The sequence below is a fragment of the Hippoglossus stenolepis genome, chromosome 15 (assembly GCF_022539355.2).
Source record: "Hippoglossus stenolepis isolate QCI-W04-F060 chromosome 15, HSTE1.2, whole genome shotgun sequence".
Lineage (NCBI taxonomy): Eukaryota > Metazoa > Chordata > Actinopteri > Pleuronectiformes > Pleuronectidae > Hippoglossus > Hippoglossus stenolepis.
The window spans coordinates 8,456,381-8,592,900 of record NC_061497.1 but is presented as its reverse complement, the minus strand read 5'-3'; the positions used below and the strand labels follow the sequence as shown (position 1 = coordinate 8,592,900).

General features: G+C 41.1%; 1 protein-coding gene and 1 long non-coding RNA gene across 9 annotated transcripts; one reads left to right on the top strand and one right to left on the bottom strand.

The window, feature by feature from the left end:
- Nucleotides 1–9,872: 9,872 nt before the first annotated feature.
- LOC118106790 lies at nt 9,873–12,538 on the bottom strand. 5 transcript variants are annotated; one of them, XR_004695234.2, is made up of 7 exons: nt 12,343–12,538; nt 12,074–12,250; nt 11,926–11,976; nt 11,269–11,355; nt 11,052–11,140; nt 10,344–10,548; nt 9,873–10,136 (listed from the first exon to the last, which is right to left on the bottom strand). It is a non-coding gene; the product is annotated as an uncharacterized LOC118106790 (long non-coding RNA). The 5 variants fall into 5 exon arrangements; XR_007034840.1 differs by having other exon boundaries at nt 10,361–10,548; XR_007034841.1 differs by having other exon boundaries at nt 12,074–12,247.
- A 19,364-nt stretch (nt 12,539–31,902) lies between these two features.
- LOC118122696 (seizure protein 6 homolog) lies at nt 31,903–117,360 on the top strand. Of its 4 annotated transcripts, XR_004698496.2 has the most exons (18): nt 31,903–32,337; nt 78,280–78,963; nt 79,427–79,548; nt 91,359–91,551; nt 100,708–100,893; nt 101,949–102,117; nt 102,659–102,825; nt 102,928–103,122; nt 104,294–104,432; nt 110,798–110,994; nt 112,264–112,458; nt 113,426–113,617; nt 114,427–114,621; nt 114,802–114,840; nt 114,923–115,031; nt 115,129–115,225; nt 115,975–116,048; nt 116,882–117,360. XR_004698496.2 is itself a non-coding variant. In XM_035179584.2 (17 exons), exons 1-17 carry the CDS (start codon nt 32,253–32,255, stop codon nt 115,996–115,998), a joined length of 2,988 nt encoding a protein of 995 aa, XP_035035475.1. In that variant the 5' UTR covers nt 31,903–32,252; the 3' UTR covers nt 115,999–117,360. The 4 variants fall into 4 exon arrangements, 2 of the variants coding, with proteins under 2 accessions (XP_035035475.1, XP_035035474.1); XR_004698495.2 differs by having other exon boundaries at nt 115,129–116,048; XM_035179584.2 differs by having other exon boundaries at nt 115,975–117,360.
- The last annotated feature ends 19,160 nt before the right edge of the window (nt 117,361–136,520 follow it).

Below are 136,520 nucleotides of genomic sequence, written 5' to 3'. Positions count from 1 at the left end.
TTAAGATGAATTCATCCTCTAGAATGCCGAGGTCTTAAAGTTGGAAAAAAACGATGCATCATTGTGACTTTACCAGGCACTTAATAAATTCCTCAGGTCTGTCACTCCACAAGTCGTTGCGCCGGGAGATAAAATGTTCTCGTCTTGGTGCCAGCAACCGACAGCTTGGTGGTCTTTACTACAAAACTCACCAACGCCACACCAATAAACTGATAAATAGCCGGAATTAACTATGCATTTGATTGCAGAATTTATAAGCATAACTCAGTGAGCAGATGGAAGTCGTTAGAGCATTTTCGAGTCACTTTATTTAAACCTCAGGATACCGCACTGCATCAGTGTCCAGAGGAGCATGCTCCCCTCCAAAGTGAGATTTATTTTCAACAAACACAAAAGCCCAGTGGCCATTTGGCTCTGAACCGGTGTTGGGCCATTGTGCCTGGCATGTGCGCGGTGGAAATGCTCTGCTGGAATCTACAGCAGAGTCGGATGGCTGTCGAAGACCATCTGCATATCACCGATGTCAGGTGGCGGAGACATCTTTACCCTTATAGTGTCATTCTACAGTATAATTCTCTGTAACTGAATTCTAATGAAGGGTATTTTAACAATTTTGTGCTGTCAAGTTCTGCACAACAACAAATAATGTGACATATTTTCAACCCAGTAAACAGTGAAGTCTTAGAATCATCAGATTTAAGTGTCAAAATCTAGTTCAGACATCAAGTGTAGTGTTTTTATATGTAGCCATCTGAATAGCTATATATCAGGGTGTCTGATATTTGGAGTTATGTTTTTTTGAAGGTTTAATTTTGTCCTTTCTGCAGCGACTGAAAGAAAGTAATTTTCACTCCCATCTGATCCCTGAATCGAAAACATAATTTCTTTTCCATTTCAACTTAACCTCGCCGAAATAGGGGGAAAGCAATTTGAGGCCGCAGCCAATTGGATGAGCTTAAACAGTTATTCAAGAGGGGGGGGGGGAGAACCAATCAACAACCAGCCACGAGGCACTGAATGGAGATGGTCAGGGGCTGAATAATTTAAAAAAAAATGCATAAAGTGATAAAGTGGTCCCTCAAACATGTCTAGTGATTGACAGTCGGACAGTGAGCGAGTCGGACACGATACTAATGTCTCTTCTGTCGTCCCGTCCTCCCTTTTTAGCAGGGTCCATCTCACTGCTCATGTGGAACTGAGTCTGAGTGACAAGCCGCTGACATTTACAATCTCTCGCCCTCAAAGTGTGGGAAAAGCTTGGCCGTTTCCAAATGCGAGTGCAGTGGATGGTCGGACACATCATCTGTGAATTTTCATACATTATGCACATACATCATAATTTTGTGGCTCGTTTATTATTCTCTGTTGATATTTTTCATATTGGGCTCATTGCCTTGTGCTCTCAGTCGGATTAATTGATTGGTCCTCAGAGAAGAATGATTTGAGCAGATATAGATAAAATACAGTAAATAAAAAAGAAGCATATTACTCCATGTAGCTGTCACCCTGACATTCAAGTGTTTGAGCCAGTAAGGATACCTCAAGGACCAGGAATGAAGTCTGTGAAACAAACAGCATTTTAATGGTGGAGATATGAAAATAGTCGAATAATAGTAATCTTATTGTGTTAGGGTCAAAAGTGTTCAATTTTCAAATTCAGAAACATGCACACGTACACACATATTTATACACAGATTTCTGACCAAACATGAGTTCATTACTTGATCAACATTGATTTACATAATAATGTAAAGATATTTTAGAATTCTCTTCACTTTTAATGCCCAAAAGTTATGTCTCTTATCTCTTTTGTTATGGGTCAAACCCGACGCAGCATTAATTATGGGCTATTTATCGTGATGACAAAAATACAGAATCGGATTCAGTAGCAAAGAAAAAGAAAAGAAGAAAGGAAAGGAAAGGAGGATACATTCCAAAGTTTACTTGCAAACAAAAGGACTTAGGGCTAAAATCAGAGGTCATGCACTAGGAAATACTCAAAAAATAAAAAGTGGTCTGGAATGCGTGTCTACTGGTAGAACAAAGACAATCTGGCAAACAGGAAGTGGAACACAGGTGGTATAAATATAAGGGTATCTGATAGGTTGATTGAAAACAGGTGAACAGACAAAAACTGACAGGAAAATGAACAATAACAGGAAGTAGAACTAACTGAACCGCATTAAGGGAGGATTTAACAAAATAAAACCGAAAATGAAGTCTAGCATGCTCTATAGTGCTGATACGAGCTATCACATTTATACAGAGAAATACATGGTTATATTAATTTACATGTATATTTATTTTTTACATGTATTTGTAAATGTGTGTGTTGGCTAAGCATCATGAAGCAAATTTAACAAAATTATATGTCAGTAATTCTACCCTATAATGACGGCATAATAGTTTTATAAATTAAATTATATAACATGCTATGAAATGATATTGACTATCCGATCACAAACCTGTGGACACTCAGGAGTGTCACTACAGACTTTTCTCTGGGACTATACACGAGCATGTCCTCACAAAACCTGTGTTCTTTGTGACTTAACACCTACCTGACCACGGACCGACGTTGCTAGGATACTTTGTGTCCAGGTAAATGGTCGACTAATAGGCGCTGAATTATTCAAAAACAGTACTGGAGGTGACGCTGTTAACAACAGTGAACCCGCATGGAAGGTCTATTTTCTCCCCAAGACCTTTGCAAGGGTAAAAATGAGCCGCGTCATTGGAAGTTCAGCCAAGTCCAGTCATGTATAATTTCCTCACCTTCATCTTTTGCTGCGCTCATCGAAGGGCACGCAGTCAGGAGTTATTCTGTGTTTTTCTCTTTTTTACAGACCGCTGCTTAAGTTTTACTAAGCACAAAACCTTCCCATATTCAAGTTGCACAAATTAATCCACAGTGCCTGTCCACCTGCGACGAGCCTTATACAGTGCAAGGACATGCATTTATTTCACTTCTTCCTGCGGGGGCCAAACGTACAGAGATTTATAGTTTAAAGCTGTCCCCTCTCACTGCCGGCTGTTTCCTTGTCTAAACAATACAGCGTTTCAATGAGGAGTAAGCACTTACCTATCCTCTTTATGCACTGTTCCCCATGTGTGAGAAAGCTGGTTTCATGAAGCGTTACAAGATGTTTCTATAAATCTTCAACATTAGAAATTATTGGATGAGTAGAAGTACCTGTCCTATTGATGTCATGTGGCAGCAACAGTGTATTCTCTGTGTGGTAACTTGCTTGTGGCCTTGCTCAGGAAAATAAGAAAAGGCAGACATGTCGGGGCGGCCGAGGGGGTAGAGCGGTCGTCCTCTAACCAGAAGGTTTGGATTGATCCCAGTCTTCCCCATCTGTATGCTGAAGTGTCCTTGGGCAAGACACTGAACCCTAAATTGCCCCTCATAGAAAAAGTGCTGCCCATAGATGCACTGTATGAATGTGTGTGTGTGTGTGAATGGCAAATAACTGTACTTTAAAACGCTTTGAGTCATCATCAAGACTAGAAAACCCCTATATAAATACAGACCATTTGAAAACTACAGCTTGAAGGACTCTTCAAGGTTCACAAAAGCCTTTAAGTGGTTATTATATTAAGGCAGTATCACTATGTACAGACAAAACAAAGTGGTGAAGGGATTTGTTGAAGAGGCGGAACTATATGGTGGGCTGGAGCGATGGCATGCTCCCAGTACAGCTAAACTAGTTGATTGCTGCTTTCCATTTTCCCATTCCACTGTAGTTTCATCAGTGACAGACATGCATTTGACAAAACAACTTAAATTCACCAGCACCAGCATCATCACCAACCACAACACCAGCACCGTGCAGCCTTTTTTCACCGAGGCAGTTCAAGGGCCGGAGCCAGTGCCAAATCTCCAAACATTTTCAAATAAACAGAGCTTGTGTCGTGCTTAGTTTGCAATAAAGGAGAGACTATAATCGGCTATTGTTGATTGTTGAGCTTGAAGTCGGTGATAATGTTGCTGGTAAAACATTTTTAGATGTATAGACGTATACAGTGATGTAATAATAGTCATCGTGGCTTGAGCTTGCCCAATGAAAAGCAAAATGGGTCTTAAAAGGTTTGCAAGTTGAACCGACCAACAAAGCCAGCTCTTGCACCAACACAGCACCAGTGCCAATTTTTGTCCTTGGTCGAAAATGGCTCCACCAGTGCCATGAAGCACCAGCTCCGTACAGCACCAGCACCATGCAGCACCAGCTCCGTACAGCACCAGCAACATGCAGCACTAGGCAAGACCAGCACCATGCAGCACCAGCACCTTGTAGCACCAGCACCATGCAGCACCAGCATGCAGGACCAGCAACATGCAGCACCAGCACCTTGCAGCACTACCATCAGCACCATGCAGCACCAGCATGCAGGACCAGCAACATGCAGCACCTTGCATCACCATGCATCACCAGTATGCAGCAACAGCAACATGCAGCACCAGCACCTTGCAGCAGCAGTACCTTGCAACACTATGCGGCACCAGCCAATCCAGTCTCATCAGAAAACGTACACCACCTACGTTGGTCCACTTGGAAAAACGTAGTATTCTCACAATTTGGCCTCTCAGATTGTGAGATACCTACGTGTTTGTCTGCCCATTGTTTTGCATTGGCCTGTGCCCACGTCACGTGACTCTCAAGATCCCGTCTGCGAAAACGAAAACATGGCGGACATTCCTTGTATTTTCAGATAAAAATGTCATTTTATAATATAGTTTGGGCATTAAAATACATTCTGACACAATTTCTAGCGAGAAATATGCTCTTTGCTTCCACAATCTTCAGCCAGTTCATGCTTACGATCTATATTTTATTAGTTATCACGAATATTTTTCAGATCTCGCCAGAAAAATCGTAGTAATGTGACGTTTTTATCGTTGCTATGGTGGTTGCTGTGAACGCTGCCATGCCGTAAACCACGTCGTAGCGTGCTGTTTGAATCATCGTCCGTGCGTTGCGTCGTTCAGTGAGCGTGAACGTTATTCACGTTATTTGATATTAATATTTGATGATAGATTACACCTCTAATTCGAAGGATCTAAGAAGTCCCCGCAACTACATTCATACCGAGGCGGGCCCGAGTGCGCATGCGTGAGCGGACCCGTCATCTTGGACGGCTTAGTATAGCGAGTGCACATTTTTACAGTATATATGCCTATTGTGTATTTGATAAATTTAATATGGACTGATGATGAACATTAAGATTATTTTTCGTATATCATTAATACATTTTTTATCTTTACTTTTTTCTTATAACTTTGTATTTGTATTTCTGCTATGTAAAGAGTTGTTTGTACATACTGTTAATCTTCATGTGCTCTGTAATAGCGATGAATAAAAACAAATCTGCTGTCTACTTGAATTTTAATTTTTTTATTTTGTATTACTGTATAGAGATGATAGACATACTGTATAAGGCAAGGGCTAAATCAATTATATAATTTATATATAAAATTCAGCAAACAGTTCCAGCAGCAAATGGTTTCAGCAGTTCACACAAGGCGTTGGGGTTTGAAGGGTTTTTAATGTACCATACATACAAAACAAATTTGACTACATTCCTAAAATATAAATTAACAGTAAGCTAAAGAAACAGCAAGATAGTCTTTTTAATTAAACAAATACAAATAATAGTAATATTACATTATTAATATATACTGTATATACAGTATATATTGTATATACAGTATATATACTGTATATATATTGACATGCTCTGTTGTAATACATCTATATATCTATCTATATATGTGTATATATATATATATATATATATATATATATGTGTATATATATATGTATATATATAAGTAATATTAACAAAAACTTCTTGAAAAATAAACACTTAACATTGAACCTTTTATGTCACATTTGTGTGTGTGTATGCGTTTTGTGTATATTCATGTTGTGTGTATGTATGTCAACTCCCGGTGTTCTCCTTTGGCACACACTGCAAGCGCCACGTCTTCCCACTGTAATTAACCAAGAATTTTTTTTACATTAGCATTGAATGGAATTCAAAACTTGACAAGGAAGAAGGGCAACGAGACACAGCGAGCTATAAATGCCATATGCATTTAACATGCACACAGTAAGCTGATTAGTGTAAATGACCTGATTATTGTAATAGTCAATTGTCAAGACAATAGTTTATACTTGTCTTTTTAAAAATATTTTTCAAATAAATAAATAGCACCACATTAGCAGCAACAATTTACATAAAAGTAAAGAAATGCATAATGTTATATAAAAACTAACGATATATAATACTAATTTCTTAATTGTAATATTGCAGTAAACATTAAGTAATTTTAGGGACAATCAAATCCAATTAAGAGACATTGTACATACCACATGGAACAGGGCTCCCTCTCCAGTTCCATTACGTTCCCCTGAAACACATTAAAACATGTTTACCATTAAAAGCAAACCTATGGTCAGATGACTTTACAGTTTGAAGTTGTGGTGATTGTAAATCCAGTTAGTATCTCTGTAGTACAACATTTTTTTGTATATTACAACTAAATTTTTGACCTCAAATTACAACAAATCAAACCTTCAGCCTTTTGCTTTTCAGTACCTTCTTCACCGAGTAATACTTCTCTCCTCCAGTGATTGAACGGTTGCTTCTGAAAGAGCCAAACAAGAGTACACTTACTCTCAATCTGACCTCATATATTTTAATATTAGCATTGTTGCACAATTTGATAATCAATTGTCAGTGAACATCCTAATACTCCTACCAGAGCTATGCATTTAGCACATGCATCATGGAGATCATGGGAACCTACTGGAAATGCTAAAAAACTGGGTGTGTCAATCTAGGGCTGCAACAACTAATCGATTAACAGTCGACTTCCACTCCAACAAAAAACAATAGTGTTTGGGGTTCCACAGGGTTCCTTCCTGTGCACTTTTAACTTGACATGATTCCCCTTGGCTTTATCATCAGCAAAAATAACATGATTACGTTGATGACCAGCAACATTTCATCTCATTATCCGCTGATGACTTCAAACCCATTAACTATTCAGCTGGTTGGAAAGAAATAACCACTAGATGGCAGCAAACCTTATTTGGCTTTAGAACAGGGAAAAAAACAGATCATGCTTATGGGTTTTAAATCATAGACACTAGGGCTGTACAAGATATCTAAAAATGACGGTCATCACAATATCAACATGGGCGATGTACATATCACAAAAGACTGCTTGGACTGCAATAAATGGTGTTCAATGTGCCATGTATTCACGCTCTGCATGTCAATATATTTGGCCAATTAGATGGAGCCCTGCTGCCCTAGATAATAAATTAAAGATATTCAGTTCATTGTGCGCCGGCTCTGTCAAAGTTTCGTACTGCCTCCTTAAAAATTGTTAGTAATCACGCTTGTCCGGGCCAAATTGATGTCTATAAATGGATGATTATATAAAAGAATTGCACAGCTTCTTTAATATAGTCCCAGAATCTGAGGAAGAGGTAACGGCGCACAAACACCGACTCCGCTGCTCACTTTTCTCACTTTAGTCGCCCTACGACATATGTTTGTGAGTCCAAATCCACTAAAAATATGTGAAAAGATAAAAAATCTAAAGAGTAAACATGAATGATGAGCTCAGTTTTAGGGATCATATCCATTCACACACTCAGATATATATATATGAATATAATACTCCAATTTATTACCACAATATCACAACTCTAGCAAAACAAATTCCCATTTACATAATGTGATGTAGTGTCATGACAATTGTAGAAACAAAGTTCACAAACATCAGTCATCTTTAGGAAGATTTCAAAGGTTAGTTACTCTGACCTACATGTATGTATTATTTACTTGTGTAACACCTTAGTAAAAATACGTTATTGTGTTCGTTTTCTAAAAATGTCACCACAACATACCCTGATTCAACATGGCACTGGGAGGCTGCATGTCAGGACTGGTGGAGGGTTGGTTGAGAGGACAAGTGGCCAGTTGGCTGATGGGTGGCTGGTTGGCAGGGATGATGGAGGGTTGGTGAGTGGAGGGATGCTGGTTACTCCAACCTCAATGGAACAAAAACACATTAATATCAGAGTAATGTTTTGTGGTGCATACTAGCATATTCATTATTTTCAATATATATAAATAAAATACATCCATACAACTTAATTTGATCTATGCTTTAAATGTGGTGTTTATGACTTTTTGCAGTAGACTGAGCTATATGTTGAGATTTCACATTCAAGTTAGTATACACATACACACTACACTATACTATACATTCCTAACGTTTCACACCAAACTGAAACGTTAGGAACCAATATAAACTCTGCTCCATGGTAATTATTAACAAATGCCTAATACTTTTCAATACTGAAATATTAAAATTCATAATTGCTCGTCCCATACCTGTCCAGGAGCATCAGCTGTTGTGGAGCGTGTCAGGATTCCGCGATGATGACAATGCCGCCCCCTACTCTGGTTCTGATTGGCTAACCCTGACCCTAACTCTGACGGTCCTCATTCCTAAACACCAATACATAGCTCTGGCGCCAATCAGGATTACTAGCCAATCAGAGGGAGAGTAGGGCGGGTGATGACTACGTCATCCCACAGGCCCCCCACCACCACCACCATCCCTAACTTGCAGCCACCCCTCCCACACACACTGCTGTGTACATACTCTCTGGACTACTTATGTATTCTCTCACAACAATATTTATACTTGTGTCCATATATTATGTCCATATACTTACACCAATACTCTTCTGCATGATATATTTTGAATACTTCTGAACACTTTTTATGTGTTCATACTGTATGTATCTTAGTGTATTCATTTTCTACTTTCACTACCAGTGACATTGACTCTGTATAAATCTATGGTATCCATCTGACTTGATACATATATCTGCATTCAATTTGGGCAAGTGTAGACCTAATTTTCCTTGTGAAACACTTTTCATATCACAGTCTTCCCTTTGATTTTTAACATTGCTACTCCCTTCCCCTAGACCCCAATGCAGCATGGTCCCTGGTTTTCAGGATTACAGTATAGAGTACCTAGTGGGTGCATGTTTTAAGAGGACCCAAATATGAACTACTAAGACGTCACATTATGTTTCTCTTGAGCTCATGGAAATGACCTTCACCTTCCACCTACTGTCACCTGAACCATACCGTACTGGGTGTGATTTGAGGTTTTGACTGTTCATACCTGGACTATATCTTAACTCCAAGTGGTGGGACAGCCTCACACTTGGATGTAAACCAATTTTAGAACATATTTGCTTATACTGGAGATCTTTTAAAGTAATGTCCCAGAAATGATTTCTGATAGAAACCCCTGCCTCATTCATTGTAGTATTAATGTTTGAATAAGTCAGGCTGCCGCTTACCAGCTACTGATTTAAAGTGAAACATCTATTGCTGTACTCTGTGTTCATTTCTTTGATGTTAAGAATGTTTCTCATTCGACCTTATCCGATTGCATTGTGAAACATCTGGGTCACCTAATTTTAGTGTAAACAAGAGGGTGGACTCTGACTTATGACTGGATGTATTTAGCACTGATACACAAGCTTGATGTTACACATCTTAAACAATATGATATGGGCGCCACTTAGACAACCAGACCTGTGTGCTTTGCTGTGACTATAAATGACTGAAACCTCAGATAAAGAAAGTAATTCTCTGACTTCAGTAGCTGAGGTACTCTCTACAGAAGGTAATGTGCCCATTCTACTTCAAATCCATTTGATCCTTTTGTGTTTATTTTGCTTAAAGCAGAGCATTCACTGCTTTAACTCAATCAGCATCTTATCTGCCAATAACATGGTGTAGAAGTGCAAGGAAATCCCAATATGTTATGATCAATGTCATTTATTATGCACAAAAATTACATTAAGGCAGTTGCTGGAAATGATATGATCAACAATTCTCATGCAAAAAAATACAAAAATAGTGTTTGGGAGAGGGGGTTTCAGAGGGAGGGGGCAGCTATGGAGAAAGTTCTGTCACTCCAGGTTTGCTGCTTGGTGTGATGGAGACAGGAGGTTAGCATCAGGAGCGGAGGCTGCAGGAGGGAGTGTGGAGCTGGAGCACAGTGGTACAGCTTCACTTGAGAAGAACTGAAGGACACAAACAAACCATAGTGTTAAATTCTGAAGATAGTTCCCTCTGATTGTTTTTTTTTTTTAAAGATAAACGTCAGACAGGCCGCTAAAAACTAAATATGCTAAAGCTAACAGCTACCCAACACAAAGCTAAGGCCTTCCTAAGGCTGCCAGGGAGTAGCAACAGTAGCAGTGCAGCAACAGAGTTATTCACACGTTTACCTAATCACAGCACTCACAGTTCTTCATCAGTGGAGAAGTAACTCCATGTTTTCCTCTTCAGAGGAGGAGTCATCCAAAGACATTGTTGCCGTTCCAGAATATGTCGGACCCACTGCAGCCTGCTGAGCTTGAACTTTGTGCAATCTTCTCTTGAGCACACAGAGTAGACCCTCATGTCCCGTCTCCGTAAATGCCTCAGTACTGCCTGAGAGTATATGATAAAAAACAAAACGTTTTAATAGTGCGTTTGTGTGTATGTATATATACACACATACAAGGCTTTCTTTTCTACAGAAATCTTTTTCCTGAGTTGATGTCTCTGCTTATTGCCATCTAGAATGTGAAACCAAACACTAACATTTTAATGCCTCTGCAATAGCCAGTTGCCGGAGGCATAACTGTATGTTTTCGGGTTGTCCATCTGACTATTTGCCTTAAAGTCAAAAGGTCAAGGCCACAATGACCTCATCTTACGGTTTCAGTTGTCGAGGTTACAGTGACATTTATATGAGAAAAAGTATGTAGAGATATGTACACAGAAACTGCACTGGTTAGCGGAGTCATACAACCGCAGTGCGGTAATTCTAGTTTTGTTTTTTTTATAAATGGGTTAGGTATTTTTACAATCTACAAATAGTAATCAATACATTTTGTCACAGTATGTTACACAAAGAAATTGGCATTAAAGTTGGCATCTTGTTGTCTCACCAGCCTGACGATACAGCTGAAATCTTTGCTGCTTAATGCTCAAATAGAGTCCTCAATGGCGTTCTGTAAGTCATTTTGATTGGTTGGTCCTTGTGAAGAGGAGAATAAAATGAATTAGTGCCAATATCAGTTTACAATCAAACCTTTTTGTGTAGACCTTGTGTAAACAGAGTCAAAGGACATTGTGCAACAATGACATACATTTTTTCCACAGTACCTGTCGTCCACTGCTGAACATCTGACACCCATTACTGGACTGTGTCTTCCTGTAGAGTGGTGATGTTCTCAAGGTCCTTTGCACAGTCTGTCAAAACAAAATCAGAGTTACAAAATGTTAATGCTGCACAACCCTTTGCAGATACGGCTAGTATTTGCTCACCACATCGGAGCAAAACAAAACTGCAGTCTGTGAAGCAAGCAGTTTTTGTAGATATAAGGGAAGTGCAAATATTTCTGCACGGAACATATTCAGTCCCTTAAGCAAAAAAACAATGGCCGACAGCAACCTCAACGCCTTCGTCTACTTACAGACTAGTGAGTCTCGTGCTGCCGCCCACTGACCGATACAACATCGCTCTTTTCTAAAACTAATGAAGGCAAATTCACACATGTAGACAGAAATAAACAGTATAAATTAAAAAGGTGTAAATATTGCTAACATGATGTTTGATGGGGTCATCATTATACATAACAGAGGAAAACTTTGCACATCTATTTCGTGAGACAGGCGACAGGTGCGTAGGAGAAGGATAAATTCAGAAGGTGGTGGGGTTTTTGTTTTCTACTTTCCAAACATCATTATTCATAAATAAAATTGGTAGGGTACAAGAAAACGTTGCGTCGTAAAATAAGGGACAATGTAATATAACTTTACGTGTTTTGTCGTCTCATGGATGTAGTCAACCAAGGAAGACACCTCAGAATCCTTGGCCAGAACAACAAAAAAATCAATCAAGTCTCAAACATATAAAAATATATACATATTTACAAATGTACTGTTTATGGCACTCTAAATTTTTCACCCTGGTTGGCTCTTAAAGCCGTATAGTTTACGGATCCCATCCACTGCAAAAGCCAACATGGAGGGTGTGCACGCAGGGCACTGAATGCTGCACCTGAGACAGCCTCTCAACTTCAAATTTGGCATAGGTCTATTCCAGTAATGCATTCTGCATGGTATCCCCACATATCTTAATCTGCTAGAAAAAGACAAAAATCCAACACTATATTATAGTAAATATATGGGAAACATATTGCAAGCAGTGGGTAATTAGTTCCATTTTATACTCACCGACCTAAGACTTTTGTGCGATGTTCAGGCATGCTAACAAAAGCTTGCCGTGACATTCCCAGAGCCGCAATCTTGTGATCCTCATATTTAGTGAACCAATCCACTGCATACAAGGTTTTAAAATTGACTGTTGCTGGCCAGTACCCACTTTCAACTAGATCAGCAATGTCCACTGAAAACGTCTTTGAGTGCATCGCCCTGAAATTCAAAGACAAAAAGCAATTATTTCAATGCACAAGCAATCTTAAATGACATTACTGCATACATTGTTTTTCCCCAAAAAACATTTAGATTCCTTCCAATCAAATTTACTTGCCTTCCTGTGGAAAAAGTTGTTTTCCCAGTTGAACAATCACAGCAGGGAAGCATGCTTGGTCAAAAATCAACCATTCTAGGAAGCAAGGGAAAAATAATTTGATGTACTAAATTCCAGTAACATCAACGTTAGTCAGCGGAGGTATTCTTTCAGTGTGATATTAACTTATATTTCACCCAGCGTACTTTGGGGATTTAATAAAAAAATTATATTTAGTATATTATATAAAATGGTGTTTGTGGTATGTAACTTAAAAGTACCTCTTTAATGGTAGGAGAATTTCTCTCCCTCATCTTCCTCGATGTATGTGGATGGTGGCAGTGGCTTAAACCCGGCTTCTGTTTCTCTCCAGGTCTCCTTCTCTTTGGGAGAGGCTGCCCTTCCTGTTCCTCATCAAGCAAAACAAACTGTTCGGTCCCAGTTTTTGACGTTGCTGAAACTCCTGTAGCTTCACTTGGATCCTCCTTGATTAAAAAACAGAACATACCAATTGTTACTTAAAATGTATCGCAACGCCCGAACATCTTGTTTTGAAAACATTATTGTCATATTGCATACTATAAATTAAACCAAATTGATCTGATATTGTGGAGTAATGGTAGACAAATACATCCCTTGTTAATCTAAAGCATTCATAAATCAAAGTTCAATCATAAACCATCCTTAATTTGAAAGACGAAATCAAACTATCACACTCCAAAAATAGGGAAGCTCTCAAAACTTAGAATGAATGTATAGTGAAGGCCCCACAATGGGCCTTTCACCCTGCACCCTACACTGTATCGTGTACAACTATTTTATGGGCTGATTCGTGGTTTCTGTTAGTTTCCTTATACCATTACATTATCTGTTTATGTTTATATTTATATTGTAGCGTCCCTCAATGATGAGCTAAGCGTCTGGAACTGGTCTCACCAACCATGTATTCACATCCCAGGTAACACAGGCTACAATGGGCCGTAGCCTGAGTACAAACAATAGAATATTAGCAAATGAATAGCATCCATTGTCTGTATCGACAGACTCCACATTCGCTGTGTCAGCACTCGGACTGTAAACCCAGATCGTTACAATATTTAAAAACAAAACAAAATAAACTACTTACCTGACAGAAGGATTATAACATCGTCGTCTTCCAAGCGCTCCATGTTTATGACGTAGCTTTGTGTTAAATGGACCGGAAAGTTAAAAAAAACTTTATTTACGACAGTCACACGACAGGTCCGCTCACGCATGCGCACTCGGGCCCGCCTCGGTATGAATGTAGTTGCGGGGACTTCTTAGATCCTTCGAATTAGAGGTGTAATCTATCATCAAATATTAATATCAAATAACGTGAATAACGTTCACGCTCACTGAACGACGCAACGCACGGACGATGATTCAAACAGCACGCTACGACGTGGTTTACGGCATGGCAGCGTTCACAGCAACCACCATAGCAACGATAAAAACGTTACATTACTACGATTTTTCTGGCGAGATCTGAAAAATATTCGTGATAACTAATAAAATATAGATCGTAAGCATGAACTGGCTGAAGATTGTGGAAGCAAAGAGCATATTTCTCGCTAGAAATGGTGTCAGAATGTATTTTAATGCCCAAACTATATTATAAAATGACATTTTTATCTGAAAATACAAGGAATGTCCGCCATGTTTTCGGTTTCGCAGACGGGATCTTGAGAGTCACGTGACGTGGGCACAGGCCAATGCAAAACAATGGGCAGACAAAAACGTAGGTATCTCACAATCTGAGAGGCCAAATTGTGAGAATACTACGTTTTTCCAAGTGGACCAACGTAGGTGGTGTACGTTTTCTGATGAGACTGGGTTGCACCAGCATGCAGGACCAGCAAGATTCAGCATCGGCACCTTGCAGCACAAGCACCAGCACCATGCAGCACTAGCACCATGCAGCACCAGCATGGAGCACCAGCATGCAGGTCCAGCTCCTTGCAGTACCATGCATCACCAGTATGCAGCACTAGCAACATGTAGCATCATGCAGCACCAGCACCTTGCAGCAGCAGTAGCTTGCAACACCATGCAGCACCAGCAAGATTCAGCACCTGCACCATGCAGGACCAGCAACAGCAGCAGCACCAGTTTGGTTAGCATCCCTTTTCTGCTCATTATCAACCATAGGTTGTAGGTTTTCCCATTAAAATGTATTGTGTTGGTATAACAGGAGTACTAACAGGAGACAAATTTTAGACTTCAATTTAAACTTGTGTATTTTGAGTTTACACATGAAGATTTCCACTGACTTTTAAATTGGATGTATTGCACTTCTATTTCTGTTGCCACATTATAATCAATAGTACTATCAGTGCAGTGAAAACATGATACCTCCGTTTCAGTTCATTTTAACACAGATTTTGTTTGGTGGAGACATTCTTTCATATGACTCATAACATGACGACTAAATTGAGTTTCACATTCTGTTTTGAGCTTTTTACTATAGCACGCTTCGACATTTGGCTGGATTTCACTTTGTAGGGCATCTATTGGATTTTGCAGGATATTTGCAGCGTATTTTATTTCACCAAACCAGACAGAAATAAAAAATGTGGGCTGCTGTTGAACCAGCAGAGGCATAAAACATTTTCTGTTTCTGGCTTCTAGCAAAATCCTCATTTTGCCAGAGAGAGACACAGTAACACTACCGTTATAATTGCCACAAACGAAAGCTAGAAATCGGCGCTGAAATATCATTAGAAAAGATGAATAATTGACTGATGTTTAAAACACACAAGCACCTTCAATGTCGAAGCGCAGGAGGATGTCTGCTGGATTTTATCACAATGCCTTTTGGGAACATTGTTTTCACTCACTGATTCATCTCCATTCATCCCAAAATACTATTTTCGTAACCCCGGCCAGGTTCTTCCTGATTGGTTCACTGCTACAGTCACTATTTATACAATGTTATTTCTCAACCAGACCTACCTATAGTTACCTATGTAATTTTAATGTCAAAGTTTAGGTCATATTTTTCGGTTTTTACTATCTTCCCATGACCACAGAAAAACATGAACAACGACCATCTCAATTAAACGTGTGTGGGGACAGTTTACCCCCAGATATTTTTGACCTGTGTATTAAGAGTACGGCCTGTGAGAGGTATATAGTGTGTAGGCTCTGTCACCACAGCCAGTCCCTCAAGGACCAGAGGCGGCTGCAAATCTCAGAGAGGCTGCCTCAAATCGAGCGACGCCGGCTGATGGATGGCCTCTGGCATGATGTATAGCCGTTGCATTCTCCCCACAGGGCCGCATGGGTTGTGTTTGGTCAAGTGACCTCCGCTTCCTGTGCATCGCCGCTCGTCCCTGGAGCCCAGATTGGCTGTCCGGGTGTAAATATGATCCATGGGTTCTACACAGGAGCTGCTGAGTGATGGGCCTCATTGTCCGGGGGACGGAAATCAGATTCTCCCGGCTTTGTCCCAGCAGCCTTTTGCGCTCCTCAGTGCACCAGGGATTCACTGCCTTTATATTTGGTCGGTGAGTGATACAGTGTTAAGTTGAGAAGAATTAGTGTAGTGCATAGATCAGTGTCATGCAGAATACACGTGTTTACAGGATAAATAAACCTATTAAGTTAAAGAGCAATGCAACAATATATATCTATATTATAGATATATATAGTGAACCTTTATTTCTGCCTGAGCCTGCTAAGAGATTGATGCCAGTGATCAGTGCCCAAAATTATTATTTAAAAGTCTATTTACATGCTCATAATGAAGGTTAATACCTCATTTATTCAGAGAGCATTTACCTTTATTTGGCTCTGTGTACCTACATGTATAAACCTGGGTTTAATATCTTTTGTTGCAGAACAATTATATTAAATTTTTTAAGACCAGGGGGTAATGGGAACGTTCAGTCATAAAAAAACAAATCCATAAACTGCACAATAGTCCACGTAAAATCCTTTTGAAAGCATTACCCTTCATTGTGGCTGAGCGGCCGGCTTGCACCATAGCAAATATGTCATTTCTCAGTCTGCCATCATATGATTCTTACTTTCACTGCCATGCACTGCAGTGCATACCACACCACTAAATAATGGGTCACTGAACTTTCATAACATAGAGAACTGCCAGGCGCTGACACAATACATTTTCCCCCCCGCTATAGCAACTCTGGTAAATACACACTCTGAGAAATTAGATTTGGCAGGTCATTCAACTCTCCCCCTGGGGATCTGCAACTTTGCGACTGCAGTGTTTTTTTTTTCTTCCACTTTTTTCGGCTTAAAATAAACTGTTCACCTGAAATCCTCTGAGCAGTTTGCAGATTTGACCATTTCCTCTAACCTCTTCAAATATTAGAAGGCAATGACGGGAGCTGAATACTAAAACATTACCCACTAATCCAAAAGTAGGTGAGGGAATCTATCCTTGAATTGTGAACATTTTGAAATCCTTCTCCTTTTACTAAGAGTAAAATCAGGAACCGTGCCAAATGCAGAATTAATTGAAGGATTAAATACATCTGAAGGATCATTTTCAAATCAAGAACAAGAATCTTTTTAAACCTTAAATCTTTTTTTTTTTAATCACATCATTCCTGGCTGAGCAGTGAAAAGAAAAAGAAAAAAAGAAAATAGCCAAAGTGAAGGTGTTGGAGCTGAAGTTTGATCCGGGGGAGCTACAGCTTCTTTTGCTCCACTGCCCAAGTACATTTCAGTGGCATTAGCCTCACCTCCAACTTTGCCCAGAGCTGGTGGCACTGCTCGGGGATAAAGTCCAGCTCACGGCTCTTGCAGATTATTCATGTATGTCCACTGCAGCTCCCTTGGCAACGGCGAAGAGAGGGACCCATTCAACACATGCCGCTCTCGATGCAGTTGCTCTCCGTACGACGCCATCACTCCATTTAAATCTAAAGATATTGCCGTGTCTGTTTAGAGATCTAGTTAAGTGCATGAATCATAAATCAATATCACCGCTGAAGCTGCAGACTGCTGTTGTTATGGCATCCAACATTTGCTGTTTGACAATTCCCCCTCCCTCAAGATGCTGCTGACATTGAGTTTGTCAGTTTTGTCTTTACTTGACACAGTATTTTATTGTACACACACACACCTTCATCTTTCTTACTTTAAGTCAGCCCTTCCTATTTCTGTTTGACACGAGCTACATGCAAAAGGTTGACATTTCAGTTGCCCGCAGCAACCGGAGTCTGCCAATCCGATTTGCTCTGACAGAGAACATCTACTGAACCCGCAGATCTAAGTGTGACACATGTATAAACAGTGACAATCATTAAAAATTATTTAGACTATTGTCGTGATGATTTGTTTAAAGAGGGAATTCAATTTTACAAGTAAAGGTCAGCTTACTTGTTATTTGGAGTGACAGTCGATCCACCACCTTGTCCTTTGATATACTTGATATACTTCACTTAACCTGTGATTCTAATGACATTCCCATCCTCCCCAGCTGTAATTCATGTTCAGTGTTTATAAGCAAATACAAGCACAGTGACACACAACCAAGATATTTTTACCTCAAAGCACTGCTGCACCTGGGTTCACCCTCTTCAACATGACTCTTAGGGAGCTTTCACACCACGTTTGTTTGGTCCTTTCATTCAGACTTTTTGGTTTAGTCCACACCAGGTGTGAAAGATGCCTCTGGTCCAACAGACTCAAATTTTGTCTGAGCACAAGAGAGGGTCTGGATCAAACGATACATGGTTCCAGTTTTTTGTACAATACAGTATCTGAACAATGAGGAAGTTCAGTTTGCTGGTTATAAAACCATTATGATATTACACTGGCAACAAAATGTATTCATTTTCTCCATTTAAAACAGAAATACTACTTTTTCTATGTACTTTATTCCAAAAAGTTAGCGAATACATTAGATGAATTGACAACACGTTGATTTTAGACACCAGCCGTCGACAAACCAATCAATGTCAATTAAAGGTAGAGGCAGCCCGCTCAGGTGATGACAGGATCTTTGTACAGAAGTCTTGAGTGCGGTTCTTTAAATACAATGTGAAACCAAAACTAACCAGATCAAATATAAACAATGTAACACAGACACAAGCCTTTGTCCAGACTTTCAGGCGTGGGTGCTTCTTAGTTTGGTTCAGGTTTTACTCGTGAGCCCTCCAACTTTAAAGAGATACTGTCACTGAGGTTTTCTTAGTGAAATTTTTATGTGAAGGACAGCCGTATTTTCAATTCCTTTAAAAGTCAGCCAGCTGTGAAATTATAATTTTTATTTTTCATTTCACATAATATTATCTTTGTAATCCTGTTCATCTGTGGTGAGTCTGTCTGCTTCCACTCCTCCTCACTGTCCAAAGGTCTCCGTTTATACAGATGAACCCGACCTCCTGCTTCTGTTCTGGGTTGTAAGGGAAGGCGGATGCAAAACACACGATTTCCAAAGAACATATAGTTGGAACAGTGATGTTAAATTGTTGTGTTTTAACTTTGCCAAGCGGGACCCCTCTTTATAAGTTCAGAGTCAGGGTTGTGCACATGCCAAGTCGAGAACGGATGGAGATGGTTGGGAGAGCGTCTCATCTTACTGCCTTTTTCTCTAAACTTCGAAATAAGCGTGCACCCACACACACACACACACACACACACACACACACACACACACACACACACACACACACACGTACACACAAACCCAGCATGATTTGTGTATAAAGTGGAAGGCATCCTGCTGCTCAACCAAAATTACATTCTGGCAGGTGTAAAAATTTGCTCTGCGAGGACTCTCCACACGGGTTGATTTTACACCTGCTTGGCCATTTTACAGGTGCTATTCATGGCAGCGAAGACGGCACCTTCCTCTCTCCCCGGTCTCCACCTCACCGGCGGCTCCTGTGCCTGCCAGCGTGGTAGAAAGTGAATCATGTTAATTCAGGAGCTAGCGGATTCAGCCGTAGAATTGTATTTCTACAAGACAGGTGAGATTCATTAACTCTCAGCAGCTCTGGTGCACTGGCAGGCTTCTCACCATCATTTTTATCTGCCTGGAATCCAGTGAATAATTAAATTCACTGAGTGAAATATTGACTTTATAGACTTTCCAGACATAAATGTTTCTGTAACCTCAATATTGGTTTGAGCTGATAGGGACTTACCATCTGTAACAGGGCTGACCACACACATGTGTATTATACATAATAAAAAAAGCAGTTTTAGAGAAAGGATACTTAATTAGAATCCCTTGATTGAGAGAGACCACTCTCTCCATTATCTCCCTTTCATCCCTCAACAAATGCTATTTAGCTGTTGTCAAGCTACATGCATCAGCTTCAGAAGAAGAGTGGAGGATTCTGGTTTCTACATAAACATTTACTCACCAAGGGCATGTCCATAAGTCCGGCAGTTTGTCTGTAAGCAAGATTATGAAAAAACTGCAAGACGGATAAGCAAAAAACTTGTTGGGAGCATTCGGTATGGGCCAGGAAAGAACCCATTCAATTTCTGTGCAGATATATTTAGATATATTAATATGAGATTGTGCAATTTGGTGCAGATAAGAACTTGGTTTCATCAGGGGGCTGTTGGCCCCCACAGAGCTAGGAACTCTACTAATGCGATATGCAATATGCTAATGATGGTGGTACTTATATGCATACATATACATATACATAAAAAGTACATTAACAGATTACCCAATTTGCATGATTTTCCATTAATTATTTTTAATTAATTAATAAAAAAATGTGGACTCTCTATACATTCACTTTAGCATTTTATCGACTTCTATAACATGTCAATAACTAAGTTATTGTTTTTTTCTGTGAAAGTCTATGAATGACTGTCAATAACTGAAAATAATAGTCATTGCTAAGTTTTCAAAATTGCTTAAAAAAAATAATGGTACAGCCTGTTGACCGTCTGACAATAACAGTGTACAAATCTATGATTTTGTGTCTACCATCTAAATTAATAGTTTCTAGCCTGGCTTTAAATTCAGTGTGAGAATAGAACAGGTTTATTTAGTGATTTCCTGTGCGGGGGCTGAAGGACAACACGTCTTAATTACCTGTCCCACCCGCATACAAGCCACACTGTTTATTTTTGGACCTGTTCAAACTCTGCTTTCTGCTGAATATTAATGGCGCTCTCGAGGTTGCACACAGGTTAATATGCGTCCTTTCTGATGAATAACTAAGGGCTAATGTATAATGCATGAGACCCGCTGTTCCCTGCTCGGGGCTTTGTCGTCGTCTCAGGTGCTGGAAAGTATTGGAAGCCACCATCTGGATTTTTTATTTTTATTTTTTTGTGAATGTCTAAAATATTGTAATTGCTGTAAAATAGAGCTTCCAATTGAACACCACATTAACCAGACTGAGGAAATACTCTGCTGACAGTTTTTACAGAAAATCTGCAAGATTCTAATATTTATTTATTGAGTGTGCTGCTTTGAATTACAGTAAAGCAAATACTTGTAAGGAAACAGCCATGACACAGATTTAAGATGAGAAAACCAAAGCCATTTAGGGCTACAAATCATGTATGGCTGATACCATCATTGCCCATGAGTTCTCTCCATGTCCATGTGCTGTACATATTTATGCTGAAGGCATTTGAAGTGAATACTCCCACCACTCTGGATACATTTAAAGCACATTTCTCTGCTGTTTTAAGGGCAGTAGAAACCAACACATGCCTCCCCATCACAGTGCTCCATGACAGTGTTGTCTCCAGACACTGTTTTGTAAAAAAGAGCTGCCGGTTCTAGAGGCGGCGGCTGGTGAAATAATGGAGGGGAATGTACAAGGATGGCCAGAGGCTCTGAGTTGTTCGCTCGCTGAGTGAAGCTGCTTTGCTGGACTGGCTCGCAGACCCCAGTGCGGCCATGTCCATGTAAACAGAATATTTATTTAACTGTCATCATGGCATGTGGGACTGTTTCCAGCTCAAGCAAATTGCTGCACTTGGATTTATTTCGCTTTCTCTACTCGACAGAGAGCCGGGCTTCCGATCGTGTGTAAAACTTTCCCTGTTTATTGATTAGTTGGTGTATCGATTCAGGGGAGCATGTCAGTGGAAGATACTGTTGTTAGCTCCTTGATTAAAACATTCTGCCACTCAGCTATTCACCGTGGATGAGCAATGTGAAATGTGTCTTTTCTGAATGGTGGAAAAAAAATGTTTTGTTTGTGTGTGTGTGCGTGTGTGTGTTTGTGCTCGGTCCTATCTCGTGATGACACATGTCTTGCCCCATGTTGTGAGTGCCCCCACTGAGCTGTAATAACACACCTCACTGCTGTCTGAAATATTCATAGCCAGGTAAGCCCATCACTCCGAGTCAGTCACATGGATTCCTTATTATCACCCCCTTCTGCGCTCCCCCCAGGTCACTTTATTCCACCTGCCTTTTGCTGCATCCCTCTCCCTCCTCAGCTCCTGGCTGCTCCTCGCGTAGCCGCCCAGTGCCGAGCTCTCAAAATGCCACTGTCCCACTCTTTATTGAATTTCTTTTTATTCCCCACTGGTTTTCAGACAGGGGTTGGCACAATTCTTTGACATTTAGGATACATGTTTAATCAGCACCTTTATCATTTATTTATTTATCTTCAGAGTTTGGAGAGTGGAAATCTGTGAGATCCTTGTTGTATGTGATCTGTGTCGCTGGCTGCTGCACACTAAGATTCTATACTAAACATTTGTTTCTTATAGTTTTGTAGTTGACATTCTCTCTGCAATAACCATTCATGTATATATGTGTTCAGTAAATACCTCTTTATACAGCTGTTATTATTGTTGGTGGTGGCATTGACCATTTGCACCCTGGATTCAAACTGCCTATACCTACGCAGTCTGTTTACAGTCAATATGCTATATATTTGTAGATTTGTATTATATTTTGCTCAGTGAGTATTAAGCTGGTACATGAGAAACATATTGAATGGCCTTTTCATAGCAAATGTAGTTTATTACGTTTGTGTCTTCCTGCTTTCTGCCAGATGTCTTCAATTTCAAAAACTATACAGAAAACCTTTCTTTTCCTATTGAAACACGTGGAAGTGCATCCAAATATATGTGAATTCATCATCCTTTGTTCGGAAGTTGTTACATGGCTCAGCTTTTGTGATTTGCAGGGGTGGAATAGATGCAGTGTTGTGGAGCACAAATATATGGCCGAGCAGAAGGGTCCATTAGTAACAGCAGAGAGCTCAGTGACAACATCAAAATACAGCAAAGCATTTCACATTGAATTATATGAAATAATCCAGATAACATGACCCAACATTGCTGATACATTTATACTGTTGAATAAAAGCACATTTCATAAATAATGCTGTTTCAAAATATATTTTAAGCCTAAGCAAGAGAACCTCGAGCCCTTATATATGCTTAATGGATCCAGTCAAATATATTGTAACCTGTTGATCTATAAAGAGCCATTAAGTGATACTGGTTCATTAGAGTAAGAAAGACCACCTCTCTACCACTGTAGTTCAGTGGCAAAGTGGGTTGACCATTAATCACTGGGGTGAGTCATTCGATCCCTTGCTGCCACATGTTGAAGTATCCTTGTGCAAAATCACTAAATCGCTCCTGCTGTGCCTCAACTAGGCAACTGATTATAACAGAAAAACAAGCTTTCTTTCTTTTGTCTTTCAGAACATTCAGAAAGCAGGTAACAGCAAATATCGATATCTGCTCCTCTCTGCTGTAAAAAAGCTTTTCCTGGCCAAACCGCTCTCCTCGCTCTCTGCAGCTGAAGCCGTTCAGAGAGGTCAAAGTCAACCCGCACCAGGTCATGGCCTCAGCCCGGCACCATGAGCATAACTCTGAATAGAATAACATCTTTTCTTTTTCTTTCCATAAGGTTATTTTTACTTCTCCATGCTGTTTTTCTTTTCTTTTCAACAACACCAGTATCAGCTGCTAGCATCGAACCACAATCCTTTACATTATTGTCAACGGAGGTCCTCTCAATTTCAAAAGAGAACAAGTCAGATTTAAATGATTTGATGAATTTACAATCCACAATTTTTCTGAATTTCAATTTTAAAATCTGAATTTATTCTATAATTTGTTCTGAATCTTACCATCATGGCAAAGTCATGATTACAGTACAAGAAAGGAGCCGAATGGCATTATGGGGGCCAACTGTTTTTTAAAAAGGGAGGTCAAGAAAAAGAAAAGAAGATATAGATACATAAAGAAGGATCCGGATCATGGTTCTGTTTACTGTTACAGTCTAATGAAGAATCCGAGTCCTCACACAGTGAAGCAACATTGAAGAGATTGTGAATCCTGCTGCCAATGTCAATCACACACCACCGTACCATATGATGTACTTTCTGCTGAGAAGTCACAGAGGAAACTAACTGTAAGGGTCAGAGTTGTGAAGAATACAGCGTTACCGACGATAAATCTGAAATAGGTACCTTTATTGAAGCTTAAAACTGAAGAGACAACCCGACAGTGGTCACCGACCCTGAGCTATTGCTTTGGATGTGTTTGTGAGAGGTGCTGTAGCCTCTGCTGACACCTCACATGCAGCAGGACTGACAGAGGTGAGAGTTAAGCATCTGGAGAATGAGAGAGATGGGATCTGGGAATAGAGATACAGACACAACCTGGTGAGGAAAGAAAAAAAGCTGTGATAGAGCAACGCAGTGCATGTGTGTGTATTGGAGCAGCGGTGCAAACATGAATTTAGACATTAAATGCACTGAAAATGCCACTGTGTGTTTGCGGAGTGTTCGAAATGTAATTCCAATTTGTAGTGGCTGTTATTTAGCATTTGGCTTTAACCATAGAGCTCTGGTCTAGAGCTGTTAACAATACACTGAACAATCTGCAATACAAGAACCTTTCATTACCTTGAACAGACCTTTGCCAAAATGGATCCGTCAAGAGAAAACCACTTCAAATGTGCCGTTTAAATGGTATATCAGTTTCAGAATGTGGTCATGATCAATAATAATAATAATAATAATAATACAATTATGTGTCAGGCAAACCGCTGCACTTTTTCAAGATGACCCGTCAGCTTCTGGAGAATGAGAAAATGTAATAGAATGACTATCCATCCTCCTTGACATTTGGTTCTTCAGAAACACTTCAGAAACAGGCTGTATTACATCTGTACAACCTTCATCACCACCCTCAGCATCGTGCTCCACTACAAGAAGATACTGGGGAGATGAATCATCTCACTCCAAATAATTTGTCAATGAGTACAATCTACAGCGGTTACCTTTTACATATAGTTAATGTAGATAGTTGCATTATAATCATTTAAAATGGTTTGTTTGAAAAAAAGAACTTCCTGCTGCATCTTGAAATGTTTTCAAGTCTGTGAAATTCACAAATTTTTTTCATAAAAAAATTAATATATGCTTTGTGTCAAAGTTGTAGTGTAGCAGTGTTGCCACTACTGGTTTGCAGTGTCACAGATAGTCAACACATCATTGTTTATTAATATTATGACATATACATGTGTATAATGTGTGTTTGTGTGTGTGTCTGTGCGCGTGCGTGTGTGTGTGTAAGAAAGAACGAGCGAGAGAGAGCAGAGGAGAGAAAAGGGAGTGAAAAGCACAGTTTAGCTGGAAGGAACAAAAGAAATCAAGTCTGTTGCAATAAAGTAAAACTGCCTTTGGAGCCTTTTCAGTAACAATGACTTCCCATGAACAATATATATATATATATATTAAAAAGAAATTCTCATTTTAATTGAATAGTTGTCTTAATATAATAATGACATCCAAATGAAATTTAATGGTTACAAAAAAGGAGAGAAAAAAACCCGGATTGTCAAAATTCACCCACCACCTTCCATTAGAGAAATTGCTAATACCCTTTTGCCGAGAATCACACAACTTTCCCATCATCGAAGCTGTCAAGTTTGTGAGAGCTGAACAATGATTGCTGGCTGGAGACACCAGCCCTCCCTCCCTCCCTCCCCCTCTCATTCTCTCTCTTCTGGCAGACGGGGCTTTTATGGCTGAAAGTGGAAAACAGCCAGTGAATTGAAGAAGGTGAGGCGAGCGGGTGGCGAAGATGAAAGGTGAAGCCCGAGTGGCAGCGACTTTCATTTCTGTGACTCAGGGCCTGCATGGTTTAACAGGATGTCACTAAACCAAAACACACAGCCCAACGGCCATCTGTGTGCCATGAGTGTGTGTGTGTGTGTGTGTGTGTGTGTGTGTGTCGGGAAAGCGTGTAAATGTGTAGGTGGGGGGCAGATCTGTTGTCTTGTGCAGTCACCCGCCTTTATCCTCACTTAACTTCTCATTAGGGGCTCGTGTGACACAAGGCGGCAACCTGTGACCAACCAGGCACGGTGTATGGGCGACGCCGGTGGGAGGGGGCTGGGGTTGGGAGGACGGAGGTGGGGCTGTTTGTGTGACTTGTTGTCACTTGTCAGGTACCGCGGCCACTAGCCTTGAGATACTTGGCTGTTGTCTGCGAGTGCTTTATCATCTTGATAAATGCAGCCTTGGAGCGGTGCACTATCAGCATGCTCAGAGGCATGAGACACACTCTGACTAATGAAAAGAGAAGGTCAAGGAGAGGGAGGGGTGCGTAGTGAGAGGAGGAGGAGGAGGAGGAGAAAGGCCGGACAGAGATGTGCATGTAAAAGTACGGGACAACATGTCACACACCCCTTGAAAGGTTTGTGTTACAGTGCGAGAGAGAATAGTCATTTTTTAAACTGTGAATCAAGGCTCATGTGTGTCGCAGCCATTGTATCTTACGTGATGTGTAGGTGCTGTTTGTCTTTGAGTGTGTGTTACCGTGCAAATGCATGTTTTAGGGTAATGTGTCGAGGCCCATCTAGCTCAGCCCTATTCTGTTCTCATCGGCAGAAAACAAAAGACAAATTCTTTACAAATGTTCAACATGGAATAGTGAAGAAAGACAACTTGAAATACTGCCAAACATTGGAGTTTCCATCTACATAAATGTTTTTCCTGATTGACATAAAGTCACAGTGACCCTTACACCTTTGACCTCTAAAATCGTATCTGTTCACCTTTGAGTCCAAGGTACAACTGATCAAAAGCATGTTCTGTGAGTCACCGTGACCTTGACCTTTCACCACCAAAATATAATCAGTTAATCAGTGAGTGCGAATGAACATGTGGGCCAAATGTGAAATAATTCAGTTGAGGCTTTCCTGAGGCAAAACGTTTGTTTTGAGAGGTCACAGTGACCTTTGACCACCGAAATCAAGTCACCTTTGAGTCCAAGTGAGGGTTTGTACCACATTTTTTAGACGTTCCCTCCAGCTAGTCACATCCGAGAAAAACATAAACGTACTTTGTAAGGCCACCGTTTACTTTGGCAACCAAAATCTAATCAGTGAATCCTTGAGTCCAATTGAATGTTTGTGCCAACTTTGAAAAATTCCCCAAGGTGTTTTTGAAATATTGCTTTCACAAGAATGGAACAGACAGACGGACGGACGGACGGACGGACAACCTGAAAACTTATGATATAATATGAAAACGTCCAAAACCAGGCAAGACAAAATATTGGAATAAAAACATAAACACATAAATAAATACATACACATCCATACAAACAAACTGATGTATACATCAATATTGCCCACGTGTGTATTAAAAAGTGTTGCATCAAATGTTTACAGCTCTACCAGCAGAGACCCTGCAGGAAACTACTCGTCTCTGCCGAGTTTCTCATAATTTCTCACTTCACCCTTTCAAAACATTCATCGCGCCACATCCGTGCCACCATGATTATAATTACATTGGACAAGAGAGGTTACATTAATTCTCTTGTACCTGTATTACCGAAGACATATTACGCCTATCTCGAATGTTATTACAGCAGGTGTTGAGAATTTCCAGTCCAGTGTTAATTTTGGAGTCGTCAAAGTGACAGCGCTGAGCTTGGGAATCCTTTCAGGCTCATTACCATAGTCCACAGAATCTATTGGCAGGGCCCCCCGCATGACTGGGCAGACGATGCTCCTGCCTGGCTGTCAGAGAGAGTCAATGATCTGGGGGGGTAACAGATGATGCTCAGTCTTTGGGGTCACATCCACTCTATTCCCACCGCTGGAACTGCAGTCAGGGCAGGGTGAGCACGAACAGGCGCAGACATGTAGTTTTCTGTGGAAACCAGGAAAACGGGTGCGCAGCTGAGAGAAACGTTTCCTCCCTATGCTATTGTACCCGACTGTTACAAATCCATGGAGCAGTTTGTGAAATTCATATTTTTGAGGCAAAGGTCAGGCGGAGCTTGATGAAACCCCCCCCCATCCCCCATCCTTCCTTTTCTCCTGTAGAAAATGGATTTGTACAGAAAGCTTTGAAAAACTGTCGACTGCACAGTTGACTTGCTCAGAGGGAGCTCTTTTCCAATGTTAATGAGGAGCTCGCAATTAACTGGGCTCTAGCAGGAGGAAGTGCAAAACAAAAAAAAGGGGGGTGGAGGTGGTCGCCGAGGGGGAGTTCAATACAAAACCACAAGCTGCACTGAACTATGAATGCTTAGCATGGGCGATTAAGATGAAAATGTATGTTTATAGGGAAACTGGGTCCTTGAATTTGCAAAGGCCATGAAGTAGATTGGATTTTGAGTATTTTTTCACTTTTGGCCTTGACAATAAAGGATTACATTCTATAGAAAAAGCACCGTCCATGCATTTTTGTAAGGACCTGTATTCTAAAGGAAATAAAAACATAAAATAGAGCGTACCGACAAAAGGTTTCTTTTTTTCCTGACGACACTGACACAGCTTCAAAAAACATTCACCGTTGTGTAATTACATAATATTGATGCTGATAAATCCAATGTCAGCTGACACGCATGTGGAAATACAAGAAAACTGTAATTTAGCATTTTTTGTGAAAAATCTGTATTGTGTTACTAAGACTATTCTTCAAAAAATACAGGTTCTAGCAATCATACAAAAAATAAACTCTTGGAGGGAATCGATGCTTTTAGAGATTCACAATCTTCAGCGGACAAAATGCACAATAGCACTTGCTGCTGTGTTCTCTATGATCAGACTTCTCTCAGTGATTACTACAATTTGATGATTAAAACTGTTTGCCGCACTGCTGTGGTAATGATGCACATTTTCCGGAAAGGAAAAACTCCTTCAAAAAAGTTTAAAACCCAAGAATCCCCTTAAAACCTAAAAATCAACAAAGAGGAACGGTCAGCCAAGGATTGAGTTGCAACACATGAGGAAATAGTCCCCTGATCTCTCACATTTTCCTCCCTTCAAACAGCTGAAGCCGCAGCGGCACACAGTCTGATGCAAGACAAACAGCGGTAAATAACAGAGAGCGGTGAACAGATTTCAGGACAGTCCTCTAATTGGAACTGTTGGCTGAAAGGGGTCACGGCTGTGCACTGCGAATGTAATGCACGTTGATTAGCCCCGCATGCATTTGTGAGTCCTGTAACTGTGATACTGTTGTTGTCTGTGACTGTAATGTGGACTGTAATTTGTAGGTTATAATGCTGCGTGGGCAGGGACTCATTGATAGCATTTGGCACACAGCCTTTGCTCGGATGAAGCACTTAGCTGAGGAAGTCAATCTAAATATCAGATCGCGCTGTGAGTCAGTAGGAGTGTGTTTGTTCGCCTGAACACGCCACGAAATAATCTGGCAGTCCTTAGCCCTCTAATGAACAGTCATCATAAGATGTTTTACATAATACTGCCATATAAGATTACCTTAATGCTTGTACGGCCTCGCCACTGATGTGTGCCTCATTACCTTGGGACATTGGTCATTTCATTTCAAGAGTCTGATTTTCATTAACTGCTCAGCCCCCCTACCCATTAGCAGAATGAAAGCTCGGCTGCAACCATCTGGCTGCCAACTAGACCTCAGGGCTGCTTTATGGCTCCGCTGAGCTTCACTAAAGGGAAAGTTGCACTATTAAAGCCTTTTTTTTTTTTTTCAGCGTCAGGCCGGAGGGAGCACGGGAGTGATGCAAGGAGAGTGTCCCATGCTCGGGGATGTGGGGGGGGGGGCAGGAGGGAAACAGAGAGATAAATTTAGAACGCATTGATAGAGGAGACGGAGACGGGCAAAGTGAGACAAAGTCAAATAGAATCGGTAAAAAAAGTTAACATGAAAAAGAGGAAAGGAGACGGAGAGAATAAAGGAGATCAAAATGTGTGTATGTGTGTGATTTACAATGAAATATACAAAATTCCTGAAGTAAAACTTCTGTTATTCCCAGGCAGGAAGTTTCAGGCCCAGAGGTGCTAAAGGAAAGTGAGAAATTCATCCATGGACTGATGATAACAAATCCCACATGGCTTACGGTTTAGTACTGCATGTGCAGAACTCAGGTGCACATTTCCACTGCTTCCACTACTTTATTTTTAGAATGAGTGGTCCTGATTTGAAATAGCATGTGCTTACATATACTATTCCAGTGTATTCAACATGTCTCACATCCCCCATCTCTATTCTCATCCTCTAATTACTTTTGTTTTGATGCTGTTTTTTTTTTTTTGCTCTGTCTTGCAAAAACAGACGTGTCTGTGCGCGCACGTCAACCTGATGTATCGTCCTCCATGCAGGTGACAAGAGTGCAACACAGCAGCAGAGAAATCTCTCTGTAGACTGTGGACCATTTGGGAATTTTATAGTCTGTGCATCACTTATGTTGAAATTACTAAGTGGATGAAGAGAATGTGGGCACATAGCAATTAGTTTACTGGCTATATTAAGCCACCTTTGATATAACAGACTAATATGACCCAGATAACTAAAGGGGGTGTAATGATTAGCATGGTAGATGCTATCTACTAATACCTTTTTGATTATTCCAATGTCATAAGGGGCGAGAATGTTTATACAAAATTGTCTGACGAGTTATTTCTGAATAATCACTTCTATCAGACTGGACGATGAGATTGTTAATTAATTAAAAGCACGGCACTCTGTGGAGACGACTTTGCTGGCTAAGAGACTCTTTGATAATTTACCTTAGTCTGATTAACTCCTCTTACAAGAGCAATGATGTAATATTGATTTTTCAGGAGAAATCACCTTTTCACTTATTTAGACTCTGCAGGGAGGTCAGAGGTCACAGCAGAGGCACTTGAAGCTTGTACAAGTGCCGGCTTTCTGCCGACACGGGAGACTAAACTCAGGTATTCCTTAGAATTTGTGTCATTGTTTCTTACGTTCTTATCGTGTCGCCAGATACTGTGTTTTACTGGTTTTGCTTTTAACTTTTATCCCACTTTATTCATTGCAATTGTCCTTCGAGCACCGGGCAGCCATTACAGTATGTCGCTGGCAAAGAGATACAGCCCTGCAACATAAAATGAACTTAGACAAAAGACTTGACCTAAGACACCCAGCGACTCATCTCATGATTATTTCCAGCACCTCAAGCCTCAGTCATGCAGACTGGGAATGTGATTTAAAAAAAGAACCCACAAAAATATGAGTGAGCTGCAGCCCTGACACCCTTGGGTGTTGAAATTAGGGTCGGTAAATAAAGGTCATGCAATATAATGGTGGAGTGGACGCAAACACGCACATATGAAAAAATATTTTAATCACGCTCACTCTGAAGATCAAACATTGGATTTCTGCACAGAAGACAAATCGTTCAATCTGCCGTTCTGTCTTTTTATGTTGATATTGAAAACATGTTTGCCTCCCACCTACAATATCTCAAAGCCTCTGATGGATTACTGTGCTTTATTGCATGTGATAGACTCCTCACTCACCATTGTGTCCTCTGAGGCCAGGGAACGACTGTACGAACTATGATGCCAATAAAACCAATGAATACAATCACGGGAGAGTAAGCGCTAAGCGACCCACAAATGGGTTGAGATAATAGTCTCTTTATTTCTTTTCTTTATTTTAAATACCGCACTCAAATTGTTTTGGTTCAACTTTTAACAGTTCTTCCTATTTCTCTGTTATTCATGTAAACATTTGTGTTAGTGGTGAGTTTGTGAATTTCTGTTGCAAACTGTATGTTTCATCTTTTGTCCTTTATGAAAAAATACATTTTTAAAAAAGGGATTGGAGGAGAAAAAACTGTCTGTTGGTGTCTGTTGTAATGAATTAGCAGCACTAGATTCAGGCATTCCTGAATACATCCCCTCTTCTGTACATCTGGCCATTATAATGACTGGTGTGTGAATGAAAACATGTTTGCTGATAATCAGATGACTGTATTTTTAAAAAATAAAGGTTTTTTCCCCTCCATTCACTAACTCGCAGGGGGGCTGTTCCCTGCGCTGACGCTAGGAGCTGTCCGCGGTGCTGAAGTCTCGGCTGCTCTCTCTCCTCTCCATGTGCCGCCAGCTCTCACCGCCAGGAACCCGCTCCACTCAGCGGCCACATTACAAAGAGACCTCCGCATTTCACTTGATTGTCCTCGACTCCTTCCACTCCGCCTATCGTGGAGGAAGTGCGCCAGCAACCAGCGCGGCTCTCTTTCTCTTATACAGCCCGTACTATCCCCGCATTGCTTATTTTTGACCCCCCCACCCCCCGCCGTATTGTTTATTCTTTTTAAGCCCTGGAAGTATTTCTGTGTTTTTTTTTTCTAACACAAAGACGCGGTGTGCGGCTGTACACGCGAGGAGCGACCTCGACTTTCGGGAGACATGTGTGGGAGACAAGACTGCCAATTCAAGACCCTACTCGCGGTTTTGGTTCTTGCTGCTGCCGCGGGCAAAACGCACGGGCAAGGTAGGAACTTGGGGTTTGCACGGAGGTACTTTGTGTGGGGGTTGTTCCTTCTTTCAAACTGTGCAAGGCGAAGCTACACAGCTAAGTGTTGGGGAATGACAGCAGCTTCACGACTCAGTGCTTGTGGCTGTATTAACAAAAAGAAAAAAAGAAATGCTTACAAATCGAAAGTCAACGTGATGGTGAAATCGTACAATATGCAAGGTGTAAAAGAGAAACCGCAATACTGTCTAAAAAAGCAAAAGTTAAATGCCACAAATAATTCCTCCATACACACACACATTATGAAATACCACTTTTTTTTTGTCTCAGATATTAAATCAGAAGTACGCAGGAGCTAAATGAAAATCGTTCGTCCATGTGGCTCCACACTGCACACAGAGTACATGGCTAATCAGAAGTTATAGATCCTCACATTTTGCCACTGGGTAAAATGTGTTTAACAGTCAGTTACATAATGGTCAGAACTTACAGCACCTCTTCAGAGCTGCCCCGAGTGCACGTACACACAGACACACTCACAAACACACGTTTGGACACAGATGCAGCTTGAAGAAAATCCTCGGGTAAAATAATACTAAGATATCCAAGCTACATAGTTTTTTTTTTTAATCCATATTCAACCTAATGTGGTCAGATCCCCTGTGACATTCTTATTTATCTGCTGAAACCCGCAGAGTAAACACTCAGGGAGGATGACTTGTTTGGGCACCGAGGTCTGTGTGACAGACGGTGCTCGGTAATAAGACTCTAATCCTCGGGAATTGCTGAAGATTATTGACCAAGCTGTTTGACACAGTTGAGTGCTTGTGGGAAGCGGCCACGGATCCGTGCACAGTGGCCTTGTCCTAATTATTTCTCTATTGTGCATCTGCCCTCTCTTCATCATCACTATAACTACGCTTTCTTTTATGATTCGACTTGTCTGCAAAGTTTTACAATCAACGTACAGTTAATGAGAATGTACAGTAAATCTCCTTTCGTTAAGATAGAGGACATAGACATGAGTCACGCCCGGAGGTAGTGCATGCAGATACAGTTTGCCCACTGTGCTGGACATAAGTAAGGACTTTTATATTTATATGTAGTAAATACGAATATATATAAATAAGCAGCATTAAGTGTTAAATATATAGAAAAAATTATAATTTGCACGTTTGACAGTTTTTATTCACACACTTGATTTGACCACGAGTAACATACTTTACTATATCACATTTCCTTTTGCATGAGGTGGAATAAATGCCTCTGTACAACCTCTTTTGATGAAACCTTTTGTGAAAGCTCTCCGTTTTTGGATTGAAAATGAACACACTTATGAGAACCGAGTGATTTCTAAACAACACACTAACTATGAAAATGACTTCATACTGCTGGGGCAGTGTCAGTCATTAGGCTACATCTCAGCTGCATCCAAAATCTGCCGGAAAAATTATCTCACACTATCAACATAAAATCTGCTGATTGAATTCCATGGTAAAAGAAAGGTGCTGCGTTGCTTCAGCAGAGTTCTACAACCTTAAAGTGCAAATCCAATTATGTGTTGTATAACCTAACACCCGCAGGAGACATTTTACATTCTTAAAATGCTTAATTAACTTCTTTAAGTTAACACACACTCATGCAGCACTGAACTATGAAGTAGTGCTTATGTAGTAGGAGATGTGTGATCTTTTATTTTTTAATTCTTATTTTTTTTGCAAATATCCCAAGAAAAACACCTGCATGGTTCAGTCACAGCTCAAAACTCTAGGGAGAGGAAAAAGTGCACCGTGCACTTTTTTCTTTTTCAGCAAAATCTAATTAAACAGGCCCCATTAGTGAATTCTCCGCTGATGCTTGGCCAGGAAATGTTCCTCTGTTTGTAATCCTCCAAGGTGGGACATTTAAAATTTTAATTCTGATGGTTTTGATGTGTTGCCATAATCAGTTTTAGATACATGAGTGAGAGTGAGGGACGTTTAGGTTTACAAGAGGTCTCACTTGTGGCACAGCCGGTGAATTTGCTTCAGTGTGCTACTTCTAACGTGGGAACACAAACACCCGTTGACTGCGTCTCACAGTCGTGAGCACAGGAACACAGACGTTTTGCAAAAACTTCGAGGACCGTGCCATTATTTCCCCATGTGCACCGAGCACAGCATTGTGCGAAAAAGAAAAACGTCCTTTTCAGTTAATCGTTTTTCATTATAATTACAGCTTCAGAGGGTCATCAAAGGTACAAGCAACTGATTGTTCCTTCAACCGTCGGGGTTTTTATTTTGCATTCATGTTGCGTTGTTCCTTACACTTGCTATTTGCAGTGCAAGATCAGACTGCTTTTGTTACTGGGGATTTCACAATTGAGATTTAACAGCACATCGATTGTGACTCATAAAACACTCGTTTCTAAAAGCTGATTATGTATTTTCGTATGTGCCGCGCAACTGAAGTGTTCAGCGTCTGTGAAGATTTTTTTTTTTTTTAACAATACCAGTAGGCAGGATTGTTTTATTAAAATCTCACTCGCTGAATGCTCTGTAGATATTAACTGGGAAAACATTACAACATTGCCGTTGTAATTTTCTTCTTTGTTTTGTGAATTATTATTAGATTATATTGGCTTCTGAGTTTTCATGCCATTTCAGAGTCAGGGAAAAAGTGGATGGATTAAATATTTACTAAGGAAAAGAGTGTGCAAGAAATACAGTATTTAAGACTATAGGCACAAAGTACAAGTTTATGATGGATAATGTTGATACGCTAATGCATTGGTCGAGCCTTTGTTGCATTTTCCGTTCACATTGAAAAGAGGAGGTCATTTGGGGAGAGAGAGAGAGAGAGGGGAAGATCATTAAAAGTCGAAGGGCGGGGAGTCAAAACCTCCCCGCCCTTCGACTTTAACTGCAGAAAACAACAAGAGAAATAAAACGGACAACCCCTAAATCTGGCTTTTCATGAGGCACTTTTATTTTGTTTGTCCCTGACCCTGATGTTTTGTAGAAATGTCAAAGGCACCCAGTGGTTCTGAGTCAGCGCTTTCCTTATATCTACATTTCATCATCCTCAGAAATGGGTAAATAAAATACAACATATTAATTATATTTTAATACGAATGAAATCAGCATTCATTTCACTAAAACATTAATGTATTTGTTGTGAGGTATGCGTTGCATGATTAATAGAGATTCCCAGCGACTACGTTTCGAGGACGTGATTTTCCAAATTGTAACAAGTCATTAGCACCGTGTGAGAACGCCACAGGCATTTAATTATCTCACTGCAAATCTCTGAGGGACAGAGTGACACAACTTTTTATGAACATTAACTTGCAGAGACAACCTAAAGGCAACAGCTTCAAGTCGTCACAAGTGCTATCAATCAAATTTATACTCTGCTTTAAGCATGCCATCAGTGGTAGCGGTTACTTTCACAGGACTCTGTCACATCCGATTCTATGTCAGAAATACCGGAGGAACTTATACTGTAGAAATCTTCAGACTCAGTCAGAGTGGGTGTACTGAAACTAGAGTACATTCATTTAAACATATATTCATCTTTGACAGCCATGACTCATTCATTCCCTACAAACCAACATCAATTTTCTAGATGTTTTCAAATTGTCTAATAAAAACATGACAGATACTTAACGGCTAATCGTGCGTCCATTTCTTGGCCGAGTGAGTGAAGCACTTGAAGTTTTACACAACTTAACGACATTCAGCCAAGCCTATTATCTTTATGCCCAAACATTATCTTCTGGCAACAGTGCTGTGTAATGATCTGGGAGTTTGGAAAGTTTATGAATCCAAAATAGCTTCAAGTCTCTGATTTGGATTTAGGACCAAACATGCAGAGTCAGAAGTAACACTTCCAAAAAGCCAGTTGTGTTTATTCACACAATTAATGTCCAAGGGAGTTACGGGAGTGGCAGAAATTTGAGGAATCAAAATGAGCTGAACTGGAGAGATCAGGGTCAGGCAGGTGAGGAGGCCATGTCTCCACAAGCCCAGGGATTGAGACTGAACCAGGGAAGAACCAGAACAACAGAGTAGGTGGATCTGGAGCTCAGGGAAACTGGGATTAATCTTCAACAAAAAATGTTGGGAATCACAGTTTGTCATGGCACAAATACCACTATGGCAGATCCAACAATGATAGTGTGTAGGGTCTGGGGCTGTGTCTGAAACCATCCACTAACCTTTTCACTATATAGTGACTTTTATGTAGAGGACTATATAGTGAGCTCACCAGCAAAAGTAAAAAATTATTCCATTTGCTCTGCGCCGGTAATCACGTCATTGTCGCAAGATTGTGATAACAACAACGTTGGTTGGTGGAAAATCCCACAGTCAATTTCATATGTTTATTTGACACTTAGGATGATATTTGTTAGGTAAAAAACATGTTGAATGACCATCGTTAAATAAGAAATAAACTTGTTTGTCTCAGTTTGTGCTGTGATGTGCTACTCGTATTATATTTCTGTTCCCGCTGCCCTCTCTCCTGTCCGCCGCGACACAATGCATGATGGTATATTGGTTGTACACTATTTCTCAGGATGCATTGTGGGAAACTATGAGTGCACTATATAAAGTATAAAAAATGTCCCTAAACATTAGCACTACAAAATGGCTTAGTCACTATGTAGTGGTTAGTGAGTGATTTCGGACACAGTCGGGGTCTTTATGCTGTGGAGAACAGGATGATGGGATGAATGCAAGCAGGTGAACTGACCAGGATGTGGGAAGGCTCCAGAGCTCCAGGGGCGGGGGAGAGATGTAAAACTGGTCACACACACACACGGAGAGGAGAGAAACAGACGGGAGACAACAGTGGCAAACTGCAGAATCCTGAAAGTTTGTTGTTTAACTTCAGAAGATTAATGATTTATTTGGACAAGACGTCATAATGATATTTGACAAAAGATAACACAACATATTGCATTTTGGATTGTGTCAAACAACCATTTAGCTTCCGGTTCACATGGAAACTTACTGTAGGTTTATGACCCTCAAAAGGTGGAGGGGGCGATTCTAATCCACTTCATGTCAAAACCAGTGAATATGTCGTCATGGTTCTCTAACTGTCTGCCACAAGGGGGCGTTCATCCTTGTGCACGAGGCAAAGAGGTGAGATCAGAGAAAATTTAAATAGTAAAGATAGCAAAGACGATAGTAAAGACTTCTCTGAGAGTTTAAAGACATGAAGACGGATGCAGAAGTTGTCTTTTTGAGAGGCTAGATGCATTAGTTTGTAATCGTAAGAACATCTTATAAACGTGAAACTTTGCGGCCTAGCTGGGTTAACAATGGGATGACTGCTTTGACTGTAGGTATTTGGCTTTTGCTGAAGTGGCAGTTGAGTGATTGAGTGAGTGATGTCATGTGCTGTTGAGCTTGTGGTGCATGTGATGGCCTTACAGTTGAGATAAGAGATGTTGTGTGTGGGAAGACCTATTATATTGGCAGCAGTATGGGTTACATGTGTTATTTATTGCAGCAGTAGTAGTAGTAGTAGAACATGTTGAAGAAACATATAGAACAGTGAAGCAGGATGAGTAGGATGCAACTTTAGAATGGCTTGGATGCAAATACCATACAAAATAGAATTGCACTTAGTAGAGCGCATACCTCCAACAGTCCTCTTGTTCTTAAAACAAGCTGCACCAAATTACACTCATAAATATCAGTTCCCTAAATATGATATAAATATATTTTCATCAAAACAGGGAAAATGTTTTAAATTGTCTTTTCCTGCAATATAAAAAAAAAATTATAATCCTAGACCCCGAAAAAAATGTAATGGCTTCACCCGTGACCCGTGCTGCATCCTTTCACAAAGTTTAGTGAGAATCTGTGTAGTTGTTTTTGTGTTATCTTGCACAGAAAACAACAAAGGGTGAAAACTTTTTTAGCAAAGGTAATAAACAACAAGCGCTCTCTAGTTTTTACACTGTTGTGTTTTGGATGCTGCGTTTGCTGCCTTGGTAATTCACAGCCATGAATTTGGTGCCAAAGGAGTATTTGATTTGGTGTCGAGTTCAAATGTCAACAGAATCAGTCACTGCACCTTCAAACGACAAAGTCAAAACGAACTGGAATACACTTCACCATGAAGCATTGGTCTTGATTTAAGATTAATACGAGAAGAGGATCATATTGGAATCTGCTCCACTGAGAGTGTTGGAGATAATGAACCCACTGAAAGGATGGAGTAACATTTCCTCGCCTTTGTATTGACACCTGTTTTTTACGACAGCGGAATGAAGCTCATTTCATGTTTTCGAACGAGCACTTTGCGTGTGCTCATCTAACTCAATTGTGAATCTCTCTGTTTGTCTCGCTATCATTAGAGGTCACAGCACCGGCTTTCTGTTTCCCAGAGCTGGAAGTGTTGCTCGTGAAATCTCCCGGGATCGTGGCGCGCTGGAAAAAAAAGCGGAACATCCTCTAATTCTAGGGGAGGTAACAGAAATCATTCAACACCTGTTTGTTAGATTGCCAGTGATTAACTCCATCAAGGGCTATTCAGCATCTGTGTGCTGTCATAATTAGTTTAACTTTCCCAAGGCCTGTCAATGGTAAATGAGAGTCATTATGCCAGAGTGGCCCTCTTCAAGGCTTGGCGCCTGCCTGCCTCAGCCCCGCTCTGTGCCTGTCTCGGTCTCTTTCACTGCCTCCTAGGTGGAGCTCACAGCTTGGCTGAATGCGACTCATTTTCAACTCTTCATGTGCAAATGCCTCTCTCGCTCCGTGAGACTGTTCTATGCATCCTAATTTGAGTCGTCGCCTCGTATATTTTTCACCGCTTTTCAAAAGTGCGGAGCTTTATTTGTCAGAGGGGAAAAAGTAGTATTTCTGCGAGGATCTTTTATGGATTTCATCACTGTTTTGCGCGGATGTGCTCACGAACAGCTGGTTTTTACTCTATTTAGGAAATAAATCTTTGTGTTCTCACTTAATCTGACTTGGTTTAGATCTAAATTTAAGTAAACCGTGAAGTGATTAGACTCATATTCCCGATATTCATTCTGTGTGGCAGCTTCATCTTTCAAAATCAGGCCATTCAGAGAGAAAATCTTTCTATTTGAATTCATTTTCATTTTCTGAACAACGTAACAGCTTCGATCCATCAAGCAGATTAATACACACTGCTCAGAGTCACCAGGATGACGGATACAACTATAGCAAACACTAACACACACACTCAACACAACAACTAGCTGTTGCAATAATGTTCACCTTGAGATTCTGCTGCTGCTCTTTGAACAAAACACACGTGTGTATATACAGTACACGCGTATGTGCACGTGAATGTATCTATATATACATAACATGTATTTATATAAATGTATCATATTATTAGTAAGCGAGACCTATGTTCAATATCTGTTTCATGTTTAGTCTTTGTTTCCGTGCTATTGGAGGCCCAGCTAGGTAAGAATTTTATCATTCGGTTCGACGACAGTTTTTATTGTACATATAAAAATAAAGACCGTTGAATGTTGAATTTCAAGCCATTGGCTCAACCCATAAATCTGAAGTGTATAGTTATAATTTGCTTGACTAATAAAGTTACACCAACACTGACATCACACTCACTATCACTACTGTAATTACTGTAATTAATACTCCCGCGTTCATGACAGCGCTGGATACTCTGCCATTTAGCAATAACGCTATTAAATCAGAACCATAATAATATGAGCTCCTGTTCAAGTGTCACTTTTTAATTCCTACACCTAGAGATATGTGTTAACACAGAGATGACAACAAGGGTGCAACTTGATATGCTATTGTACATTTGGTTTATATTCAATCGCAGGTAAATTTTAGTTTTGTTCTTACTATTAAAAATAGTACATGGTGAAGTACTACCTGTTTCAATAAAGCAGTCAAATGCCGAGAGGAGAGTGGTTTTTTTCTTGATTTCCCATTCCCCATCCTGTTTGTTTAATCAGTTTGACAGTCAGGATAGACCTGAAATGGGTTCTTCCGTTTAGATAACTGCGTGAGAGGCTCCTGTGTTTTGTCTCAACACAGCAATCTCTTCGGAGATTTAAAGTCACACGTTTACGATGAAATTGTCAACATACATCGTCGGCGGATGAGGGGAAATTTTCTCTGCTTGTGCCGCTCTCCATTTCAAACCAGACGACTGTGGTCCGGCATCCAGCTGGGAGGGCAATGGACTCGGAAACTGGTCCTGGTTAGTCGGCGGTGGTGGCAATTTATTCCGAGTGAAGACTACCCTCTCCAGCAAAACCCTAAATGAAGCCATGCCTGCCACTTTTTCGAGGCTGCACGTCCCCGGCTTACTTTCCACCTGCTTTGCCTTTGGCCTCGCACCTTATCGATCGACCAGTCGCACACTGAAAAACAAAAAAAAGAAAACAGTTGGCATGGTTAGGCTCCCCAGGCCGAGCATTCCTTCCTGCACCTTTCACGCTCTGCCTGGCTGTGAGCACACCTCCCTAATCAGCACTGGCGTGTTTTGGGGCTGCAGTTGGGATGGCGCTCTGAAACGATTAGGCCCGGCGACAGCTCTAGCTCTCTTCCCCCTCTTCTTCACGCCAGATCCCATCTAGAAAGCATTACATCTGTGCCAGTGGAAAGGCTTATGTTAGGTCAGAGCGTGCTGTGTGGAAAGAAGCAGGTAATAGGCTGTGTAATGTGTTGGGGGGGTGGTGGCAGTTTTTAGTATTCACAGTTAGTTCTGACCTCTGGCAGGCTGAGCCACCCCCACAGTAATTTCCTCTGAAAAGATGTAATTGAATTCATCAGGATGAGTAAACATATTATAAGTAGCAGAGAAAGATAACAATGTTGTGGATAGATCAAGGAAGGGGATAGTAGCTCCGCGAGTAATTGAAAATGGCCAAAGACAAACACGAGAGGAGAAAGTGTGAAAGATGCTGGGGGAAAGTTATTGCATTTGTAGTGTGTCTGCTTTTCACTCCTCTGTGTGCTCTCACGTGATGTCTTCATTTCTATTTCCAATGATGAATGGTTTTAAACAATACTTATTACATTGCAGTGGAAATAGCATCACTGTCTTCAAGGCTACATCCTCACTTCTACTTTAGTGTAGTAGTGTACGCAGCTTTGAGGCTGCGTAGAAGTCTGGACGGGCAGAAAGTAAGATGTTTGGAAACAATGATGTAGACACGTACAACCACTTCCTGATTGGGGTGTTTTTGGTCATGAGGTAGCCATTGCTGATTCGGCAGGATCCTGTCACATGACTCCCTTCCATAGGAACACAACAAGCATGAGCCTTGGCTGCCCGTGCAGAATGGCCTACATGTCATTTGGTGGACGCTTTTATCCAAAACGACGTACAAATAGTGCATTCAGCATCTATGAGGGGCCATGTAGGGGTTCAGTATCTTGCCCAAGGACACTTCGGCATGCAAATGGGGAAGACTGAAGATCGAACAACCGACCTTCTGGTGGGAGGACGACCACTGAACCCCTCTGACACAGCCGCCCCAAGTGTTGCTGACCCTGTTGTCTCTGCTAACGCTCTTGTGCAGTTAAATTCTGCATTTTACAATGATACAACTGTTTACATACAAAGGAGACAAGCTATTATTTGAGAAATTGATAATTCCCGTGTCCAGCGGGTTTGCGCATGCCTTCCTGTTCACACCGGCACACGCATCCCCAGTGTTAGTGAGCAGTCACCTGATATGCATTTTAGGGTGTGTTAATATGGAATAAAACCGATGGAATAGAGTTTCTGCTGCCTTCGAATGAAAACGTAATATGAATGTAGCCACAGTCACTGGCTAAAATGAATCAGAGCATCACATCCATTCCTGAGCATTTTTCACAGCTCATGTCTTCAGTCCAGACAATACAGACGCAGAGAGGAGGGCTGCCATGTGACAGCGGGCCTCTGTAGTGAGACACGTCGAGGCAATGTCCCAGAGGACCTTGTCTATAATTTTCAGGTTCTAACATCGACCGCCATCTTCAAAATATCGAACATTGTCAGTCCAAGCGACTGCCGGGTGGTCGGGCAATTGTCTGTCAGTTACAAGGCAGACCCTCCGCCCCCGCTTCCCTCTTGCATGTGGAGCCAGCTCATTGTGGCCATTCTCATCTGTCAGAGCAGTGTGATACTTGCCCATAAGAATGGACTACTTAGCAGGGCTCTGTGAGACCACGCCATTGATTGCCGGACTGTAGCTCTTAGCGGTGAAAGCTGGGCTGTGCATTCCTGACATTTAGATCGCGTCTGACAAAAGAAGTGATGTGGCTTCCTATCGATGGAGGAAAAGCTTTGTGAAGCCGACAATACCGTTCACTGCAAAAATAACGTGACTATAACGCTTAATACCTGGTTGTGTTTCCTATTCTTTACATATCAGTTTGTACAAAATACAAAGGCTGACAAACTGAAATACCTTAACATGCTTGATGGATGAATTTCCATTTCATGTCTGACTAATGAAACCTTCTGAATTTTGTGACGCCCCTCCCCCAACTCAGTATAGGTTATTTTCTCCCTTTAGTGAAATATCTGTGTCCAGAGGAATACATTTGCCAATCCAAAAGTCTCCTTTTCCAGTGGAAAGTTGTGGTTTCGAGTGACAGCTTTAAGATCGATTACCATTAAACTTGGAACAGACATCATTAACCTTATCCCCAGCCTTTAAAATCACCAGGTCAGCATTTCTCCAACAATTAGTTTTTTCGAGCAAATATCTGCAAAAGAAGGACATTCCCCTCAGCCTCGGCTTGTGATTGAACTAATTAGCTCTGCCAAGGACGTGTTCCTCTACTTCTACTACCCTACCCGTTTGTTAGTGAGCAGGATTCTGCAAAAAATACTAAAAACTCAATTTTGGGGAAGGGCAAAGGAATGACGATTGGGATCAGGGGGCAGATGGAGGATTTTATTTATTTTTTTAATCGACATTGCGAGGACATTTTCATTGATTTCTCAGAGAGTAATTCATGCATCTTGATGGAAAAAAAACTCTGATTAAAAACTATGTTAAGGGATCTGATAATTATGTGTGAAAATGAATGCAAATTGAAATAAAAAAAAAGGATCTAGTAAATTTAAGTGTGGTTTCATTTGGTCACTGTTGGGCCTCAGCGGAGGAATGATCTCCCTAAAGCTACTGGCTGCCATTCTAGTTCCAAAATATTTACACGCTAACCCCCTAAACCAAGGTGCTGCACATCATTGTGTCAGCGTTTCCTTTTGTGAGAATGTTTCCATGCTGATGTTAGCATTTGGATGCAAAACATCACTGTGTTTAAGTAAGAGCCACTAACATCTGCTCTTGTCATAATCTCTGTGTGCTCATCTCTGGAGTAACCCATCAATATGATTGTCCTTGAAGGACATAGCTGAGAGTGAAGAGGCCTGCTACCAAATGTGTTTTTTCTTGAGTCATCCAACCTGCCATAAAGCAGAGACACTGAGCGATTGACCGGGAGGATCTTTCATTTTTCATTTATTTCGCTTCGTTGTCTGAGCAGCGCTGTCGTTTAGTTGAAGATCCTTAATTGTGTTCTAAATAATAGGAATACCTCGGATGTCCTGGCATGAGAGAATGAGTTCATGAGTTCAACACATCCTACTTTTGGTTTAGGTTTTAAATTTGTGAACTGATGCATTCGCACAGGGGGAGAATCACTGGCCGACGGTAAAATGTTCATCTCTTCCATTAAACTGCTTATGGTTTTGCTTTTTATCCATCATTTTATACGTGAGACCGTTACATTTGCCTCGGAAATGTGTGTGCATATTGTTAAACTTTTCCTCTTGGTTGCCTTCTTGTTGTTCTGGGGCTGATGTGCTGAAGCCTGTAGGCCCATGTGGCCACAGAGCATGATGTATTTAAATTAATTGGTTATTACTGAAGCATTGCACTCCGCTGATATCTGTAATTACTCCTCTTTCTTCCTTTAACTGAATAAAGGGTTTTATGACATGACATTAGTGAAAGGTCAACCACAGGAAAATAAACTGAACTCATTTTACATTTCATGCTGTTGTATTAGAGTTACATCTATAGACTATGTCGTTATTTTTCTTATTCTAGTGTGAATATGCCATAACCATTACATAATATTTTTGAAATCCTTATCAAACGCCTCATTTAACCTGGAGATTTGAAACGTGGCTCGGCAGCTTCGTGGGAGGAGCACATATTCACTGTGTGAAGCCTGGCTCTGTGTACTTTGTGGGATTATGTGTGAATTATAAAGGCAAACAGAGAAAAGGAATTCTGACAGCAGAGGATGAGCTCTGCCGAGCTTTCGGACAAGGCCTTTGACACAGTTTGTCTGTGGCAAACTGAGAGGCTCAGGAGGCCAAATGACTTTCTTTGTAATGCCATTTGTAGCACTAACTCCTGTGATTCTCTCATGTATAAAACATTGAAATATGAACACCGCTGGAATGAAAGGGAGTCGACCATCGATGTCAAATTTGCAAATTTACTGTCCTCCAAATACTGTAATTTAAATCCATTAAGGCCAAAATAAGTAATAAAAGAGTTTCATTTCACAAGCAACACATGAAGAGACAATCACCGGTTCGAGAAGACATTCCAAAGAAGTTTCATTATAGTAAGAAGTTGTGTAGTTATTGCAACATGCGTGGTAAAACAGTATCATCAATCCAACAACCGTTGTAGAAACACACGTAGGTGTCTTACCAGGAATAGTGATCTAGTCTGACCATTGTCATAAGCAGATTATTACGTCCATTTACTAATCCTGTCTTGATTTCTCAGCTCAGCAGGGCTTTAATCCTCAGATCATAGTGTTCACCACTCTGTTCTACTGTTGTAGCATGAAGTGGTTTTTTTTTTTTTTTTAATCCACAGTGAATCTGATGTCCGTCAATGAGCAGGTCTGGATACACAACATGGTGAAATGATTTTGTTACATTGGTCATGATTCAGTATGAATGGTGCAAGTCAATGGGGGATATGGTGACTCAGCTGCTTTGGGAAATAACAAATTCATCTGGAACTACCCACATTTATTTTGGCTATGTTGGAGCTGGCACTCTCTTGTTTTCGGGTTAGCCTTGGGTTGGTGTCTTTAGTGAAGCAGGGAAAGCACATTTCTCAATCTAGGCCTGTGACAGACTGGTGATCTGTCCGGGAGGTACACCTGCTCTCACCCAGTGTCAACGAAGACTGGCTCCAGCCTTCAGAGGATAGAGATAATGGATGGACGGATGTTTAAATCTATCCCAGCATGCATTTAGCGTAGAATCTACAAAGGGAAAAACCAACCAGATCCCAGCCGCTGTGACACAACAACATCCATGTGACCGGCCATGCTTTTTAGAAATGCACAACTTCAAAGAATGTATGGTTGTCTCTCCATTTCATCTCTCATCAACAATGGACGATACTTAAATTGCACAACAATCTCTTTCCCTGAGTACCTGCCCTCTTAATAATATATATATATATATATATATTTTTTTTTTCTTTTTTCGCTATCATGAACACATCTCTGTTTTCCTTTAGAGGAGGATGTTCTGCAGGAACAACACAAAATCCAGATGTTTTTCAGAACGCAGTATTGAAAAAGGAGAGAGAGTATTCCGTGAAAGATCATCCGGGAGTGTCCATGCTGCTACCAAACACTCATACGCTCCTTGAGTTCTTTTTCTCCATTTCTGTTGCCGCATTGTGCATGAAATGTTCTGCTACAGCCAGATTTTTCTTTTTTCACCAGGACAAAAGGAATAAATCTGAATTCAAGGACAGCTGTTGAAATAATGACTTGGTTAGACCCTCCAGAATATAGTGCGGGTCTCTTATTATATCTGCACACTGGGAGAATATGATTTCTTTGGCACTGGTGTGTTAATCATTCTGAATTCAGAGACAGCCGGAAGAAGATGTAGCGTAAAAAAGTGGTAGATTTCATTGAGGAGCATAGCACCTTCAGCAGTGTGAGGGTTTATCGTGTGTTTTCACGGGAAAGAATCGTGCCTCGGCTCAACCACGGTTGCAGGTTAGAAACACTTTGAGAAGGAGGGTGCAAAAGTGAGGGCAGTTATAGAGAAGAGGGCAGAAATGAAGACAAAGTCGTGGGGAATCGTGTCCCCTTAAATCCTTTTAGAGGAATAACATTAGATACACTATTTTGTCCATGCTTTTCACCCCAAAGTGACTTAACAAAACCAGGAGAGCATACAGAACCCCACACTGCTCAAAATGTTTATATTCATGAGTGTTTTCATTCCCAGCATCCAGACAAGTGTCATGTTATTTCATGCCTAGGTGTACACAATAAGGAGCGCCGTTGGCAAATGGCCTGTCAATGTCAGTGACCATTTCCGCTTGAAGGTGACACGCTTGTGTTTATCTGAACTTATTATGTGTCCCCGTCACGGCGCTTTTCTTCTGGCCCGGTAAACAAATCCAGACAAGGTTTTAGCAAAGCTGTGAAAAATCTCATCAGAAAAGTGCACCACTTGGCTCCAGTGCAATTACCTTCTGTAAATGAAGCTCAGTCTATCCGCCGTGGCGCTCGCCCTCTGTGCAGGCGCTTTCGCACATACACCGTGTCAACAAAGCGGCGCGGGGCCCTGCCGTTCAGAAGGTGCCAGGCTGTTTACCTTTGTTGCTGTGTGGATTGATGAGGTGGCGAAGGCAGAGGCGGGGGCATGATGAGAATAGTTGGGAGTACTACTGTGGGAAGAGGTGTTTCCCCCTCAGAGGCGGCTAACTGAGTTTGACAAAGCTGTTTCCGCTGAGAGGCTGCAGGGACGCGGCTCTGGCCCGGCTCCAGGAGCCCGGGTCTCTGCATGTGGACGCACATTTGATGTGTAGTGATGAAAGGTAATGCAGAGACAGGAGGGAGGAGACAGCTCCCAGGGAGTTTGAAGAGTTTGAATAGTGTGAGTGAGAAAATACAAAAATGAGATAATGCATGGTCCAAAGTCCAGGGCAGATCCATATCTGAGATATTTGCTAGAGCTAACATTTTGTCTAAGCCAGATTTAATCAAGGTATTGAGGGATTTCATTTATAAAAAAAACATCAGGAAAAAAACATGGTAATTTATTGATCTTCCACAATTTAACCTTTTAAATCTGAGCCAAGAGAAGACTACACAAGTTCAATTAATAATTAAAGAAGTTTGCTTCATTCCTCACAGCCCTTCCTGTTTTTACTTAGTTATTCGGATTCCTACCTCTGTCCTCCGGCTCTAACGCATTCTGTTTGAATGTGTCTTTCTCTCTTTAGATTGAATAATTCTGCATTCGGTACTTCAGAATTTCCTATTCGTGTGGCATATAGCCAACTCTATGGCTTTTATAGGGGACAAAGCACCATGTGATTTTTTGCACGGCTCCAACTGCCAAGGAAATTGGATTAAACGTCAGCTGTGATTTTGGAGTCATTTCATTCTGCAGCCTCTCCTCTTATTGTCTGCATGTGCACTCCCCGTCTCCGCATCCCTTGCCGTTTGCGAGGGTGTTCTCTGTTCGAGTTGAAAAGGTTAAAAACCTCCAAAGTTGATGATGGTCTTATTTACTGCGCTCAACTGTAAATTAAATCAGGGATAAGGGGAAAGGTCTCAAGCCAACTGGATTTGTCCCCCTACAAGCCAATGGGATTTAGAAGCTCACATTTCATTTCACAGCACAATCCAGTCTGTCCAAACTGATTACGAAGGCAAATATGAGGACGCCATCTGAAGGCACGAGTTCAAAGAGATTCTATAAGTTTACAAATCTCTTTCTTTTTTTTGATCCACTCGTTTAACTTTCTGTGCCTCTGCTTGCAAAAGGGATGGATCTGCAGGGATTACGTTGCAAACTGATTGTTTCGGCGTATGTGTGGCTGGAAAAACGAATCTTTGCAACAACTAGAAATGAACTCAGTCGAGCGCATACACCTTCGCCAAGGACCGACAGTCCCTGTAAATTCAATCAAGCCCTTATAGCTAAGCCAACAAAAAACAATGCTGATCACAAAATCATAAACTGCATCGAGGGATGATGGGTAAAAAGACAAACCAAACAAAAATGAGAGCATACCGCTTCCAAGGCAGACACCTTAAACTCAATCAAGCCGCACCAAGTTACTCACAGGCATCGGTCCCCCGTAAGTATGCTTCATTTTTTTCATCAAGGTCCATGGATTTTTTTTCTCGAGAAGAAGTTTCATGGAAATTTGTTCCAAGTTGCGTCTTATTAAAAGTAAAGTTTGAACATAGTTACGTGTTGTTACGAACCAAACATCTGACACAGTTTCTTCACGTGTTTTTCACTTTTCCCGTCATATTCAACACCAAGATATTTTTATTAAACTGAATGAAGGCTCAGTATCTAAAAGAGCTGAGGCTTATTGATTAATTGGTGAGAGCATCCTTTTCGAGCAACATTTTCTTCATTCGGTCTTTTTGTGATATTTTTTGTGGGGGGTATAAGAAAAAAGACGAGACATGTCAGAGAACAACAACAACAACAACAGGATGCACTCGTGGAGATGCCGAGCAGCTAAGACTGCACTTAAAAGTGCAAAACTGAAAAACAAAACTTGAATGTAGCTAAGAAAAACTTTGAAAGGTGAGGTGTACTTTCTCAAGAAAAAACATTATGAACAAAACACTCCACCGCTTCTTGGTTACGGTGGTTTGGGGCCTTTTAAACCAAGAATTATTGACCAGGAGACTCGCTGGCAGAAATCGCAGGGAGGTGTCATATTCACGCTTTTCATCGACTCATGGATAGATCCTCCGAGTAGAAGTGTTTTAATAGATCCCCGGGGAAAGAAATATCTTGTTGTTTCCATGGTAATACAAGGGAGGATAGTTGACTTGCAGAGACGGAGCCCACCAAGAAACTTTACTTGATACAAGGTGAATTTCAGACAACGGTAAAAAGCACTAAAGCCCCAATCCTTCAATTTAGACATGTCATCAAGAGTGAAAATAGAGTGGGACAATAAAAATTAATCATCGAGCACAAAAAGAAGTCTGTAATGATTCTCGAGGGGATGCAAGAGAAAAGGGTCAATACAACTCACACACACACACACACACACACACACACACACTGTACAAACTCACAGTGTTCCGCCATTAAGCAAATGGATGTGGAAAGGCACTTCAGTGTGTTTGCTCTTTGTCTCGGGCCGTCTGAGGATTTGGTGAGTTTGAAGACAAACCACCCCTTGATCTGAAAGCTCAGAATCACGGAGGAGATAGATCAAAGCGTGTGCCTTCGCTCTAAGTCTCTTCCGTTTGTGTCGGGAAGATTGAGCGAAGGAAGGGGAGATAAAGAAGGAGAGGAGAGTGCAAAGTTTGCGCGGGTGTGTGTGTGTGTGCCGGTGCACTTGGTGTGTCTAATTAGGGTTGTTTTTTTTCCCGGTAAATACGTCAAAGGGGTGGAAGATGGCTTTGGCTGAGAAGGGCGCGGAGGAAAATCCGTCTTTCTGGGCGCTTCGCATCCGCTTTGTCACACGAGCACCGGGGCCCCCTCAGACACCTTGAGACAAAATGGGCCTGATAAATGATGTATACAAGTGAGGACTTGAAAATGTTACAGCTCCTTTTTTAAATCATCTGAGATTCCAATGCCGTGGTTCTGTTCCTTGCTCATATTAGCGTGTAGGCAACAAACAGTGATTTTAAAGTTTAAGAGCTTAGATTGGAGGGTTCTCCTAGCTCAGCTAAACCAATTAGAAAATTGCAACAAATTTTCACAAGGCCCCCCCCCAAAAAGAAAATTGTCAGCTCGGATTGTGATTTCATTCAATAAAGCATTCGGGCCCCTCGCAGGTCCTCGGCTATACCCTGTGTTCAGTTAATGATTACGCAGAAAGCTGTCCTTCTGGCCTTTATTTGAAATACTTCCTGTGAGAGAAGCGCCTTAAATTAATTATGTTTGCCTAATGAATAATTAAGCCATGGGAAAGATAATTTGGTGTTACGCAGCGAGCCAGGCCATTGTGCATGTCAAGGAACTGGTGCTCTGCGTGCCTGGCTGATTTCACATTGGGAGTGTGAAATGAGAATTAGCAAACAATTTGCCTCCCGTTCCATCCTTCACCATGACTAAAACATCAGCGCTGATTATGTCTTGACAAGTGTCAATACTGAACGCCTATTTGTTAATGGTGCCAGGGACGGGTTGTTTGTGAGGTGTCCGGTATTGAATCATATAAATGCAGCAGCTTGTCAGGATATACTGCAACAGAGGTTGAAGTGCAGCTCTTATGACGGGAGACGTAAACAAACGTTAATAGCTTCTTCTCTGCGGAGGTGAGACGCGCAGGGCATGAGATTAAGCCACGAGAGAAGGCATTTAATTATCCAGGTCTTGCAAGTTGTCACGGTGGAGAAATACATGGGAGACACCGGTGCAGGACTTTGAAAGGAAATCACGCAATCCAGCGATAAGGTTTGTCGTGAAGTCGTCTCTCCAGACCAAGGGTGCTGCGACATCAAACAATCCCATTTAGGTATTTATATAAATATGTTGCACCTTCATTGGAGAAAATAACATTTTTTTTTCCTCCTTAATCCACTTGAAGGCCTCTTCATTCCTTCACAATCATTTGACTCTGCCTTTCTTTAGCAAAATGCAAACCTCGGATTCGTGCAAGAATACTATCTCGAGCTTTTATAATCCATTTTTTCTTCTCAAACTGCTTTGCTTTTTCAGGTGATGTGTCGGATCAAAATAATACTTAGGGATGCTTGTTGTTGCGCACTAATATGCACAGATACATTCTAATAAGGCAAACAGCACTTACAGTTACTGTTTGGTTTCCCCCAGTGATTTTATAGACACACACATGCACACGCACGCACACACACTTTTCTTTCTATCTCCGTGTCCTCTCCTCCTCTTTGTCCCTCCCCGGTTATAAAGACTGGCCAAGAAATCGTTGGCTCACCAGAGAAAGGGCAAATCCTCTTCAGCCAATTTAAATTCTCCAGAGCACATGGTGCCGACTATTCCAAACTAATTAATAGACATGTTGTGAATAAAAACACTTTGATTATGAAAAGAGGTTGCCCCTCTGCCTCATTTTAGGCTTGTCATTAGTATGAGGACACATGTGGTGAATAGCTGGAGTGTTAGTACCGGCGGCCCGAGACAGCCGCAGATGCCCTCGCTTGATTAAATTTCTCGCTCCATGTTTTATTCAGGACTGACTGCGTGGACCCTGTGCCACAGTGTGTGATTAGCCATACCTGTACCAACAAGAGAGCCAGGGCGAGCAGGAAAAGGAGGGCAAGGCCTGTTCTAAGGGCAGGACACAAAGACATGTGACCCCGGAGCCCTCGCTCACACAAGTGCACTCCATCACACGCCGCCCTCCTGCTCTCTCTGTCAAAGTGACATACAGCGCAGATCTTCCTTTTCTACAGCACCACTAAACCTGCACTTGCCGGCTTTTATTTATGTGGCTGCCCCTGCGTTGTTAAGGTGTAGCGGCCCATTCGGTGCAGCGCTCAGAGGGTTGGATATATTACATCAGTTCTTCTTAGGCAAATTACTCCTTCCTGCGTATACTATAATCAGCATAAAAAAATGTGTTTACATATTTGTTTAGATTTTATTTTGCACATATCTGAGTGTGTTTTTCTTCCTCTGCTGTGGCGATAGCGTCACATGAAGCAGAAGTAACCCTCCAAGCATGTGGCTGAGTTTAGAAAAGACATGTACATGCATTTTTGCTTGTCATGATTTGAGATAATAATAATAGAGTTAGAATACCTAAACATTTATATAATAAAAATGACATGTTAAATATGTGAATTGTCATGTTTATAACATATTTATTTTAAATATAATAAATATGATTAGTTAAATACATTAAATATAAAATCGTGAGAAAATCGTATGTTAAATATATTAAATGTAATGCCTTTAAATTACTGTTGTATCAAATCATTTGTATGTATTATCAATAATGTTCAAATACGTGTAAATGATTTATACAAATACATGCAAATATAAAAAAACAAAAACAAATCCTAAATCTGTAACTACAGACAAATTATGAGGTTTTGTTGGGTAAACACAAAGCAGTTTTTTGTGGGGAAAGAAATCACACATCACACGTGACTGTTCATAGTCAAGAATGGAAAACACGCACGTTGGAGCTGTTAGTGTTACACTCGACTGCTTTATTGATCGTATGGTTGTAGTGTTGTAGATCTCGGGGATGAGCAAGATCTCCAAGCTGGCTGTCAACATGTGGTCCTCAGCCCAGCTGACTCGTCCCAAGGGGGGGGAGCCGGTCCCCCCCTGCAGGAGCCATCTGTATCCTGGACAAGACAATCCATCATCCTTCGCCGCAACGCTCAATTTAGGGTTCTCCTGCAGACAGCTCGAGGCGGTAGTCAACAGCTTTACATGTGCACGTCGGTAATGAGAGCCCTTGAAACCTGCCTAGTGGCTCTCGGAGCAGGACTCGAGGGCTGAAGGGAATCAATGAGTCGACCCGCGAGGCTGAACCCTCGCCCATCCTCCAGGATTGTTCCGATTGTGGATTTCTTTCTCTAAATGTCTCAATGTGGAGGCAGCAGCACTAAAGTTTAGAAAGGGAAAAGGTATTTTTATTAAAGGACACACTACAGTGTCCTTTAAAAGGATCGGATAGAAAATTAATTCCACTGACGTCGTTAATTTAAATGATTGCACAAAAACTGCTCATGCCAAAGATCCCGAAATATTCCTCCTTTTATCTATAAAGCATATTTTTCGACCAAACAATATAACCAGGAAGCTGAGGATCAGGAATTCCTGCTTGAAGCAACTCTGAACCTGTATGTTTGCTTTGCCCTGTGGCCCTGAGTGTACCAAATGCAACAACAGTGGTCTAAACATCCATTAGAGCTCTTGAGTATTTTGATCATGCGTGTAACTCTGCTTGGGGCACCCCAGAATCATATTTATGGCACTAATGGCTGGTGTTGTTGTAGATTTCACAGGAAATTTACATTTTCCTCTGCCAGGTATGTTGACTTATAGCTCACTTTCATCTACATCCTCGGGGCAAAAGTTGCGGGGGAAAGGAGGATTATATGCAATTTATGGAACTGTGTTCGTTCAGTGCTTGAGGGCTGCCTGCTGCAACCACAGGAAAGTGTTTCTCATTAATTTCCCAGACAACATGGATGTTGCAAGCAACCCCCCCCCCCAGTCACATGCCTGCTTCCTTAACCCGAGGCGTCCACCGGCCTATCGCTAGGAAACACATAAATACACCTCAAACATCCAGCCATGTCTCTGATGCGGTGCAGAAACAAGAAACCTTCCTCTGACCCTCGGAGAGCTCCGTGCAAAAGGTCCGGGGTTGTTGTCGTTTACAGTGCTCAGTTGTACCCGCTCGAGAATGTGTTGATCCAAATGGCCGTCTGAGCCACTGTGTCCCAGTGAAGGCCTGTCGCCGGCACATGGGCTCACATTGCCCCGGATTCAAAGTCTGTCAGTGATGCATTCATCTGTCCAGCAGGTAGAGCAAGTAGAATCCATTTTGTGTCAGTTAATTCAATCAGCCTCAGCCGACTGCCGCATGCTGACGCTGCTCCGAGGGGCCGCGGGGTCTTCAGAGAGAGGAGACAGAGGAAGGACCTCGGGAGGGGAGGGGAGGGGAGTGGGCGTCGAAATGTTATAGCCCGCTGCCCTGGCCAGATGAGGCCGTGTTACACACCGACTCGGCGGCTCAGGAGCAGATAGCTGCGGCTTATCGAATGTAAGCTTTGGGAAAGAAGGCCAGTGGGCACTCCCAACATTCCGTGTTGTCATATTGGGTTCACTACTCTACATTACAAATCTCATTCTTCACGCTGGTGCGCTGCGGCTCTCACGCAGTTTCACGATAATCGCGAAGGCTGGACATCTAAATCCCCCTTCCTACAGGTTCCCATTTCCACGTGAGACTTGATGTTTTTCTGAACCATATTCAAAAAAATGCTGGAGGGGTTGGCAGGACACACATAACCAGCCAGTGAGCTTCTGTCAGGGAAACTGGTGTTGTAAGATTTGACATTGAGGGGAATCAATCAATCCAAATATGATAAAAAAAAAACACTTTAATCATGCTGTATTGAAAAGAATCAGCAGACTTTGCACAAATTCTTCACTTAAATCGACTTCATAACTTTGGGAATGGGAGGAGTGGGAGAACCTAATGGGCCATGTGCAGTCTGTGCACAAAAATGAACAAAACTGTATCACTACTAGTAATTAATCGGAATAGAGTGTGAACACATACATTTATAGGGTTAGGAATCATTCCATATTTATTTTTATGTTTTTGAAACCTCTATGCATTGAATACAATTTTTGCTAATTGTGTTTAGACGGATGCAAATTTTTATGGCATCAATAAAACAATTCTAATTTGCAAGAGATTAATGATTACAAAACATTAGTTTTCCTTTCACTAGAAACGATCCGTTTCTGCTGCAGCTACCACAGTGGTAAAGTCGGATGGTCTTTGAAAAGAGCTCTATTGGATTTCCATCACCACAATTTTATATCACAGGAATTGTGAGCTGATGTTTTTGTTTCTATTCTTAGCCAGACAAGCCTCCAGAGGGCCCCTTTCTTTTATTTTGATCACACAAGAATCCAGATTTTTTTTTTTCTTTTCCCCAGTAATGATCCCCATCTTCCCCATCTGCGAGAACGCCAGCATGACTCCCCGTAGACGAACAGCCAGTCTGAGAAATTAAAGGGAACATCTCAGCAATGTGGATATACGGAGACGCTTTATCTCAAGCATTAATCATACTGTGAGACTTCTGCTTTAGCTCTCCTTTAAAGGGAAATACTACACGTTATGTTTTAACCACCCACGTAACTGCTCATAACAAAGCTACAGTGTTCTTCTGCTTTTCAACTAAATGTCGATCCAAAGTCATCTGTATTTTTCCACACTGGTGATTTTAATATCAGCTAGTAATTTTCTGTATCAGCTCAAATGAATGCGTTCAGTTTGCACTGCATTTATACTACATGTTTGTGCTTCAACCTTGTGGGTGTAATGTATGTCTGTGTCTGGGGATATGTGTGTGTGAGTGTGTGTGTGTGTTGTTCATGGCGTGTGCCTCAGAGCACTTGAGCATGTGGCCAAAAGGACTGTCACTAATAACAGAAATTAAATTTCTGTAGATAAACATATGGAGATTGCAGGGTGTGAAATTGACTTCAGGCTGTGAAATTAAAAGGCAGCATCCAGCGAGGTGGTAGCGCTGGTTGTTCAGGGGCGGGGCGTACTCCACTGTACGCGTGTGTATGCCGCAATTCAATTAGCGCCCCTGATCATCTTCTTTAGCAAGTCTGATGTGCTGTGACTTTGCGATCCACGCCGCGAGACGCCGGCTCAATCTCGGAGAGATGTTTGATTTATTTGTTCATTAGGAACTCCCTCTGCAGTCTCAGACCTCTCATCAATCCCCGTTCACACTCACCAGGCACAATCAGCCGACGTTCCGTTCCATAGCCAAAGGGAAATAAAAGGAAAATTGGCATGCATCATAGCCATTGATGAGGCCGTCCCCTGCCAAAATTTCCAACTAACCCGTAGCGTGGTAATCTCATCCAAAGTGGATTAAATATTAAACAGTTTGGCGTGTGTGAGGAAGGCGAGCAGGCCAGTGAAATGCCAGGAGGATTAAGTCGGGAGTGGATGTAGTGGTGTAGCAGAGGCATGCTATCCCAGAGTTGCTGTTTTCTCAATAATAGAAATGTCAGGAAGAGGGAAGAGGGAAGAGGGAAGGCGAAGAGGGGTGAGGGGATGCCCTGGCTCCGAGCCTTTGAAATCACAGTCGAATCATTATTATTAGTTCCCACTCACACCAGCTTTGGAGTGGCATTAACCTTTCCCAGGAAGGCAAATTCAACACATGTGGTTTCAAATTGTCTGTACCCACTTTGTTTGGAACAAAACCCCCCCACCCCATGAATAGTGCGGCGTGAAATGCAGTCTGTCTGAAATTCAATCAAAATCGTTTTCATTAAGCCTTTACAACCGCAGAAACACCCGCTTACTTTTTCACAAAATGTAATAATCCAGAACAATCTGTTAATGAGCAATGGCGTTTAGTGAAACAAACATTAAAACAACCTTGCCTTGAGGAGGAAGTGTTATTCATATCCATTTTCATGCTTTATTTTACAATGTTTTATCTCTCCCTGAGCGATCACTTTGTCAGCATCAGTAATGCCTATAAATCCTACTGTGGAGGAGATTAGTCTGCGAGAATCGCTGCTGCCTGCAGTAATTAAAATTCTGCTGGATGGCCTGGGTTTCTCCCGCCGTCATCTCCCCCCCAAACATCACTCACTGTCTGTCTTGCTCACTCTCTTCGTCCTTTTGTCCCTCTCAGAAGTTCTAATCAATTACAGTACATTTCAAACTTGATAGCACCAGTCTTATTCATGCGGAAGCCGATGAACAAATAGCTTTTTTCTCCCATTTTTTTTGGGAGAAATAAAACCAGAGATTTCCAACGACAGCCACTGGACAGAAATCTTATCTCAGGGATCGTGGTTGTGCTGGTGGACAGTGAGTGAAAGTGAAAAGATTTCTCTTGTTATTGGTGGCTTTTCAAAAAAGGCAGGTGGCAGAGAACGACTGGTGTTGGGTAAGAAATTTAAATTCACAACATGACGGACACACAAAGTCTATTGACTCGTATTGATTTGCTGTTTAAACTCAGTTCTTATTCTGCAGCACAAATCTTCTGCAGCGAGGTTCAAACGTCATTTGTTATTGTAAGAAAAAAGATGTTTACTTTGTCAACAATATATTTTGTATTGTTAGTAGTTTATGATTTTCTCACAACAGACACAATCTTCACAAATGTTTAATTGCAAGGGGGCGGCGTATCGGATTGACATGAAATGGGAAGAAAATAAACAATGCATCTAGAGCCAGGCAAAAGGCTGAACATTTGAAGAAAGGCAAAACACATTCAAAGAAAAAAAAGAACAACGAATAAAACAATAACAATATGCCTGAGCTGGACATTTCAAGCCATAGTCCTCCACCTTATCAAGTAGCATATATGATAAATCATTGTAGGGCAGCCATGTGGCCAAGAGAAATGTGCCACAATGATGATGACTGTGCCAAAGTAGATTTCCAATCTTTGACCAGAAGCTTCTTCCCTGACTTTGGAATTTGTCAATACATTATAATCTTATTCAGATTTGTCGAAAATGTCTCTTTGAGTCATGTGACCTTCTGCTGCTGCTGTCTCTTCACCGCGTTGCTCAATAAACATGTGTTCCGCGACACTATAGCTCAAAGCTTGACAATTGCATTCAATCACAGATGGAAGGAAATTCTATTGTGCGTCCTGTTGCAGCATCAGCTCTGCGTGAAGTCTGTGCAAATTCCGTAGCCTCTGTCTGACAAACTGCATAATCATTTCAAATATTCACAACAAAACTTGTGAATCATTGCACTGGACCAATGCAGCAATTTAAATAATCTGTGGATGGCCTCTGCCGATCTGTCATCATTATAATCATCTCAGAGAAAAACTGTGTTTTCTTCTCATACAGTCAGTAACTTGACATGTAACACAGGACATTTAACAAAGGACTGTAGTGAGACCTTGACTTTTATTTCCTAAATTTCGAGTCGTACACACACACCACAGTGTAACACCGTATTATATCAGACAAAATGAAAATCACTGTGCGTTAGATGAAAAGTATTTTCTCTGCTGTTTCTCGTCTCTCAGTTTGCGACATTAAATCCATTAGTTGCCCTCTGCACCTCTGGATGAGGAACATGAGCTCTCCGCTCACATGTTTCATTTTCCGCCCTTTTACTTCCGCACTCATATCTAAAGTGCAGTTGTTGCAACAGATTTGATCCCGACCAGGTCTTAAGAATGACAGCAGTCAAAGAAAAGAAGAAGAAAAAAAAGAAAACATAAAGAAGCAATCAGCGTCTTATCTAAATCGTACAGACGGCAATGTCACCAACTCAGAGAAGCAGCAGTGCACTATGAAGGATCTTTGATGACAGTAATCTGCCCTGCTGTGCAACCGATCGTGTATCAGACAATATAAATAGTGCCGGGGTTCCTATCTGTTTTATTTATTCCCGCTCTAGTTTTGCCACTTGTCGTCTCAAATGTCAGCTGCTTGTCTGCACTAACACGCCACTGAACCGCCCTTTTGTCACTGAGTTACACTGATGGCCTGATTGTTCGATAAGTCTGTGTCTCATTTCTAAGTTCTCCACGGAGTTATGAGCAAAATCCCAGAGTTTTAATCAACAACCCTGGCCCGCTCTGTCGGCAACCCGGTTTTGTTTATGGCGCCCGTGACCTTTTCTGGGCCATTAAACTCCACCTGTGCCAATCTCTGTGTCGATGTAGGGTCATCGCTTCATCAGTTATCTCTCTGCTATAACGGCAACATGACCTAAACTCTCTCTGTCCTCAGCCATCAGATTGAGAGAGATAGATGGTTTTATCTGTATATGTAGCCACTGCGCTACACGTGCTGACATAAATTCCGCTGATAAGGGGAGCACTTTACAGGCCAGTCTGCAGGTCGGGGCTGCTGCTGGATGTCCCTGTGCAGCATTGAAAAGAGGCGATCGTCTGGCTGAACACAAAATTAACTGATACGAGCCCAGTAAACGACAACTTATTTACATTTTTTTGTATTTAAAGCGTAGTTTAAGTAACAGAATGCATTTGTCTGTATGTACTCCATGTTCAATATCCCACCTCGGGCCTCTGCTCTCAGGATGAACCTCCTCTCCAGTAGATTATCAGCGTGCACTGTGCGACACGTCCCTCATCCTCAGACCTCAATCCAGGGAGTCAGCCATCAGCAGTGAGCTTGATTACAAGATGGCAGAGGCCATCGATTGAAGAAACGGTTTAGTGGAGGGAGCGACTGGCGGTCTGGATTGGAGGAGAACCACAGGATTTATTTATTTTTTGAAATCCTAAAGCAGATACTTCAGGACGAGCTGCACAGGATGCTAATTAATTCCAGTGGGCAAAACATCTCAAAACCTTAATGGAAAAACAGATGTATCAACCTTTACTCTTCAATTTAAGACTTAAGGAATTTATTAAATGCATTATAACCAGAGTCGGCGTATTGAATCTTACTTTTTGTCTGTAAACACATTTTATTTGGCATATTAATATTTCATTTAGATTCATAATCCCTCCAGTCTTTTGCATGTAGCTTTTTAATTCAGTTTTTTTTCTTTTACTCTGACCTCAAAACATTTCGTTAGTGTGTGTGTGTAAGTGACTGGGGTTGCAGCATATTAAAATAACGGCGACAAGGTCTGATGCTCTCAGGCTCCAAGTCAGACTAAATCTCTCAAATACCAAATACTTTTTTATTTGTTCATTTCCCCAGGAGAGGCTTTGAAACCGCGATGATACGTTGCTGTGAAATGAGAAACAGCAACTCGTTCAGGCTCGGTTAAGATCAGCATTAGCATAAACTCCATGTGAAGAGCCGTACACGAGGGGAGCTGTCCCTTTGACCTTGCGACTGGCACCGCCTGCGGCACCGACGCACCGGCGCGTCGGACCACTCGCTTAGTAACTCCCCTACAGGACGGAGCAGACAGGTATAGCTGGAGCTGTGTGTGGGTGCTAGGTTGATTCAGTGGTGATGACAGCGGATGCTATAACAAGCCCTTAACATTGACCCTGTCATGTTTAACTGTTTAAGTCACCGGCTGCTGTGACACCGAGGCCCTTGTTAAGACCTGTCTCCGGGCACTCAAACTCAAAACTAATAAATGTTGTGTAGTCAATTTTGCAATCACTCTGAATTTAATTTTAAGAGAAAATCGTTATTTGACACTGATCTTTATCCCCAGAACAAATAGATGTTTAAGGCAATGTGATGATTTAGATTGTGCCTGCAGTAACTGTTCGTTTCATTTATTTCTGCTGAAACATGGGACAAATGTCAGGGTGAGCTCTTTTTCCACAGGAGGCTGAACTAATCAAACATTTAACAATGAGACAATGTGTATCACATAGTATCTGTTCCCATTAATGATGGCTGGGATGTTTTCCCCGGTGCTGGTAGATCTGCCAAGATTGAAAGGATTAGACCCGGGTTTTATTTTCCATGGTGCTGCAGACCGCTTAACCTTGCACTGCGGTGACAATCGTTCTCCACTCAGATTAACCAGCGAATGTTCACACTCGCCAGATGCATTCTGGGACAGTGCATGTTTGCTGTCCTGTGCAGGACTGATAACAATTATTATATTACACAGAAATAAGGTGTGGATTCGCAGAAGAGAGCTTAAACATTTATTATTGCGCTAAAAGCAGCATTAAAAGTGAACAGCAGGAGCAAACTTCAGACTATTGTCTTCCACAAAAAAAAACACACAAGTGAGAGGTATCACTGCTAAGTGAAGGGTTTTTATTCTAAAAAGTCATTTATCAATCAGGAAAGGAAATGTATCTGTAGAATTTGATCAGAGAGGATTTGATCCTCCAGATAATAGCACTTTCATAATTCTCACTCCTCACTTAATTAGTACCTCAAGTACTGATATGTTTCATTTCATCCCAGAAATCATTTCATAGCTGTAGTTTTTCAGTTAGTCAGAAAGTTTATATTCCAAATTCAATTTGAACTTTTCATTTCTACTCCCTCCTGATATTAATAATATGCGCTCAAACTGTTTCCCACAAGGCTTCAGTGAAGAGCGATTGTGGAGAGCAGAATATCTGATTACACAAATATCCGACTTAATCTTTTCATGCATTAAGAAAAAAAAATCCATCTAAGCCAAATATGGGAAATGATGATTTCTTTTCCCCTTTTAAATCCGAAGGTCAGAGAAGCAACATATGGCTTGAAATGTGCACTCAGTTAATAAAACAGCGTTTCAAATGATCTGTAACCCTGAAGTTAAAATGAAAACATTTCTTACACAAAGAGTGCATGCACTAGTTTCCTTGAGCGGCATCGGAGAATCACATGCATGCATGAAAGCCAGCAAATGTAGCATGGCACCATAGCTACATTTGCTGGCTTTCATGCATTTCCTTGGTCAAGTAAAGATGTTTCAAAATTTACATTTTCACAATAAAGCAGAAATGTAAAGAAAGCTCCATATCAACATAGGATATCTTTCTCTCTTTTTACACCATGCTGTCGCAATCCCAAACAAATCATCACTGAAACAGAATAAATCTCAACTTTGTTGTTCTGAGGTTGCATTTTGGAGTAAGATGTTTTGTACTGCATTGGATGTAGAGAAGCATTGTAGCCATGTGATTATATCCTGGTTATTCTCTCTACATGACATATACCTTGTGTTATAATTGTGCAACAATAGATGCTCATTTAATTTACAGGAATCTGGCACTTCATTGCTGGCAATTTATTACTTTGACTCTTGAACAAAACACCCTTAAAACAATCATTCCATTTGACTGATGCCTTCATCCAGACCTTTACCGTATACACTTTGTATACGTGGGTTTTGTGGAGCGGCTCAGCGGTGATGAGGACTGACATTTGTGATAAATGCAGTGACCATAAACTGTCACATCACAGCAGAACCCGCCTCCCGGCCTCTCCCGGAGTTACACTCGGCACCCTTTTCCCTCCTGTCTTGTTCGTGCATCGCCCCCCCTTCGGCCCTGCGCGCGGCTGATGTGTTGGACACACTTGGTCAGGGTTCACTTTGATAGCAGCTAAAGTGAGTCACATAGTGGCCAAAGGCATCAGCAGCCAGTGTTAGTCACCATCTCTTCACCTCTCCAACCTAGAAGCCTGTTTCGACTAGTAAACCTACGCGTCGGCCGAAAAGCAACTGCAAAATTCTGCAAGAAGATTTTTCGCATGTTTCCTTTAAAGACATAAAACTACAACAAGAAGGTTAAACACATATTAAAGGACACCGCAGGAAAGTGGATGACAATGGGCTACTGACATCAGGTAGCACAGGCTTTTATTTTTTTTTCATCTCCTATTCATTCACCCACTTTATCTCCCGCTGACAAGTTGTCACTCTCTCCGAGTCTTTTGTCCTTTTTAAAAAAGCACGCTGAATTAGTCACCCTGCTTCATGCATGATACTGCCACTGTCGGTCCACTTCACTTTGAAAGCAGATAAGAGAGAAGTTTCTGGGTCATGTTTGTGAAACCTGCCAGAGGATACTGATCAGCGCTGATAAGGCTTTTCATTGTTCATTGTTAGCTCTTAACTTTTCTCTAAAACTTCAAATGTGAACAGATCTGTGAGAAAAGCGAGGTTTGAAATGTATTTTATCACGCTGTCATGTGACTGAGCGAACAGGACAAGCTGTCCTGTTGTCCGGTGAAATCTGTCACAAGAATTACGAGATGAGTCTTGAACAACAAGGTGACACCGCAGTGCAAAATGAAACAACGAATGCAAGAGAACAACAACAAAACATCAGAACATAATCAGAATATCATTGAAAGATATTATTTTTCTTACTGGGCGGCATTGTGGTGCAGTGGTCAGCACCTCACAGCAAGAATGTTACTGTATCAAATACCAGTTCGGTCGGGGTCTTTATGTGTTAGGTTTGCATGTCCTCCCCAGGTTTTTCCTAGGTTTTTCCCAGATACTCCGGCTTCCTCTCACAGTCCAAACACATGCAGGTTGGGGTTAGGTTGATTAGCCTAAGTTGTGAATGTGAGCGTGAAGGATTGATACCCTGGAGTCCTAGGTGCACCACACCTCTCTCCCAATGTCAACTGCGATTGGCTCCACCCTCACCCACGACCCTTTAAGGATGAGCGGTATGGAAAATGGATGCATGGATGGATCCATCCTACTTACTGCCCCTAGTGGACAATTTCACAATCTTAAAAAGAACCACAACAAACCTGCACTTTTCTCACTGGCCGATTTAAAATGGATGGAAGCCTACCAATCTGAGGGAAAGAGATTACATGGCAATGAACAATGTTTTCTTTGGCAAATCAGATCCTATCTGCACTGCAGTGCATTTTTTTGGAAGCTGACAAGTTTGATTTTGCAGCATAATGATATCACATCACGGATGATCACGGCGCTGGAGTTGAAAGGGAGACTTGTGTGTGTTTAAGCTGAAGAAGACTAATGTTTTTCTCGTGCTAAAATCAAGAGCTGTTCATCTTCTATCTCGCCACGTAGCTACAGAATAAACAAACAGCTGCCGATGCGAGCTTCAGCTTTGATGTACGTCTCTCGCATGTGCGATGGCACGTGGGTTAGTGTAGTCCTGGGTGTTGTGACCACCTGCTGTCTTTAGATGATCTTGAGGAGCTGCGCTAGATTCTCAACAGGGTTCAAACAGTGGCACACAAAAGAGACCTGAGAGGGAAGATTTCCCTCATTGGTAGAGCATTGTCGGTAATGTGTTGCCTCTCACTAAATACTCCACGTTTCTGTTATTTTTGTGCAGTTCGGTCCAGATGGTATCAATCATTCATTGTGCTTTACAATGCAAATAAATTACAGTAGATTTACATCAAAAGGCGGACACACAGCTTTCAGTGCAGTCATATGCTTCCCATTTTGTATTAGGAGTCGAGTAACACTGAGACTCTGTCGACACTTGCAAATCCACGATAAGTTCATATGACCCTGTTTAGATAACAATAAGTCAAGACTTTCGGACTAAGGTTCAAAATTCAGTGTACATTCTTATTCTAAAGAGGATGTAGATGTGTTTTTGCATAACAAATAGAAACCAGAATGTAGGGAGAACGTTTGTAATAAAATATATATTTATATAATATATTATAAACAAATTCCCCCTCACTGATTTTTAGCATGCGTGCCTCTTTAGGTATAGTAGGCAATGTGTCCCATAACTATCTCCAGTGAATAATGTCAATAGGAAGTGTTATACTGCATTTAAGGTTTTGAGGGTGGAGCAGGCCACCCCCCCACCCCCATTAAATAACATCACTATAGTCACACAAAGAAAACGCTACAATTTCTCTCTTTTGATAGTAATAGAAAGTTATATTCAACCACAATATCTGTATATTGTAGCACCCTTTGTTATTGTGTTATTAACAGAACAAAATCAAAAACTACTATTATCAATACTTTTTGCGTTAAAAACAAAATACATTTGCTCTTTGAACAGTTCATGACGAGTTTCAAGTTTGAAGAAAATACTATGAAAACTGTACATGTAATAAAACCTGCACAGCTATAAAGGATGGTGTCATCTGCATATAATCAATGTATCAGCCTTTAAATCAGTAAAAGAGCAGCACAGAGTCTTTTGTTATCCAAAACTTAGATGAGCAAAGAAGTAGCAGAAATAGTGCAATGCTAATAAAGGAGATGTAAATAAAAGTGTGACTAATAATGATAATGATAATAAGTTCAGTCATTCATTAACAAGTGACCCAGTATTTGGCAGGACAGGATATTTGACACTAGACTACAATCTTTTAAATCAGATCTGTCACCACATTTATTAAGAGGATGGAGATATGCAGTAGTCAAAGTTCTAGGAATAAAACCAGAGGTAAAGCAAAGATTGAAAATATGAGCTATATGCAGCCGTGCTAGAAAATTTCAAAGACAATTGTTCCACTTTGTTAATTTTCATGCATGAACATTGCTATATCCCAGTCAAAATATAAATGTTTGATCGAGATAAATTAGATAAACTGTTTTTCTCTTAGTACAGGAATGTTTTTGATCGGTTATGCATTATTGTTGCTTGCAGAGATCTATAATTAATAGAACTAAATTAATGATGCACAAATATAATGCCACCCACACAACAGTTTAGCTTCATCAGGGAGGGTGAGAGCAAAACGACAGAGGAGAACATTTCAAGAATTCTGCCGAGCTGAAGCAGACAAACCTTTAAAGATGTATATTATCAGTGGTGTGAGAAAGATGGAAGATTTAGGCTCTAAAATGCCTTTTCCAGCCCTTAAATCCACTCAGGCTAAACCACTTTAATTTCCACTCTTTTATTTTTTCACGCCGTGCTCTTCCACACCGATTTGCTCTTGCACCACATGTGTTTGTAGATCCTCTTAGGGTAGCCAGGCTTGAAATCCAATTTTGGTGAGGCTATAAAGTACGAAATAAATAAATAGATAAGTAATATAAAATAAAGTTTACAAACTGTGATGATTCTTCTCATTTCTCTGGTGCCAGTGGAAAACAACTTTGCAACTTAAGTGCAGCGAGAGGTGTTTTTTGAGATCGTACACGTGAAGTCAACAGTGCTAATGTAAAGTTTGTTTGCAAAAGAACAACAGCTTGCCAAGAGACTAGTTCATCATCTGGGTTTTTGTTTTTGCCATCTGCCAGCGCTTCAACTTTATTGGTTCTACTGATTCTCTCCAATTACGTGGCGTGGTAATTTACAGCACTTCATAAAAACGTGCTCGCCCACCGTGAGGTGGGGCCCTCCCATTCTGGGAGAAGTTTAAAAAGGCTCAGAGCCGAGTATTTGGAATCTCTCAATCATGAGTTCACTGCTCTGCCAGTCACATTTATTACGGCAATAAGCTACAAGCGGCTGAGATTTGTGGATTTAAAGCAGCTATGGCGAAATACCCTCTTACTGGATGATTGCTTTCATAAAACTTGACTAAAAAACTGTGTTACAAGTCAATATGATCAATAAATGTGTATTTTTTAAATTATGAATGACAATTTGCCTTTGCCCCAGCTTATAGCAGAGTCATCATATCTCCTCTTATTATCAATGAAAGTATCAAGTTGTATTTGATCCTCCCAGAGCATATCTCACTCTAACCTTTTCACGTTATGTAAAAAACTGTCTTCATCAAAAAACACATTTCAGTCAGACAACTCACGTTCAAATGTTTATTTCAACAGTAGAACATGTTAGTGTTTGGCGTCTAGGCTCCGACTTCATCACTCCCCCAGATATGATCACATATATATGATGGGGTGATGAGCAACACGTTGGAGCCTACAGGAGCACGCTGGGCTGGTGGAAGGGCTGAAGCAACTGGCAGCAATACTGACGCAGCAGCGGGGTCAAGCAAAGGGAGTGATGGGAAATGTTCTCACCTTAAATAGACCGCCTAATAGGGTGGGTGTGTGTTATTGACACATCGCAGGTGTCGCTCCATTAATGTAAGAGAACAGGTCTGAACTTAAATTGCCACAAATTGCTGATGGATTAGTACAGTTTTCAATCTGTCAGTCTGGTTTACTTCTAGATTTGAATGTGTTATTGAACACTACATATATTTCTAAGATTAATTTCAAGTTTTTTTGAAGTACAATCTACTTTTTAAAAGGAGTACACTAAACTTAAAGTGTATGTTTCGATTTATGTCTCAAATTTTATTCCGTGCAACCACTTGACAAGATAAAATGGAGTAGATTCAAAATAAAAATAAATTCAGCCGAGTAGTTTATATTTCATATATATATTTTGACATAAAATTCCTCTGTATTTATAAAATTAATTACAGAAGTGCGTTTGCTGTTTTAAACTTGTGGGCGGTTTAAAAATGTATCAGCAGGAGGTGGAGGTGTTGGGAAACAACAGCTATTAGAGACCACATGCTGCTCATGTACTCTGACTGATGATAACAGAGCGGTGGTTCATACATTTTTAAGACCACACATCAGTAAGCATTTATTAACATGTGTATGACAATGCAAGCAGTGCTGCACATTATGAGTGTTGATATATCCAACATTAACTGTAGAGTAAAGGTTGAGCTTTAGATTGAACACCTTTTAGTTAAAAAACACTCGATTAACCTGGGTATGTGAAACACGCGTTCTCCTTTCGAACGCGGTTCCTCCTCGACTCTGAAGGCTCCTGTATCTATCAGACCTCTACTGGAAGCAGCATCATCCATCACTGTCAGGGTTAATATTGTTTCCCCTCACCTCCCAATAGGCAGCTTGTGTTTTGGTTTACAGCGTTTATGTTTCCAGACTTGTGTACTCACAGGCCCTCACCTGGCTTTGCTCTCTGCCATCCCCCTGCCAAAAAGCATAAAACTAATTTCAACATTACATGCAGCCAGCATATTAAAATGCCTCTGCTCGAAGACATCTCTCGCTCCCTCTCCCTCTCTCCTTCATCTCTCCCTCCAGGATTTAGCTTATTACTATATATTTTTGTGTATTTTACACTCAGAATCTGGTTTTGAGATTGCTGTGAAAAATGTTCTCTTAAAATTGCAGGGATTCCAGGCAGTTGTAATCGATTAAATTTCTAAACGCTAAATGGATTTTCATTGTTAAGAAAAGGACAGATAAGAGTTTTATTTCAACAACTACTGTTACTAGTCTGAGTCTAAAACCTGCTACAATGGTAAAAAAAAAAGTGGAAAACAAAATGTTTTTGCCACAGCTATCCAACTGACACTGACAGGAAAAAAAAAACTATCAACCAGAGGGCGGAAAAAACTCAAAATCGAAAACTCAGGTGTAAGAATTCAGGCTGTAGTTTAGATCAAAGCCTCCCCAAAAAAACACTTCTCTGTTTAGGTGAATATTGGCTCTGCAATTAGATGCAGTTTTCCAAAGCGTTTCTGTCACGTCTACAGCGGAGAAAATAACACCTCCCTGGGAGAGTGATGACCTAATGACGGGCCTTTCTAACTTAGCCGCGTGGCTGGCTTTCCTTAAAAGAGATTCAAACGTCATCTGTCAAAAACTTACAACGACTTCAAAACACATTGTGTCTCTGCTCTTTGGACTTTCCATCTCTCTCCTTTTCTAGCCCCCTTGACCAATTATGCTTTATTTTGCTCGCTCGCCTCAGAGGAGTGCATAGGGGGAAAAAAAAAACTTGTGCCGCTCACATCGCCCTAGTTGACTCTGGCAGACGTAAGTGCCAAAGAAATGTGAATTTTGTCTGACAGTCTGCTCACACCCCCTCCTTCCAACCAATTGAGAAAGTTAAGGTTCACACTTGAATATAATCTTCTTTAGACTCCTTCAGCGATATTAAGCCCAGTTTTTTTTCTCTCTTTTCCATCGCCAGCTTTCTTTTTTGAGACAACAAAATAGAGAATGCATCAAATCCTCGGCCTGATGGTTAGAGAAAAGTATCATGAAGTGGTGCTCCATCATCCTGTAAAATGACGTAGCACGACTATTTAAATACTTTGTCCAATTTTTTGGGGTTGTCAATAATTTCTATAAACAGATTATACATGTCAATTCGCAGAATCTGTAGGTGTGAGATAAGAATTTGGGTCTAAAAGCCTTTTGCTGTCCATTTCTAGTTTTTCGAGTTCTATCATGTTTGAGCAGGCTTTGGTTGGTTTATATACATGTTATAGTTTTTAAAATTTCAGATTCCCGTTAATAGAGATGAGCCAAAATGTTGTCTGGACCTAAAACAACAGCCACCTGTTTGTGTTCTGTGTTGGAGAAATCCTCGACTCGTCGAGCATTTGAAGGCGGAGCCTCAGCTTATATCTTCCGCTGTCGGAAGACCTACAATATTGGCTGTTGCCCGCAGAGGCTAATTCATTGACAATAGCCAATAGGATCCATCATTGGATCATCGCAGACAGAACAATATGCTGTAGAACAATGAGACACTATCAAATTTAATGCTAAACTGAGCAGGGTTGTGCGTTTGATATACAAGGGAAATGTCCGAAAACAGGATTTGAAGTGTGTGTCTGTTTTTGCAGTTGAGCTGTTTTGTGTTTGTGGTGCGAGCGCACCAGGCGGCACAGATCCCACTATGAAGGAACAGATGGAACAGCTGGTCAGGTTCAAGGTAAACTGTTCTGGGTCTGAAGTGTGGATGTCCAGGACACAGGCAAGAAGCCGTTGTCTGTTTTACCGAGAACGCCGGGAGGCTTATTTCAGAGAGGAAGGTGACTCTGTAGGAGACGACTCCCTCATCGTGTAAGATCACCGGTTTACACGAGCGTTTGGGCGAGTGAATGTGAGCAACGCGGGCACTTATTGTGAGGAGTGAAGTAGACGTAGCCAGAGTAAAGTGAGCTGCTGGATTTGAATGCGTCGTCGAAGTTACCTTGAAGTTTGCCTCTTTTTTCTTTTGCATTAATTGTCTTTGTGTCTTAGCTTTCTCTTCCATTCTGCTGCAATAACAGACAACTGGAATAGCACTGAGCAGGCCACCTCACAGATTTTTTTCCCCAAGGCCTCGCCACACACCGCCGTGCTTTCACAAACAGCTGACAACATGGACACAAGAGGACTGCATTTGTTAACAGAGGCAACACATGGAAGAACAACAAAGACTTGTTATTGTCAGCGTGTTTACCTGGCGCTTTTCAAAAGGCTTCCGCTGGGGGGAAGAAAATGGAGACGTTCTTGAGACAGAAATTCCTCAGTACGTGGCGTGTGACTAATTCGCCGGTGTAACAGTTGTTTCCCCCGCATTGGCAGGTGTAATCGTGTACATGGTGCATGTCACTCTATGACACGTAACAGATAAGGTTGAAAATCACCAAGTGTTGTCCTTTGGTAGGGTTTTTCCTCGAGCTGATGGATTTGTTGGGGCTGGGAAATGGTTTTGAGAAAGGGACAGGGAGCACGCCATCGATCAACGCGCTCTCAATGTCAACGCTAATGTGCGCTACGTCAGGGAGGGAGAGCCAGACACACAACCTGCACCCTTAGAGGATACTCATAAAATAATAACATTAACACTATATATATATCATCTAGGTCATGATGGGGATGCAGGACATAGAGACGATTTGCAGGAAAGACAATAATTCTGGTTATTTAATCTTTCTTTTGTTGATTTCCCTACACCTTCGCAACCGCTAAAACATTTAGCGAATTCCTCACGACGCAGTAATCCGCCACAGATTTCAAAGTTGTAGGTCTTGTTTCACCCAGAGCTCCCTAATTGACTCCACCATGGAGTAAATGAGAAGAAAATGAAAAGATAAATGACTCTAATGGAAGGAAATGAAGTGTGAAAAGAGACATTCCTCCCAATATTTTCTAGAAGGTGGCGCGTCAGTAAATTGAAATACAACAAGGATTCCGGCTCCTATACGAGACAGATTTTGCCATGATTACAGAAATGATGTAATTTTAATAACCGGCATTTGTGCAGGGAAACATGCGCTCATCCTTTAGTTCCCTGGTAGAAAGAAGGAAAACAAACGTATGGATGCGGGAAAAATAGGAATAAATGCGGCATTGGGATTACATATTAATTAAAACACATTATTACCAATTAAACGACCTCAACCCCTCACCACACAGTTCAGATTTGCTTAAGGTCGACCCGTTAACCCTCCGCAGCTTTACTGCTTTGCTGTGGATTTCATGCAAATAGCGGTGCCGGGTAGCTCTGTTTTCGTAATGCTCCAGCTTAAAGGTCAGGCCTTATGAGTTTCCGCCCAGCACCATTAAGAGACAGTTTGTTTAAAGCCTGTCTGAAGGACAATGCTCAATGAACCGGAACATAGACAGGCCATATTAAATGAAAGGGGAAAGTTTTGGTTCCGCTCAATGAAGTCAAAGGGCAGATGGAGGATAAGAGCATGTCTCATCTCAATATGCTGTTATCTTCATGACTCCACACCCAGGCAGCTTTGACGTTGGCACATCTACGCAGCGAGGGATCGTGGTTTTTAGGCTGTAAATTACCGCGTTAGGGAAGAGAACTGTGGCCTAGTAATTTTTTGGTTTGTTCTTTGAAAAGCTTGCTCTTTCAGCCGGTGCACACCTAATTTAATTTTCCTCATTTGCTTCCGTTGATTTCTTTTAAAATGTATTTCCACTTTCATGCACCTGTCACACCCCGAAACCAAATTAAATTATCAATTCATTAAGTTGGATAATGGAATCATTTATCAGTGTCACCCCATTATTTTTTCCATAGTCTCTCCTCATTGCTTTATGCAAACAAGTGTGGAATCGGCACACGCCCGAGGAATCGCAGCAAATGCCGGCGACAGGAAGTTTTCACCTCAGGTGCCGAAATGAATTCATGAGCGCAAAGCTCCAGCGAGGAGCCCAGGAGGAGTCATGTAGAGTGATCTGAAGGCTTCGTATCTGAGCCCAGCGGAAGCAGCTTATTGATTTGCTTGTCTAGTGGCTCTCTGTAATAATAAGGAAATAAATCCCCCTGGATATAAGGAGATTGATGTCAATCAGCCGGCTGCCTCGAGTGTGGCTTGTCCCATCTTATTAGCGCTCCATCTATGCACTGAGGGTTCACTGATGACTCCATTGATATGCAACTCAAGAGAGGAGGCTGTCTGTAGCCGTCTTGAGGAGGATTCCCCTATGATTGCTCACTCTGTCATCTTCGCAGACTGAACAATTCTTGAGGATCCGTGGAATTTATCAGAGTGATGTATGAGAGCTTTTTTTTACTGCACTTTTCAAACCACTCACAATTAGGACGGCCGCACACCTTTTTTATTGTAAACATGTCACTAGAGATGAGCAGACGTGCTTCATGATTCCTTTACTCATGCTAAAGAAAAGCAAATAGGCAGCTCAGTTAAGACATGGCACAACATCCTGTTATTTTACACTGACAAAAGGAAATTGTTTACCAAAAACACATTTATATAGCTTGTTAATAAATTTGAACAACGTTAACTCATGTGTGTGTTACCAATATATATATATATATATATATATATTTTATATTATATTATGTATAATCTCTAATAAGATGATTAGAGCTCAACTGATTTATCAGTTGGCTGATAAAAACAGACGATATGAGCCTTTCACACATAAATGTAGATGTAAAATGTACTTTTACTAAATGTTTCTTTTTAAATCCAAGTTTGATATATTAGTTTTTTTCATCAGTAGTTATTCACACTAACTGATAATTATTAATATTACATGGATGATGATTTAATGTATTCATACTTTATAAATGTTTAAACTATAAAATATCAAGCCACAGTTACATTTCTTTGTTGTCATTGCTAATCTGTTATATCCACCAGCCATTATATTGTTGGAAATACCTTCTTCCCTAATGATTATATTGGTATCGGGCTGACAGGATCTAATATGGATGTGCTGTAAAGATTATGACCTGACAGAATAAAAACTGTGATAATTATGTATTTACTTTCACCAAGTTTCCATGTGCCTCACCCCAGGTCACCCAGACTAGTTTTACCACAACTCTCACCTTTGTCTTAATGAGTTTTCACTGTACATGACATGTTAGATTTGTCTGCATCTATAACTAAGAGGTGGCTTCATATTTAATCTGGTTTTAAAACAGGGTTAAACATTAGCAACAAGGATGGTGGGTGACATTATTGCTGGAGGTGATGGAGCACATGGGCACAATCGGCTCCTTTAGAACATACCTCGTCCCATTTTCTTCCTATGAGACCTGTGCATATCCTAAATGTGTTCTCCTGAATCTGCTCATGGAAGAAACACTTCACTAAGTGAATTTCCCCGAGGACGATAAATGGTATTTTATTGTATTTGTGCCACTGCTCAGACTAGTGTCATGTCATTTTAATTACCACCTTTTAATTTATGAATTAGCGCTAATTATCCGGCTGCACCGTTGTGTAATGAAACACAGTTACACACATATAACCTCTCGAATGTGCAGCATGGTATATAACTTAAGCTCCACCGCTGTAAATCTAATTTTAACGTGCTGCAGAGTAACAAGCTACATTAGATTTCACATTAGCTTCCGTCTACTACACTTGCGACCACTACAAGTTCAGTAGAATACACACAACTTTCACACGCGTATGATCAGTTTGTGGTTTCATCCACCGGGACTTGAGGAGTTAATATGATAGCATGACACCTATTGTGTGAACCTGACAGAGCACATCAAGATCACTTTGTTGTGACAGTGCGCTGGTTATGAAAGCATATTACAGCACATCCATACCTGACTGGAGTCCTTCAAGCACAATAGATTTAAATTGGCTGCCCGTAGGGTGTGATTTTCTAACTATGTCTGGGAACAGGTGAGAGCAGAACCCGTCTGTGTTTACATGACATCGGGGTTTCGGGAAGACAGGTTGGGACTTTCTGAGCTTGACAGTAATTCAAGGACGGACACAAAAATGTATTGTATAGTCAAAGCCTTATTATAGGAACAGTATAAAAACTGATGGAGGTGATGTATAATAGAAGCAATTTATTTATGAATAGCAAAACAATCCCATCTGACATACTGGTGAACATATTTCCATCTAAAATCTTATTCTATATTGACATTTTTTAAATGTTTTTAAATGACATTCTCAAAACCTGAACAGTGATAACCTAATTGTGTGTCTAATTGTCAGCCATGTTTAGAATCTGGTAGGGGGTTGCATCAGCGGTGGTCAATCCGATTCCCCCGCTGCAGCCTCTGGCAAGAAACCATGTTTTATAAATATATAGCAACATCATCTATGAACTCTCACATGCTCTGCAAATGTATCAGTACTTGCTTGGAAGGCTCTGAAATGAAATTATATGGTTATAAAGTGTCTTATAAAATGTTCCCAGCTCAGATGCATTTTCAAGATGTCACTGAGTTTCTGTTTGTATAAATAGAGTCTCACACAATTCACGCAGTTTACACAAATGTCGAGCGATCAATCACAGAAAGGATGTTTCGTCGCATTTGCAACCAATGGCTGTGACTCATAAGAAACTGCACTTGTTTGTTTTTAATATTTCCTTTTGTGTTTATTGGTTTACCTTACGCTTACATTCAATATTTTTCACAAATCTAAATTCGGTTTTCAGCTCCATTCTCTGAAACTACAACTGTTAACCTTCATTTAGGTTCCAGACATGAGAGTGGTGCATGGCAGCAGTAGAACATGCTCATCTGTAATCACCACAGTGAGGTCTCCAACCTGTACACATTGATCCCGTATCGATCGCTGTATGAGAAACTCAGGTTTAACCCAGTTCTCCACTCTCACTCTGCACTTTCACTCGATATTCTGACTGAGGGGCAGCATGGCTGTTCAAAAGCTGACCGGCACACATGAAGTCAAAGAGTAGAACTTATGAATAACTATCATCTTAGCAAAATGATAATTCCCAGTTGTACTGTAGTGTGTGTATATGTTTGAGATCCCTCTTTACTTTCCAGTCATGGGGGGGTAGGGGGCCTTATATTCTTAAATCATTTATACAGACCTCAGTTTACACTCTTTATTCTCTCTCGTAGTGAGATATGTCAAATATGCTTAGCTTGCCTTTATAGCGCAGCTTTGGCTGCTCTTGTTGTGACAGAATAAGGCTACAAGGAAATGTTTCTCCTCCATCTTAGAACATCAAAAGGTCTTTGAATTGCCTCTGTCGCCACGAAAGATAAATGTGGGGTTGTCGCGGCCTCAAGTAAAATGTAAAACCATGTGTCAATTCTGTCAGCCCGGGAGAGGCTTTGTAGCAAAATGGTTTACTCTTCCTCTTGAATAGGCTGATCAAACTTTTATTAGCACGCGGGATGTTGGTACAACTACTCTCAGCAAAAAATGTTACAATGGCTGGAAATTGCTTTCAAAGTTTTATGAGCAAAGCAGCTTCTCCTGTGGCACGGCTAATATTTCTCATTTAAGAGCTAAATATATGCCTCCTGCTGTAGTTTTCCAATGTTTGAACGTTTGCCCTAGCAATAAAAGCAACTGCACTTTTAATCAGTGCAGCTAAAATGAGCTGGTCACTTGTCGATCCCATCGGCTATTGACAAGGAATTAGCCTCTGGGGGGCAACCATCATTATTTTGGGGCTTCAGATCTAGACAGTAGATATTCGGGCCAAGACTCTGACTTCTCTTCGCCGCACACTGTTTACAGTGCGACTAGTTTTTTTTTGTCATGAGTCAAAGGTTTTTCCACAAAAAACACAAACGACGATGGACGAAGGTGTTTCAGGTCCCGACAACATTTTGGCTTATCTCTATTAACAGCTATCTGCAAATGAATGCAGGTAAACGAAAAAGCTGATAGCCGATGCAGTAACGTAAATCTTCAAGGTGTAAAATCTTGTGCAGAATTTGTAGATGAGTCTATTAGAGACTGCACAAGCTTTAAAATATCATAAATAGTTGCACACCATGAACCATCAACCAGAAGTTGAACGATATGTTTCTGACACTAGTTTTTCCTCAAAGACGAGACAGAATTCCAATGCACAAATATGTATAAGGAAAGGTCAAATAAATTTGCCTTGAAGTGTATTTGAGAACTGCATCAGCCGCGACGACTGTATTTTTCTTACCCGACCTTTAACATTGTATTTATCTACCTCTGAAGCCCATTTCAAATTAATCTTACATCTGCTTTGACCTCCATCCGAGGCTCATTCATCTGCATGGAGCGCAGTAGCTAATAGAAAACACTCACCGTGATGATATCTCATGTCATTTGCTGCCTGTGTCAACAACATCCTTTCATCTACAAGCATGAAAAGTGCGCTGGCAGCCGCTCTGCCTCATTAAGACAAACCGTCACCCAGAATGCAAGCTAATTAAGGTGTCAAAGCAGACAGCATTGTTTCATGTAGACACGCTGCGTGTACGTTGACGCATAAGAGGATTATATGAACTCCCTCGGTCTTTTCAGTCTTTATCTCAGACACCTTTTATGTCATACTTCAGAACCTGTGGAATTATTTTTGATTAAAATTTCCATCTTGAAGCCGCAAGTTAGCCATGCAGTATCCAGCTGCTTTTTCGCCTGCCCCTGCTAAAAAGTGAATGCATCACTGCAGGGTTTATACGAATAGCCTTGACATCTATAGAAAGGCAACACTGAAATGAAATGTCTACAAAAGGTGTTAGCGTCAGTATAGATGTTACAGGGTCAGAGTAATTGAAGATGGAACATAACATAAATGAAAGATTTCATGTCCGCCTAAAAACTAAAATATTATGGCCAATAAAAATCATGGAGCTGTTGCCTTAAACCTCTAGGAATCCATAGCACAACATCAGAATATTAGCTGTGCCACATCCTATTCTAATAAAGTGAAGCAGAGCAAAGTTATTGAGGTTTTAGTAGAGATATGTACAGGCATCATCTCCTAATGGCCATCTTGGAGGTTTCTCACTATAAAACAAATTCATTTTCTTCTTTTATGTCCCTATAAGGATGTATTCCATCTAAAATGCAACTGTACTAAAACATTTTATGTAAAAACAGAGGGATGGATATTGCATTAATGCCGTTATGAAAGCAAAGATTTACAGTCGGCCGTTGTATTTTGAGTCGGCCGTCATCGTCATATTAGGACGATTTCCATAGATATTTCATTATTATTTCGTTTGGCTGTACCTTCAAGTATCTGCTGTACTTTCTACCTTAACAAGGTAGAAAGAAATCCTGCCAGCACACAACAGCAAGTCATCAGCACGAGAGAATTTCAAAACCTCCCAAAATCCCCAACGGTTTAATAGATGAGGCGAAAAAATCTAACTGGCAACCAGCTGGACAGGATTTGATCATTTCAGAATCAAAGCCACCGAGGACACATGAAGAAGTTCATCTTCGCCGTCTTTCGCATTGTTTGGAAAATTTGACACAAAAATAAACTCATTGAATTTTCCCCAAACAACTGATGCGAAGGAAAGGCAGCAGATAACGGGCTGAATATGGTAGAAAACTCGGAAACTGTTATCGGGTTGTCCTTTTAGAGCTGTAAAAAAAAAAAATATGCTGATGTTTGCAATGACATAGATTCGAGTTCACAGTGAATTTTATATGAGGCTGTACTGTACCTCGAGTTATATTTATCTAGTCACTTTCTAGTTGGGGAATCCTCTGCTACTTCCTCTTTCCCCCTCCTCATTTAAAAGGGATGACCGGCTCCTTTACCGTACAACGCTAGAGGCTGATAAGACACATGTCAGACAGGTGTAACAAACATGTGCAGCTTTAATCTTTGCAGTCTGTGTTGCTTACCTCCCACTGATGGTATTACTGCATTATTAATTTACTCGTTAAATTATTGCTTAATCAACTATTAAATGCATTTTTCTGAGGGAGACTTTCTCTGACTTATGCACTAATATATCACTTATCTATATGATGTAAACTGTTTGACAACGATGGGTTTTTTAAGAGTGTAAAAAAATAAATCAATAATTTTGCATACATTCCTTTTTACAATTACAATTCAGACACATTGCCTATGTGGTGCATGGAAACTTCTGGTCGAACATGATTTCTTTTCATACACACACATTTCTACATTTCTACTGTTGTTCATTGAAGTTGAGTCATTACACTGGTTCAATTATCTCCCTTATCTGCATATATGGATGTTTTGCAGTTTATGTGGACAGTTTTCTGGTGCGCATGAAAAAGTTGTTAAGTAACAATTCAGTTCGATTATTTTTTAACAATGCCTGCACTGTGTTTGAAAAAGGTGTTTGTCTTAGTGAGTTTGAAAAAAACAAAACAAGAGGGAGTAAGAATAGCAGCCTATAGAGGGAGACCTTGGGAAAAAAAATGGGCCTTTCATCCTTTAAGTAACCAGACTATTTCTCAGTGTTTCTCGGCTCTGAGATTTCACTGCCTGCGGGTTGTGATTGTGGAATTCATCTTTGATAATAACCAGGCTCTTTGCAAGCCGCTTCTGACACTGTCAGTAGAAATCTGCAGGACCTCTACGAGAATGTCCTTTATGGCAGTTCAATGGAATGTGCAGTATAGGGTGTCAAGTACTAAAGGGAAACTCTATATCATGATTTTAATACTTAAGAGACATAGTACTGTATACATATACATGTACCAGTGTGCCAACTCAGTAGACACTAGTTTTAGTTTGATAAAAGCTTCTATAAAAGATAGAATAAAGGATCCTAACAAGATAAATGTGGAAGAATAACACAGGAGGACTGTCGCTTAGCTCATTAGGCATAGATTTGGTGGATTATAGTCTGATCATTCTATAAATTAACTCAAATACTGCTCCTGTGTACCGAATGTTGCTTTTGCAGTTCACTGGACTGTTTGTATTTTGCACAACACAACCACTTTATCTTTATTCCTTTTTTCTCCCAGGGCCAAATGAAAGCAGAGATGTCAGAACGAGAGCTCCGGACAGTGACGTCTTCACACACTCACCAACACAGGACACAGAGAGCGAAGTCCACTTGGTTACCACCGTCTCACCCATGAACATCCCCAACCACCGGCCCGTCCTCAAGGGAATGCTGTTTCACGAGCACCTGCTTACGAGGGACTTCCAGGGGGACCAGCATTTCTTCATGAGGGACGGCTCTGTGGCTGGGTACCCCACCATGCCAGGCTCCATGTCCGCCTTGGACGCGGGAGACGCTGCCACTCAAGTGGTGCCCCACGAGGATGCCCCTGCCTTCTCAGACATCGCCACCACTGCCACTCAGGCCGCCACGTCCTCACTGACCACATTCTCTCCCACGCCGCCAAGGCCGCCGCTGTCTCTCCCTAAGGAGAAGCCCAGCGGGGTAAACATGGCACAGCCGACAACAGACTCCCTCACCACTCAAGTGACACCGAGTAATAGAGGTTCAGGTGGCGAAAACTACCCAGTTGTTGCACCCCTGTCAACGAAGATGGAGAAAGATGAAGCGAGGGAGACGCCACTAAAGCACAAAAGCAGCTCTGATCGTCCTCTAACCAAGCTAACTGAGGTGACCCGGGTAGAGGGTACCCCCACAATGTCCACAACCATCATCACAACCACCACCATCACACAAACATCAGGTAGGCACACGCTCGTGTTTTTCTCTGACTTTCAAACGTTCCAGTGACTTTAAAATGAACAACAGCAGCAATGAAATGACTTTTTCCATCATTGTAAATTCAAAACCTAGTGCGCCTTCCCCCTTAAGATTTAACACATCCCTTCCAGAGGACAGGGAAATTAAGCATCAGGTCATCAGCATCACTGCTGTTCATTCTACATGCGGCGCACAGCCATTCTTCTCTCCACCGAGGGATAACAGAGTTGCTCATGTGTCAAAAACAATCAGATTTTCCCCTGATGTGTCCCGCCCGTCCTTTCCACTGCCCGCGGAGGGCTGCGGGCCCAGACGAGCAGTGTCGCAGAGGAAATCTGCAGGGATAGTTAGAGGGTTACAGGGCCACGGAGACACAGGTGAGCCGTCACACTGATCAGTAGGCCGGGAAAAAAAGGAATCACTCGTCTTCTTTACTGTCTCCACAGAGCCGTGCAGTCTGAATTTCACTGAACCTGAGGGGAACATCGAAATCCTGCAGCAACTTGACTCCGGAGTAGAGTGCAACTACTTGATTACTGTTTACCTGGGATACGGCATCGAGGTCCAGGTCAGTGCTAATGGATGACTACAGTTGTCCCCTATTGTTATATTGTTATTATGAGAGGTGGGGTACACCCTGGACAGTGTCGTCAGTGTATCGCAGGGGTCAACATACAGAGAAACAACCGTTCACGCTCACAGTAACACCTAACAATTAATGTAAATCTCCTAATCCTAATCTCAGAGCCCATTGGCTATCGTCTGATGAGAAATTAGCCTATGGGCTGATATTTGGGGGCTTTTGGTGTAAACAGAGGATATCAGGGCCAAGACAACATCTTCTGTTCATCAAACACTATTTACAGTCTGACATGACACAAGTTTAACGTTTCTCCACAAAAAACACAAACAGGGGTACTGTTTGAAGGTGATTGCACCCATACGACATTTTGGCTAGTCTCTATTAACAGCTATCTGCACATGACTGCGGATAAATTAAAAAGCAGGTGGCCCACGCATTCCGGTCAGTGTGTTCCGCCTCTTTTAATCTCACTGTTTACCTGCAGGCAACCAAAGCCTGCTCAAACATAATTGGTCACAGTAGAAACAAAAACCTGAAGGCATCCGGCCCAAAAAGGACCCCAGCCAAACCAAGTTCCAACAGGGAACATGCTTTCTGTGAGGTTGACAGTGCTAACCACTGCACCACGTGCTTTCCATTACTATCACAACTTTTTTATGAGGTGATCATTTTTAACCACCTTTACCACCAGCAGACACAAGTTGTAAATCCAACATTGGCATTTTATCACTTTTTTATCTGTTACGGCAGGCACCCAGGTACCTATTTGAAAATCCGGTGTTTTCAGGGCAAATTAAACCCATTTTGGATTGCGTTTCTGACCATGCAATGAATAAAAGTCCACCATTCATTCTCCTTTCAGCACCACTAGTTTCAGTGGCAAGTCGCTAAGTTTGTTGTTTGATGGTGAGCAGGCGGAATAGAGTAGCCTATTAGAGCTTTTTTCCACTGGAGACAGCTGCCTTTATTTGGAAATGGCACGAATGAAAGCGCTGAGACGGAAATAAAACGCTCAAGTTTTGGGCCATAAAACTAAAACAATTAGCTGAAAGATGCTGTAAAGCCCAACAGAGCTGAGAGAAACTTAAGAGTCGGGCAACAGTTTGTGGACTTTTTCCTATATGAGCAAAACTACTTGTAATCAATTGTTAATTTAAAAATAATGATGGTGACCATTTTACCGTGAACTGTGCTGCCCCTTTCTTTACGAGGCACTAAAGTAAAAGTAGAAGAGATTTAATTCCGCCGCAGAGGAGTGCCGACGTGTTTTGGTTTCGTCTTGGCTGTTACAGTGTTTGCTGTTGTTGTATGGGTTTATGGAGATATACAGGCAGCAAATTGATGGGTTGAGGGGGTGGATGGGGCCACAAGTGACAGGGGCTGTCTCAGGTTTAATGTTTACTTGTTCGTAAAAGGTTATAAAAATTAACTGGCAGCAGGCGTGTGTGTGTGTGTGTGTGTGTGTGTGTGTGTGTGTGTGTGTGAGTGTTCTCTGGCATTTACAATTCTTCAAACGCCTCATTTACCACTGGAGACTTTCAAATGTGTGAGCTTTGTCTTGCTGCCTCTGGAGGGCCAAGATAAGTCTTGACAGAGTATATGTTTGAAAATGTGTTTTTTTCCCCCTGAAAGCTTCCTCTGGGTAACTTAAGTAAATCTTGAACCACTTATAAGCACAGGCACACTCACTCACCTGCACTCGTAAATGCACACACACACGAGCATTTCGTCACTTATGAGTGTCGGCGCTAAACTTTCATATCCTCTGCATATATGGCACTGAAATTCTCATGAGACATTAAAAAACTGCGGAGCTATAAAGGGAGAACATATAGACGTACAATCACCAGGGCCGATAAAGAAAACAGGAGGAAAACATGTGCTTCAGCGCCACAATGTGAACAGATGGGACCACTGTCTCTCTCCCTCCTACTGCTAAACTGATAATGATCTGATGGCAAACTATAGAGACAACTTCTTGGCACAGCTCAAGAGAACGGGGAGCCGCAGTCTCTCTCTCTCTCTCTCTCCCCCTCTTTCCAGTGAAGACATAAACTGACTGTCGATAGAAAGATAAAATTGAAGTCAAGCATTTGTCATACCTTCTCGTCAGCAGTGTGTGAAGCTCCTCTGCCTGGAGGCTATCCAGGTCTCAAGGTTTTAAAGGGATGAAGGAGATCACAAGAGGAGGCTTGTGGAGCTATGGAAAATGTTATGCAAGCAGCGCCGATTTCTCTTTCCCTCATTTTCTTCATGTTTTTAGGTTTGGAGGATATTTAGTTCTCGGCAATTTACAATTTATAACCTCGTCCCTCACCTGTGTTCTTGAAATAAGCAGGAAGAAGCGGATACACAGTTGGCTGTTGTGCCATGGGATTTACTTGTTTGATTTGACTTATCTTACACCATGTCAACACACACACACACACACACACACACACACACACACACACACACACCTGGAATTCTAATCTGAGAGTTGGAGAAATGCACCTGGAATTGTAACACCTATCTAGGATTCCCTTAGGAATCCTGAAATATATACGTAGAGGATACTGCTGAAATGCATCAAGGCTCCCCAGCAGGAATTGAACCAGGGACATCATGGTTACCATTACATCATGTACCCAGTGGCCTCCAGCTGGTGCAACAATCAGACAGGTTCAAAGGTTAAGACTGTTATAGTAATAACAAGATTACATAGGAAAAGACTGCATGCCTGATGTCACATAACATCACAATGGCCTACATTTGCATATTGCATGGCTAAGCAGCTAGAGTCTGATATGCCCCTTACAAAGTCAGGCCAAGCGAGAGTGGATGCCGACATTACTTACATGCGCTGGGAGCAGTTGACCAATCACAACAGAGTGGGCCAGCTGACCAATCGGGGCGGACTGGACTTTATAAGGAGCAGTGGAGCACGTAAACCTTTTAATAACTCACAATGAAATTATGAATCTGAATACAAGCATATATGTCTCCTTTAAGATGATCTATGAGACCAGGTAACAAGGCCAATGTGTTCATTTTCTATTGAACAGCATTTGATAATGTGCATTTTCTGTGCAGCTTATTTTGTAAGACAAATACTCTGTCCTGTCAGTGTGAGTTCTACTTTATCATGTTTTATGCGTCCATTTGTGACGATTATCCTTTAAATCAGAGTGAAAGAGATGAATGACTAAATTGACTGCCTCTATTTCTCTGGTGAGTGCATTTGTCAACATCGCACAAACCCTTCTGTCTATTTCCGGTCAGATTATGGACAGTTTGTTGATTTGTGGCCATTTATTCCCCCCCTGTGTTACACTGTGTCTGTTCAACACAGGAACGTATGTCTTTAGTATTCACTTTGATCCGCCGGGCTTTGATACCATTGACAGCGCTGAACATTACCATGAGGAAAGATGCTTGTGTTCCGCACTTCAGAGCAGAGGAGCTGTAGGAGGGACATTATGGTCGAGGTGCGCGTTCCTGTTTTGGCAGCCGGCTGCCGTTATGGAAGGGAGTCATCATTACAGCAGACAGACCGGCAGCTCGCAAGGTTGAAGGAGGGAAATTGGGTGAGAGGAGAAAACTCTGAAGGACAGATGCGGCGACTATATGATAAATATTTATGTCGGTGTACGTAGCTAGAGTTCAGTAAATAAACATAATAGGTCCGACAGTCTCCGTCAGAGACTCTTCTGATTTGACTGGGAAGAAATAAAGTAAGATCAGGGCTTTTTTTCTGTGTTTAGTCAATACTCCTTTTAGCAGTCTGGCAGTTTGCAGGAGAGGGAGGATGAAAAATGTATCAGGACAATTTACTGCCCTCAGCCTGACTGTTCAACCCCTCCGCCACAGCTAACAGCACATAATGCATTGCCCCCTCCGATGACTCCATTTGCATTATGATTTATTTCCACAATAATTGCGCAAATATTAGGAGGCTGATGTAACGGCAACTTTCAGCACCGAGATAAACCAATAGTGTAATAAACACTGAGAAAATAAAAAGTAGCCAAATATGCAAAGCAGGTGAATGAAATTTAAACACGTACAGTGCGAACAATCAGTTATGAGGAGAAATGTGAAGTATTGATTTTTCTGTGACATTCCCGGTTATTATATTAAGGTTAAGAAATGATGAATAGCTTTAAAGTCAGAGTGGGTTACTGTATTACAAGAGAAAAGCTTTTTACAGGGTTCAGTTCATTCACTTTTCATGTCCTTGAAACTGCAGCTATACAATAAACCAATATTAGCATTCATTCATAGGTTTGGCTGTGATGTATTATCATTATTATTAACATTGCTATTAGCAGACATTTTGTTAATGTGGGAACTAAAACATGTTTGTGAGCATATCAAAAAGATCTGTCACTCAATTTTAGATTATTGAATTATAACGGCAGAGATATTTTCGAATGGTTTAGCTTTAAAGGGATGTAAATGTTGTACGTGCGAGTGTACTGAGTTAGCCTGACACTGCACTGTATAATTACAAGAGGAAATTAAATCTTTTTCCCGTGAATTGTCGATATCCTAAGCACATCTTATTTCTGCCCTCATCTCCTCCTCCGCTTTACCACAGATTTAAGTCGAGGACAGACGGACGTTTTCCAGAAGTGGTCTTTGGCATTAAAGTGCTTGAAACGTTTTTTTCATTCGATCAAATAAATCCCGTGGGTTGGCTGGCTATCAGCTCTTTCCCAGACCATCTGTCCCACTCTGATTTTTCTCCGTCTCCTTTGGTCAATGATCTACCTGCCTGGGCCTCGAGGAGTTAGTGCGCTGTGAGGGCTTTGCACAGGTTGTCCCCGGCTCCGTTTCATGGAGGCTCCAACCTGCACTCTTGCTAAAGGAGAATGTATTGTGGGAATGACGACTGAGAGTGGTTAATACATTTCAGGGGTTAGGAGTCCAGATGTGGCCAATTTCTTTCGCTGCCACAAAGGATTATTGGGGAAGTGTTTCTTTTTTCTGACAGGTTTAAAGCAGCATCAGTCAAGAGGATGGCCAGGGAGAATATTGAGGTCAATACTCTGTCCATCCCTCTTCAAACTCTTTCACCCTCTCGTTTTCTGTACCATTTGATCTTTTATTACATTTTTTCTTATTTAATCTTGCTCCTCTATGCCGTGGTTATCAGTTTCCGGTCTTGCGGTGAACCTGGTAATAAAGGAAGACACAGGCATACATTTACATATAGCTTTACTTGCTAAAAGAAAGCCTTCTCAAAGTAGAATGGCACTCGGTAGAACATATACTTCCAATAAAGTGCCCTTAAATTCAATTTGCACACACTTAAAGAAATCAATATCCTTAATATGCCTGATATTCTTCATCTAGGTCCATGAATTATTACCAGGGAAATCTGTGAAACTGTCAAAAAAATTAAAAATCGTATCTCCCAATGTTAAAGAAAGTGATGAAAAATATCCCTTAATTTTTTGTTCAAAGGTGATTGTATCAACTCTGCCACAGATAAGCCTGGCGTCCACGCTACTCCTGGTGGATGTGTGAGCTTTAAAGCCACTGAAATAGAGAAACGCTGCTGGCCCTTTTAGTTTGAAAATTCCGGGGCTGCGTTTTAGTCTGGAAAGGCAGAAACTGCTTGCTGATTGGGCCTTTTTGTTCACGACTTAGCCTTCGCCGATTCGTCAGGTTCCTATCAAATGACCCACTTCCTTAAGAAAACAACCGACATAAGCCTCAGCTAACAGTGTGGAATTCAACGTGAATAATTAATTACAAGCATTTCTGACTCTGTTTTTTTGCTAACAGCTGGTATGCAGTTGACTGTATTTTGTAATTGCTATAACTGCTCACATGTATAGGAGACAAAGTATTATTCAAGTAGTCCAGCGGGACACACGTGCCCAATGTTCGAGTATTTACGCGATATGCTTTTTCAGGCGTTAGTATGGACGTGTAATGAAAGTGATACAGAGCCACAAAGCGTGGACACGTGTGGACAGATATTGTTCTTTAAAAACATCTCTTTTAAATGAAATTGTAGTAGTATAGATGTAGCCTCGATGGGTTCTTCTGACCCATACCGTTTACGTCGTAATCAGCTTTTGCGTAATCCTGCTTTTGAACAAACAAAAACAAGAAACAAACAAAAACAAAGGTGAAAACATAACCTCCTCCACAGAAGTACAGTAATTAGCACATCTGATTTTGTTTCTTATAAAACAACAGATGACGGCGAAATGTTGAGCAGGATTGACATTGTACCAGAGATGGTTGATTACAATATTAGAAGTAGCCCTTTTTTAGAGTTTCACAGTAAATGTAGAATTATACATTAAGAGGAAAAGAACAACTTTTCTTCCGTTAATTACAGCTTATGAATATCAAACAAAGGCTTTCAGTCTCATGGGAGGGGGGGAATTATAGCTTCCAAAGTTCTTCATCCTCAAATGACTGAATATTGTTTCAGACGATTCCAAACAAACCAAAATAAAACTTAAACAAGGAATGAGCCCAAGGCTGCGTGCGCTAATGAGTTTACACCTAAAATGAGGATAAAGCGCCGTTGGCCCTTTAAGGATTGAGATGTTACAGAGTTTGCCATGTGTTTAAAGCTAACCCCAACTAGGGGGTTAACGATTGCTATTTGATGCTGCTTCTTCAACCATGCTCCCCTGACTCCAATCAATAGTCATGTTAATAAGCTGCAACAATACCTGACACACAGCCTCCTCCCTGTGCTGCTCGAATTGTCGTATTGATCCCCCGCGCTCTCATTTTAATTTCAGTATTCCTTCCAAAAAAAAAAAAACGCTGACGGCATTGACCGAGGCTGAGCGTGGCTGAGGAAGGGAATTTCATTTGTTGTGTTGGTGTTCAGTGACTGCCAGTGCTCTCATTAGATGGAAAGAAGGTTTCACTGAAAAGCAAGTCTTGATTCCTTTGTTTAAGAAAAATAAAAACAAGCGTTTAAAAATGCAGTGGCGTAAGTGATCTTTCCTCCGTACATCTGACATTATGTAAAGTGGCGTTTTAAAAAGGTAATGCACATGTTTTGGCGATTATGCGACTCGGGTCCCCAGCTGCACAAATGGCGCCGTACGTCGCAGAGATGTTGCCGAGGCCGTCTGAGTAATGGGGACCAGGACAGGTTTGCTGCCTTTAATCTACGAGAGATGAGGCAGAAGGAAGCCTTCATCATGTTGTGCCTTAGGGGAGCAAAGCAGGACATAAAGAAGGCCAGTTTGATCTTGATGAGCTTTTTAGGGTGTCGGGGCTTTGCCGAGATGAGTTTTCATGGGGCCCAGCCATCCTGAGAGAAATGCTTTCAGGTGACACTAATTGCTCCTCCACCCGGCTTAGCTGTCATAAAAGGGAGGAGACTCTGTCTGACAGGAGGCTGTGTTCTCTCCCGACTCCTTCAGCGTCACGACGAGGACGGGAGAGTTAAGATGCAATGCGAGGAAAATTTGAAGGATAATCAGCAAAGCGTGAATGTAAATCCATGCAAAAAATTGCACGCTGCAGCAAATAAACCGAGGTGTCGAAGCCCAAGAGGCAACTCAGAAAGTAAAGGCTGATTCATCAGAGGGTACGGATCTCATCTCAGGAAAAGTGTTTCCAAATGCGGAGAGGGTCTTAACGTTGGCTTGACTCTCCGCTTCTGGAGGGAAAAATAAAAGGATGATATTCGAGAAGACGGTCACTGTGGAGTGGTGGTATTTGGTAAAAATCCCATAAGTGAGGAGGAACAAATAAGAATTGTGTTCACCGACAGCCTGCAGCACATTCTCATTAACATGCAGCTTTTGCTGATTGGTAAGGATCCATTGTCTTAGACGACAGGGCAAACAGGAAACGGCCTTGGCTGTGTTTTGTAGAGGTGAATGTTCAATTAAGATAACGCTTTTCAAATAATGAGCAGTGGGAGACAACTCTTTTTGTATGAATTTATCAGGAGATGCACAAAAAAAAAAAGAAAAAATAAGAACACCAAGTGGATGTGGTGCTATTCAAACGTGAGCCTCAGATAGGGGGGGGACGATGGGGTAGGCACCACTATGCTCCAGTGGAGAAGCCGGTGGGTTTTATCATCAGTAATGATGAACCTGCAGCTGGTGAGTCCAGTTGCTGTTGATTTATTGCCCCCAGCAGCAGGGTCATTTAATTTCCATGTATAGTGGGATCGTTTTGATTATACATACCGCTCATTTCTGCATCAGCAATGGCTCCTGCGAGTCCCCGTAAATGTTCATCGCGGCGCACAACCAGATGTTTCCCGCAGTAAATTATCGGTGAAAACACTACATCGAGAGTAATTAACTCGCACTGTGTGCTTACGGATAAACTAATAAATGAGTGAATAAAGATATGTGACAGATTGTTTCTATAAATCCATTAGGAGAGATTTTTTATCTTGTCCGAGTTGAATTTTTTTTTAGAGAAATTTCCTAATTGCATGGTACAGATTAGATTATCTCTTGGGGATTATCTCTGGGACTATGTCTGTATCAGCAGTGGGTCTAGTCACAGATTAAAAAAACATGCCAGGGTGCTTTCTGTTTGTATGTGATAAGGTGGATCTTCACCTCTGCTCATTCTTCACTCTTTAGCACTGCAGCACATTGTAATCTCAGTTTTACAAAGGTCTGCATATAGAGGTCTATATATATATTTTATATATTTACACACAGTATTTTTTTTAAAGCAACATTGGTTGGTTGAGGAAAAATGCTTGTGAGTGGAAAAACTACTTAACTAGAATATTTCTTACAACAGCTTTTTCCTTAAACCGGGGAAAAAAACATTAAACTGCACATTCTGTCTTCTCTCAACACAAATCTCAAAATGGAACAAGCCACTGTATAGATGGCATCCTGTGATAATGTTGTGGTTGGTGCAGATGTGTGCTTGGTCAGCCAAATCCCCATTCTGTGTCTGCTGAGGCAGAAATTCCAGCAAGGAGGACAGAAAACCTGCTCCCATTACAGTCCAGGGGAACATGCATGCGAGTGTGTGTGTGTACATGCACACGCATGCATGTACATGTATGTGAGTAGTGAAAGAGAGAGAGAGACAGTGAGAAAGTAGTCCCTCTGGGCATTTGGCTGCAGCAGTGGTGAAGATAAGGATAGTCTGATGTCTCCTGACATGGTCAATGATTCATAATTGAGGCAGGACAGCTGTTGCTGGCTGCACTGACAGGTCCCAGGGTGGATGACCGATGATAGGGCCTTCTGGGGCCAAACTATCTATCAGTCCAAATGTTCACTGTCCACTATCAGCTCCCCCGTCCTCCATAAGCCTCCCTGGTATATGTAAACCCAGAGGTCACAGACCTGCAGCCTGTTTGACCTCAGTGAATATGATGAGTTGTTGTCGTATCACAGACTGCACGTCACACTGAGGTGAGACACCTGTGCGATGAGGTGTTCACTGAATAAAGATCAACCTCCGCTGTACTTATTGTTCAGTGAGGTTTTGCACTGCATTGTCTGACACAGGTGGTTGTTACTTCTTTTGAGATTTTGTCTTTTTCATGCAAACTGGTTGATCTAACAATGAATGTATTTGCATTGATGAAAAAAGAGGTTATACAATGTTTATTAAAGATCTGCCACATGTTTATTAAATGTAATTAATTGCTTTGTTATGCCATAAAAAGGATCTTTAATGTTCTTAAAAACTACATGAAATCTGTGTGGTGTGCTTCAGGTGAACTACACCAGGTTTTCACCAGTTCCACAGTTTCAGCAGGTATGGCATTTGGCTTTTATAATGGAGAAATGAAAAACTGAAATATGTATGAAGATTTTGAGGAACATCAACCATCTTTCACTGACCAGTTTTACGTATTTTTACTTAAAATAATATGAATGTTAGAGTGGAAATTAAGTTGCAAAGTAAATTATAGGCTTTTTCACTTGGTCTGAACTCCCTAATAATATGAATCCATATTTTACCTTCTTTACACGTTGAAGCCCAGAAAGTATTTTCATATCTCCTGATACATGAAAATATTTTCAAGTATAAGTTTACATTAAACAGGACTGCAATGCACAGAATTAACAATCTATCGCTATAATATCGATGATGGATGTAATTTGAAACTAAGTCTCCGTGGGTCTAAACTCGTTAGACCCATGGTTGGTGAAATAGGGGTTTATTATTCTTGCCTGAACCTTTAACATTGGTGATTTTGTTCTGTGCAGAGTACACTAATATCCCTCACACACTCAGTTAGGTTGTGATCTTACATTAACAAAAAACGAAGAGTGGCGTTTACACATGAACCAAACTTGTGACCAATGTATCAAGTGGAACAGTAATTTGTGTTTGTATTCGACAGTGTTCGTTTTACTCAAACAACCCGGATGTAGGGGTCAAATGTATTTAATCTGGGCCCAGGTCCCTGATGTGAAAGCCTTTTACTGTACGGTGAATTATGGCGATATTATATAACCAATGTCACCTGATTTGCAAAACATCTGAGCCCTCCATAATAACTCTGAGACAAAAAGGCAGAAGTGAATATAACTAACTGTGCCTCAGGCTGCGTCATTGCCGTTGCCCTTGAGAAACCGTAAAACAGGGATTCTAAAATCATATGACATCCCTTTATTACTCACTGTGACACAGCTGAATGAGGCTCCTACCACAACGGCAATACCTAAACTGGCTTTCATGTATTAAAAACAAACAGAAATGATTGTCACTCACACACAGCATAGGAATATCTGCTGTTTGATTATTTCCGCTGCTGTTCAACTGCGCTCCGAGTTTGTCTGAAATCCGACGGAGTGGCGTCGTGTCTCATCCTGGGTTGTGGCAAAAATCTAAATCGATTGAAGTGGCCGACCTCATGGATCATTCTGGAAGAAGTCACCTCTAAGCTCAGACTCCGAGTGTCCATTAGCCCCGCTGTGTTCATTGTCAGCTCCCCTTCGACGGAGTGACAGCTCGTCAACGTGACCAAATTCATTTTGCTGCCACTGTTGTGTGCAATGAGTCCGCCCTGTCCACTGTTTCAGCTTTTCCAGGCCGTCGCACTAACACCCCCGCGCACATATTACCTCAGAGACGTCAGCCTATGAAGGACAGGCCTTTTTCTGCTTCATGGCTTACCTGAGACCTAAGCCCACTGTCTATGACAGCATCAGGTTTCTGAACACGACATGAATTACACTGCTGGCTGAGGCAGATGTGGTTGAATTAGCTTTGATGGCGCACTCGTCTTTCAAGACAGGAGTGGGATCCATTTTGGATTAGAGTGTTCAAGATTTGTGAGGCCTGTTGTATTTTGTATTGTTTTACCTCCTCAAAGATGTAATCTGGGCAATTTGGTTTTAGTTATTTGAATGTTGATCTTAGTTATAACATTTGCATGTAGTAAGGATTTTGCACGTCAACGACAACGCAAATAAATAGCGGAAAATAGCAAATCATTCGGAGGCAAATTTCAATGACCCTGACTTGTCACATTAAAGAAGATGCGATTTATGGAATTAATTATGAGGTTTGAATAAAAAAAATCATGCCTCTGGAAAGTAAAAAATGGCATCAATAAAGGGAAACAATATCCGACTAAACCTAAAGATTAAATCTGATGTGTAATGAAACACCAACAGTCGAGAGCAATGTGATTATTTATTTATCAAAAGTCAATGAATTTTACCGACTGGCCTTTTCAGTGTTGACATTCTTACAGTAAAAAAAACAATACAGTGCAATGACTGTTACACATGTGTACTCTACAAGACCCTTTGGTAAAGGCTATCGTTTGTCAGCATAAACAACCTGTAATCATATGGCGTGTGCTCTTTTCATTACAGGTGCTAAATGTGAGTGTGCTGGAGGGCGAGCAGGTGACAGTGGAAGACACCGGCGGCCGAGAACCCTTCATCCTCGCCAACGAGACGGTCTTGATGAGGGGTCTCGTCCTGCGCAGCTGGAGCAACCAGATCTCCATCCGATTCCGTAGCGAACAACAACACAACTCCGGATTTCTGCTGCTGCATTACCAAGGTGAGCCAGTGCCACAACTGTGCTGTCTCCAATTACTCCAACTGTTGTCAGTCCAACAGTTCCTCGGCTTCTCGCTCACTCTTAAATATCAAAGTCGCCGACTTTGATGTCAAGCAATGTCTTTACACCGACAGCTCTCATCACTATTTCGTTGAATGTGCTCGTGCCAACAACCGAGGTTCTATCATTGGGGTTGAGTGTGAGACAATCTTTACTAAAACGCTAGCAAGCAGGGATTCTCCTGCCTCACTGCTTATCGTGTTGCAGCTAAAGCCCAGCAAGATAAGGAGGAGGAGATACAAAGAACTGACTGAGCATAAGAGTACACGTTTACTGTATGCAGTGAGCACTTTACTTAAAGTGGGGATAACGGTCTCATTCTTATGCAGTGCTCAGTCACAAAACCCTGCATAGTTAGAGTACTATGAATAAACTGCTGCACAGCTAGTTACCTTGTGATGTGATCATTTGCCACATGTTGTGTACTGAATCGTTTTTTTCATCTCATTTTTTCCCGCAACGTCTATTTAAAAACATCTATGTAAATCTAGCTGAAGAAAGATTTGCTGTTTGCTTATGGTTTTTGCTTTATTTTACTCCAAAGTAAAGTTTTCCCGAAAGAGCATCTCTTAAACTGTCAATAGTCTCAGATGAGACTCACCTGCCCTTTCCAACTCAATCTCAGCAGTTAAGTGAAACAGTTTTTTTTTAAACACAATTTTACGTGCCTAAATTCACAACCCAGCGTCACAGCTATTTGTGAAATACTCACAGAATTAAATACATTGTATTGTGAACATGGAGTAGAGGAATTTTCGATTTTTTTGTAACGATAAAATATTGACTTCTAGTGACTATTTGAAATATTGTGGTCAGGTACAATAAATGTACAGGTATACACAAAAACCTGTTTAAGTCAAGTCAGATTTATTTATATAGCACATTAAAAAGAAGCAGAGGATGAATGTGCTTTACAAACATGGCGGAGGAAAAACATTACAATTAAGTAAAAACTGAAATTGAAAGATGCTAAAAAAGAAATACAAGGAAAACAAGTTAACGAGATGAAAGAGAGATAGCAGAGTCATAAGACAGAATCAGGCCGACTGGAAAGTAAGTAAATCCAACGAAAACCACAATCTGTTATCTTTGTTCTATCTTTTGTTGACTCAACAGGCCTCTGGAAGTCCCAGTTGTGCCTTTTATACACCCAGCATCCACCCCAACAATCTCTGCACATAAATTAGCCCCCAATTAAAGCTAGTTTTATGAACACGGGGTCCAACTTTCTCAGATCAAAATGTTATTAAATCTGATCACATTTTATTCATAGTGGGAGGCAGCAACAAACCCTGTCAGTAGAAAATACTTACTGTCTGATGTCGGCGAACATGATGTCCCATAAATAATTCCCCCCCCAACGCTCTCGCTTGTTTCGTGCGTGACATTGATCTGCCGTGTCCGCAACAATGTCTGTTTATCTTAGCAATCACACAAAATGGCCACCAATTACATGCCCCATCGATTCTGGTTGATGGTGGAAGCCGGTGGACAAAACATTCATCCCACCACGTCACCATGGCACTTTCATCATCGGCTCGAAAATGAAAGCCACCATCAAAACAGTGCTGCTGACGTGAGATAAATCAGCCCATCGCTGTGGGATGCGCGTGTGTGTGTGTGTGGTCAGGCTGAATGATGACAGCGAGAGGTCAGCACAGATCACACAGGGTGATGCAGAGATGGGGACAAATTGTTGAAACGTATTACGCTGTCAGGTGCACTTTTCTCCTTCGCTCCTCTTTGCATTTAGCAAATATTATTCTGCATCATTTATTCAAAAAAGGATCATTTATTTGTAGATGGATACTTTTTCCATCTGTGCCACATTCAGTACTCTGCAAGCACACAAGGTGGGCACACTGTGCAGTTACACAATATTGGGAGCCGTTGCTTTAATCCATACAGCTGGCTGCTGCTTATTTTCTGACTTAACTTGTGTTCTCACACTGCTTCATGAAGGACAATGAATAACCAGATCTTTACTAGATTTCCTATGCCGATATTAAATCTTTAACGTTATGAAAACTAGGATCATAACCAGGATATTATGTGGTCATGTTAATCTTCTAAAGGAAATATCCATCCATCTTATCCCTTGAGGGTCACAGGGGAAGCTGGAGCCATTCCTTGCTGCCATTGGGCAAGAGGCAGGATACACCCTGGGCATGTTGTAAAGAAAATACCACCATCTGTGGTCATTAAGCAGAAACTAGAATAATAATATAATCATTAAACAATAGGTTTTACCAGGTTTCTCATGTCCCATATCATATACCGGACATAGAACCAGAATAAGATGCAGTCAGGGCAGAAATAATAGTGTAGACATACCCATCAACCAAGGGGCAGTGCAGACAGACTATGGTGACGGTGCAGGCTGGAATTTGAGAAAAGCTCAAAACATAGTCATTAAAATTATTCGGCCATGGATGAATGGATCCCTTTCAGGAGTGTCAGGGGGTCAGGCCTCAGGCAGCAGACTTGTCCCTGGGTTGCTCACTGTCTAAAATCATTCTTTATACTTTGGTTCAAAGTATTCCAACACGGAACCTTCGTAGGATCTTCTGCTCACTCCTGTTGTATTCGATGCTACAGTAGATAATCCTGAGCATCAACAGTTACGACTCCATGAATCCCCTTATAAAACAATTCAACCTCGACATGCATCTGTGTGGTATTGTTGTCACCAGTAGAACGTGCACGTTTTGTCGTCCAACAGCCTATTTGGTTTATGTCAATGCTGCAAATTTAGTCGCACTAATGAGAAAAACTGCACTGAGCCGATTTCTTGAAAGACTGGACGTATCGGCGGCGCAGGAGATATTTCAATTTGTGTTCTCCTACTTGGTAAGCAGGGTTCACGTATCACCTTGTCCTGTATAATGGGCTGTGAGAAATGTGATTGGACAAGTGTGGCGAAGGACACAGAACAGTGGAGGGATGGATCTCAGCTCAGGGTAATTAATATCTGCTGTAGCGTTGGCTCCGACTGCGATGGCAGACTGATTGATGCCTCCATAACATCAGCAGTGAGCCTGACACTTTCAACATGATGCATTTTATTGTTTATATGTAAAGAGTGGGGGGGGGGACATGTGGGGCTGGAGGGGTGAACCGCGTCTCTCTTACATCTTTATTATCTTCACTCAGTCCACACAGATCTTCATCTGTGATGGAGAGTTTTGCGTTTTCCATCGTACATTTAGCAATTATGTCCACGGACAGCACGAGCAGCTCTGTGTGTATTTACAATTGATCGTCCATGTAAAAACAGATAACACAAATTAGTGCATCCTGACTTACTGAATACTGTGTATGAACACTGCAGTATTGGTTTCTTTAAACATATTATACAATCGTTTTGTGATTGACTTGACTCTAAATCCAAAACATAAATACAGATGATTATATTGATTTACCTTCTCATCTATTTCCACACATGAAAGAGGGGGATTTACAATTTAATTTTTTTTAAAATGCATTTATTGTTAGTTATTTTCTCTTCAGGACAAATTCAGTCACCCTGCAAATAAACTTTTATTACTGACACAACTATTCTTGGCTGTATGTCATTACATTGCAACCTGAAGTGGTAAGATCGATGAACTTGTTGTTTTATTTGTAACAAGGCTGCAATTTAAACTCCTAAAATTGAATTATTGTGGCCCAATCCATGCAGGGTTGTAGAGAGGACACTTTATCCTGAGGGTTTATGACCAATTGAGCAAAATTAAATCTCTACCATTCTTCTGAAAGCATAAAATTTGGTTTATTACAGCACCGGAATAAACCCAATTTTTAACATTGCAGGTACTGATGATTAAATGTAACACTGCACATGCAATTGTGGACAACCCAAGACCCATTTCGCTCAAAAATAGGAACCGCTTCATTTTAAAATATCATTTAATGAATAAAATTTAACCATGAAATCATCATCATCATATTAGCTTGAATTGACATTTCAGGGTTTTGTGATATAAGTAGAGAATGACCAAAGGGAGTGGTGCTTTTACAGAAAATACTTATTAACTGGAACTAATAAGCTGGGCTGACAAGTGGGGTGGTGAGAGAGCCACTGCCACAGGCATTGATCCACTATTTGCCACAATTTCTCAACAGCGTTGATAATATGCCGCCTCTAGTCCTGAGTTATATCTCCTTAATAGACTTTATCGAGTAAATGACCATTGAAATTTAGTTTTCAACCCAACCATATAAATACCAATGAGCAATGGCAGAGCGTTGGTCTGGCTTTCTACAAGTGGATCGCTTTCCGTGAGACAACTCTATCGATCTCTCGGTTAGAGGAAACGCTTTGGTGCACAGCGAGGATGAGACGCTCGGACAGCGGGACAGTAAAGTTGTCATCACTGCATGAAAACACGTCTCAATGCAACATGTGGAGGATAATATTCTGTCCTTAGACTGCCATTACATACAATCAACAATCAGCCCTACTCCTATTTATGTTTCATTTCCCATTTACCTCCTGCACTCGTCGTTAATCCAATTCCAACTCTCTTCTGGAAGTTATTCAGCCAAGACTTGAAAAACAATATTGCAACAGTAATTAAAGTGAAATGCATTTTATTTGTTTGTAAAAAATATGTTCGGTGCTATTATTGGCTTCATCACCTAATTTAGTGTGCCCCATTATTGGCTGAAGAGCAGCATTCTCATTTGGAAGCACTCGAGCAAATGAAAAGCGTGCATGCAGCTGAGCATGGCTCATTTAAGGCAGCGATGTGTGAGCGAAGGCAGCAGTCGCATGAAGAGAAGTGTTCTTCTAGAAAATGTGCGCCCTCTTAAAATGATTCCCAAAAGTTGGTCTTCAGCGACTTTTGGACAGACGGCTGAGAGAAGCCATTATTCATTATCGAAGCCCAAGTACAGATTTGTGGTTCCATATTTTAAACAAGGACAAGGGAGGTTGTAATTTCAGATAGGTGAGAAACAGCAGGAAGCAATATAAACAAAAACAATAAAATGCAGTAAAAAAAAATATATTGCTGATGCACCGATAAGCAAGAGAGGGAAAGAAAAGGAGGGAAGTAAGACAGGATGTGTTCGTGAACTCCCCTGAACAAGTTCTGTGAAATGACAAAAATAAAGTGGAAAAAAAATACTTTAAGCCGATGTTCAAAGGACGGGATTACATAATGGTTAAGACAAGCTTCATACCGCATTAAAAAAATCTTTCTAACTAAAAAAGAAACTGTCATGCACCAAGCTGTGTGTCCAGTTTGTTATCCTGTTTTTTTGTTGTCTAAGGCTTTCTACCATATGGCTAATTTAAATGAGTGTGGCAATTCTTGTCATGTGTTTGTTCATTTTCTGAAGTGGGGTTTATTTGTTTATTCTCTTTTTTCGTTCATTTGCTTCCTTACTTTTTCTTCCATATGTAAATGGTCTGTATTTATACAGCGATTCTCTTGATGACCACTCAAAGTCGTTTCACAGTTGATTTCTGCCATTCACCCATTCACACACATTCATGCAGAGTGCATCTATGTGCAGCACTTTCTCCGTCACATTACATCACACACTGCAATTCGGGGGTTCAATATCTTGCCCAAGGACACATCGGCACACGGAATGGGGGAGAGTGGGATCAAACTATCAGCCTGGTTAGTGGATGACCCGCTCTGCCACCTGAGCCACAGCAGCCTATATGCCTCTCTGTACTCTGGCTATGCAGAATAATAATACATATTTTGCAAATACAGAGAAGTGAAGGAAACCTGCTCCACCTGACCTAAATGACTTGGAAATAAAATACATTAAAACATGAAGTTTGGACACAAGTATTTATGGAGTTTATGGACTTATTGTCAACAAAAGGAAATAAAATGTTGAACCTGGATTGTTAAATGTCATTTTAGCTTAGCTGGAAGTGTTAGCACATATTTAAACATTTCAGAAAACATGTAATAAAAAACAAAACAATTGTATCAATATATAATCAACTGGTTCACAGTGATATCTGTTATTACAATGTTTAGTCCTGTTTACAAGAAGTGTCTTGTTTGAAGCTGAAGCTAATTTCTGCCACACGTTTCTGAATTAAGGACAGAAATACTGAGCTAAATGAGATTTCAACTTTTGACGATTTAATTAAATTGAAAATAAATAACATTTCTGAAAAGAAAACAAGAAAACTCATTTATATCCCAAAAGCTGCTTTTCCACAAATTTGGAGACACTGCAGCCTTCATGTCTGACAGTGAAGTTTGACAGTAAACATTACCTTCATCATGGACATATTGTATTAAAACAAGGCAAGTAACTTAGTATGGCAAGTAAAAATATTTTACACTATATGTAAATGTGTCTCCTGGTAACTCACTTACCCATAAACTGGCCGCGGTATAAAAATATTCCGAAAATATACACATTTCACTGGCGTACATTGATACTTCTTCAGATGTACAATACACAGTATTTTGGCAGCAATCTTATATATAATGGACATTTTGTTCAAAATGTTGTCTCAGTGTGAGGTGAAATGCTGCTCCATACCAGTGTCCTTGTGAAAGAGTATTGCCTTTCCCCCCCTCTTCTGAAAAGGAAACAATAACTAAAGACATAAGCTCCACATCTGCTTCCTGTGGCTCTACTGTAGCAGCAGCTAATCTTCCCGCCTGCCTGCGCTGTGGATCTATTATTTGTAATGGCAAAACAATCAGTCTTTATGGCCCAGCCCGGCATCTACTGGAATGGAGGGAGTGCGTAATTTAATACTTCAGGAATTGGCTCTGCAATTTTTTGCCTCCGGCTCCCAGTGCATGCTCAATGGGGATGTAAATGCTGCTATGATAATGGCAATAACTAGGTTCATTGGAGATAGTGATAAACTATAAATTGAATGGATGACCCAGGGGCAGCGTGCCTTGTCCCCGTGGCTCACTGATTTACTGCGGAAGAAAGGGCCCGTTTCGTTATGGTGGAAACCAGTGGCTTGTGTAAAAGAAAAACCCAAGTCGGCAGATTAAAACATAGTAGATGGGGCCGGTTTTGCAAGCTTTTATGGCCATTATGCATTTTGGGGCCTGTTTTCCCTCGAGTTCTAGTTCATATAATTTTAATAGAAGAGGCATTTTTGAATATCCAATGTAGCTTCAAGGTAATATGAGAAACATCGGTAAAGTGTTGTTTTTCATCTCCAAATAGCGGACTGGAATGAAAGCACTCCAAATCCAACCTGCTGCAGTGTGTCCCCATCTTCTTTTGAAGCGTTTAACCTCCACTTCCTCAGCATCTGTGCACACATAGACCTCAGGACCCGAATACATTCAAGTGTCCACACGTGCGCACCAGCGAGCCTCGTCTATCAGGTGTCAGATTTGCTTTCCGCATTTCCAACAACTCCTTTGTCATGTGTTAGCTATTCACTAGAGTTGCGTTCGGGTCAGCTATGCCACAAACAACCCAAGAATAAACCGTTTTTTAAGTTGCGACTTTAAATTTCGTAGCAAATATTAACTTTAAATGCCCGATAAGATGTTGCCGTTTCTTCCTCGTTGATTCATACAAACAGAGCATCTATCATGAGATTCATCATGCTGTTAAGTCGGATAAGAATCAATCAATGACGAGCTGAATGGAAGAAACCATTGCAATTTTCTGTGCAGGCTCAAACACCCCTTTAACTATATGCAGCTGAAAGTCGTCCACATCTTAATTCGGTTAACACCGAATAACCTCAATCATATTTACATAAGTAGATTAAAGGTGTTTACCCTACATGGCCCATGCCAGATTACTATCATAATTGCTTTTAAGGCTGCAAATGTGATTTCAATGCAGACGGGTCCTCCAGCTGCCCTTTTCCTTGTTGTTTACTTCTGCTATTAACTCTTATTTAGGTGTTATACGTGCGCTCCATTAAGCCGAAACATGAAATGCAACTTTGCAAGAGTTGGAGTAAAGTCTGTGTTTTTTTCCGCTGGAGGACAATCACACTGGTTGGATAGCGGGCCCAATTATGCTGCTTGTTATGTTGTTCGCACATCTCCAGAAGTTTAAAACTTTTATACTGGTCATTAAAGCGACCACACTAATGAGGTAGAACAGTGTGGGTATTAGACAGGAAGAGAAGCTTGTTTAATAGCTTCCATTACAGACTTGGTTAGTTCACTCCATTATCCACGTAAACCTCCATCCCATCATAGCCCATTGATTTAAAGCAGGGACAGGACAACAATGCAGAGCGAGTCCGGGAACATTGATCTTACCCGGCTGTAATCACGACTCTTTTGACAACTGCCACAGAGGCCATTCCTCTTCCAGCTATCACATTACCGACCCACTATGATGTTAGGCTGATCGGCAACGTTTCCATTTGTCAGAGTGTTTTGCAGCGGACCACGCGGCGACGTTAATTACTGTTGTGCTGCAAACATGTCTCGGCACATTTGCATAATATAAACTGCAATTCATTAGGAGCTGGAGTGTTTAAAAACAACGTTGAGGGGTGGTTATAAAGCATATGAGGGTGTGTGTGTATGTGTATTGGGTGCTCAGCAGTGGTTTGGACAGACAACATGGTCAACAATGCAACAAAAAACAACAAGAGTTCCACACAATGTAGGACAAGGAGGATTATGTTCTGGAGCCAGATCTCGTTGCTGACTGTATATTTTGGCCATAATTGGACTTTTGTTTTGAATGAAACACTGAGTCTTGGGAAATTACATATCTCAAAACTGAGTTTGTTGTTTTTAAAATGAAAATTTCCCGAGGGCTTCGCAACGCTGAAAGAATATTTAGATTGTGATATAATAAAAAAAATAAAATAAAATAATAATGGAGTTAGACAAAGCGGCTCCAAGTGTTTCATCATGAGGATCATCAGGATAATTAACTGAGATTGGATGTAGAGAAGTAATTGCATTGGAGGATGATCGTGCTTTCAGTTTTTAAACTCTGTCTAATCACTGTTGGGCATCATTAATACACACTGGACAGAACATTGCAACAAGCATCCTGTTTAATACCCCAAACTAATATTCATACAGTCGAGATTATTTCTACGATAGATGCAAGATACGATCACCGTTGCATTCTCTGTCTTCCCTTCTCTCTCCGTAGCTTTTGTGCTGAGCTGTGCATTTCCCAAAGAGCCGGCTGGCGGGGAAGTTTCCGTGACACACCTCCACGCCGGAGGAGAGGCCTTCTTCCGCTGTTTCACCGGCTACAAGCTGCAAGGCCCCAAAATGCTGACCTGCCGCAACGCAACGACACCTTACTGGAGTGGGAAGGAGCCCCAGTGTGTAGGTAAGAGCAGCTGGATTCATGGCCAGACTCGTGTTTGCTCACGGATTTCTAGAAGGACCTCAGCCCAGTGTGGTTCCTGTCTTTAAAATGGTAAATGGTCTGTATTTATATTGCACTTTTCTGGTCTTGACAACCACTCTAAGCACTTAGCAGGACAGTTTATTGCCTTTCGCCCATTCACACACACACATTCATACAGGGCATCTATGGGCAGCACCTTTTTCCTTTGCTGAACAGCAACGTCGTAAAAGCTCAAAATGCAATGTTAGAAAATTAAATCTCAGTTTGACATTGTTCTTTTTTCTTCTCTTTATTTACCTTACAGCAGTTAACACGGAGTACGGAGCAGACTTCTAAAACTACTTGTTTATTCATAGTTTCTGAATACTGAACCAATCACAAGTCCAAATTTGACACTGCACTTCCTCGGGTCCCTTAACAATACACGTTCTTGACATTCCACTGACTAGTCGATAGATGTGCAAAATAGAAGCGTGTTAACAATTGGATGTAGCCCTTTCCTCTTAGGCTCTCCCCAACAATACAGGTGATGATGATTTACCGTAGCTCTCACCGAGTCGTCTCCTATTGAGTTGATTACTTACAGTTCGGGGCCAAATGAGTGTGTTTGCATGTGATTAGCAGCACGTTGAGCTATTATTTGGAGTCGGGGCAAAACAAGGCCATTGGAGCCGCTGCCTTAATTAGAACTGGGCTGCAAGACTATCCTTCTCCTGCTGGTAGAGGCTCATCTGCCAGTTTCCCAGCATTTCTCTGTGGCTGCCTGCAGCTGCTCTGAACTGATAGTGGGTACTGCTGCTGTTTTTCTCTTTACAAGTCCATCACACACAGTCACACGCTCTTAGGCCCAGGTTAGCCCGCCAACTGTACAGCCCAGCCACAGTCCACTGGATATTGATGATATCTATGCTCAGACAGGGATTTTTTTTTCTCTCCAAAACCTCAACCATGGCTGGTGTCATTACTTTTTTCTCATCTAGTCCCACACCCTCCAACTCTTTGTCTTCTCCCCCTCACTCTTTCTTCCCGTACAGCATCCTGTGGGGGGATGATAAAAAACGCTACCTACGGTCGTATCGTCTCCCCCGGTTTCCCTGGCAACTACAGCAACAACCTGACATGCCACTGGGTCCTGGAGGTCCCCGAAGGCCACCGGCTTCACATTCACTTCGAGAAGGTGGCTCTGGCAGAGGATGATGACAGGTGGTGTATATGCATAAAGCTAAAAAAAAAAAATCACATTGAGAGTAAGAGGGCGCGGGGAGGGAGAATGTGGGCTTTTTTTGGCTAATAGATGGCACCGCGGCTTTAAACTCATTTTCTGAATAACAGCTCCTCGGGATGGAACATTAAAACCCTCAGAGGCTTTAAATAACCTAAATCTTTAGGGAGTGACAGATGGATTTGAAAGGACCCTTTATCATTCTAATCCTTGAACAGTGTCCTATCAAGCGAGTGAAGGGAAGGGACTACAGAAGGTAGTGAGAGGTAGGAAACCGCAATTGCATTAGATTTTTTTTTTTTTCCTCCACTGATCCACATGGCTATCTTCACACATGGCCATTCACCTCATTACCAAGTGGTGAAGAATGTTATCACAAAGTTATTACAGGCACCACTGGAAGAGTGGGCAGCTCCTAGATAGCTTGGAACTTTTATGTTTCTTTTACCTTTCAAGCCTCACTTAATGTCTCTTTACATCTGTCTTCCGTCTGTGTGTTCCTGTGTGTGTGTGTGTGTGTAGGCTGCTGATTAAGAATGGCAACAACATCGACTCCCCCCCTGTGTACGACTCCTACGAGGTGGAGTATTTGCCCAACGAGGGTGTGCTCAGTACTGGACGCTACCTGTTCATAGAGTTCACCACAGACGGGACAGTAACCTCCACTGGTGCAGCCATCAGATATGAAGGCAAGCTAATAATTCAAATTTAGCTAACATACAATATTGCGCACAACTTGTCCTTTTTTTTTTTCTTCCTGCAAGGCATTGACGCATTTCTTTTCTCCACAGCTTTTGCCATAGGCATGTGCTACGAGCCCTTTGTGAAATACGGCAACTTCAGCGGCAGCGACTCCACTTACGGCGTGGGTGCAGTGGTTGAATTCTCGTGTGACCCCGGCTACACGCTAGAGCAAGGCTCCGTCGTGATCGAGTGTGTGGACGCACAAAACCCTCAGTGGAATGAAACAGAGCCGGCCTGCAGGGGTGAGTCAACAGATTGCATCTGCTTGAGTAATAAGGCAATATTAAATCTTTCTTAAAAAATGTGCTTCCTCCGGAAAAGAACTCCGAGCCAGATATGGCTGGCCTGAGGACCTGAGCTTTTCATTGTCTGTTTGATCAGTGCAGGGGTTAGTGAAGTCTTTATTCAAATATTAAATACCACTGGTAGCCAACTGTATCTTCCAAAGCCCTTTCCTCTGATCCATGATACATTTCCTCTTAAAACTGTTACAATGATTTACTTTGATATATGTATTAGCAGGGCAGATATTAGAAGAGCTTAAGATTAAAAGGCATACAGCCTGAGAAGGAAACTGCCACCGTGTAAAAGACTGAGCATCATACTAAACGTTGGTCGAGCCCTGAGCCCTTTGACACACACGCCCACACACACACACAAACACAGACACACACACACGCAATGACCTTCGTCCCTGTCTTTGTTGCCAGCATAGTCATTTTGCCACACAGTGAAATTGAAAAGCTCTCTAGTAAAGCCAGATAAGGGGAAATTTAATTTCTGTTCCTTTTGGTCATGGTCACCAAGCAGTTCTGTGGTAGCATGCAGTTTTCTTGTCAAAGAGCTTGCACACTGCATTTCAGCTGCAGATTTTTCATTAAGCATCAAGGTTGTGGTTATATCCTATGAAGTCATGTCGTAGTTCAATTATCAGAACTGTAGGTATTTGTAGTATCTTTCATCGAGTTACATTACAATTCACACAATCTGTATTAACAGATTCTACATGTGAATGTGAACAATCTTTTGGCGAGGGACAAGATTTGATCCTTCTGGTTTCCATTACTAATTTGACCAATCACAGGCTTGTGTTGCCAGCGGGTAAACAGTCCGTGCGGAGAGCAAAAGAGGTGGAACACATTGACTGAAATGAATCGGCTATTTTATTCATATGCAGATAGCTGTTAATAGAGTAGCCGAAATGTTAGACTTGTGTAATAAAAGAAAGTTGGTCTGTAAACAGTGTATTGCGAATGGAAGATGACATCCTGACCTGGATATCTACAGAAGCCCCAACATATTGACCGAAGATTGCTTATGTTTTATTGATTGTGTTCTAAAAAGTTGTCTTCTTAGTGATTCTCAGCGTAAATGCATCTCTCAGCATCAACCTTATGTGTTTGTGCGTTGCAGCTGTGTGCAGCGGCGAGATCACCGACTCCGCCGGCGTGGTTTTGTCTCCCAATTGGCCCGAGGCCTACGACAGGGGGCAGGACTGCATCTGGGGCATCCATGTGGAAGAGGACAAGAGGATCATGCTTGACATCCAAGTGTAAGAGACTGCGCTCAGGTGTAAGACTAGGAATCACTCGGAGAAATCAGACAGGAGGTCAGATTGACCTCCAGATGTTAAACACTTCATCTCCTGACACAAACACACTCTCTGGTTTCTTCCCCACCCCATCTTCCCTCGGTCACATGTTACACACACATTGGGGAAGCGGTTGCAGTCGCTAATTAGTTTTTTTTTCTTCCCACCACTCGCTACATTAAGAATTCTGTGTACCTTCCAGCTCACTCTCTGACCAGATTAGCCAGTAAGCCTCCCTGCTCCCTCTTCCCTGGTGTGTGTCTCAGAGTTGGCTTTGAAATGAATATGCTCTGGCAGTGAACTTCTCTGAGCCACTTATCCAGCCTTCCCCCAACTGTAATTCAACACACACTCAAAAAGAAACACATGTACACACACACACACACACACTCCATTTCACCCGTCTCTCTTAATGTACGCGAGAGTGTCCCCCCTGAACCACACACGCATCACATCCCTCCTTTCTCGCCCAACTTATTGCTCTGGAGTGCAAACAAAAACATTTATTTGCTTTCATCAAACAATCTCCATCTCCGTTTGCTCCCCTTCTACGGACTCATCCGTTTGCCTTGTGTGAGTGATTCACACAATATTTCTGCGAACATGCATCCTATGGAGCACAGAAAGCATCCAGCATAAGTGATTTGTGTTATTGCCTGGAGCTGTTGCACACAAGAGGGCAGAGAGAGGTTAAAATTAAACCAGCAGGAATACTGCCCGAGGTTTCAAGAAAAACAGAGTCACAGGAATCTCAAACCGAGGCTATTCTTAGCTGTTGGTCATCAATGCACGCAGACATTTTTTCTCAAGGTTGGCTTTCCAATATTCATAAGTCACTCATTCTTTGCTGTAAGAATGTATGTGTTTCTGAAGTGTGATGACAGGTTTAATTTAATGAGGTTGCTGCAGTCCACACAGAAGAGTTCCAGGAGACAACAATATTTATTTTTTTCAAGCCACTACCACTTGGTTGAAATGTAGATTTATTACATTTTCTAAGCTAAAAGCAGATTTTTTTGTATTTGCGAAATTTTACAATTTGCATGTGGTGTAAAATTTATCAAAACAAGTTTTCTCCTAAAGTGATACAATTTACTGTATTATCACTGAACACATAAAATAATTTGAACAACTACATTGAAATAGCATTAGATTTATCTTTTATCATTGCATTCCAAGGCAATTCATTCATTTTTTTTAGAAATGTTCTTGAATTACATTCAAACCACATTGACTAAAGTCACGGCCACAGTTGCGAACATTTGACTCCCGTTCTTTTCCAATCTGTGCGAGTGAGGGGGCGAGTTAAACTTTGGTGAACCTTGACCGACCATGTCACAGCATCAACCGATAGCAACAACGTTTGTGTGCGAGCAATGATATGCAATTTGCCTCTGCACGCGTTTATTATTATTTTTTAATTCTACAAAATACTAACCCATGTTTTCAATAACAAAACTTTTCAAGGGATTCCCCTCATTTCTGTGGCGTAGGGGCAAGAGAGATTTGAGAAAGTGTGGATGTTTCCTCACGGGCCCAGTTCTGTATGCCGCCGCATGACCACAATGCACATAATACCCCCAAACTGTTTATCTCCTCGGCTTTCAGGCGCTGAGATATGAGCCATCACTGAAATATGATCCACAGATCAAAAGGAAGATACCAATAATGCACAATGTCTGAATGCCACACAGGAGTTTGCGCGGCCCTGCTTTTCTCTCGGTTTTTTCGGCGAAGCTTAAGACTTAGTGATTAATGACTGATGTTCAAAGTCAACCGGTGCATCTAGGGTAAAGGAGAAGAAAAAAAAGGATCAGGGGGGATTTTAAGTTTCATTTGAGGTAAACTGATTTTCATTCAGAGATTTCTTTTTAAATTGCACACGGCCTTAAGTTTGTTTTAATCTGAGCCACATGAGGCCACTCGCTGTAAATTAATGGCGCTGTGGCCGGCTCTGGTTCATCTCAAGGTTGGTCATGTGTGGCAGCAGAAAAACCCACAGCCTGTCTGATCCCCGCGGACCCCCACCCCTCATGTCTGCTCCGCTCAGGTTGCAGAATAGCGCTCGGTCAACATGTAATTTGGGCGGACGGGTGTTTATTTGCGCGCGCGTGTGCTATGCATGTTTAAGTGGCAAAGAAAAGGCTCTCGTGGATGAGAGCTGTCTCATTATAAGGGTGGGCACACACTTTCCCACATTAATGAGAACGTTTTCTATATTATCATTCATCGCTGTGTCTGTGCTGGCAATTACAGAGGAGCGGTGCGCATAATGAAGTCTGATTAATTAATTTAGGCCAAACAGGAGGGCTGGCTCTTTGCTAATTAGCATGGAGCGTGGCCCGAGCGAGAGCCCGAGACAAGAGCTACAGCTGATATCCCCACCTGTGGAACGCAGCAAGGTAAAACAAAAGAAATAATAATAAAACAGGTACACATGTGGATTTTAGCATTCAGGGAAGATCCACAAATGTTCCACAAGTCAAGACGGTGAGGAAAGTCTTGTTTTCCAGCGGTGTGTGGCACTTTACCGAGCACGATCAGGGACGTCTCAGATTGGACATGTTGGGTTTACAGAGTCCTCTAGTGGAGACTGTGGCCATTACAACAGCAAATTCCACACATGTGGGATGTATATGAAATTAAATGTTTTTTGTTTTTTTTCCTTCAATTCAAATGCTAAATATATGTACGGGAAGATGCAGGCGTTTGAAATCTCAACATGAAACAGCAATTTTCATTCTGCTTGAGTTGCGGGAGATTTGTTGGCTTCTTTCAGACTCGACTTGACAGGTCAGCGAATGGTGACAAAAAACGCCCAGAGGCTCCAACAAAACACAGCTGTCATCCCCTCAGGTTTGAGCCGCTGCCCTTGGTTCGCAGGGAAGTTTAGAAAAAGGTCTTTCTCCCTCTGGAACTTTGCCTTTGCTGACCTACGGACTGTGGAAATTAGCATCGCTCTATAGAGAAGAAAAGAAAGATGAATATTAGGAGACATCATTAGTCATCAGTGCGAAAGCGCAGGACGGGGAGTGATTGCCTTCCCGGCCGCAGGGGAAACCGTTTAAAAAAGGAGCCAGGTGGGATGACATTTGGCCGAAGTGATTGCCAGGTTGCCATGTAGAAGGAACTGAGCGGCCTGCAGTGACTCACCGCAGACTGCTGTGCGAGTCCGGAACTGAGAGGCACTGTTCACTTGGCGTCCTTCACTGTCGTCACCAGGGTTTTAAATACACTTCAGACGCTGGGGCAAAAAGCGGTCGGGGTCAGTTGGAAAATGTTCAAACCGAGGTCGACTGCAGCATTCGTGATGAGTTAGTGCGACTGGAGAGGCTATTTAGGAACCCAGGCCGAGGAGAGAGGTTGCGATGTGTCAAGTGGGAAACATGGGATTTGTTATTGCTGTTGACTATAAATCTGGATATTTTTCCCTGCAGGTATAACATGGCTACTCTCTTGACCTTGCATCTTGTCTAGAAATCTGACCAGAATTCTTGAACGGGAGTGAAAAAGATATCGTAGATTTATGTTTTTTTTCGCTGAGGAAAAAAAGAACAAGTGCGCGGGTGGATAGAAAAAGTAGAGTTTGGTGATGAGGTTGCAGAAGTTTGAGGGAGAGAGCACATAACACAAAAAGAAACAGCAACGCAATGTGCGGCTAATAAAGTTTTACCAGCAGCACATTTCACAGAATTTGTGGCATTCAAATGTTTTTTTCCCCCCTAAAATGTCACCCTGAGGGACTCAAGTCTCAGCTTGAATACGCCTCATCTGAATGGATGTACAGATTTATATCTCATTCATATATACTCAGATATAGTCAACATAAATATGCACGATTTGTTCCTGTAGTCTGGGTAATTAGAGCTGCAGCGGGTGAGTTTCTTTTGATTTTCCACTGCAGCTCGTTTCTGCTCAGAAATTATATGGAGGCTCTGTGGGGGAAGTGGCGAATAAGAGATTGAGGCGAGGTAAACAGACTCGGGTCATTTGTTCCCTTTCATCGCCGTAAAACACCGTCAATCACAGACAGAGCCGAACAGTCGGCGGTGTCCGTGTGGCTGCGTTTGTTTCAACAAAAGCTGCAGAGAGTGTGTAGTAGCAGCAGTCTGCGAATATTCAGCTCCGGTCAATCTGAGGATGCCAGAAAAAGGGAGCACGGGAGCAGACTGGGAGCTTTTCATGTTTAAGCATCATCAATGTTTCAGCAAGCCTTGCTCTCTTGAAGTTTAAAAGAAAGAAAACTCAGCCCACATTTGAAACTGACTGATATAGTGAGTGGACAGGTGAGTGGAATCAGCGAGCTCATCAGCGTGAACGTAGAAATAGATCTGTTAGAGGGATCCATCAGCCTTCCAACATCCATATTCTCAAACTTTAGAAAGAGACGAACACGAAACTGAATAATCAGAGAGTAGCATGTCTACAGAGTTGAATTTGCCATGAGAAGTTAATGTTCTTTTTTTTTTTAGTGGGATCACGATCTTTTTTTAATCAGATGACCACAGTAACAAAAAAAAATGATTCTTTACTTTTATTTTCCTCCCTCATCTTTAAAACATTATGCAAACGAGATGTATTTTTGCTGCTTGCAGCTACTTTAATGGGGATGCGTCATTGCACTGTGTTGTAGAATTAGCATTTTTATTATTTATATACTTTCGTATGCTCCCAAATGTTGTTGCTTGGTAATTGTTGTGGTGGTGTGAAGTGTGCATTTATATTCACGTTCATATTTTTCACACCAGGATGAAGGATATTTATAACAAATCTTTTGTCTTTGTGTATTTCACTTACATTTTTACACATTACTGAGATTTTTATATTCTTCTACAGACTTATAGCTGAATTTGAATGTACTGCATTGCAAGGATATTTGGAATCAGTGATTTTAAGCCATCATTTTCTATTTTCAGTTTGTCGGCTCTTAGAATGTCCCTGTGAAGTCTATTTCTATGTGTATGCCGATCGCCCTGTGAGCCCATTGATTTTAATCACCTGTCTGTCAATCAGGTGTTCGGTGACTTTCTTTCTTTACTAAGAACTAAAACAACAGCACCAACGCTGTGTCAGCATTCTAATTGTGCACATCTGTCTCCCTTCATTCTGACGTCAACGTGTGACCCGGCATTTCTATTCTGTTATTTAATCTGAGAAGAGAAACAAGCCTCTGATGCCACATTTATTTTTAGTTCATATTTTGACTTCTTGAGTTCGAGAGTTCAGTTCTGCAGCCCTTTGTCTTCAAAAAAAAGGTCAACACCAAACAAAGTGGGGTTTTTTTTCTTTGTCAAAGTAAAAGTAAATTTGTGACAAAGAGAGATGAATGCAGGGAAAAAAGACAATAACAGAGGATTTGAAAAGAAGGTTGTGATCACAGTGAGGCTGAGTGAGTTTTCTTTTTCCGGGTATTGCAACTTGCAGTTTAGAGAACGGCAGGAGAGTGTTTGCTGCCCATCTGAGAAAACACTGCACATAATCTGTCGCCTCATCGTGCCAATCGGGTGAAGAGCTTATGCAGGGGGCATTAGATTCAAAGGATTGCCCCTTCACGTGTTTTGAAGAATGGCACAGTGCAAATTATTACCATTAAGTCCTCGGCGGCACAGCTTGTGAATATTAACCATCATCCAGCCAATCTGCGGAGCTATTTTGACACCAGCCTTAAGGCACATGAGGAGCAACTAGTTTCCCCCGCTTATTATATCAGCAGGGAAATACAACTTCTGCTGCTTATTACTTTTTTTTCATCATCCCCTGTGTGCGAATAAATGTCAAGCTTTACTGATGCTATATAAAGAGGGCAAGGACATATGAATCACCAGATGGAAAAGGTTAATGCATTCTTAAATTAATCATTTTCTGCAGACATTCTGTCAGACGGGCATGGCTGACTTACGTTAAATTGTATGTAAACATTGCACTGTACTGTACAGTACACTTCTTTGTATAAGTCTAGTGACCTAAAGGAAATTATGCTCATATATTTGCACATATACACTTCAGTACATATTCATGAGAACCACACTCGGGGGGCCGGAATCATACATCATGAATTATTTAGTGTTTACTTCACATCAGATCCATCCAATATAAACAGATTGAAATATTTTCAGAGTACTGCTGACATGGCTTTCTGTCTTCAAGCTTTTGCTTTCATCCGCCAAAGTGTGTAGCAGTCACTTAACTGTTAAAAACACACAGCGGACACATCCCATAACCGCAGACATGGGACGTCCTGTGTAGCTGCACTCTGTATATGAAAAAACTTTCATTTATATCATGAGGACGACGTGTGACCTCTTTTGTCTTTGTGTTTATCCCAGTCTCCACGTGGGTAAGAACGACCTGCTGACGTTCTACGATGGCGATGACCTCACAGCCAACATCCTCGGTCAATACAGCGGCACGCGGCCGCACTTCAAGCTCTACACATCTATGTCCGACGTCACCATTCAGTTTCAGTCAGATCCCGCCACCAACATATACGGCTACAACAATGGCTTCGTGGTCCACTTCTTTGGTAAGACTCGGCACATTGTTACCCCCGCTAAGGAGGTTATGTTGTCACTGCTGTCTGTTGGTTGGTTTGTTTGTTTGTGACCAAGATTATGCAAAAACTGAACAGATTTCCATGAAACTTAGTGGATAGATGCGGTATGGGTCAGGAAGGAACCCATTATATTTTGGTGTGGATCCACCAATTAATTCTACTGCCTTTAACATTGTGAGGTTTCTTTTTCTTTCTTTTTTTTATTATAAAGAAATAAAGTAGAGATCATGCGTAATATATATATATATATAGTGTACTGGTGAAATTCGGTGTGAATCTTGATAGTTATTCAGATTTTGTGATTCTAAATCATTATTTGTATAGGGGGAATCTCATAGTAACTGTTCCAAATATTCCTTTCAGCTATATCAGAGATTTGTTCCCCTCTGCATGTGAACAGTTTGCAGAACATTTCTGTTTACATATATGTATCTGATCTCAATATGCAATATGGTGATAAAGAGGCCAATCAGCCTCGGCGGAGGCATTCTCTTTGTTAAATGTAATTTCCTTTTCAGTTTTTATTAGAATTATGTGAAATACTCTTTTTTTATTATTTGAAAGATAAATATTCCTCCGCAAGACACAAGAAACCCCAAAAAATGGTAATGAGCATGGAACACAAGATGTTAGTCATAGCTAGAACTCAGCAGGTTACCAATTAGGAAAAGAAAGCATCTTTGTTCCTTTCTTTGCCTCCTTCTCTCGCTGTGCCTGCGTCAGTCTGTTTTCTGTCTTATACCCAGGTGCACAGGATTAGATAACACCAAACACACACAGACAATAATAGGTTACACTTGAACATCAGCTGGTTCGGCCCAGTGCTTTGTGTCTCTGGCCTTGTATGTTGCATTTAAGAGAGACACAGATTGACTAGTGCCAAACCACATGCTGTGTTCCTCCACAGCAATCATCACAAGCCCGTATTTACTTCTTTCCTCTGAAACCGGCTGCTGTTTGGTGCAAACTGAACAGACAGAGTCGCAGTCAAATTCATTCTCTGTGGACGAAGCTGTGGCTTTGAGGCGTCGGGATTTCCTCAAGGAACAAATTCATCTGTCTCTTTTGAAATCTAGATCCTGTATAAAGAATGATAATTTAATATTTACTATGCCAGAAAGTGCAACGTTGAATTATTCCCCTTCTCCCAGCACCAGTGTCTTCTCTCATTGTGCTCACCAGTGTTGGCATTTTAAATATTCCTAATTCTAAGTCTCCTCTATCCTACTAACTCCTCAGAGGTGCCGAGGAACGACACATGTTCGGAGCTGCCGGAGGTCACCAACGGCTGGAAGAGCACATCCCACCCCGATCTGATCCACGGCACTGTCATCACCTACCAGTGCTATCCTGGTTTTGAGCTGGTCGGCTCGGAGATCCTAATGTGCCAGTGGGATCTCACCTGGAGCGGCGATGTGCCGAGGTGTGAGGAAGGTGAGAGGAAAGCACACGAAGAGGAAGATGTCACAGTTACATGTTCTCCGATTCATTCGGTTAGAGTTTTGCCGTGAGCACATTGGATTCATTTGGTTCAGGTTTCGTCGTGAGGAGATTCGATTACATCATGCAATTCTCATTCTCTGAGTGCAAACCTTGATTTTGATGGTTACTGCTTTTTTCAGAATAGCTGTTGAGTCAATTGGAAGGTTAATTTTGCGAAATCTCTTGAAAAACATCCAGCAGTTTGTATTTATTTACAGATAAATACACTTCCATGGATAGAAAACAAACGTTATACAGTGTATATACACACTGTAAAAAATATTCAAAGTAACTTGGTTTTGGATAAAGACGGATGATACAGGGAAATACTGCATTTTTAATGTGTCTGTTTCACAATAGCAAACACTGCCACAAAGCTGGGCCGTATTTCAATTGGACGGCAGTTAGAAGCCCGGTCGACTGAAGTGCCGGTCAAACCTTGACTTTCTTTGCTGAAGCACTTCTACTTGTATCTGTCTGTTTTGACTAACTACACCCTCCTGTTTGCAACTGTGTGAACCATAGACTGTTTATAAATATATAGGGACTTCCTCTCACTAATCAGAAATGAAGCCAAAATATCCCACAGACGAAAAGCTGCCGTCTTGAGCATTTAGATTCAAAGTCTGTGCAGCAGCGATCAAGGGCGTGGAGCCGCGAAATCGAGGTCCCGTTGATCTATGTGTTTGAGAAGTCGTTATTGGCTGTCAATCATGACATTTTACCCTGTTTATATACCATCAAATAAGAACTCAAAACCAAACGTATCAGAAGAAGGCTACATGAGCTGCATTTCCCGCACTGTGGATAGTGGTCATGCATCTTGTCTGGGATTATAGATCGTGACGTATCCGTCAGTATACTATTTGCTTGTCATTTATTTTAGAAAAGTTATCCTAATTTGTTTTTTGTGATGCAGTTATGACGTGTCGGGACCCGGGAAATGTGGAGCACAGTCGTAAGGTGGTCTCAGGCAGTCGCCTAATCGTTGGGTCCACGGTGCAGTTCATCTGTAACAAAGGCTACGTCCTGTCCGGCAACAGCCTCCTCACCTGCTACAACCGAGACTCAGCCGCGCCCAAGTGGAGCGAGAGGCTGCCCAAGTGTGTCCGTAAGTCACACAAGTCACACTCACGTGCACATATACTCTTACACACTGTGCAAGTGCTATACACACTGTTGTATACACAGTGTGATTTAGTCATGTTTAATGTGCCATATTTGTGCTGCAAATAATTTTTGCACAGAATCATACAGCGTGAAGTGCAAAACAAATTCTTGCCGGGCCTTTTTATACATGTCCGTCCATCTGTCCCATTCTTGTGAACACAATATCTGAGTCTTGAAAGGTTTTTTTCAAATCACAAACAAACCATCAGAAATAAACTTGGACTCAAAAATAAACTTATTAGATGGTTGAATGCACTTATTGTAAGTCGCTTTGGATAAAAGCGTCAGCTAAATGAAATGTAATGTAATGTAATGTGAGTAAAAGGTCAAAGTTGTTATGACCTCACAAAACATTCAATAACTCAAAAACACCATTAGGGAATTTCTTCAGTTTTGGAATAAAAAACGTTCACTTGGACTCAAAGATGAACAGAAGTCAAAGAACAAAAGTCAAAGAACAAAAGTCAAAGAATAAAAGTCAAAGAACAAAAGTCAAGGTCACGTGGCTTCATGGATCTTGTTCATTACATCCGGCACAAACATTCATTTGGACCCGCGGATTAACTGATTAGAGTTGAGTGGTCAAAGGTCAAGGTCATGGTGACCTCATGAGTCTGAAAAATAAATGCATGTAGACTGAAACTGCAATTGTTAGAAATACAAGCCAAGTGCAGTATTTCTAATTTCACCTGTTGAAAAAGGATGCATACGAATATTTGCTGTGATGCAAGAGATTGTCCTTCCTCTCAGCTGAAAAGTACGAGCCGTGCAGGAACCCCGGCGCTGCCTCCACCAGCGTGCAGAGCTCCGAAAAGGCCTTTTACCAGGCAGGAGAAACGTTGACCTTCTCCTGCCACTCTGGCTACGAGCTGCAGGGTGAGGCCTCCGTCTACTGCACCCCCGGACACCCGTCACAGTGGAACAGCACCCCCCCTGCCTGCAGAGGTAAACCACAGCAACACACCGTACCAAAGCTTTCAGAAACATCACATTCGGACGTACAGTGCAACCTGGAACATATGATGTGCTCTTGATTTTGTTGCTGTTTGTAAATGCAAAGACTTTGAATGCTTTTTCTGTCTAAGTGTAATATACTCAGACTTAACTGCAACTGTGTCTTCGTAGCATCTGCAACCCAGTATGAGAATGAACGCAGGCTGGACGGTGAGTTTTGAAGTGTTGTAGTATCTTTTCTTTTTTTTTTTGCATATTTCACAGAAATAATGTCCTTGTTCCCCCCCCTTAGTTGTTAATAGGGACTATGCCATGGAGGGAACCAACATTGCCCTTGCAGTTTTTATTCCCACCGCCATCATCTTGGTGGCTGTCCTCGGGATTTATGTCTACTTTGCAAAGTAAGCACTGACTTTTGATGCCTGATTTGTTTTCATTTGCAACCATCAAATGAGCCTTTACATAATGTTCCCCCTGTTTCTTCTCTTTCTTTCTCAGACTGCAGGGGAAGTCCATCAGAATGCCAACGTCCTCTCCACCGTACGACAACATGACGGAAGAGTCAGCTTTCGACAACCCGATATACGAGAGTGGAGTAAGTACAGATGTCATGAACATGCAGGACGTGGATTCACACAACACCAGTGTGCTGTCCTGATCCTCTCCCATCTGGCCGTCACCCTGTCGTCATCTCATGTTTCACCAGCAGAGGGGGCCATCCACCACCATCTCCCCACCCCCCACCATATCCATCATCAGTGAGACCTGGAGGTTTAGCTGATGATGAGGCTCACACATTAAAGAAAAGAACACTTTCCCCTCATCCTACACAGACGCCAGATGTTATTTACATCCTCCATCCACGACTCACTGTAACCTGATGTGTGTCAAATGTCATCAACATGGTGGTTTGTCCTCTCATGTCATATGCATGTGTCACTTTTCATGCTTCATTCACCAGATGGGTAAAAAATGCACTTTTCTAGTCTAAACTGCTCTGCACAAATACAATTTTGTTTTTCATTTTATTTTAAACAGTATTATGTATTTACAGATTCTATGTATGTATTTAAATAGATGAGCCAATAGACTTATCAAAGGAAATATAGGTTTAATTTAAAAAAAACAACTTTATGTTTTATCATCCAGTGTTTGTGTTTCTGATAAGTCACAATATATTTACAGTCTGTGTACATTAGACCCATGCTACAGCCATAGGCTGCTGTGTAACTAGTGACTATGTGTTTGTACTGAAGCCTTACAGTTCATTATTTTTGTATATTTCCTATGTGCTTGGTCAGTTGCTGGCATGTCCTCATCTTTTTCTCCCCCCTGCTCCTTCAGCACCGGCAGACTCATAGATACTAAACCCAGTCCTTCTGCCCACATTTGGCTGTAAACTGCAGAACAGCTATGAGGTGAGATCTCCTCCTTCTGCTGCTGAGAGAACCATCTCACTCACTGCCCCCACCTTTCAGCCACATATGTTTGACTACCACCCTCCCAACCCGCCACTCATTCAGCACTCTCATGGTAGAGTTACATATGCTAATAATTATGTGTTTGCAACATTAATGTCACTTGCACTCCAGTCTTATGTTGATGATTTCTAGAAATCAAACACAATTTAAAAACAATTCTTAAAATCATACTTTAGCCATACTTTTAACAAAGGCTAGAAAATTGTGACAGATCAGTGACATGTAAGGGATTTCTTTGGGGTGAAAAAGCTCAAATCAATATCATTTGGGATAATGGGGTTTGACCCAGTAACTGAAGTTGCTTATAGATAAGTGAAAACATAAGTGAAAACATAAATAACTGTCAAAAAGATAAGAAATAAATGAAATAAAGATTGCGGTACTAAAAACAAAGTAGGCTATTTATGCAGTACCAAAGAAAAGGAACCAATAATACTGGTGTGATGATTCTTATGATGATGAACAATTAATAACTTTCCACACTAAAGTAAAACCCAACAGCATCACCTCTGGAGATATGATAGTATCTATGTTTTCATATTCATACTGAACTGTTGACATCACAGTGTGTATTTTATCATTAGGTTGAATAGTCTATATCACAAAGACCATTTCCTTTCATCTAAAACGTCATTTTGAATCTAAAAATAAAAAATGTGCAATACATTTGTTGAGCTATTGCATGTCTATTTGTATCATATTGTAAATTTTACACTCAAAAAGTTTATGAATCCTGTTTTTGACTGATCTGTTTTGTCTGGTCTTCACAGGACAAATGAAAAAAAAAAAACGATTTAAGAGGTGTCCATGTAGAGACCTTAAAGCAAGAGTTGCTCAAGCTTGGCCTTGTGGGACCCTCTCTGCACTGCTCATCTTTCCCTCCAACGTTTCTCTTTTTTCTTTTTGTCCGCAAATGATGATATTCTTTCCATATTTCCCCTTTGTGTCGATTCCTGTAAATACGTCTCTGTCTCCACGGTCAACTGTGAATCTGTGGGTCACCATGGTGATATTTTTATAAAGTCAAATTGCTGATGACCGTCGGTGATTGTATGTTTTTGAGTACTTTTTGACGACCTGAGCCAGTAGCAGTCAGCGATCGAGGGGGAATCGTACTCAATGATCCATTATTGAGGTGTGTTGGATACAAATTCCCAGATATACCCAACATTCTTTGGAATATTGGCCATGATCACTTTGTTTTTGTATGTATGGGTCTGCTATTTGTAAATAAACTGCCTGTCCAATATGAGTGCCTCACGACTGACTATAACCTGAGAAATCACATGTGAAAATGTTTGTTAATCTTTCACTCGACTATTATTTCGTGCCGAACATTCTCAGCACTGCAAGTGTGCTCCGTTTTTTTTCCCCCAATCGCACACAAAACCAAAAGATGCTGGATATTTTCCCACCATAGCTGACGACTGGTTCCCACTGCATATCGCCTCAGAGGATTCACATGGGACCCATCGGCTGTGCTTAGCGTCACACTGTCAAGTCTGCCTCAAAGAATAAGTAGTAGTAGTACATATGTGTGTGTTCCAAAATGTGGTTGCACCTCAACGTCAGCAGAACCTGAAATAAAACTCCCTGAAATTCAATTAACTACATGGTTTTGCCAGATTTATCAATGCAGACCATTGAACAAATAAAATCCTGCAGTGTGCATGGATCTTTTTTAATTATTATTTTGGTTCACATTGTTGTGGTGCATCTGCTTGTGTTGAATTTTGTAGATAGACCTCGTATCAGTTGGGCACATCCTTTACACTCTAACAAATATATTTCTTTCAGCATCACAGCTGGTGCAGCCACATCCAGGAAACCAAAATCCCCTTCACATATCTATAATCCTCTGATTAATAATAAAATTAATTGTTGTTTAAGGTGTTGTCGTGTTTGATTCGTCATCAGCATGATTTTCACAAGGGCCCTTTTTCACACGGGGACATTTTGACATGCAAGAACTAAATGCTCAGGTGTTAAATGAGCGGTTTCTGGTAACACACTGTCAAAGCTGGGACACTTAATTTATAACAGAGCCACTATTATTATTCTCATCCATCGAGTCATTTGAAATAATCTTTTATAATCACACACCATAGATTCTATCCCAGGTTTAACTGCAGCTGGTTTGAAACTATTCTGGAGTTCACTTTTTGACGAGCATTAGAAGAAGAGTTGTTACTTTAATACATACAGTTTGTATTATATGATTCGAATGAAACCTTAGAAAATATAGTTGGATCACCAAATAAAAGTTGGTCATACACTAGCTCACCACTAGATGGCAGCATGCACAAGGGCTTAATTCATATAGGCTCTGGTTACCTCATGTATGTGTATAATTCTATGCAAGTAGTGCTCATACTTCTCACTATCCAACTATCAGTCCTCCATGACACAACAGATACAAATAGCACTTTAACATTTCAATAAATGTGATTACATTAACAGGAGGAACAGAAATATGACAAAATAAAATAATCCCTTATTAGTCCCTCTGTGGTGAAACTTGCAGTGTTACAGCTGCAAGAGGGCAGTCAGGAATAAACATATGTAAAGAAATAATAAGTAGCATGCAATACTTATAATGTAAACAATTAATATACAGTGTAAACAGACGAAGATGTTTTTACTGCCAATATTAAAAAGCTAAAGTTTCAGGTAAATTAAAATGTATTAATGCCACATATTTGCAAGTTAAAGTCCACATTCTGTATTTTTACTGTTAAACAGTGGAAGAAGGTATAAATCACATGGATTATATATGAACCTGGAGGGGATTCATATAATCTGCCACATTATTCCCTGACCACAGACTCTTTGATTTAAGTAGCATTACAATACATATTATCTAATAAAATGATTCATTATATATAAAGTTTTATGACCGTATCAAGTTATTTTTCCTGCTTGTGTTTATGTGGGGGGCTGGTGTGTTCTAGTCGGTTGTTTGAGGGCAGTCACCCACGATTTCAGCTGAGCTTTCACTCCGATGCAGCTTGAGCCATTAAAATGTAAATTTCCTGAAGAGGAAAAACACTGAGTGTATCATCTTCATCTCCTCATCCCACATGTAAAGTGAAGGGGTGAGAGAAAAATACGTATTCTATAATAGAAACCAACAATTAGTATTAATAGATTGTTATTCAAGTGGATTTAATGGCTTTTATTGTTGTTATTCATTCATTATTCAATACGGGTTTGTAATTAAATGGTCTGTAAATGGTAAATGATAAAGTGCTTTTCTAGCCTTGATGACCACTCAAAGCACTTTACAGTTTAGTTTTTTGCCATTAACCCATTTACACAGTGAAACATGGGCAGCACAGTTTGGGGTTTGCGGTTCAGTATCTTGCCCAAGGACACTTCGGCAAAGGGAATGGGGAAGACTGGGATCGAACCGCCGAACTGGAAGGCTGAATGTGATGCAATTGCGTTAAAATAAGAACACAGATACCTGATCACTCTACTTTCTAATTATCTGATGGTTATTAAAACAATCTAGCAACATAAACATCTGATAACTAGTAGCTTCTGATAAAAACTAAACACAAAAAATAACCACAGCAGAGAGAATAGTATACGATGTGGAGCATTGCATTTCTGTTTGCAAAAATAAAGAACTGACAAATGTGTACATTTTAATTTGGGTGTATAATGTGTGGTTTAATTTACATTTTACACACTTGTTAGTTTAGAAGATTGCAGATACAGACACTGAACATTGAAGCAACAGATGCACCCAAATTTATGATAAATAAATAAAATGTGACACACTTAGAAATTAGGTATTGTAGTATAAATTCATTTAACGCCTGTGTCTCAGTCATCATAGTCATTAAAGAACTGTGTTATACTACAGTGCCAGCAGGTGGCAGTCTACTCCTCAGTTTTCTATGAGGGGGTCAGCTCTCCCTCAAGTGGATCATGGAAGACCATCTCCCACACTTGCTTCTCCCACAATGCACTGGCGGTGGGCTGCGGATGGCTCGCAATTAAGCTAAAATGCCCCAACTCACAATCCAATGGAGACCGGGACATGGCAATTAACCCACTAATACAGCAGCACATTAGAGCTCCCTGTCTGTGTCGGCAGCCCCGCAGCGTACAGGACGTTCACCGCGGAGACGGGGATGCAAATTACGAGGGATAGTTTAATGTAATGACCCATTCATGGAGTCTAGAGTAGAATATGCATTCAGCTGTGGTGGTTTAGGAGGACTCAGCCCCATTGAATGCTCAGTAAAAATAGGTGGAGGAACATAGGCAGAGGTGATACAGTAGCCTGGCATGTGATGTTTGCAATTTGCAATCACATTAACACATTTAAAACGTGATAAATGTTGTGTAGTACATGCACAACAATTTCCACTTGTCTAACCAGATATCAAATTAATTAGGGTAGTTTCTTTTATCACTTTCTGATAGAAAAAGGTAAACATTCCCCAGTTTGATCACATTTATGAGGCTTTTTTCCCTTCTTTTTTTTTACCTGAAACCTCTCTTTCCCTGAAGCAGGGTTCCATTAGTGTGGTTAACATGCCATTAAGGGGGTATAGCAGGAGAAAATGTCAACTCAGTAATGGAACCTGGACGGGTTAAAGCTGTCTCACCTTTGAGGGAGCACCAGGTGCTGGAGAAACGAAGGTTGCCGCCAGGGGTTGGTCGCTCCATTGAGGCTCTGACCCTCTCACGCCTGACCTTTGTTCACATAGACCTGCGGTGTGCGGGCCACCGCACTTCATGTTTATAGAAGACATGTCTGTGCACCATATATTACATGTGCTGTATATTTAAGACCTTTATTGGTTGTTTGTGTTTAGGCCTGGAAATGCTTCTCTTGAAGTTTAATGGTCTTTATTTTTTAATTGAATATGCTACATTTGCAAACTGTAGATTTTTGCATACAGAGACATTTGCAATTTTGATTAAGAGGCATGACAATCCCTGATGCCATGTTATATTGTAACGGACTGATGTGCAGACATAAAACTTAAATGTAATAGAATTGGAATACTAGAATGGCACTTGGTAGAGGACATGTCTCCACTAAGGCCCAACAGTCCCTTAAAATTCAACCAAGCCGCACCAATTACATAATGAATTATTCCCTGGGAGAATAGTGAAAATGTTGAAAAAAGCCCAATGTCGCAATGTTAAAGAAAGTGAAAAAAACAATCCTGGATCTGCCCCCTGATCCGGATCCAGACCAAAACGTAATGGGCTCTTCCCTGAGTAACACAACAACCTTCCATCTAGTTTAATGGAAATCCATCAAGTTGTTTGTGTTATCTTGTTTACAAACCAACAATCAAACAAATAAATAGACAGGAGTGCAAACCCTTGGCAGGGCTAAAGAACTGATCTTGAATGAGAATGAGAGTTCTTATTTATCCTCGTAAGACTGAAAATGATTTCCTTCCTTCCATGACCAAGTTTTTAATCTAAGAAAATGATGGGTATTGCCACAGCACTGTATGTGTTGCAGGGCTCGGGGAGCAACGGCTGATGGGAGGGGGCTTCCATGTCCTAATCACACATGCAGACAGCGCTCTCACAGTCTTTGTTATTACAAAGTGCAGCCCCAGGAATCCATTTTGCACTAAACAAAGGGTGAAGCCTCCGAACGCCTCCGGTGTTGTTTGATGTGGCAAAATGCCAAATCTCGCTCTCCATCCACACAGGGTCAGAGCTTCCTTAATACACTCTGATCACCGCGACTCATTCAAACAAAGAACTGCGTGAATCCGCCGCCGTCTCCAACTTGTAGACTCACAAGTGGCCTAATCTTACAAGAAAAGTCACAATAAGCCGAGCACTTTGACAGATATCTTGACTTACACAGTTTGGCAAACTGAAAGAAGGGAACAATGCAGTTTATTTTTATACTTATTGTCATTGGGCAGGAAGATTCTCACTGTCTTTAACCTGCTTTTGATTGTATGTTCTATTTGTCTCTGCCACTCATTGAGAACGGCTGCTGAAGGACAAGAAACATCTGCACACACCTCTGCCTGCTTGTGTGTCAACATGTGTCAACATCAATGACGTGACTTTTGGCCGATGGGATGCAGTGAAGAGAACGCACGTATTGTGCTTTTTCTAAAGAAAGAGATTTTATTCATTGGCAAAGGCGATATGCGACTTCATAATTAAGTGTCAATGATGTTGTGGTAGCATTGACTGTCAGTGATAAGGATGACTGGATGTAGAGGGAGGAGAGAACAAACTTGTCTTGTATCCTTTCTACTGAAGGGTTTGATTTGCATTTATTTCTACTGTTTTTATTGGTTTTATTTTATTTTAAATTTTTTTGCTGCTTTATGCTCTTATGTGGTCAATGTCCATTTTAGTCAACTACCTTGCCTGTTTTAATGTTTTTTACCTCTTCTTGTTAAGCAGTTTGTAACATTATTAATGAAAAATGCTATTTACTGTAAATAAATATTGTTATTCTTATTAGTAGTATTAGTAGTAGTTGTAGTAGTAGTATTAAATATATTAGGCTGCTCATGTTAAATCTCACAGGAAATCTTTCTCTTGAAGGACTTTGCAGCTCCAGATGATGAACCTGAGAGATAGATTGAGTATATGAAGGAGTGAGGGGATGGATGGCTGCATAGAAGGCTGCAGGGTAAAAGGCTTGAATGATGGCAGAGGTGGAAAAGAAGGTGGCTGGTAATCAAGGACAAAACAACATAGGGTGGATTGACCAGGTGACTATAACCCAGGCCACACAGGAAGAAAGAGTAGATTGTCCTCCAATCGCAGGTGATTCAGTCCCCAGCCCCTGCAGTCTCCTTGGCGAAGTGTCCGAAAGCAAGACAAGATTCTTTAAGCCACCATTTAGCAGAGCAAGTTCTATAAAGGGTGAATGAAAAAGGGGAATCCTGGAGTTAATAGAAAGTTAACATTTAAAAGATTATTAATATTAATCAGGGGTTTGAGATATAATGAAAGATTGGGTCATCTTCAGGAAGAAAGTGTCTTAGAAGGACTTTAAGAAATGCACCGTGTTACTTTGCCACCATCACATGTTGCTCTGTTTCAATAGGTGCTGTGAGGGAAACCTTACAGGGTGAAGGAAAGACGTTTTTTTCTGGAGACGGATGATATCTTAAGCAGAAGAATTTATTCTCAAGCTACTCTATTAGACAAATGTTTTGAAACCTTGGCTCCCATCGCCAAGCCATTGTTGTTTTCTCTGTCTGTCGCCAAGAAAGTCAGAGATATTATGTACCTTCCTCCAGTTGTTATCTATCTGGCTTCCTAACTCAACCTTGGGTCCTACACATACTGCAACAGAGAAGTACTATAACTCAAACATCTCCCTCTGACTTTAATCTATGTGCTGTCATTCTGTGTGAGAGAGGCCCAAGAAGAAGACAATATATGAAAAAGAATAAAACAAAATCCACAAAATAGACCTAAAGCATAAAACAGGTGCCAGAATAATCAGATAAAGTAAATAGCTGCTAAGGCATGTGTGTTTTTGTGTTTGACAATAGCCCAAAAGTGTGTCTATACTCTCTGTGGTTTGTAATTGTGCCTGTACGTATGTCTCTGTATGTGTGTGTGTGTGTGTGTGGCACAAAGATCCCACCTCTGTATTATCTGAGGTAGAAAGCGAGAGAGATGAGATGTTTTCCTCGCAGGATGCAGGGCAGGTTCCAGACCGAGGGGGTCTGAGCGGAGGTGGGGGGACAATAGCGAGTGAGCCAGAGGGCGGATGGGGAGTGGATGAGCCGCTGAGACGGTAATGCAGCATGACACCTCTGAAATGAATCCCCGGTTACCATGGTGAAAGAGCAGGACGGGACAGTCTCAGGAGCCTCAAATAAAGCCTGCTGTAAATGATGTTTGATTAGTATTTAGATCATGTGCGTGCTCGGGAAAAGACATTTTGTCAGCTGTTTGTGCACCGGCACCTCTGCTATTGTTCAGCCTGCACCAGTAAACCTGAAATATTAGAACTCATCTTGGAACGGAAATTCTAATCACAAACTGCCATCTATAGAGATTGATTGTTCGACTGGCAATGGGGGGGGGGCGGAATCTGTGGAAAAAGGATGATCTTTAAATTTGACATCTTTCAGCCGTTTTTTTTTTTATTCAGTGAATATTATTTTTAAAAGATGAACACATTCAGTGCTTTTTGTTTATAAAGTCCTTTTCTATCATGCAGCACCATACAGATTTTACATTTGAGACGTGTTTAGGGAGCTACACCATTTTGACAAAATCCTGTATTGGTCCTAAAACGATTTTTGGAAAGGCTTTCAAAAATATGTTGCCAAAACATCTAATCCATTGTAAAGGTAATCCAAAGCTATTGTTTTTTGTTAGTCAGTATTTTTCTATCATTTGAAAGGTAACGGCTAATTCACCTTCTGACTAACATTCCCAACACAGTGTGCAGGTGTGCTGGGATATCAACGCTCCATCCCATATGTAAATGTGCAGCAGACAATCCTGTTTATAGAAGCTTAAGAGCAGGGAGGTGTCAGGGAGTCAGGCCACATAGCAAATGGGGAGTCACGGTGAGTGGGGCTTTCTTATTTACTCATGCGTCTCGGCATGTTAAGTAGATTCTATTCCATTTATTTCCCAATCAGCAGGGACATTGTTGTATGTAAATGCGTGGTTATGTAAAAATCTGACTGTGGTAGATGTTGCATAAACAAGCATACACACAGACATAAGGTCAAACTGTGAAAACCCATTCAAAGTATATAGCTGGAGATTAATTATACAGAAAACTAATGTAAAATGGCATTTGGAGAACAAATAACTCTACCAAGGCACAACAGTCCCCAAACCACATTTAAATAGATCCAGATTTTTATTTTGGGTCTGCACCAAATTGCACAGATTTTTATCAATAACCTTAACATGTCAGATTATTTTCGTCATGATCCATGAATTACACCTCAAGAAATCAGTGACAATTTTGAAAATATCTCACAGTGGTAAATAAAAGGGAAAAAAATGAATCCTGGACCTGCCCCTTGATCTTGATCTGCACTAAATCCAACACACCCTTCCACCAAGTTTCATAATAATCCGTCCTGCATAGTTTTTGCATAATCCTGCTAACAAACCGACAAACAAACAAACAAATGCAGGCGAAAACACAACCTCCTCGGCAGAGGAAGTAAAGCACAGTGGAAACCAGATCAGCATAAACATATTTCAATACATCTCACGAGGTGAATTGTATAAATGTCATTGTATATGCATTACAGAATTTTAATATCTGCATTCAATTTATGTTATATAAGGTATACTTTGATTGTACGCGGTTGCCCTATTGCCAAACACCCACAGTCATTCCACTGCTGCCCCTCCACTTCTGTTTTCTCCTGTCAGCCGATTCTACTGCTTACCAAGCCAGAACTAATCACGTCTGACTGCTATCTGTCTGCGTCACTTAAACACTCGACGCCTCGTGCCCTCCTGCCACCACACACTGTTAAAGGACGCGTCCATGCATCCACAACAGACGCCTGCTGAATGTGTGTAGACAGTCATTTCAGTGAAGCCCATGCTGGGTTTAAAATACCAAGCTGCTTTCATTCGTTCATCTATTCTTTCTTATTCCTGTTGGCGGAGGGGTAAAGTAGGTGGTGAGGGGTCTAACCTCAAAATCACTCTCTCACACTTACAGTCAGCTATCAGCGCGTACCTGACCTGCGCTGGAGGAAACACAAATTAAAAAGAGGATGCAAACACAGGTCAGGGTGGCCATGGTAACCAACTGAGCATTATTTTCAATAGCTTTGGTCTATTAAGAATGTGCGTTATTAAAGGATAATATGCTTGTGTTGACGCTAATCCTCACTGATGACCACTTCAGTGTGTTTGTTATGAATGAACATATCATTTCTAGCAGATTTTATTGATGCAGAACTCAATACTGATTCAATTACAATGAAATCATTGCCAATTACAGAAATGTCAATAATCCAAATTTAGCTATTTACTCACCATCATATTATCAAATTGAGACGACATAACATTAAAGTGTCTCTTGATTTAGTTAGATTTCTATATCAATCACTCAGCAGCACACTTATATTTCTTTCAACCCACAAAGTGCATGTGGTTTGTTACTACTCTATACACTGCCCACTACTTGTAGGATATATGAATGAATCAAACCTTGTTGTTTGAATGGCGTGGCAGACGATAAATGTATTTGGCTTCTTCTCACGCCATTTTTTTCTTTTTTTTTATCTCAATCGCGAGAATCCCAGACAGCATCTTGGCTGCATCTCTTCCTCACCCTCCTCCTCTTCCTCTTGTTCCCTGTCTTGTCTGTCTGGCCCATGTTGAATGTACAGCGGAGGGGGGGTGCATCTGACATAGACGGATTGCTCAGCCACAGCTTAAAGGTGACTGCGTCGCTCCTTGCTCCCTAAAGCGCTGGATCATTGGAATCCATCATGGGCAGTAGCACTGGTCTCCACAAAGAGAGATCGCGTGGGATAGATGACAACAGATGGGCAGCACGGGCGAGAAGAGGAGGGATCTGTATCTGATGAGAATTAAAAAACGGCATGGATAAGAGAGAGTGGCACCGGAAGACCATACCCAATGCTGAAGAGAACCACGGTGGAGGGACGGAGAGAAGCACTGAGGAGCTTCACCTCTGGTCACAGAGGCGTGCACTGGGGATGGGGGCATTTATCATCATTGGCTCGCTCCTCCATCCCTTGCTCAACCTGACATCCCTCCGACTGTTGACATAAATCATGATTTCAGCACAGCAGATCCCCTTCCTGCCACGGAGGGGAAGGATCTGCAGGTCATATTGATTTCAGTGTCGTCCCACACATTTCAGCTCAGTACAGTGATGCATAATCATTACCAATACTGATTTGGAATTTGTCGGACGTCGGTAAAATGTGCCTTTGCAATGCTTGATGGATGCATGTGATGCCAAGACAGAGTCCACTCCCATTTTCTACCTCATTTCTGTTGATGGTTATTATAGGAAACATGAGGATCTGGCACAAGGATCTTAAAAGTTCTTGAATTAGTCAACAAAACCAAAGAAATGTTTGTGTTCCAAACAGTAATACAGGTGCAACAGTGGCGGATCTAGGATTTATCTCAATCGGGGGCTATAAGGGGGCCACAATTTACAAAGATGGCCACTATATGTCCAACATCGAAGCACAATTCCTGATTCAATTCAGTGAGTTGCACATGTTTTCACTGTTAGCCCCATAGCTTTGAGCCGAGCAACTCACCAGTAGATATTTTTGACAATTGTTCCTAGTTTAAGCACATTGTGTTATTCAAAAAATTATTTTCTTAGTATTGTCAGTAAGTGACTTTTTCAGACTCTACTGACAAGTCTGGGGCACTTCAGGGGTGACTCAGATCTCAGCTGCCCCCTGGCCCCACCCTTGGATCCGCCCCTGTGGTGTCAACAGCAAGAATCCTGAATTAAGTGAGTACATGCAAAAAAAAAAAAGCAAATGCACATTTTGTCATCCACCAAAACATCTTTAAGTCAATGAAAGCATCTCGTTGACCTCAAAGTTGATGTGCAATGGAGAGAGGACGAGTAACAGAAGATGGACAAAGAGGACAGATCACTCAGACTGAGTGGAGCAGCTACTTAAACATTAATAACTCCACTGTTGGTGTGAGGTTCAAGCTCATTTGTCAAGTGCTCCACATTTAAACCATTAGCCTGCAGTGCACACACCTGTCCTGAGGCCTATTTGAGCCACAGATCATTTAACAGTAAAAAAAAATACATCTGTACGTTAGATTTAAATTATTAGATTAGCCAATTTTACGATCTACAGTATTGTGTGTTATTCTGATGATATTTAAAAGCTAATTATCAATTAAGACCATGGTGGATATGGAAGCTACAGATACACTTACAAATAAAAATATAAATCAGCACCTGAATCATTAAAAGTCATAAATGTTTCATTTGAAATCTTCTTATAATTAAACATTAAAATTTAACATGTTCTTTAATATGTTAACCAGGAGGCACTACTGCACAGGACTAAAAGTGTCTTGATTAATCACTTCGCAGCAAATGTATTTTCAAATTATGCTATAATTAGTCATTTTATTATGTTTCGGGGAAAGATGGAGGAGATTCCCATTGAAAGAATGTGAGTCTTTATTAACAAAAATGTTTCATTAAAATACAAAGGCTACATATTTGCATATTCCACGTCCTCACTGCAAAGACGTGTTGATATATCCTGAGCTGTTAAATATGACTGGACTCTTGAACTTATTTGCAGAAACAATTCTGTTTGATATATGGTTATATTCATAATGCCTGAAGACGACTCTGATGACAGCCTGCTTCGTGAATACTCATTTATTCACTGTGCCAGTTTCGATGTAATGCGAGTGTGTCAGCCTATTAGGCATGAGTCCTGGAGAGTGATGTCTAAATATTAATTAGCTCTGGTTATTGATTGTCCTCTACTTCCTTAATGACTGTGTGTTATTTTTATGTTAACTGGTAAAATGATTTCCTCTCCATGCTTTTTTCTTTTCTTACTTGCTGTCTGACCGTTTTATTGTTCACTACACAAACACTGTATTACTGATACTAAAGTCGGTATCTTTTCATATAAAGAACAATATATTACTGTTGCCAAATTCATTAACTGCTGTTATATTTATCATGATTCACATTCCCATTGTTTTGTTCAAATTATAATTTATGGCTAATTTATATGACTAAATACTACATGACAGCTAATTTTGACCGTTTAACTATAAGGGAATACAAAATTTAATTGACTGCATTTTTCATGACAATGCACTGAACATCACTATAGAAGAAATAAGTACAGCAGAAAATTAAACTATTATTTTCCATGATACTTAATTTGATTTTAATCTTAAATGTCTTACTTTGACCTGTAGCATCTCCATTATCCTGCAATGAACACGCCAATATTGATAAAGTATTATACAGATGACTCAATCATTAGTTTGATTAAAGGCTAAATCAAATTCAATTGAATAAATATAAATAACTGTACTTGTAGGGATAGACCATAACTGGATAGAAAAGGAGACGGAGAGACAGAAGGAGAGCATTAGTAGATGAGCCACACTTTCCTACTGACATACCATTTTAATGGTGCCCAGGTTTAACTACATATATGAGGATTAAGTATGAGGCCCATAGAACCTAAATAAATGATTGGAGGGGTAATTGCAGTAGCCCGGGCTTTTGATAAAGGACCATATTACCCTAATGATAAAACATGAGCGTCTCCCAGGATCCCTCGCTCAAACTGCCTCTTTGGCCTTTAGTTTTACAGCCCAGACCTCCAGACTCCCTTAGCTGTCGCCAGCACTTTCCAAGATAACCTCATTAGAAGGACAATGCTCTCTTTTGTTTGATAATTAGCAGATTATTATCAGATAGCATATCTTGCTATGAATACTGCCATAACATGAGACAGGGGCCAGATCCCGGGTTATGGAGCTGCACTGTCATTTCCAGGGAAACCTCAGCAAAAACTTAGGAGTGAAGTTACACTTTAAGGACTTTAAACGGAGCATAACAATACATAAGAGCCTTATGTTTTTAGAAGATATGTGGATTTGTGTTGCTCTCTGTTGAGGAGTGTTTCATCGAGTCCTATCTTTAAACTAAGACAATTCAACTCTCAAAGTGAAATTAGTGCACAGGTTGTGTTAAGGTTGGACTGGAGCTTCACCTAGCAACAGAGCTACGAACAAAGAAGTTATCCAGTTGATTAAAAACATTGAAAAGATGTGTTTTTTTGTCCATATGTAACCCTACTACATATTTTTTTTACATATATACATACCTTCACCTGGTGGAGCCTCAGTTTAGTCGCTCTTTAATTTCAGCCTCCAAATGATGATAATGGCCCCCTGCCCCTGCCCAGCCTTCATTCACCTCCCAGTCACAACCCTTTCTGTGTATAAGATGTTAAACTTGGGTACATTACTTTAAAAAATGGTGGACCAGTGGGGCAGCAAAACCTAAGACCAACCCCTCATGGGGACGACCAGAGTGAGGCAGAGATGCAAGATGAGGGTGATAAGAACCTGGCTGCATTCAATGTGTCATATCACATAATTTAGCCTGATTATGAGCACTATTCAAACTATAGCAGACAGTGTTTCTGTATCATTAACATGCATTATTACAAGTCTTGACATTTTCTTTTACATGGTAACACAGTCCACATATCAATAGTTCTCTTAGTCATTAGAACATTTTCTCCATGCATGAACGCATTTACACTCACTTATATGATGATTGAGAAGAGGGGTTTCAGTGGCGGACACAAGTGGACCATCATCATATCGGAGAACGTCCAACAGATCAAGAGAAAACCCACAGACGTCCGGCTAGAGTTCAGAACCTCAGCGAGCCGTGCACTCCTCTCTCGTCGCCATGTGAAGTGGAGTCAGACTCATACACTTTCCCTGTCTGAGCACCGAGTGCCACTCTGCTGATGTAATTGGTCTAATTGTACCACACCTGAGTGGAGTGACCACAGAAAAGCTGACACTCTTCAACTGAAGAGCTCTTACTGTTAATTACAGGGAAATTCAACCGTGTGAGTTTTACAGTGCACAGAATGTATGTCCACTCACTAACCCTGAAATTGCTGTTTGTAGAAAATCTTAAAAAATGATTCTGTATTATTTAACTTTTTGGGTGAATTGCTTGCACGTTACCAAGAAAAAAAAATCAAATGCAGTTTTGGGACGGACTTGACTTGACCAGCTAAATGGGATGTTTTCTGATTGAAGATAATTTTACAAAAACATTTTAAAAAGCAAAATGCTGAACAACAAAGTTTAAACACATAACGGTTGTGATACAGACAAGAAGAAAAGTGGCCGGCCTCACACGTGAAACTGTCAAAGCACTTCAATCACACGGGAGAATGGGAGACGGGAGGTGTTAATGGAGGGGGTTATTATGGCACAGTGTGGAGGCTGAAGCTTGTTGCCCCTCCACCTGCTCTCCGTGCCGTTTTCTAGTCGGCAGAAAAGCCTCCTCACCTCTAATGGCAGTTTAAAGAACATTTACCCACAAGCGTAATAATTTGCTCTAACTACTACAATTATGCCATTCTTGTTTTTTAAAAAACATACATGGGAACAAGAGTATTTGTCATTGTAACTTGCATCGGTTGTTGAAAGAAAAAGACACGGCTGAATTGCCGCTAGGCTTGGAACTACATTTCACCCTTTTCAACAATAATGCATCTCCAATTTTGTGTGTGTAAACATAACACAGGGAAAATGTTTCGTTCCTGTAAAAAGCGGAACGCAAGCAGGTGCACAAAAGCCAGCAACAGGAAAATGGATTGTTGCAAGAACGATGTCATCTATTTAAAGCGACATAGTTGATCACAACAGCTACTGTTTCATCTAATAAAAAAGTGTTGGAGGGATTATTCACTTCTTGGAGGAAGTCCCTCTAATAAAACATACAAGCAGTATATGTGCAGTCTTGAATGGGTATATATATATATATCGTCTAGGTTTTCATGATGTTATGTTGCCCTGTCAGTTATAAAGCACTTTCGCCTTTGGACTTACTCTCAGACGTCTAATTCACCCCCTGGATTTCCTGTTTCTTTTCAGAATCCTGTCTGTGTGTGGCCTGAATATTTTGTGTAACATTTCGCATGTTGATGATGGAAATTAGCTGCAAAACGGCGACTCCTCTTCTGTTTCCATTCGTGCACGTTTTCCACAGCGTTACCACCAACTGCACACAAAATTGCAGAGTTGCAGTTCTAGCCAACTGACAGGAAACAGGGAAAATTCCTCCGGTCGACTAAAAATAATCATCTGTGGGAAATCAAACATTGCTCATCTTCATATACTATTGATTATGTAACAATACAAATCAAGCAAGTTCCAATTTAAATTTGTTCTAAACTCCTTTTCAAAACAGTTCAGCTCTGTATGATTTGAAAATGTATCGCTACATGGCAAACCACACATTTGATTGATGACTGGTTAATTTCCATCCAGACCAATACTGTTATGCATAATAACGATAATGACATCTTTATTCATATAACTCTTCTGAAAACAAAGTTACAAAGTGTCTCACAAACAAAAATCACAAGTAAAAACATACACACAAATACAAAATCAGTAATGAATTAATAAAAACACTAAACCTGTGACAAAAATTTAAGCATGACAACCCATTACTATTATAAAAACTAGAATTGAGTAAAATAAGGGAATGCGGTGCTATAGAAGTACGTTTCAAGCTTTGATTCAAAGGAAGCTGTATAACTGTGCAGGAGGAGGGTGGTGGGGGAGGCTCTTGGCTCAGCCCTGATCTTTATTCACAGGATGGAAGCTCTAAACAAACAAGCGTGAAGAGCCCGATGTTTATCAGTTCATAATTTAATAACTTTTTAATGGTGAGCTCTGCAGCCGCTGGAATAACCACGAGGTTACACTGCTGTCGATGTCACGCACAGTTTGGTGCGTTGGGACACTTAAGACAGTGGAAGGGAGTCGATTTCACAAATAATCTACAGCTGTTTGCTTTGCATCAACACTGCCCACATGAACTGAACTGTTTATTATCGCCCATCACCAGTCGCCTCTTGTTTCTTTTTGTCTATAAAAAATGTAGAATGTGAACAAGAGCATATAGGAAAGAAGAAACAGAATAAGCATATGCAGGATTTGAGTCATATAGGAATTAGCGAGGAGACCCACTGAGCACGACAACAGCAACGGGTAGAAACAGCCTGAATTGCCTTTTATGTATGCGTCTCTGTGTGCATCAGTATTGATGTTGACCTTTGGTTCTGTGAATATGACTCCGGCACGTTCTCTGCTCACTGGTGTGAACGGACAATGGTGAGCTGCTCTGGCAGGAGTGTTTCTGATAAAAAAAAAATGGTCTCCCAAAGGCTCGGCCTTCATTTACATTGATGGTGTTGCCACAGTGTTTACGTGAGCGTGCTGCATGGGGTCAGACTGTGCACTGTAGAGTTTGATGAAAATCAGTTGGTGTTGGGGAGAGAGGGGTTTGCAGGTTGAGGGGTGAGGGGGCAGGTGAACACCTCGAGGAATACGAGTAACATTTCAAATTCATGTTGCTCAGTTCTTATCTGAGGAGAGAACACGATGGACATTTCTGGTCAGACACATTGCTCCGGACTTAGATAAGATATCTATACAGCAGGAACCTGTGTAAATACCTCTAATTTCTGTAGCAGGGACATTAATGCGACTGTATATTGCTGCTAATTGCTTAGCACACTGAGTACATTGCAAAATCAAAATTTATTTCTGTTGATTCTCAAATCATAGAACATATCAGTTAATGTCCTGACAACACCTGAATGCATGAGACTCACAGAGATATTCACGGACTGTTCACACTGATCTGTCGTATATCGAGAAATACTTGAGCCCACGGATCCACCCACCCAGTGAGATGGTCAGATATTCAGCACCACTGACAAATGACCTCTCAATACAGACGACAGATTCAGGACCTGGAAAGTTGAAGGATGATTTGCAAGAAAATTCAAATCCAATAATTTCACCCCTCTCATAAAAAAAATCAAGATTCATGTTTCCAATGTTTGGAATGATGATCTTCGTCTGAATGATGCAGATAAAACTGCAGATAAAACTACCATGTGGATCAGTGTCACTGAACCTTGGGAATTAAAAAAAATGCATTTGTTCTGAGCAAGAAACTGACCCCATCAGTGGGGATACAAGCACAAAGTGTGTTAATACACAAAAGCAAAAAACTATATCATTTGATGCTCAATATATTCCTTCATTACCTCCTCCATAGACGTTTTCACCCCATTCTGTTTGTTTGTTGGTTTGAGTATGCAAGATTTCACAGAAACAACTAGATGGATTTCCACAAAACCTGATATAAGGATGTGGTAAGAATCTTTAGTTTTATTTATTTCATTCTCTTTAACGTTGTAGGATAGGGCTTTCACCATTTTCCCTGGAATCCTGATGAAAAAACAAATCTGGCACATTTAGGGAACTGATATCTATGCGTGCGTGAAATGTATTGCAGCTTTCTGAATTATAAAAATAAGAGGACTGTGTGCGCTCTACTGAGTGCTATTCTAGTTTGAAATCATGCAGTCGGACATTTAATTCAGTTTGTCATGTCTTTCAACTACAATAACAGCTGTGATGATGGGAAAAAATGTCCAGATAACAGATTTGTAATAACATCCAATTCAAATTATTCAAAATCCTGAAAAGAAGTGACACCAACAATGTCAGAGAAGAAAATTATTAGTCGATATGTGACTTTTACTGTGGACATTTAAATGAGGTGGGCTGCCGTGCACGCTGTGTTTCCATGGTGTTGACCCCTGCTGAGAGGCAAAGAAAGAGGTCACAGAAATCCACAGGAGGAGGAGAGGCTTCTCACACGTGTGTAAAAGACGTTCAAATTGGACAGGTAACATTCATATAAATGAAAACGTCAAATTACACTGATATACATTGAGAGAACCTCAACATTTAACACAAAAGATCTGAGATCTGGGCATTTGTCTTGCAAATTGCATAATGGTTTTTGCAATAAACTGCAAGTCCAAAGAGAAGAAAGAGGGGCTCTGTTCACTACATGACTCAATTGAAATCAAATATTTGAAATAGTTTTGAAGGAAATGAAGTTCAATGATGCCACTGATGTTCCATGTGCACCAACACTTTTATTTCCACTTAAAGGTTCAGTGTGTAGAATTTACTGACATCTAGTGGTTAAGTTGCATATTGCAGCTGAACACCCCTCACCTCACCCTGTGGCAGCCTTCAGTTGTCATAAAAACTCAAAAGGTGTTTAGCTTGTCCAGTTTGGGCTACTGTAAAAAACATGGCAGCCTCCGTACAGAGGACCCGCTCCCGATGTAAATATAAAGTATTTAAATATAAAGGGCCCATTCTAGGTTAAAGAAAACAACAATTCGTACAATTTAGATGAAACACACTAGTGAAAACACCACTAGGAGTATTTTATATTTAATTTCTGCCAATAGATCCCTTTCACCTAAATCTTACACACTGAACCTTTAATAGTCGTGCTTGAAATTTGCAGGTTGGTGAGTGCGTGAACACATGTGTGATATACTTCATGTGCACATGCTGGGACCCAGCGCCTGTGCTCCGCACTTCATATTTAATGCCGTGGAGGCGGATCGGAGCTCAGCCAGACTGGGTAACACCCATGAAGAGCAGGGGGCCTTTATGCATTTGCTTGATCCCTCATTCTTTTCCCATTTGCTTGCCCCTCCTCCTGCCATGACAGCGTGATTAACCATCACACGCACAATAGGGGCACATGTCCCCGCAGCCACAAGCAGCTCCCTCAGACCTGCGCGTCCTAATAAGGATTAGGGGAGAAGTTAACAAAGAATGAAGAAGTCCTTCAGGAGCCGCTAATTCTATTCGGCTGTGTGTCACTTTTCATCCCAGGTTATTCAGAGCCCTGTGTTGGAACATAAGGTTTAATCCTCTTACATATCAAAGGTGGACAAATCATATTAATTTAGACATCGCTTCCCCGGGTCTAAGGCCGCATTATGCACTCGACACAGAGCCCCGACCTCACCATCTGTTTGATTTTCTCACCTGCCTCTAACTACCAGCCCAACACACTGCCACTCTCTCTTTTTTTATTCTAGATAGCTCTTGTTAGTCTGTATGTAAAATAATTACCTTACAGATTTTTCCCAATCAATTTAGTTTTATACACAATTTTAACGCTGAGGAGTCCAGGGCTATTTGGGCTTTAAAAGCTTTTAAAGTTGTCCCTATATTACTGTTTGTTATCTTTTTATTTCAGCACAACATCAGATCGTTATTTTTTCATCTTGACATAGTGTATCAACATATACATACAATTAATTAAATATAGATTATTTCTTTCTATGCAGGTTGTTGATTTTATCATAACGTAGACGATATATCTTGCTGTTATCAAATTATTTTTCAATAACTTTATGATGGAACAACCATAACATTGAGCGTTTATCATTGCATACCACATTTATGTTTTTATTTATTTTACCTTGCGTTTAATGCATTTCAAATATGCTGAATAGAAGATGCTGGATGATGGAGGATAAATGCAAGTTTTCTTCTTGCATTTTGAAAAAAAAGTTGAACACTAAAATTGTCTGTATCTGCAAACACATGCGTTGACCCATGTAAGCTTTGTATTGTGCCGAGCCGGTTCTTCCAGATATAATCAGGTCCAACATCAGAGAAATATCACGAAAAGCCATTGCATCTCTGTCCTGTTCTCTGGTGTTACATCTGTCCACTCATGCAACCAACTTCATTTCCACTTGAATCTTATCAGCCTTCTGCTCGCCCTCT

Excerpts from the sequence above, each read along its gene's own strand:
- LOC118122696 (XM_035179583.2), top strand. The coding sequence starts at position 32,253 with ATGTGTGGGAGACAAGACTGCCAATTCAAGACCCTACTCGCGGTTTTG. Across the intron at positions 104,433-110,797 it reads ATCATGCTTGACATCCAAGT|TCTCCACGTGGGTAAGAACG; the intron begins GTAAGAGACTGC and ends TGTTTATCCCAG. Across the intron at positions 115,032-115,128 it reads ATTTATGTCTACTTTGCAAA|ACTGCAGGGGAAGTCCATCA; the intron begins GTAAGCACTGAC and ends TTTCTTTCTCAG.